The sequence below is a fragment of the Neovison vison genome, chromosome 9, assembly GCF_020171115.1.
Source record: "Neovison vison isolate M4711 chromosome 9, ASM_NN_V1, whole genome shotgun sequence".
Taxonomy (NCBI): Eukaryota; Metazoa; Chordata; class Mammalia; order Carnivora; family Mustelidae; genus Neogale; species Neogale vison.
The window spans coordinates 86,146,563-86,258,462 of record NC_058099.1 but is presented as its reverse complement, the minus strand read 5'-3'; the positions used below and the strand labels follow the sequence as shown (position 1 = coordinate 86,258,462).

General features: G+C 42.8%; 2 protein-coding genes and 1 non-coding gene across 6 annotated transcripts; 1 reads left to right on the top strand and 2 right to left on the bottom strand.

Annotated features, from left to right (window-relative positions):
- Nucleotides 1-5,792: 5,792 nt before the first annotated feature.
- Nucleotides 5,793-35,192, bottom strand: NMRK1 (nicotinamide riboside kinase 1). Of its 4 annotated transcripts, XR_006386433.1 has the most exons (9): nt 31,431-31,603; nt 26,716-26,806; nt 26,347-26,395; nt 20,736-20,883; nt 20,587-20,658; nt 19,876-19,982; nt 17,438-17,521; nt 12,761-12,859; nt 5,793-5,931 (listed from the first exon to the last, which is right to left on the bottom strand). XR_006386433.1 is itself a non-coding variant. In XM_044265874.1 (8 exons), exons 1-8 carry the CDS (start codon nt 31,571-31,573, stop codon nt 12,840-12,842), a joined length of 714 nt encoding a protein of 237 aa, XP_044121809.1. In that variant the 5' UTR covers nt 31,574-31,603; the 3' UTR covers nt 12,724-12,839. The 4 variants fall into 4 exon arrangements, 3 of the variants coding, with proteins under 3 accessions (XP_044121809.1, XP_044121810.1, XP_044121811.1); XM_044265874.1 differs by lacking the exon at nt 5,793-5,931 and having other exon boundaries at nt 12,724-12,859; XM_044265875.1 differs by lacking the exons at nt 5,793-5,931; nt 12,761-12,859; nt 31,431-31,603 and adding exons at nt 31,615-31,668; nt 35,097-35,192 and having other exon boundaries at nt 16,967-17,521.
- Nucleotides 14,290-14,403, bottom strand: LOC122917922. Its single transcript, XR_006386535.1, has one exon. It is a non-coding gene; the product is annotated as a small nucleolar RNA SNORA12 (small nucleolar RNA).
- Nucleotides 35,193-35,504: 312 nt separating the features above from the next.
- OSTF1 (osteoclast stimulating factor 1) lies at nt 35,505-88,047 on the top strand. Its single transcript, XM_044265872.1, has 10 exons — nt 35,505-35,726; nt 59,076-59,122; nt 67,544-67,594; nt 70,670-70,733; nt 72,413-72,466; nt 74,143-74,250; nt 75,173-75,222; nt 78,597-78,675; nt 81,250-81,348; nt 87,486-88,047. Exons 1-10 carry the CDS (start codon nt 35,693-35,695, stop codon nt 87,542-87,544), a joined length of 645 nt encoding a protein of 214 aa, XP_044121807.1. The 5' UTR covers nt 35,505-35,692; the 3' UTR covers nt 87,545-88,047.
- The last annotated feature ends 23,853 nt before the right edge of the window (nt 88,048-111,900 follow it).

The following is a 111,900-nucleotide window of genomic DNA, read 5'->3' as shown; positions in this document are numbered from 1 at the left end:
GAAAATACTAAACAATGGAGATGATCCAGTGTTAATGTAGTATAGATGAGGTAAGGTGCAGTGGGGATTAAGGGAAGGGAAGAACAGTCCAGAAGTGGCGTGAGAGCTAGATCTCAAACGATGAATTTAACTCGAAGAGGTGGGAATGCTCTTTATGGACCAATTTAAGCTAGTTTAACCCAAATGGAAGAAAGGATTTATCATTTCTTATTACTGAAAAGATCAAGCATAGGTAGATCTAGAGGCTCAAACTATATCCTCAGGAATCTGTTAGTTGCTGTTTCTTGGCTTTGCCAAATACTACTCTTTTTTTAAAGGTTCCAACAAAAGGTTTGGGCAGGGGTCTCATTGGATAGCTTGGATCATGTGTTCTATATTGAATCGGCGGTCATGACCAAGGGGTTGTGGTTTTCTGATTAGCCAGGGTCACACGTCCACCCCCGAGCTGGCTGTGGATTCAGACACGTCCAAAACTATGGACTTGATGGCCTTGATGTTTCTCAAAGGAAATTCCGGGTGATGCTCCTGAAAGATAAAATCAATTCTGGGCGGGAACGTATGCAGATCTTTGGTGTGGTGGGTGAATAAGAGCTTGAGCAAGGTGGAAAGGAAAGCAAAGAGCGTCTGATGATAATCCACAGAAAGAAACAGAAGGAGGTAAACTGCAGTCATTCAAGCAGTATGAAGTTGTTAGAAACTTTCAAAGTCAGCCAGAAGAGTGTGGGTGAGCCACTCGGCGACAGAGAGTCATTTCAGATTCTGAAGCAGTAGAATGATAACGATGAAAGTAGTGTTATGGCGGGGCGCCTGGGTGGCTCAGTGGGTTAAGCCGCTGCCTTCGGCTCAGGTCATGATCTCAGGGTCCTGGGATCGAGTCCCGCATCGGGCTCTCTGCTCAGCAGGGAGCCTGCTTCCCTCTCTCTCTCTGCCTGCCTCTCTGTCTACTTGTGATCTCTCTCTGTCAAATAAATAAATAAAATCTTAAAAAAAAAAAAAAGAAAGTAGTGTTATGGGAAGATGAATTGGGCAAGAGATAAACCGCCGTCAGGAAGACCAGATGAGGAGATTGTTCAAATAATCCTGAAATGATGTGATAAAGATTTACGCTAGACAGTAATAGTGGAGGAAAGAGAGGAAGGTAAATCCAGATCGTAATTCCAAAGGGGGAAAAAAGGGCAGAGTTGAATATAGGGGATGAATAAAGAGAAGAATCAAAAATGATGACAATTGTTGTAGCTAAAGTTACCAAGATATCACTAAGAAAAATTTATAAGGAGAGTGGATTTCTCCTCCTTCCAGTGCCCCCCGCCCCGCAAGCCTGCTCTCTTACCCTGTGATTTCCATCAGCAGGCTGAATAAAACCTGCTAGAGATCTAAGTACTGGGAGATCATGGAACCCCTCCTCCACCACCGTGTGCAAGCCCACATTAAAATAGAAAATGATAGAATAAGCGTCAGAAGTCCAACAGTCATGATGTGTCACGTGATGATGCTGTGATGTTTGCCTATAACCACAAATACCATTTTACAGTTTTCTTTCACTGGAAATTTACTTGCTGAAACCCTAATTCATGCTTTGTTTATGTAAGCTAGCGCTGCTTGTAAGTAACAATATCTTCCTTTCTCACCCTCAGGGTGAAAACACATATTCTTACACTGCACGTGTACTTTGGATTTTTTTTTAAAGGCAACTTTACAATGATGCTCTAAAGCAATGGAAATTTCCCACCCCAGAGGAAATGAAAACAAGGTATTAAAGAGATATCTATAGGTGTGTTACAGTATTGTTCAGAATAGCCAAGACAAGAAAACAACCTAAGTGTTCTTTAGTGGATGAATGGATTAAAAAGACGTGATATGTAGATATACATAGGTCTATATGTATGTGTGTGTGTGTGTGTGTGTGTATATATATATGTGTGTGTGTGTGTATATATATATATATATATATATATCCATGAACATATACCAATTCTAAAATTCTTATTTATAATTTCCAGCTGTTTAAAAATAAAGGCATATCTATCTAATCTTAGTAGTTAGGGCTATTTGATGGGGTACCAATTATATGTAGACGTAAGGAACAGAAGAGGGAAGGGAAAGATGGCAAGTGCATCAGGTAAGACAGTCTCATGATTTGGGGGGAGAGGGCTGACAGCAACACTCAAGCAACGAGACTCACCTTCCTCTCCAGGTTCCCCTCTCTGCTCGCTAGATCTCAGAGGATGGATTCTCCTCCATTTTAGGAAACTGAAGAGTTTCAGTGATTTGGTTGATAGAATATAGAGAATGTGAGGATCCCCTCCAGGAGTAAAGTCTAGCATGGGGAAAGATGACTGGCTACAAGTTCACAATTTCAAAACTACTGAGTACTGGGTTAATGGGGCACACAGTCGGAGTTATAGTCAAATGTCTCATCATGAATCTCCCACTGTTACAGGTTTTAGCTTTTTCCTTTTTGCCTTTAAGTAATAGCTAATATTTAACATAGCATGTATGCCCTGCCGGATTACTATGCTCAACGTAAAGCATTTGCATGGGTTAAAAATTTAATATTCACAGCGGTTTTATAAAGTAAATGTTAAAAAGGGGTTAAAATTTTATTTATTTATTTCAAGACCTGGTGAGAGTTTCTGTAGGTTCACATCTCACCCCACGGTACCTGCCAGACATGCATCGATACCCCTCCCCACCCCACCCCATGTCTCTCTTCACTAAGCCTATAGTTGATTGGAATTTGATACAAAGGTACTCTCCCTGCCAGCGTGTCTCCTTTCCACCCGATTGTAGACTTCATTTTTGAAAAAAAGATTATATTTATCTGTTTGTCAGAGACAGAGAGAGAGAGAGCGAGAGCGCACACACAAGCAGGGGGAGAAGCAGGCAGAGAGAGAAGCAAGCTCTTGGCTGAGCAAGGAGCCTGGGGTAGGACTCGATCCCAGGATCCTGAGATCATGATCTGAGCCGAAGGCAGATGCTTAACTGAGCCACCCAGGTGCCCCCAATTTTTGACTTCAAAAAGGTTGTAAGAGTAGGGCAGAGCAATTTCATAGTCTTCATTCAGCATTCTCGGACTTCAGCATCTTGCGTAATGGTCAACATGAAGAAGCTGCTATAACAGCATCAACTGTGGAATTTACTTGCGTTTCACCGGTTTTTCTAGTCATGTCTATCTAATGTTCCAGAAGCCAGTCCAGGACCTGGAACTACATTTCAACATCAGGCCTCCTTTGTCTTCACCAGTTTGGGACAGCTCCTTAGTCTTTTTCTGTCATAACCGTGACACTGTGGGAGAACACTAACCATTTGTTTCACAGCATGTCCCTCGGCTTATCTAGTGTTTTCGAGACTGAGGCTCTGCATCTCTGACAAGAATACCAGAGGAGGGAATGTGCCCTCCCTGGTGTATCATATTAGGGGGTACATGACGTCACAGACTTTTCCCATCAAAGGTGTGGCATGATACGATTGAGAATTTGGAACGACTCCTCTGGCAGCTGGGTGCAGAATGAGTTGGAGTGGAGGAAGCCTGTGGTCCAGGCCCTGGGAAAGAGACTAGGGGTGAAGACAGTCTGAACAAAGGCTCTGGCTGTAGGAGTGGGGATGAACATCTGAAAATGGGATTTCTGAAGTGAAGCTAATGGGACTTAGGAGCTGTTTCCATAAGTGAAGTGAGAAGAGGAATTGAGGATAATTACTGGGATATTAGGATAACAGGGAGATGGTTCACACCACTCTCAACTGGTGGCCAAAACCTCTCTAATTCAGATTTCTTAAGATTTAAAAAATAGTAATTTGCTGGTGTGTGGTGCTGTAAGAGGCTGGTTGAATGTCTGTGGAGAAGATACAGAAGAAGGAGGAGATGCTCGGCCATGCATTTACTCTTGTTTTCAAGCTTCAGGTTTGGAAATTCAGCATCTTTGCTGTGTATGTTTGAGTGGGACAGAAGTGTCAGCATCTCGTCGTGACTCATTTTCTCTGGGTAAAACAGAATTTTCATATGTACTTGACAAATACCTGGGGAGCAGCCCACGAAAGAGTCAGTGCATCTGAGTCAGGAGCAAAGGAGGGTTTGCAACAGAACGTGATGGGAGCCGTTGCAAATTGTCCCAAAGCCAAGCAGTGGTACATATACACCGGCTTTGTTCTTAAGTCAAAACAGTGAAGCCAAGAGGGAAATTCAAGAGGAAAGTAGTGAAGATGAGTCTTCCTTGCTCGCTTCTATGTTAGACACAGAGGGGAGAAGAACACCAGGTCGTCCTAGTGATGGGGCCGCCCACCTGAGGTTCCAAGGGCTTAAAATCCAGTCCTAATTTGTACAGTGCATTGTAGAGGAAAGAGTGCAGTTTAGCTCATTCAATGCTAGTGGGTTGGGGAGCCTGGGTGGCTCCATGGGTTAAAGCCTCTGCCTTCAGCTCAGGTCATGATCCCAGGGTCCTGGGATCGAGTCCCACATCAGGCTCTCTGCTCAGCGGGGAGCCTGCTTCCTTCTCCCTCTGTGCCTGCCTCTCTGCCTGCTTGTGATCTCTGTCTGTCAAATAAAAAAAATTTTTTTTCAAAGCTAGTGGGTTATAATTACACATTAAGTATTTATACTTCCCAATAAAATAGAGGTTTTTCACTGCACATCACATTCATCTATAGAGCTTTAAAAAAAAAAAGTACAGTTGCCCAGGACCCATCCCAAGTGATTCAGATCGATTATTCAAAATGTCTTTGGCAGGAAAGTGGCAGAAATGCAACACAAATCACCCTCAGCTGACGATATGGAGTGGGTGGTGTATCATGATCTAATGCTGCATAACAAATTACCCAATCACCTCAAATGTAGCAGCTTGAAACACAGTGACCTTGTGCAGTTACTCAGATGGGGTGTTAGAAGTGGGTTCTGCCTCAGAGTCTCTCACCAAGTTGAAATCAAGGTGTCCGTCAGGCTTTAGTCACCTAAAGGCTTGACTGGTGTCGGAAGCCCCATTTCAGGGGTGGCTCAGTACCAGGGCTGGCTATTGGCAGGGGGTCCTACTATTTGCTACATGAGCTTTTGCACAGGCCTGCTTGAACATTCTCACCATATGTTGGCTGGTTTTCCTTAGATCAAGTAATCTAAGAGAGCAAGGCCAAAACAGCTTGATCCAATATTATGGCTGGGATTAAGGTTTCTTTGAGGAAGGAAAAGGGGATGGAATTCATAGGTCAGATCATCTGTTGTTCACAAAGGCTGAAGACCCTTCTACAGCGTTTTGGGCCTGGAGCAAACCTACCATATGTTCCATTCATTTTTTATAGGGCAAAAGGATTAAAATGTGTCTCAAACGAGGTCTTGAAGGGGAAAGAATAATAATTAAAAAAACACGAGCGTTATGTGCGACTTGCCTCTAGCCTTGGCTTTCATCTGCCATAATAACATTTTAACATTTGCAGAGCCTGGTAGATTCTGTCACACGATTTTTCTCACACCTTATTTGATCTGAAGAACAACCTTAGGTTTGTAGGATGGAGACAAGAGGTGGGACTGAAGATGGAGCTAATAATAATAGTCAACACCCACCAGCTGCCAGGCATTTGACTGGATACTTTAGATGCACTAACTCTTGGCACCAAATACCATGAGGTCGATATTAAGAATTTCAATTTGGAGGGCGGCTTCGCTTCCTCGGGCTCAGAGAAGTTACATGGCAGCCCGTGGTCAAGCCTCAGAGCTGGAATGAAAACCTAGATTTTCCTCGTGGAAATCTTTCCACGTGGCTGCTTCACCGGTCAGCATGAGCGACCATGGTGGCCACTTCCGCCGTGCGCTGTGTCCTTGACTTGTCTTCGTCTCTGGCGGCGTGGAACTCCCCGAAAGCCGGAGAGCCCTGTCACCACAGGCCCACACTTACTGAGCCTTCAGCATGACTTGCATTTTGCTTTGGTGAGCACCTTATCGCAAGCCTGTTAGAAGGAAAAAAAAAGAGGACAGAAGAAAGTACATGGGGTTGGAAAGGAAATCAAGTTTACAGTTTATACTGAAATAAATCCAATTCTCTGTGAATGTCTACCTTTGTTTGATTTTTATTAAAAATCTGGCTCCGATACAGACTCCTTCAGTGGCCTCAAGGAACAAATGAGCACTTCATTTTCCTTTGTTGTCAAGTGGGGTGGTATGTCCTAAGCTCGGCCCCAAATTCATGGATGTGGAAGGACAGGTTTGAACATGAATGATGGGAGGCATTTTGTGTTTCTTGTGTTTGGGAGACATAATGGACTTTTAGGCTGTACACATCAGCCCTATTTCTAATGATCTCAAACTTTCTAAAAGAGCTTACACTTTACAAATAAGCCTAACTGTGATTTGAGACAAGGTTTCCAGCTGTAAGTAAACATTACTTCTCTATGCTGTTTGTTGTTTACTAAAAGCAATAATAGAGGTCCCTGGGTGGCAGAGGTCGTTAAGCATTTGACTCTTGATTTTGGCTCAAGTCATGATCTCAGGGTTGTGAGACTGAGCTCCCTAGTGGGCTCAACACTGAGGTAGAGCCTGCTTTAGATTCTCTCTCCCTCCCCCTGCCTCCCTTCTTTCTCTCTCTCCCCAATCAATCAATCAACGCAATAATAATATATTTGATTACCTAATATTGATGTCAAGGCTCTCATCCAATTAATCTATTTCTGTAGACTAGCTAGGCAATTGATCCTCAACTCTGTATATGGTAAGCACTCTACAGGTTATTGCTTTTTTTTTTTTAAGATTTTATTCATTCATTTTAGAGATAGATAGAGTGAGAGTAAACCCATGAGTGAGGGGAAGAACAGAGGAAGAGAGACAAGCAGACTCAACACTGAGCTCAGAACCTGAGCTCCGATGACCTGAGATCATGACCTGAGCTGAAACCAAGAGTCAGTCCTCAACCAACTCAGCCATTTAGGCGACCCAATATGATAGCTATTTTTTATCATAGAGTGTATTTTTCCTAAAGCTAGGTTACCTCCTAAGAACAATAAGATCAAGACAAATGACTGTTTAATCAGGGAGTCTAATAAGCATCTATGTACTGCCTACTCTGATTAGCACAATTGGACTAGACAGAAGTCACGGAGATCAGCATGGATTTAAACAAAATAGCTCCAAGTGCTGATGTCATCGATTCCTGATGCCTTCGTGCCTTCTACCACATTCCCCATTTGTAAAACAGGAAGGACAAAAAGTGAAAACTAGTGTGAGCAAGTCCCACCAGAATTCCTGCTGGGCATGTCTTTTTCCCAGAGAGGGAGAGCCGCAACCCACTCATGGAGGTAAGTTCAAGGGGTGTGTTGAACAAGGTGTTTTGAATTGTGTGGCTCACATTCCCAGGAACTCCTCACCCAGGTGACTATTGTGTCAACTTCTGTGATATAACACAGTGAACGTAAGAGCTTTCAAAGCTAGAAGGCTACTTTGATTGGTTTTGGATTTCAAACTGTGAAGCCCTTTCGTAGTATGGAAAGTGGGTGGCCAAGAACCATGGAGGTATGATTGCAGGCCGAGTGCAATGGTGCCAGCAAGCCACATCACAGAGTTCTAGGACTAGCCTTGTAGGACAGTAAGGTATGGTGGTCAAGAGCTCCCTGCTTGGTACCAAACCTGCTTCCAACAAGAGTGAGCCATGGAACTTTGGGTAGTTACTATACCTTTCAAAACCTCATTATTTCTGTGGTCACTAATGAGAGCCAACCCTTGTTGGAGAAGGCACTGCCATGGCTCATGAATGCCTGGAAAGCAGCTCTGGTGCCATGCTGATCAAACTCTCTAGAAATCCATCCTCTGGAACTTTCGGGAATCTCCCTCTTTAGGGTGCCATGCCATGGAAATGCATCTCCACAGGGAGCTGCCTCCCCAGAGGTCCTCAGCTACAGTTGCCAACCCACAAGAACCAGAGAAAATCCTTTTCTTCTGCTATGTCTCTCCAGCACCTTCTATGCACAAAGCCTAACATCATTCTACCTGGGAAGGGAAAAATATATAAAGGGCCCAAATTAACTTTTGCAGATGATGCAAAAAGGAAGAATCTGGAGTGATCAATCCAATAATTAGCACATGCGTGATTCTGTAATATCTTTCGGGGCTGAGAATACTGATCCTTTCAGGCTGGTAGTGTCCAACAAGTAACAGCCAGTGAGGCCCCTTCTGGGTCTGCGAGCTGCTGTTGGTCCTCTGTAGAGCAGTCATTCTGAAAGTGTGGTCCCTAGGTCAGCACCATTGGCATCACACGGGAACTTGTTGGAAATGCAAAGTCTAAGGGGTGCCTGGGTGGCTCAGTCAGTTAAGCAGTTAAGTGTCTGCCTATAGCTTGGGTCATGATCCTAGGACCCTAGGATCGAGAGCCTCACACTGGGCTTCTTGTTCACTGGGAAGCCTGCTTCTCCCTCTCCTTCTGGCACTCCCCCTGGCTTGTGGTCTCTCACTTTCCCTATCAAATAAATAAATATAATCTTAAAAAAAAAGAAAGAAAAAAAATGCAAATTCTATTACCTTATCCCGGGCTTACTGAGTCAGAAACTCAGTAATGTGTTGAACAGGGTGTTGGGAACCTGCTTCTCTGTTTTAACAAGCTGTCCGAGTGATTCTGGTACATGCTAAGGTTTGAAAACCACTGGTATAACAGTAAGTTCCGGGATCTTGTTGTGCAGGTTTGGAGGGAACAGTCAATACAGATTTCTTTGGCCAAGCTTTAGTCTCAGTTTTTAACCTTGAAGAACATGACCTAACTTCTCTGGGATCTGGAAGCTCGCAGGGAGCCCATTATTCTATCTCCACGTTTGCGTTGACAAAGTGTTTCTGGACTTGTGGGCATGCACATATCAGATATGCTCGCTTTGGCAAAAAAATCTGTTTCTGATGTTCTCTTAACATTTCTTTGATGTTCTCAAGGTCATACTCCTCTGATTAGAGCCCTGAGCCAACTACTGCCATTTCCATCTATTTCTGTGTGTTTGCAAAAAAGGAGCGTAATGCTTGTTCTACTTTTCCCATATCCTTGCTCTACCCTGACTCACCACCAGGGATGGACGGTTGGAGGAGCAGCTAGAGCCTCAAGCCGAGGGTCAGCCCAGCCAGAGAGCAGCACGGAGCACACATTAGCTTCCCCCCTCGTGAGCAGGCTTGCCTCCTTGACCAGGTTCCAACAGCCCAGAGCAGGAAGTTTCACGTTTCCCTGACTCAGCCCTTGTCTTCCCAGGCTCCTCAATTTGCAGTCTTCAAAGGAGAGAGAACAGATGATGTAGTCTGGCAGGCGACTTTTCTGCCCTTATTTGCTTTGAAATTAAAATGTGTGCGCGTGTGTGCGTGTGGGTGCGCGCGTGTTTGAGCGGTGTGGGGACGGTGGCCTGGCCCAGGTCCCTCCACTAACTAGCTGCGTGGGGCTGGGCAGGTCACCAGCTCCGGTTTTAACTTCCATCCTGAAATACAGAAGGTTGAACCAGCTGTTACTGCTCCAACATTTGATGATTCTGTGTACTGCCACAAGCATGGCCTTAAAAGGTTAACTTGGTTTGAATCTTACCCTGTGATAGTCTTTGTGATTCCCTCCTCTGTGTGATATGAAGTATGATGAAGCCTTCCTATAGCACAGTCACCTAAAAGGACTGAGGCTACTAGAAGGACTGAGTGGAGCTGTCAGCCAGGATTGCTCCTTTCAATATAAAGGAGCTTGTGCTTTTTGAAATAGATGTAATGTCTCATCAATTGTGTGGGTAAGAGGAGCTGCACTGTGAAAATACTCGGCCAGAAATCAGAAAGGAGGTAGTCTTCATTTTGAATTCCTGATTTATTTCCCACCGAGAGTAGTAAGCATAAAGATACTTATTGCCTCTCAAAATGATTTGACTATTTTTATTTTTAATATCCTTTAAGCTTTTTCATCTCCACTTCAAGGTAAAGAGTCTTTCTCTGACCTAGTTTTGCATGCTGAAATGGGGAGAAAAGTCAAGTGTAGTGATCCTCAGTCAGCAGGGACATCCTTCTTGGGAGTAGGGAGGGGTGCAGGGAGAGAGGGTATTTCAGAAAATTCTTGGAAATGATGTTTAAAGAGTTATGTCTAGACTTTTAGTCTTTTGGTTGTTGTTTAAGATTTTTAAAAAAATCTATTTATTTGTTAGAGAGAGAGAGAGAGAGCACAAGCAGGGGGAGCAGCAGGCAGAGGGAGAAGCAGGCTCCCTGCTGAGCAAGGAGCCCAATACAGGACTCGATCCCAGGACTCTGGGATCATGACCTGAGCAGAAGGCAGACATTCAATGAACTGAGCCACCCTGGAATCCCTAGACTTTCGTGTTTAAAAAAATAATAATAAAATTAAAAAAATTTTTAAAAATTCCTACTGTTTTGCGAATGGTAATTTGGAATTTGGAATTAGAGCAATCCAATCTTGATGAAATCATGGCCAGGGAGGGTAGGCAGAAAAAAGGTTGTGGTAGGCACTTTGGGTTGCTCATCTGTTCCCTCCTCCTTCCTTGCTAAAAGAGGCTTGATTTTGTTCCCGTGGCAACATCCCCAGACAATGAATCATAATCAGTTCAGATCTGTCATGACAGCCTCCGTCTCGCCTCCCTTGCAGTGAAAAGTGGCCATGTGAGCCAATCCTGGCTCCAGAGACATCTGAAGGAGTCTGCTGGGGACACTGTTGGGGGATGTTGGAAGACATGGGCCTATCTGTACCCCCATACCCCCACCCCATCTTTCTGCTTTGATAGCTGACAATATGTTGGAAACTTTCAATGCCTTCCTGTGGCCTCCTAGTGATAGGGCCACAAGCTAAGGATGGAAAATCTTGCCTTTTCTCTGAAATTTTGAGTTGCTGCAAAAGCAGAGGTGCCGGATAAAATACAGACACCCAATTAAATTTGAGTTTCAGAGAAACAACAGTCTTACATATGTAGTATTTGGGACTTACTTATACTGCAGTTATTTATAAATAACTCTAGTTTATCTGAAATTCAAATTTAACTCTGAGTCCTCTACTTGTGTTTTTGGGGGTTCCCCCCCCCAAACCTGACAACTCTATGTTGGACTTCCTGCCTTGAACTTTCTTCTTATGTAAAAAAAAAAAAATAAATCCTGATGAGTTTAAGCTACTACTACTCAAATAACATATTGGTTGCCTGTGAATTCATTCTTGGTGTAATAGGAATTTACTTTTGTATCCAATACTTCTTTGGGTGCTTCTCACGTACTAGACACTGTGCTGGCTCGCAGGGATGTGTGTGTGACTCAGTCACAGAGGCAAGACCTGCCTTTACGGAGCTTCTGTGTAGCTGGAAAGACTGTAGCTAAATGAGCGATTCTGGAAGTGGTAGTGTGATTCCAGGTGTGATGAGTGCTTTGAAGGACGAGTAGGAAGGCTTTGCCAGCATCTACAGAGGGAAGTTCTCCTTGAAGCAGGACATCAGGGCACTCTGAAGGAAGGGTGGAGGGGGGCAGGCTGATTGGAGGGGAGGGTTGTGGAAGTTTGCTCTGAGCCCCAGGAACAGCATGTGTGCCCACCACGAGGCAGGAAGGGTTCTGGAAAGTTTGAGGAGAGGAGGTCACGGTACTGAACAGCAATGGGTTGAGTGATGGGCAACGAGAATAGAGAGGCACAGAGAAGCTAGTTCAGGCAGTGACTCGGAGGCCATATTAAGGATTTTGAACTTGATCCTCACTCAATACTACACCCATACTAAGTACTGTTGATACCCCCATCTTACCAAGAGGAAATAGAGACTTTGAATTGTTTGCAGTAAAGACTTTCCATAATTTGATCAGAGTCACACAGCTGTTGGGGGAAGAAGTGCCATTTGGGTTCAGGGTTTGTTGTTGTTGTTTGCTTGTTTAGTGTGTATGACCAAAACACCCTCCTTAATTACCACTGAGTACAAGCTAGTTAGAAATACAGAAATAACGAGAGCTGATCAAGTGAATCTGTAAAGATCAATTAATGTTAATGTAACAATATATTTCTATTTGTAAAGATTGAGAGGATTGGGAGCAATCTCTTAAAAAATAAGAGGTTGATCAATACAGTAGATATTTAAATTCCAGCATTGAAGAAGGCCCCCCAAAATTATACAATTCAGATCTTCTGTCTGTTCCTTTCAGTGAAAGGTATTATATATTTAAGTAACCATAAGTGGTTTCTATGACTTTAGACCATTGGTTTGACAGAAATAAAATAAAACAACAACAACAACAATACTCCCTATTATAACAAAGTATCAAAACAAGTGACACAATGATCCAGTGGTTTTACACACATGTAAGAAACAGTAACAAAACACACACAAGAAGGACACTCCAGGTAAATTGTTGGTCTATTCAATGTGACTGCTACTCTCACTAAAGCCTTTATTTGTAGGAAATAGGCATTGATATTAGATGGTAAAGAATATTTAAAATGAATTTAAAAATAGAAAAATATCGGTGTGCATTGAATCTAAGGTAAATGCTTTGTGATACTTGATAGGTGTGTACACACACACACACACACAGCCACATTCAAGCACAAGAGATTACATAAATACTGGATTGTGATGAATCTTATTTTGTACTCTGGGTCCCATTCAGAAAAGTCTGACAATCATTGGTCCGGACGAACTGACTCATTGTGAGCTATGCTATCTCTTCGTATATCTTGGAGGGAGAACAACTCATGAAGGTAAATTCCTGTCTGGTGGCATGTGGATAACCATTGACTGCACCGCATGTCGGAGAAACCCCGTGTGATAACACAAACGAACGAACCAGCAGCTTTTATTGGACCAAAGCACTTACTGAATCTTGGTTAAGGTTCTCAGATACACTCCTTTGAGTTTCCTAATTCATCCCAGGAAGGATTCCGCATACTCCGACTTTACGTTGTTACTTGCAAGCCTTGGAAACAAACACAAGTAGAAAGAAATTAATAGAGAATTCTAATTCTCATTGTATTAAATCTTCACATTATCAACAGTGAATCTTAATCTACTGTTAAGATGACAGGGATTCTGGAGCCAGAAATACTGCTTTTCCATCAAGAACTAAATAAAGGCTAAAAGAACTCATTCTTTGAATCCTTAGACTAAATTTAAGCCTATCTTAAGGTATCAGATATCTAACATCGTTTGCAATTGGTATAATAATTGCTGGCTTCGAGGAATGAAATAGTTTAAAAATTAGAAGAATATCACAAAGGGTGGCTGGTTGTAGTAGAATTATTGTTTTAGAGCATTTTCCTTGATCTGGGGAAAGAGCATGGGTACATTTACTCTTTTTTTCTTAAACCAAGGAAGCCTACTTGAACATTTGGTGACTTTGGTTTGAAACTCAACGATAAACCTATTGAATTCTTATCATAGAGTTAGTGTTGGAGAAACATTTAATTTCTGAAGTATATATATATATAGATATGATTATACTCTTTGATCGTTACCTCTGAAAAATTTTTTTTAAGATTTTTATTTATTTATTTGACAGAGATCACAAGCAGGCAGAGAGGCAGGCAGAGAGAGAGGAGGAAGCAGGCTCCCTGCTGAGCAGAGAGCCCAATGTGGGGCTCGATCCCAGGACCCTGAGATCATGACCTGAGCCGAAGGCAGAGGCTTTAATCCACTGAGCCACCCAGGTGCCCCACTTCTGAAAATTTTTAATAAAATTTCAGGAGAAGAAAATAAGTGATATGTGTAAATATTTTTATAGCATGTTACTTGCCAATGTGAAATACTTGTAAAGGTACTAAACACTCAGCAGCTGTGAAATGGGTCATTAATCCTATGATAATTCTGGCTATTATATCAGATAATTATACTATTACTTTTACTTGGACATTATATTTTAAATACAAGGTAGAAAAATGCTGAAAGAAAAATAAACACCTTTTATTAAATTTTATTTTGCAATTTCTTATTCCTTTGATTTGAAATGAGACATGTGACCTCTTTCTTCTGCACTGAGATGTCAATGCCAAGTCTTTTAACTCATTCTTAATGAGCAAAACAGAACTCGGCCTTGACTCCTTTAATTGGAAGAGCTGTTTAGTTTTACTCAGTTTCATTATATAATAAGCTCTATTAAGCTCCTTTAAGTATTAAATACTAGTGTAAAAACATTGCAAAAAAGAAATGCGTACGGCGATTAACCATGTAATCACGTAAGAGGCTGATGTGAACAGCAAAAATGCTGATTGTGTACTCGCTAAGATGCTAACATTGCTGATTCGGGGGAATTCAAGTGATTATTTTCTTTTTAATATTAAAAGTTTTTCATAATGAATATGCTTTTATAATGAGATGGTAATAGACACTTTTCCCCTCCTTTTCCTCTCTACATGTGGAGCCAATCTCCCATCCAGACTTGCCAGGTTCTATCTCGCATATGTGGCAGAGTCAGGCTCCCTTGAAAACGTAACCGAGCGTGCCAGAAAGGAAGCCATCACCATGAAAATAAACATTCTCCAAAGGGGTCTGAAATTTCTGGTAGCTAGACAGCCTTGTCCTTGTGAGGAGAGGCAATGATTAAATCTTGCCCCAAACACTGAATGTAAATAAGGATTAAATTAAACATATGACTTTATGTTCTTACTCTCTTGGGTCATTTGTTTCATTAATCATTAAATTTGATCTCTGTTTCCCTCCCATTATTGTGACTTGATCACAGTTACGATTTTATGGGCTTAGAATGGGAAGTTGGTGCAGCAGGTTTCGGAGAGGTTCTGAGGAGCCTACAGAGTGGTCCGTGGAAACCTAGGAAAGGCCTCCCTGCTCGCTCAGCCCCCAAGTGTGGGTTAAACCAGGCCATGGTTTAACCCTCCAGGCAGCTCTGCCAAGGCACTGCGGTTGTGAGAACCGGGAAAGGTGGTGGGTTACTATAAATAACACTGTAACTGATTTATGCAACTGGAAAAAAAAAAGCGGATAGAGATCTTAAGAGGTAAGAAAAGCAGATCTGCTTTGGATTTTATGTCTCTTCTAATATTTATTATGATTTTTTTTTTCCTACTTAACTTTATCTGATCTCTAGAACCCAAGCAAGAGAGCCTGAAAAGGCCCAGGTGAACACTTCTCAGCGGCCTCTAGGACGTGAGCAAGGAGAGAGGCCTGCCGCCCGCACGCGGACCTGTACTCCCTCGTGGGGTTTCGGTGTCTGTCAAAACAGACCTGTTCTCGGGTCTTGGAACAGACGGGAAAGGCCGGCATTTGATCTGCAACGAGCTGCGGTCTGAGCCACCTGGTGAAGGCTCCTTTCATCTCTATCAGTAGATGGGCCGCAAGGCCAACTCCAGAGTCTGACCTAGCCACTTCACATTGGCGCCCTAAGCTTCCTTGGGTTTCACCAAAGAAACAGACGACAGGGGTGGGATGGGGGGAACAGGCATATCAACCAAGGACTCTTAAGCTCCACTTACAAGAAGCTTTCAAATGGTCCTGAAATTTCTCCAAATGGGAATGGCTACATGAAGCGTTGATGCAGGAATCAGGAGTGTGTAGGGTCAGTGCACGGGCTGGGCTCCGCCTCCTTGTAACATAGGAATTTACCGAGAACAAGGGAAATCTAATTCTTTTTTTTTTCTTAGATTTTATTTATTTATTTGACACAGAGAGAGATCACAAGTAGGCAGAGAGGCAGGCAGAGAAGAGAGGGGGAAGCAGGCTCCCTGCTGAGCAGAGAGCCCTGTGCAGGATCGATCACCCAGGTCCGAGATCACGACCTGAGCCGAAGGCAAAGGCTTCTGAGCCACCCAGGTGCCCCAGGAAATCTAATTCTTTTTTTTTTTTTTTTTTAAAGATTTTATTTTATTTGAGAGAGAGAGACAGTGAGAGAGAGAATGAGCGAGGAGAAGGTCAGAGAGCGAAGCAGACTCCCCGTGGAGCTGGGAGCCTGATGTGGGACTCGATTCCGGGACTCCAGGATCACGCCCTGAGCCGGAGGCAGTCGTTCAACCAACTGCGCCACCCAGGCGTCCCAGGAAATCTAATTCTTATTAAGAGAAGATTACATCTGGTCTAGGGGAGTTGCTTCTCGGGACTCACTCTGTCTCCTCTTCAATGAGCGAATGACTACATTTTGCACATGTCAACTGTGAAAACCCTTTTAGTTGCAATAGTTCAAATACAACAGCAGCTGGGGGGCGGGGTGGGCGTCTGGTGGCTCAGTCCTTAAAGTGTTTGTCTGCCTTTGGCTCAGGTCATGGTCCCAGGAGTGTGGGATTGAGCCTCATCTTGGGCTCCCTGCTGGGTAGTAAGCCTGCTTCTCCCCACCCCACTCCCCCTGCTTGTATTCCCTCTCTCACTGTCAAATAAATAAACTCTTAAAACAAAACAAAACAAAACAAAAACACAACAAAACAGCAGCTGGGTCTATAGTTTTGCTCTCCCAGCATGCTTTTCCAACCTCCTTCTGGTTTCTATCTCCTGCTGTTTTCTTTCTGGGGAATTTCTTCTGCTAAACAGGAGGCCTTAGGAGAGGCGTTCAAGGACAAGATGAGTCCGCGAACCAGTCCTAGCCAATCAGAGTATCCCATCTCCCTGGCCAAAGTGATTGGGTTAGCACAAGCCCTGCGACCCAAGCAGGACCAATCAAAATCTCCCGTTGGGTTAAAAGGCAAAACAGCTTTTCACAAAAGTGTTTAAAATAAAGAATCTTAAACAAATGCTAAAGTAGTGAAAATTATAAGCAAGCTCCTTGGAGCCCAACACTTAGCCCTGACATCTATCAACTCCTGGGAAAGCTAGAGAAAGGATGAACTTTCTCTACTGGGCACGCTGCATCTGGGAGGCTGGTGCTGTCAACAGCCATGGCATCTGTCGGAGGAGTCTGCCTCCAGAAGAAACCCAAAGAGCAGCGTGGGATTGTGGCAGAGCCTGGAAGGCTACATTGAGCTGCTCAGTGCGGCTGAGCCCAAATCCTCAGCTACCCTGTACTTTCTTCCCACTCAAGCCAGATGGAGGAGGGGTTCTGGTACTTGAAAAATGGGTCATCTAAGATGAAAACCTTAAAGAAACACTCCATAAATATATATTTTTTTAACATCCTGTGTTTATTTTTGAGGTATCTGGGAAAAATAAGTTCATGGGAAATCTTCAAGAGAACTAAAGCAGAAGGGGAGCTCTAGACATATGAAAAGGGGATCATTAGCCTTTTAATTTCACTCTGCCCAAAGGATAATGTCAGTCCCACTGAAATGACAGCCATCTACTAGAAAATTTAAACTATGTAACATAAACATCGTTAAGGGCTGTAACATTGGGTGGGCATTTTCACCCTTAAAAAAAAAAAAAAACCAGCAACAAAAACAAAACCTCATAAACAAAATAATCAAGGCCTCAAACCCATTCAGAGTCTCTGATTTGAAATTGTCTTCAAAGCAAAGAGGGAAAGGATACACCCGCTCCTCCAGGAGCATTCTGGGAAGCCGCTCTTGGGTGTGCAATGAACGCTTCTTCCTGGCTGTTCTTCACCATCCACGACACTTACACTTATGCTTTGCTAGTTCTTGTTTTAGCTCTTCATACACTTGTGAAAAGAGGTCCTCTTCTGATTTGGTTCCATCTAGGTAAACTGAGAAAGAGAAAGGAGAGTGGTTCAAATGCCAGGGGGCCTCTTTGCTGTGGATTCTTACTCTGCCATCTGCCATCCCTTAAGAATACTAACAGGTTCAGGTTCAGGTTCAGGGGTGCCTGGGTGGTTCAGTTGGTTAACCGTCTGACTCTAGATTTCATTCAGCTGAGGTCATGACTGCAAGGTACTGAGACTGAGCCCCTTGTCCGGTTCTGTGCTGGGCATGGAGCCTGCTTCAGATTCTCTCTCTTCCTCTTGCTCTGTCACTTACCCCCTCAAAAAAAGAGAATATTAACAGGTTTAAATAAAGAACACAGGACCTTAGACACTTAAAAAGAAATTAATAGCCATTAAAGACAGAAATAGATTAGAGTCAGGAATAATAGGTAAAGAAAAATTGGTTTAATAGGGGGAAATCCATATTAACAGTTAGTGTGGAAATTATTTTTTGAAAAAGAAAGAGTTAAATGGCATTGGGTATGTGGTCCTTTAGCAGCCCTGAGGAATCATTCCAGGGGCTGGTTCTCCAACTGCCTTATATATATCAGGATCCTTGTGAAGCTTTTTTTTTTGGGGGGGGGGTGCAAAAGGTGATTTTATTAAAGCACAGGGATAGGACCTGTGGGCAGAAAGAACCATGCAGGGGTCTGGGCTCTGCCATGTTCTCCAGGCCCAGGAGATATGCATTTTTACCCAAACTGGCACAGGTAATTTTGGAGAAAAAGTAGAAGTTATATAGGTTAAAGGAAGAAAAGAACACTTTTTTAAAAAAAAATTATTTATTTGACAGACAGAGATCACAAGCAGGCAGAGAGGCAGGCAGAGGGAGAGGAGGAAGCAGGCTCCCTGCTGAGCAGAGAGCCTGATGCGGGGCTCCATCCCAGTATCCTGGGATCATGACCTGAGCTGAAGGCAGAGGCTTTTACCTACTGAGCCACCCAGGTGCCCTGAAAGGAACACTTTAATCAGAAAACTGGTGGTAAAAGATCAGTTTGCTTGTTCAGCAAGGGATGCACAGTTTGGAGGGGCTGGAATGTGGGAACCAGGGACACTAGAGAGATGAGATTTTAGAGCAAGGCTGTCTAGGTCTTAGTCTTTAGGGGCCTTGAAGCCTGTTTGGATTTTATCCCCAAAAGTTGAAGACTCTTTGTAGGTATTTAAGCAAAGTGGGGGTGTGGTTAGATCTGCATTTTTTTTTTAAGATTTTATTTATTTATTTGACAGAGAGAGAGAGATCGCAAGTAGGCAGAGAGGCAGGCAGAGAGAGAGAGGAGGAAGCAGGCTCCCCGCGGAGCAGAGAGCCCGACGCGGGACTCGATCCCAGGACCCTGAGATCATGACCTGAGCTGAAGGCAGAGGCTTTAACCCACTGAGCCACCCAGCACCCAGCATTTTTTTTTTAAGGTTTCATTTTAAGCAATCTCCCCACCAAACATGAGTCTTGAACTCCTAACCCTGAGATCAAGACTTGCATGCTGCACTGACTGACCAGCCTGGCACCCCCAGATCGGTAACTTAGATGGGGAAGGAGAGAGAGGCACCCTCCAAATCTCTTCTCTCATTCTGTTCTATTAAGCACCTGCATCCACGCTCACATAGCTAGGGGAATCTCACTAACACAATAATTCGTTATTTACCATGTCCTTGTTTAAAACCTCTCTGTGGAGGGCTTCCCATTTCTCCTACAATAAGGACCGAAGTCCTTAACTGGCTTATGGCCTTGCAGAGTTTAGATCTTCCTTATGTCTCCAGCATCACTCCTTCCTCTTGGTTCTCTACCAAAAATACACCAACCTTCTTTCAGACGCTATTCATTCCTTACCTATCCCTGGCCTTTTTGTGCACTGTTTGGGGTGATTTGCTGTCCACCCAACCTACCTCCCTTTGTCCAGTGGTTTAAGTGACTTCCTCAAGGAAGCCTTCCCTGATGGCTGGGACTCGCGTAGTCCCCCTGGAACTTGGTGTCACAGCACTCAGCATAGCTAGAAAGGACATGCTTGTGCAGCTAGTGTCCCCAATGCCTGTTTCCCTGAGAGAATGTTGGCTCATAAGAGTAGTGGCTGGGTTTGTCTTATTTTCCTCAATATCACCGGGCAGTGCCTTGTACACAGAAGGCATTCAGTTAATATCTGTTTCGCGAAGGACCCTCTAGAAGCTGACAGGCTTTGACAAGAGCCTTAGAGAGAGAAACAGAAACCAGGACAGTCCATTGTGGAAGGTCCTGGAGTATTCTGGTTTAAAGTGTTCCTTTATAATGTAATCCATGAGAAAAATGCCTCCTAAAAATCCTTTCTCCTGCGGACTTTGAGCAATGACAAGCGAAGGCCTTCTGCGGAGAAAGAAAAGATACTTACTAATCTCCCACGTGATGTTCTCTATTTCTTGTCTGTGCTTCAGATACATGGGCCACACGTGGCCATCAAAGTACCCTGGGACATCTGGGGGCTCATAGACCCTTGTACTATCAAAACACAGAGGAAACTTTATGTGGACAGAAACAGACAATTGATAAAAGTAAAATAATAATGGTCAGAATAATGGGAAAAATCACTGAGACTTAACTCTAAACAGAATCAAGGGTAGATTCAACACTAGTTACAAAGACAACAAAATGGATTTAAAGTTCTGACCCAAACAAATTACTTTTGTAATTCACTATCATTCATAATTATCTCCCCTGCCTTCAGTAGAGAATTAAGAGACAAATGTCAGTGTAAATAATGACAGAGAACTTGCTATGTTAGGTTAAGCTTTCAATTAATTGGTGTTCTTTGTGTCTGTAGCAGAGTTACGGCTCATGAATGGAAAATCATAATCAACATATTTTTTTACTTAAAAATTTTTCATTGTTAATTGAAGTATGGTTGACACACAATGTCACTTTAGTTTTGATCGTACAGCATAGAGATTCAACTTCTCTGTACGTTAGGCTGTGCTCACCGTGAGCGTAGCCACTACCCACTGCGTTGTTACAAATACTACTGTCCCGACACCCTACGCTGTGATTTGCACCCCTGTGTGAACTGTCTTTTGAATTAGGATCCAAAGCTGATTTCAACACTCACCTCCTCCTCCTCTTACACTCTTCATAAGGAATTGTCAGAAAGTAGCTTCTGTTCCACAGAGCATCAAGGGGCCTAAAATCACAGCATCTTTAGTTCACAAGGTTTCCCCCCCATTCATTCTGAGTCAGTATTAGGTTGAGGGTGCTTACTTATAATTGTAGAGAAGGAAGCCTTCAATGATTAATATGGGAATTTCCTCAGTGCTTCCGGAGTCTGTTGATACCGGTGAGTGTCTTGGGCTTTCCATCCAGCGGGAAATGGCGGACATCATTTTTTCCATGTTAAGCGCTTCAAGCACTTCAAACAAACATACAAGAAGATGAAGTCAGAATAACAAAAGGTTTATGATGTGGCTTTTTATGATGAGTGTATCCAGGGCTCTATAAATATATAGAATGATGTTATTTTATTTACCCTTCAAAATATGGAATAAATATTTTAGACAAATTGGTATGTTTGCAACATTTCTAATATGGAACATTTCAAATCTATACATAAAAGTAGAGAGCAGGGTACAATGAATTCCCATGTCCACACTACCAGCTTCGACAATCATAAACTCATGGCCAATATTGCTTTACTTATGATGTCTGTTCCCTCCTGACTATACAAAAGTTCAATATTTTTGGATGATAAAGTATCTATAAATTAGTTAGAAAGATAAATGACACACTGGGGAAAATATCCACAATGTATTTCACAAAGAGCTAAAAAAATTTCTCTTAAAAAAAAAAAAGATTTACTTATTTGAGAGAGAGAACCAGAGAGCACAAGCAAGAAGGGTAGAGGGGAGGGAGAAAGAATCTGACGCCAACTAAGCACTGAGCGTGGAGCCCGACGTGGGGCTCCATCCCAAGACTGCGAGATTGTGACCTGAGCCAAAACCACGAGTCAGGCGCTTAACCAACTGAAGCCACTCAGGCACCCCAAGAGCTAATATCTTTAATATACGTATGGCTCTTATAAGTAAATAAGAGAAAAATCATTAAAATTTTATAAAAGACACAAATATGTCCTTTTTAAACTCTAAAATGTACATACTTTTTGAGCTTACAATTATAGTTCTAGAAAATTATTCCAAAATACCAATTCTCAATGTGTAGGACCTAGACCAGCAGCGTTACTATCACCTGGGAATTGACCAGAATTACAATTTCTGGGCGCCTGGATGGCTTAGTCGTTAAGTGTCTGCCCTTCGGCTCAGGGCCTGATTCCAGGGTCCTGCAATCAAGCCCACACTGAGCTCCTTGCTCAGTGGGAAGCCTGCTTCTCCCTCTCCCAATCCCCATTTGTGTTCCCATTCTTGCTATTCTCGGTCAAATAAATAAATAGAATCTTAAAAAAAAATTATAATTTCTAAGTCTTACTCCAGAACTACTGTATTGAGCCATCTGGACTTAGAGTCTTTTTAGTGGAAAGTTTATAAATTATGGATTAACTTACTCAGTAGACATAGGACTATTAGGATTTTCTCTTTGATCTGGTGTTAGTTTTGGTAAGTTGTGTTCTTCTAGGAAATTGTCAATTTCATTAAAGTTTTCCAATTTAGTTGCCCTGATTGTTCATAATATACCCTTTCAATGTCTGTTGGATCTGTAGTGGTATTACCTTTTTTGTTCTTGGTATCTGCAACTTGTGCCTTCCCTTTTTTTTTCTTGGTCAGTCTTGTTTAATCTGTTTGGGGATCAGTCAGATTCTTGAATTTGTAAGTTTATATCTTATGCCAAGTTTGCAATGTTTTACACACATTTACTTTTTTTTATTTTTATTTTTTAAGATTTTATTTGTCAGAGAGACAGAGAGATAGAGAGAGCACAAGCAGGGGGAGCAGCAGGTAGAGGGAGAAGCAGGCTTGCAACTGAGCAAGGGGGCTGATGCGGGACTCCATCCCTGAGCCCTGGGACCATGACCCAAGCTGAAGGCAGATGCTTAATGGACTGAGCCACCCAGGTGTCCCCATTTCCTTTCTGAGGGTCCAATGATATAAATGTAACAGCTTCTGTTATTGCCCCATATTTCTCTTAACTTTTTTTCAGTCTTTCTCTCTGTTGTTCAGATAGAGTAATTTCTACTGTTCTGTCCTCAAATTTCACAGATTCTTCCCTTTATCACATTTATCCTGCCGTTAAGTCCTTCTGGTGAGTTTTAAAATTTCAGTAACTGTATGTTGTCAATTAAAAAATTTCTATTTGGTTATTTTTACATCTTCTATTTCTTTACTGAGGTTTTCTAACTTTTTACTAGATTCAACAATGTTCACCATCACTCACGGAAGCCTTTTTATGAATGCTGCTTTTATAATCCTTGTCAGATAATTCCAACATCTCTGTTGTCACGGAGTTGGTGTCTGTTGATTGTCCTTCCTCACTCAAGTTGAGAGTTGCCTGGTTCTTGGTATGACAAGTGTCTTTCAGTCTCGTCCTAGATAGTTGAGGTATCATGTTGTGAGGCTCTGGATCTCATTTAATCTTCTTTTTTATAGGCAGTTACCCTGCTTAGCTGTAGTACGCAGGTCCGCGAGGGCGTGGACGGTCACCCCCCTGCTGAGCCTCACCAACATGGAGGGGGAGGTTGCCACGGGGGGAGGAAGAGACCCGTGGAATGCTGGTGTGGCTTCACTTGGTGGGGACTGCCAGCAGCTGATGCTGTCTGGGTGAGGAGAGTGGAGAGCCAACTAGCAGCACCTCACGCTGCCTCACTCGGTCGCTGCTGCTGGACAGGTGTGGAAATTCAGTTCGCCATCTGGCTCTACTGATAGGATCACTGTGGGGTTCCCTGGCTGGCTGGTGCCACGTGGGTCTAGAAGTCTTGCTCCCCACGCGGCCCTGTTGACGCCATGAAAGGAGGGTGGTTTTCCTTTTTATGTTTGGCTACAGTTAAGTTGGGATATTATCAAGGTGATTTTCTGTTTGGTGTGCCCCTCTCTTCCCGATCTTCTGACTCCAGGGAACAGTCTTCTTGGGGACTTTTTTGTCTGTACATTGATGACACCATGTTCCGCACCCCTTCAGGACCCCTTCCTGGATATATGACCTAGAGCATCACAGCCACATCATTCCTCAAGTCCCAAAGGTCTAGCCAGTCTGTTTTCTTTTCATCTTTGTGTCTCCCTTTGTTTGCTGTGCTCCATCCAAGATTTTCAGTTATAAGAGGGAGCAAGAGTAAGGGACGGGGCTAATCCATCTTAGCTGGAACCAGAAACATCATTAGTTCTAATATATTTTCATTATTGTTTAATTAAAAGTATCTTCTAATTTTCACCGTGATTCATTCCCTAACCCACAGGATATACAGAAGTGCTTTGCTTCAGAAGAAACATGTTGGCATCTGGAATTTACTTCAAAAAATATAGAAGGAGAGAGTGGGTAAGGGCATAGATGAAATATATATAGGTCAAGAGGGCATCATTTTAAAAGATGGATGAGAAATTCACGAGAGCTCATTACACTTTTCTGCCTACTTTTGTGTATGTTTAAATTTTTCCAGGAAAAAAAGGGTACTGATTAATTTCCAAACAGGAATTTTCTACTTACTCTTTTGTTACTAATTTCTAATTTAATTCTCTGTAGTTAGAGGGTATCTCTATTTTACTTCAATCACCTGAAATGTACTAGGACTTGCTCCATGCCCTTGCGTATGCCTGCCATTTTAGTTAATGTTCCTGTTTCAAGAAAACAAAAATGTCTATTCTGCTGTAACTGGCCACATGTTCTATATATGTTAAATCCGTTAACTTTGTTAATTGTGTTGTTCAAATCTGCTATACCCTTACAACTCTTGTCCGCTTTTTCCATTAGTTATTGAAGAACTTGTACTAGAAATCTCCCACAATAATTAAAGATTTGTGTATTTCCCCATTTAGTTTTGTCAGTTTTTGCTTAATGTATTGTGAGGTTGTTATTAGGTGCACACGAATTTTAGATCATTTATCTTCCTGCTGCATTAACCCATTTATCTCCGTTTATCTCTAATAAAAGTATCTCTAGTGACACTCTTTGTGTTTACTTTGTCTCATATCAGTAGTTACACCAGATTCTTTCAGTAGGTGTTCATATGGCAGATCTTTTTCTAGCCTTGTCTACCTTTCTTTGTCCTAATATTTAAATATATCTCGTGTAAGGTACTTATACTTGGGCTTTTCTTTCTTTCCTTCTTCTTCTTCTTCTTTTTTTTTTTTTTTAAATAAATTTGACAATCTTTGGAGTACTAAGTTCATTTAACTTAATACAGCTACTGATATATTTGGCTTAAATTTATCATTTAAATCTCATTTTCTACTTTTCTATCATCTTTTGACTTCTTTAAGTTCTCTATTTTTTATTTCTGACTTTGTCTTTATCAACTACATTTTAATGATTCCATCTATTTATAAACTTGATAGCTATATATCTTTAAACTATTCTTATGGTGATTATCATACAGTTTCAGCATTACCTTGATTTACTTTAAATTTGTACACTTACCTAAAAATTTCAGATTTTTTTCCCAGGATAGATTCCTGGAAGTGGGACACTTGACACATGGCATGAGTATTTTAAGGTCTTTGGGATATATGCTCAGTCTTCTTCTAGAAGGGTTATGTCAATTAATATTTCCATCTAAGAAAGTTTTTGTTTTACTGAGTCATCATTAGATAATTAGACAGCTGTGCCATCATTAGATAATCATTGCTTTAAAAATCTGTTTATTAGGTAAGTGAGGAAAAAAGTATTTTACAACTCTTTGACTACTTCTGAGGTTGACTTTTTATTGTAATATTTATTAATCAAATAAACTTTTGCTTTTATGAATAGCTTATTTATATCCTTGGACATTTTTCAATGGGAATATTAGTGTTTTTCTTATCAGCTTATAAGAACTCATTTGAACTACGAATAATTCTTTGTCAATTGTTGAAAACAGTTTTTCCTTGTTTAACACTTACTGTTTAAGAATTGTCCTTACTAGCCGTTAGACATGGGACGAAAAGAAAAGCATATTCTGGCTGGATCTCAAGACACAAGAACAGGCAGTGCGTCAAGGATTTTGCTTCTCTTAAAACTATCAAGTGTCTGTAAGAACTGATTACACAACATTTTTCCTTAAAGGTCGTTGAAGTTAAAAATAACGTAGTTTATGGCTTTTTAAGAGAGATGTTTCTGATGCCAGTTTGCATAAGCACTCAGTGATCACCTTGTTCGTCATAAAAGTTGATAAGACTGTTAAATGTAGTTTATTTAGCATGATATTCCCTGTAGCAAAATAAATATCTTCTCATGGACCTTATACTCTTCTGGCTTCAGTGTTAGATTGGGCAAGGGAGAGAGGTGAATCCATCTCAAAAACATCCACTAACCTTTATGAGCAGCGGAAAGAAGAAACCAGCTGTCCAGTGCCCCTGGGTCACTGGGAAGGGAAGCCCAGAGGAGGAGCTTAGAGTTTGCTTCAGGGGAGATTACAGGGACAGGGTGAGGGAAGTCTCCTTAGTTCTGTATGCCCCAGGCAGGGATGAGTGAGTGGAGTACCAGCAAACTTACCTTGCTCTACCTTTAGAAGAAAAACCTATTGTTTCAGTGTTTTCAGTCTTACACATAAAACCGGGGAAAAGGTTTCCTCTATTTAAATAGCTGGACATAAATCAGAAACCTTTACAAAGGCATGCGTAAAGTACAGGAATATATTTAAGCACATTTTTGAGACTGTCTTCATAGACAGAAAAGGTATTCAGGTTTGGAAAAGAAAATGAACAATGGCGAATGAGTTCCAAACTCATCTACTTACCGTCATACTGCAGAAATCCGTTTGTATCTGTCTCTATCTCTGACTGTGGCTGGAAAAAAGAACAAAGCACCCATCAAAACTGTGCACTGCAGAAATAACACAATTACAGAATGAAGATGGCAAGAAACTTTTTTACTAAATGCTCTGGAGGAGGAGGAGACAAAATCAGAGCTGCGCCAATAAGTAATGCCATCTAGTGGATAAAGGACGTTACTGCATGGAACCTATCTTCACTACAAAAACTTCTTACTCAGCAAAGGCTTTTTGGATGTAATTTCTTTTTTCTTTTTTAAATAATGTAATTTCATTAACTTTGCTACTAGAACTTTGTTGTATTAAGTGAATTATCGAAGAAGTTTTTATAGATACCTTAAAGAAATCATCCTGAGAGATGACACTGCAGTTTGGGAGGTGTTTCTGCAACTTCTTAGCCAGTGTTGTCTTCCCGCCATTTGTTACCCTGAACAGAAAAAGGAAAAGAAAAAAAAAATTGAGCATACTAAGAAGGAAGATACATTTAATATAAAACGTTTATTTTATTTTTTTAAAAAGATTTTTATGTATTTGTCAGAGCGAGCGAGCGAGAGAGCACACACACACACACACACATACATGCACATGCACGCACAAGCAGGGGGAGCCCTAGGCCAGACGGAGAAGCAGGCTCCCCATGGAGCAAGGAGCCTAATGTGGGGCTCGATCTCAGGACCTGGGGATTGTGACCAGAGCTGAAGGCAGACCCTTAACCGACTGATCCACCCAGGCGTCCCTAAAACATTTTAAAGTGATCCACAAAAAGGGTATTTAAAACAATATGTAATACCTAAGAAGAAATTATTTCTTTCATAGATGTGTTGGTAATGGCATAAGCCTGAGTAGATCCACTGTGGTAAATGAGGACAAATAAACTGGAAAAAATGGAGGAGAAAAGTCACTAAGCACCGGGCAAGTAGACTGGGTGATCCTAAGACTTAAAATGACAGCTACTGGGTGGGAAGCAAAAGAATGTTCCGTCTATACTGAGCCATTCCCAGGGCTCATGAGCAACACTGAGAATATGAGTAGCATGTTTTAGTGCGAGTCTGTCCACCCGCTCGTGGTCACTGTGATTTTCTTTCAGCGCGCCACGGAGCAAAAGGTAGGACGGGCTTCTGACAAGCCAAGCAGCATGTATCCCCATCTCCGCTGTGGGGCTCCCTTCCTCCTCATGGAGTCAGTTACTTGTCCCTCCTGGCTGGACTGTCACAGTGGGGAGAACAGGGATCTTGGCTAACTCCCCTGTGTATCTAGTTTTCCAGAACCACACATGGCACCCGAGAGGGGCTTCTGCAGTCAGTCGCTCAGTCAGAGGTGTTTTTTTTTTTAACCCGGGGCTGCTGCCTCAAACGGTCTGTGGACCCATCTGTGGACTTTGTGAACTTGAATGGGAAAGAAATTACATCTTTATGTTTATTACATTCTAACAGAATTCCAGCTTTCCCTTTAATTATAAGTAACAAACATCAGTAGTAGTAAGAGCACCTATGGCTCTATCAACACTAGAAATCATAGATATTTTCATATCCTGGTGCAGGGGGTGCAGAAATCTTGAAGCATGATTGACATTCACTATTATTTCAAATTGATGGCAGTTTTTAGAGCCACCCCTGGACACTGTTATTTAATAAGCTAACCATGTACATATCACAAAGCAACAATTTTTAAAAATATATATATTTTTAAAGATTTTATTTATTTATTTGACAGAGAGAGATCACAAGTAGGCAGAGAGGCAGGCAGAAAGAGAGAGAGAGAGGGAGGCAGGTTCCCTGCTGAGCAGAGAGCCCGACGCGGGACTCGATCCCAAGACCCTGAGATCATGACCTGAGCCGAAGGCAGTGGCTTAACCCACTGAGCCACCCAGGCGCCCTGTTTTTTTAAAAAAGTATTTTTATAACTGTATTTCAACACAACTGGTTTCTTTTGTATTTCTGTATTTTATTTTGTGCATTTAAAACCATTACTCTAAATCAAGATTTCATGATGCCACCAAATGTTGGCGGCACAAAAAAACCTCTTAACTGCCCATTTTTATGCAGGAACCTGTGCTTAATCCCAGATGACAGATTGCAATGTATTCATAATCTAGAAAAGAAACAAATATTCATTCATCAAAACTGTTTATTGGCTGTAATTCAATTATTACCTAAATAGCTCATACTTACAAAAGTACAAGGAACTTGATTCAAAGCTTTTTTTTTTCATTAATTTTTAAAAAATATTTTATTTATTTATTTGAGAGAGAGAGAAAGAGTGAGCCCAAGGTGGGGGAGAAGGGGAAGGGGCAGAAGGGCAGAGGGAGAGGGCAGAGCCTTCAATACCAGGACCCTGAGATCATGACCCGAGCTGAAGGTAGCCACTTAACTGACTGAGCCACCCAGGCGCCTCGTAAAGTTTTTTCACTTAAACTAAGAATACACAATTGGATAGGATACGGTCCATCTCCTTGAAAAGACAGAAGTGCCTGGGTGACTCAGTCAGTTTAGCATCTGACTCTTGATTTTGGCTCAAGTCCTGATCTCAGGGTGGTGGGATCCAACAGGCTTGTCAGCTCAGTGGGGAGTCTGCTTCCTCCTTTTCCCTCTCCTTTTGCCCCTCCCCCTGCTCAAGCTCTCTCTCTCTCTTCCCCTGCCCCCTCAAACAAATAAATAAAAAAAAATTTTTTTAAAGAAAAGACAAGGAAGTGGCGGGTATTACCCTTTGCCTTGAGAAAATACTGGTACAAAATTTCTCCCTTTTAACAAAAATGTCTGTAACTCATACTTCGTTTCCATAGTTCAGATATTGAACGTTGGTTTAAAAGGGAGAGTATGGGGTGCCTGGGTGGCTCAGTGGGTTAAGCCTCTGCCTTTGGCTAGGGTCATGATCTCGGGGTCCTGGGATCGAGCCCCGCATCGGGCCCTCTGTTAGCAGGGAGCCTACTTTCCTTTCTCTTTCTGCCTGCTTCTCTGCCTACTTGTGATCTCTGTTTGTCAAATAAATAAATAATTTTTTAAAATCTTAAAAAAAAAAAATAATAAAAGAGAGTAAACAGGGCTAACTTTTTTGAACAACCTGGCCAGAAAATGCGTCATTTTCTAGACTTATCTCTTTCAGATGATATAGTCAAACCAACTGTACATAGATCCCTTCTCACTGACTTAGCTGGAGACAATGAGAAGCAAGCACTCCAGTGTCACAGACTTGGAGGAGACAGACCAGACAGAAGGTAGTACAGGGAGAGGAGAGGGCTTTAATGAGAATTTAACAAGTCAGAATGGCGCAAGTTCAAGCCTATGATCTATACTTGGAATTCTGGTCAGGTGACACCTTAAAACTAACTCTTCCCTTACAGCATAAATGCACAAGTCCTGTCCATTTGTTTTTTTATGTGCCAAGAGACAGGAAGGGTGAGTGTTTTCGGAACATGACAGGGGAAGTTAAAAAGGCTGTCTGCAGGTACTTCAGAGGCAAATCCATTCTGTAGCAGGTAGGTATTAATATTACCATTTTACAGCTGAGGAAACTAAGGACTGAAAGACTATATACTCATAAAACTTGCCAAAGGTAACAACTAGCAAGTAATGAGGATGAGATGTAAAGTATAACTCCAAAGCTCATGGATCTTTTTTTTTCCCCCCAAAGTTCATGAAACTTATATATTCTAACATCACAGAATTCTGTAAGCCTCTGATGAAGATTATATGTCCCTTCCCCAGAAAAATGAACATCTTCACACATGCATTCCATTTTCGGGAGGATCTTGAATGATCTTGGAATCCTTTGGAATCCCTGTTGTTCTCTGATGTCTTAACTGAATGACCCCTTTGCAGTGTAGTAAGTGGTAAGTACACAAGGAGTCTGGACTCCACAGAGTCTGGACGAAGGAATAATGGCAGGAGCAGAGGTCACTGTGGCTGAGTGTGGCAGGTGCTTCTGTGAAGCCCTGAAGGAAATCCTGGCCCTTGCTGAGGAAAAGAGAGTGAAGGGGAGGCTTTCTTAGGGAAGTGTGGTTAGCACCTAATGCATGGGGCAAAAAAGCACGAGGCAGGCTTCTACACCTGGAACACGGAGGAGAAGGGAATGTTCCTCCTACACATGCAGAATGAAAGTTGGTTTGGATGCCAGAGTTGACCTGGCAGCTGTCTCCCCAGATTCTACCCTGGTTTCTGGGGTCTGGTTTGGGCTCCAGAGCAGCGCCAAGAACCTCTGCTAACCCCTTGTGCCCCCAAAGTGCAGCCAACTCTAGGAAGACACAAAGAAGAGAAGAAAAGTCATGGAGTCTTTGGTGATACCACTGAGCTCCTGGATCAAACCTTCCCTGCAGCCTCCATGCCACTGAAGCTAATACATTTCTTTTACTATGTATGGATGTATGGATGGTCTTCACACACCCGGATATTCAGATTTTGTTCTAGATAACTGGTAACCACTGTATATTGTTCACTAGGTGAGAGAATATTTAAACATTACTGCAAGAAGATTCAGCTGGTGGAGAGGTACCTAGGAAAGGATAAGAGGGGGAGGCTGGAATTAGGGAAAAAAGGCTTGATTTACAATGGTGGCAGTGAGCGCAGAAGGGAAAGCCTGTCCAAGAAAAGCAAGGCAGAGAAAAACAGAACTCTGGTTCTGGTTAGATGGGAGAAAATGAGGCAGAGTTCTGACACTGGATTCATTCCCTTTTACCTCTGATTACTTGCTATAGTAACATAATACAACAATACAGTGATCACCCCCAAATCACAAACGTTTAATTTTAACAGTCTCAAGTATTTCGTTCATTGGACCATACCTAGTATGAAGGTACTCAGAAGAAAGATGTACACAAAAATGCAGCCAAACAAACAAAGTCCTTTGGAGCTGTTGTTGGTGTCTTATTTGCATGCATACCTCTGGTACCACTGGGAGGGTGACCCTATAATTTAGGACACTTTTGAGAGGGAGGGGCACACAACTAATAATTATGCCAGGGCAATCAGGATGTCAGGATAATAAGGATAAAACATGTCTGGTGTCAACCCCAGAAAAGAAATGGTAAGGCAGGCAGATTTTGCTTACTTACTTACCCTGTGTCTCTGTTTAGGGGAGACTCTCTCATCTGTTGACATTTCTGTAGCCGGTGGCCCCCTGTTTGATATCCAGTGGCCTGCTCTCTTCCTGAGGACTCAGGAATCCTGACCCTCCATCCCCTACAACACCCCTGGGACATCCACGGTATCTCCACCAGCCGTTTGTAGCAGAATTACTCACCCACTGATTCCAATGACAAATGTTTTCATAATTAGCTTTGAAAATCACGTCTTCCTAAAATTAAAGACAAAACAAAAGAAAGCAAATTGAATGCTTATCAGTGAGATGTCGAAAGAAAGAAAGAAAGAGCCCTACAATAGGAGAGCCAGCTGAGGGGGAAAGTTGACCATGATCTCTGGGGAACCCCAGCTCCTGGATTAGCCACAGTCCATAGAAGAGCTTCCCTCTGCTAGACGCTCTCCCCACTAGATGCCATAGCTAAATCCAACAGAGGGTCTGTGCTCAGTAGGCCACACCACAGTGTCTCAGAACTCTGAAACTCAAGAGTTTCAAGATTCAATCACCTGCGTACGACCCATTTATTTCCCCAATGCTGGGGAACACCACAGAGCTTGCCCCTCTCCTCTTCTGGAATGGGGAACACATCACTGCTGGCCGGAGCCAAAAGGCAGTTATTTCTCTTTAAGGGCGCAATTTCCTCATTCAGAAACCTAAGTCCAGGGCCAGTGCAGGGAAACTCTTTCCAAAAAGGGCCAGGTAGGAAAATATTTGAGGTTTTGTGGACCCAGAGGCAACTGAAAGTTACTACGGAGGTACTTATGTAACAAATTTCCACAACGTTTTTGACGAAAGTCAACACGTAACCATTGAGTACAATTTTGTTGGTGGTTGTTGTAACACGCGTCTATGTATTATGAGAAGAATGGAATTCCTTTCTTATTCGGATAATATTTCTCTTACTGGATTTCAGAGTTAGTGTTCTCAAATCAGACACGTGACTGCGAAGAGCCAGATTTTAGGCACAGGCCATTGTTTGTTGACCCCTGGCTCTGGGGAGGTGGGAGGTTGAGGACAGTTTCACACAGTCCTATGGATATTCTAATGAACCATTTTCACCTCTTTCTGTGAAAAGGTGGGGCTCAGCTGGAGGGAACCTCAGATCAGAGGTTCCTGAGGGTTGCCTGACCTAAGGCTGCTCTTTATTCCAGACTGCTCCGGTTGGGTGATCAAGGACCTAAGCTGGGCCTCCAGGGTGAGGTGAGTGGCTCCTGGGCTGGAGACCCCCAGCGGCCCTCCCAGTTCCTATCCCTGACCTGTGTCCTAGTGAGTTAATTTCTTTCTTCTTTCCAGCCTGTTAAAAAGCACTTTATTGCCAAAAGCAAAGAAAGGATGCTGCACATGGGCTGGGCTGCCTTAATTGTGAGGCTCTCATGTATAATGGATGCCATTTTTATTGATGTATTATTAATGGTTGAGCACACTGAATGGCAAGGACGAAGGGTCCCCCTGCTTCGTGCCACATCTGTGCACACATGGGAGGAGACCGAATCAGTTACATAGCATGCAAATAACAAGTGTGGCTGTGACACTGGAAAGATCCTTGAGGGGGGTTATTTGGGTGGAAGCTAGCAATTCTGAAATGAAGACTTAAGGAGAGTCAAGAACCTACTTATAAAATTGTTTGTGTTCAGGAGGGAATTCCTACCATCAAAGGCAAGTTTTTAACCGAAACAGGAACCCTCGGTCCTATATTAGTTAGCTAACAGAGCTATTACCCAAGACAGGGTTTGGGTAAACCCTGGGCACAGTCTATTAGCCCTAAAGGGGTGACCATTGTGGGGGAAGGGGTAGGGAACTGGGAGAAGCCGAAGCAGGGCAGGTGCTGGGGTGACAGCAGGCCTAGCAATACCAAAAGTCATTCATTTCAAAAACCTTGCCGGATGCACAGGGCAGCACCAGGCGAACTCCAAATTCGGGACTGGAATCGTCTACCCCCATACTACTTGGTGCTATGACACCCCCTGTTGCCCTCTCAGGGGACTATTTCAAAATCACACTTACTGAAAAACTTACAACCAGGACCTGTCAGGTTCCAAATACATGCAAGACTCCATGAGGCAAAGACAAGGCTCATCAACTACAATCACTGGGTGTCTCCAGAGATAACCACCTGAACTTTGCAGTCTCATCAACCCGGGGCATCTGATTACTTGGAATATAGACCCCCCCCCCCCCCAATCTCGTGGGTTGTTTATGTACCTTATCCTCCCCATAAGTGCCAAGTTTTCCTCCACAGCAGAGTTATTTGCATAGAGGCAGGAGAACAAGTGAAGATCGCCAGGGACAAACCCCAAAAGGAGTATTTTAATTTCTTTTTTTAACCCTAAGTAAGAGAGGTTGTTGAGTCCTTTGTTTCGTTACCAGTATGCGCTTATTATGCGGATTCCTCTAATAAACAAGGTCCGTTTGGGACTTTAAAACGGTCAGGGGTGGTATGTGCGGAAGTCAGCAGATGATAAGGAGGCCAGCAGCCCTCTAACACAAATGGAATGACAACATGCTAACGAATCGTTGTGCTTGTCCCTGACTCCACAGAGCAGCCTGGTATTTTTAAACCAGTGAAGTGTTTCAGGACTTCTCACTCACTTGCCTTACTCAACAGGTATTTTGATGATCTTCTTCCACCCACCAGGCAAGTCTTTTCCTACTATTGTTTCAACTTTGCTCCCTTTCAGTAAACAGAAATCTCCCACGGTTAGAATTTCTGAATCCCTTAACCCATGCCTCTTCCCCGTGGAATCACTTTTATCTCTCACTGATCCCCTAACAAAAACTTGCAGGCTTCATTTTAGGTAGACTCTCACGTCAAGGTTTTTCCATTTGTCTTCCCTCGGACATTCTACGGGTCTGGAACACCGAGCCATCTCGAACTGAAGGCGCGCTGCGTTTCTGGGTCGCTCCGGCCCTCGCCTCCCCTTGGAGGACCGATCTGCTGGGTCTGGGGTCGGCAGACCTTGTTTGAGTCAACGTTTTAGGCTTCGAGGGCAGCGTGTTGGGAATAGCAAAGCGGCCATAAGCAAATAAGCGCGGCCGTGCTCTCGCCAAACTTTATGGACACCGAAATTTCAATTTCTTATCACTCCCACGTGCCACAAAAATCTTCGGATAGCTCTGCAACCCTCTGAAATGGTAAAGCCATCCTCAGCGGGCAGGCCGTTCGGTCAACAGGTGGCAGGCGGCCGTACTCGGTGCACCCTCCTACTGGTGGAGCAGAAGCCTGCCTCGTCCCGCAGGGATCAAGACCTGACCCCGAACCCTGGCGACTTCTCTCCACAACCCGCACCGTGTCTTGGAGGTTGCCTCCCTTTCTCAGGATCGGTACGCGGGGTTAAAAGCACACACACTCCCTGGCAGGCCATCCATAAGCCCGCTCAGAGCGGTAAGAGTCCCCCCCCAAGGCTTGCAAGACGTAACCCGGTTCAGGCTCCAGCGCAGCCGCACGTCGCGAGCACCTCCAGGCCTCGGCGAGGCGGCGCCGCGCGGCCGGGTCGCGCAGGTACTCTCCGGGCGCCAGTTCGACCCTCTCCAGCAAAGCGGCAGAAGCGCGGGCCGAACCTGCGCCTCTTGCCCACCCGCCGCGACCCCCGAAGCTCCTACCCTAGAGGCCCACAGCCCCCCCTCCCCCGACTCCGCGCCCCTACCGGGTCAGAGGCGGCCCCAGTAGAAGACGCCAACCTCGGGGGGGAACCATCCGACCCGGGCCGGACGCGGTGCGGGTTCCAGCGCCCGGGTGGGGCGGGGCGAGGCGGGGCGGGGCGGCACTCCGGCGACCGGGGCCCCACGGGCGCGCCCCCGCAGGGTCCGGCCTTTTTTCGTCGGGGGCGCGCGCGGCCGGGCCTGCCCCGGCGTGAGCTTGCGGCGCCCTCTCTCGGCTCCGGCTGGTGCCGCCGGCGCCATCGCCGCCGCGCGCGCTGCCGTGCGCGCCGCCCGCGCTCCCGCCGCGCCGAAGCTGCCCGCCCGAGAGCCAATTAGCGCTCGGCGAGACGGCGGCCACTTCCTCGTCGCGGGGGCGCGCGCTCGGGCGGCTCGGGCGGCGGCGCGGCGGGGCGGGGCATCGCGCGGAGCGGCTCTGCCTGCGTCCGCTCGTCCGACGGCCAAGGGTGGGCGCAGATCCCTGAAGGCGCTCCGCTGCGAACCCGACAGAAAGAAACTTTGGGGCCCCCGGAGTGCCGGCTGGCGGGGCGTTCGGCCGGCTTCTCGTGCTTGGTCTTGAGGCTCAGCCGCTCCAGGAAGCGCGATGTCGAAGCCGCCACCCAAACCGGTCAAACCAGGTAAGGGAGGCGCTCGCCGGGTCCCCTGGCCGCCGCGGTGCCCTGCGCTTCCTCTGCCGCTTGGCAGGGCGGACCGCGCACGTACCCGGCCTGCAGCCTCGCTCTCGGGAGCCGACCCGCCGGGACGGGTCGCTTTGTTGCGTTCGCTGCACGGAGGGATCGTTGGGGATAGCAAGAGGATTTCGAGGATTTTTTAAATTTTATTTTATGTTTAAAGGGGAGTCGCCCTCGATATTGCAATATTGTCATTCGCGGCAACTTTCTAGTGGGTGGGATGGTTACGTCCCATTGAAGCTTGACTGGAAGACGGGGATATTGATTCCCTTAGGGGGGAAAATTATATATATGCCTTGAAATGGTCTTTTGACCACTTCCTCTTTTTTTTTTTTTTCGTGTATGTGCAGTGTCAAGTTAGAGTTAGTTCTTGACCGGCCGGAGCGAACGGGAAGTGCGCTGTTTGCAGGGTGGAGTGGGGGAGCGAGTCTCCTTTGGGACTTTGGAGGGGAGCCGCGTACGAAATTGCCCTCGGGATCTTGGGAAAAGCGTTTGGAAAACTCTGTGCGCGAGCCCTTGCGGCGAGAAAAATGTAGGCTGCGGCAGAGTAATCTCGGCTGTTGCTCTTCGGGAGTGTCCCTGTAGCGTGCATTGCAAGTCCTTTGCCTCCGCTTCCCCCAGGGAGTTTGCCCTGCGGAACTGGAGAGGGCGAGGTGACCAGTTCCCTCAAAGCGCTGGTCGTGGCCGGTAGTCTGTGCATTTTTTTATTCTATTCTTAGCCTGTTTTCTGTGATAGGGAGACTCGAGAATGTAACAGAGAGTGACGTATTTCAATTCAAGACTGTAACAAACTCGTGCATTCATTTGGTGAGTAATTACGGGAAATATAGGATGTGGAAGATAAATGGCTTTGATGCACTTTGGGGCGTTTCCTTAGAATCTCCCTTGATTTGAGTATAGCACGAGCTGAAATGTATCCACTTAACATCAAACTTCGAAGTAACCTTGGTTGCAGGCACTACACCTTTCATGATTTTCTAGTTTTCTTCATCATCCCACAGTGGCGGTTTCAAGTCATTTTATATGAAAATTAAGTACATATTCCTATACTTGACGGTCATTCACTGGGGACTGAATATTTTTTTGTTGGGCTGGGTGTGAAAGAAGTTGCCGGGACTTCGGCTTTGCTGTGAGCAGAGATGGGGTGTGGCTAGTATTGGGCTCCCTGCTTTTTTATAAGTGGAATCTGATGAGGGGTTTGCTTTTTAAGTGCATGTGTAGGAGGTGGCAGCTTTCTCAATTTGGATGTAAATCAGGACCTCAAGCACCCAACAAAGCGGAGTTGTTCTTTGCTGGCTAAACAAAGTACTTTATTTTAAAGAATGTCCCGAGAAGTTAGCTGTTCAAGAGGTTTTTCATCTCCAGACTTTAAGTGATGTCAGTGCTGCGGCTGGAGGGGCAATGACTGTGGTGTGCAAGCGTGTCCACGACTTGTGCGTACACTGGTTTGGTTGAAGGATCGGATTGTTACCAGTTAGGGATACACACCCAGGAAACCATCTTCGCGGTTGGACCCCGCTGCTTTCTCCTTCTCTTCGGCAAATCAGAAAGCAAAGGGTTGAAAATGTCTCCTGTTTTAGAGATGGCCTTGACCCCATACTGTGGCACCACAGAAATCAGTTTGTTAGTTTACGAATTTACAATGAGAAATATTACTTTCAGCCCGACTGGAAACGTTGGGTGGCCTGGCTTAATTGAAAACAAAACTGTCCTATTACTGGTCTGCATTTACTGTGTGCCCGGCACTGATGTAATCACTTTACATATATTAACTCATTTGCTCCTCCTCACCCTGTGAGGTCAGGACCATTATTGTTTCCATTGCACAGGTTGGGAAATTAAGGCATGGCACAGAAAGGTTAAGTCACTTGCCCAGAGTCAGCGGGCCCCGGGGGGGGGGGGGGGAGGAACAGGCAGGATTAGTAAGCACTCAAGTAGTCTGATTTAAGAATCTGCATTCCTGGGGCTCCATGGAGGCTCAGTCGATAAGCATCTGCCTTTGGTTCAGGCGATGATCCCAGTGTCCTAAGATCTAGCCCCACACAGGCACCCGGCTCTGCCAGAAGCCTGCTTTTACCTCTCCCACTCCCCACACTTGTGTTCTCTCTCTCTCTCTCACTTTCTCTCTGTTAAATAAATAAACAAAATCTTAAAAAAAAAAATCTGCTTTCCTAGTCATAATGCTCTTCTGCCTTATATCACCATTCCTGCGTGAGGTCTTACGTAGTTTCGAACTAGTGAGTGGAAGTGGAAAGGAGAATGCCTCTCGTCCTCAGTCAGATCTTGTGGTCACAGATGCACAGAAAGGGTTGGTAGCCATGAGGAGAGTAAGCTTGACTTCCTTGTCCTGCAGGCAAGATGCAAGGGTGAAAAGTGTCTGAAGCTGCTTGGAATTGGGAGTAGAGGGTTGTATTCAATTTTTGATTTCCTGGTTTGTTTATACTGAGCCTCATCCCAGATGAGAGTTTAGAAAGAAGGAAAGAAAAAAAGAAAGAAAGGGCCATATAGAGGGAAGAATAAGAGGGAGCCAGAGAAAAGGTTAACTTACAGACATGTGTGTCCTAAGGTCCGCCAAGGTTTCTGAAGAGTGGCTATAGATTTGGCTCTTGGCTTCCTGCATAAAGGTAAAAAAAATCAATTATAAGATTCCTACTCTTTGTAATGATAAAATGTGTTACTTTCTCCGAGAAGAGATATGTTGATGGTACTGAGATCCAAAAAACTTCCCCTGGGGCCTCTCAAAGTGTTGGAGCAGACTGCACATCTCTGTAAGAAACACAAGCAGGACATCCTGATGGTGGTCCCTCTAGCTTCCTGCAGAGCAGGACTGGGCTAAACAGCATGCTTCAATTCCATCGGCTGTGCTGAAGGGAGGGGAGTCGGTGAGGGAGGACAGAGGACTTAATGGAAGTATTCAGTAGCAAGGGATATTAGACTATGAGGAAGAGTAGTGTATCTATTGGGATGATTGGCATATATCTTATAAAGAGACTGTTTTCTCTTGTACCTTCCTAAGGTTATACCAGACTTTGGGTTTGTAGCCACATCCAAAATTCATTTGCTAAACATTTCTTGATATATGCAGCTAATGTTTTTGGCCTTGTGCTAGACATTGGGGTTCCTGGGAACAATAAAATAAGGTCTCGTCCATGAAAATATTGAGTCTGATGGGGGAGATTTAGGTATCTATAGATAATAACTTAAGTTGACCCCTATCTGTAATTGGATGGCTGATCTTTTACCCATTTTGTTAGGAAAAAATCTCTTCATTAAAAATAAAAGTAATATTTTTTTCTTCTTTCTTCTTTTCTTCAAACCTTGTGACCATGTTTTATGGAAAGTTAGAAAATACATATAGAAAAATGTATGAAAATATAAATATTAATCCTACTTATCTAGTGAGAATCACTGCTTTCTCTCAGGTGTTATTTTTCTTCCTCAAATTTTCATTAAAAAAAGAAAATACAAACAATTATTTTCAGAATGGAGTCTCAGTTTCAATTTTCAAGTGTTTTACTGTTTTCCTATAGTGGGTCTACTGTTGCCGAAGCTCTGCTTGAAAAATCAGTTTTCATGTTTTTGACCTTTCCTTGCCTACTGATGTCTTTTTTTTTTTTTTTTAAGATTTTTTTCATTTATTTGAGAGAGAGAGAGAGTGCAAGAGAACGAGAGTGAGAGAGCGTGAGTGGGGAAGAGGGAGAAGTAACCACCCCATCGGGCAGGGAGCCCAGTGCGGGGCTCCATCCCAGGACCCTGGACCATGACCCAAGCCTAAGGCAGATGCTTAACCCACTGAGTCACCCAGGCGCCCCTCCTACTGAGGTCTTTTCTGTAGGGTCACTTTTGGCCACTCAAGGTCTGTCATTGAAACTCTCCCCTCTCATTGTTAGATGTGCTGCCAAGGTGCTCAGCTGCTAAAAAGTGTCGTGTTTCATGGTCTTCAGCTCATTCTTCATGGGACCCTCCTCCTTCTTTGGGACCAGTGTGGCCTCTCAGGTTTATCCATCAAGCTCTTTGGTTCTTGTCGGCTACCCTCCCAAGCCTTGCAGTTCAATTAGGGTGAACCCGCAGGGCATGGTAGAGTGTAGATGGCACCTTGTGTTCTCACAAAAATTCTTCTTTTTAAAAGAGACTTTATTCTGAGACCGTGTCCTATAAAAGTGGCCAAAGGATATTGAGTGAGATTTGGACTAGAATCCTCTCGTTCTAAGTCAGTTTGATAAGCCTCCACTGTAGTTGGAAGCCAGAGGTCTGACCTTGACCAGTTCTTTCAAATGGCTTATTGATTTTGGTGGTGGAAGTAAAGCAGCATAAATATTTTATGTGTCTTAGGAAAATAAATTCATGGGACTTTAAAGAAGCAAATGCCAGTATTTTGGGTTCTTTTGTATTTACAGTAAAAACATCATAAACTTCAAAGATGTCACCCATATGCTGCTTGTATAACATTTTTGAGAGGAGAAAAAGGCTACTTCTAAAATGATCTGAGCTTTTGTGTATTTTTTTCCGCTCTGAATAAATGAATTAGTCAAAGGTGAGAGTATGGGATTGGCTGGAAATATACGTATGGGTAGTGTCCTTCTTAAACTTCACGCTCCACGGATGCCTGGTGGCATCAAAGTTCAGGAAGCATTTTGGAAATTCCAGAATGATGGTGATGATTACAGTAGTAATACTTAACATTTATTTGGCCCTGAGTGTCAGGTACTGTGCAAAGTGCTTGATATGCTCCATCTCATTTAATTATTCTAACTTCCCTATGAGGTAGGTCCTAATATCCCCATTTTTATGGGTGAAGTAGGACTTAGTGAGGTTAAGTAAACCACTTAAGGTCTCAGAGCTAGGAAGTGGTTGGTTTGACCTGGGAATGGAACACAAACTTTAAGTGGAAGCTGTGCTTTTTGGGCAGAGAAATCTATGAAGACTCCATTAGTTTGGACCTGCTTTCTTTGGGCAGTCACCTTCATTAACTTACGCGATCGTATTATTTGCAATTTTGTTGTTTAACTCCCCTCTTTCAGTGCATCTGTATTAGGCTATTAGACACTTTTTGAGAGTAGAATAACCTTTTGTTTTCTTGTAACTTTGCAGCAACTAAACTTTTTTGTTCATGGCAAATAAATACAAACTCTTGATACATAACAAAGTTTTTGTCTGGAAGAAGGTGAGGTAGGCCAGGGTTGGGTACCTCTTAAAGCTTTACTATAAAGCAGCAAAGGCTGCTGGCAGTATCCATCAGCACTTGTTCTGGAAATAGTGGGGTCCCCTCCCTCTTATGTTTCAACATCTGCACAGCTTGACTCCGGTGTGACTAGCACCATGAACTTTTCTGACATACTTGTGTAAGGAAGAGGAAAAAAAAACCTTTCCTCTCTACCCTCTTATGTTCTGTTTCTGGGTCCTGCAAATTAAGCTGACACAAAATCAGATTAACAGGAAGAAAAGTCATACAAGTTTAGTTGTTATTTTCAGGTTTACCTGCACAGGGGCTGTGCAGAAAAGAGGTAAAAATCCAAGAAGGGGTAGATTTGGAAGATTATTGGCCATTTTAACAAAGGGTGATACATTGTGGAGAAGTGACGAAAGGAAAGAGGGGTTTTGTTTTCTAGAGACAGTACATTGTGGGAAGGTAAATATATGGGGAAACTAGTGGAAGCGAAGGGTTATTTTAGTAAGGTTTCTTTATGCAGACACATTTAGATGTCATCTCCATCTGATAGTAAGAGTTCTCTTGTATGGAGCAGAACTTCTTCATAAGGGGAATTTATGCCCTGCTTTTAGGCAAGTGAGGGGAAGGTAGAGAGTTCTTCTGTGTCTGCTTTTTCTCAGTAGAGGTCATTTCGGGTCAGAATAATTCTTACACCTAGTAGCATACTGACGGTGGCATATTGTGATCCCCATTTACTTCATACCTCATGTCCAGTGAAAACCATTGCCAAAGTAGTACTCAGTTGCTTAGTGCTTAGGGGAAGACAAAATACATGAGAGAAGGAGACTGAGAGAAACAGAGAGGCAGAGGGAGAGCAGGAGAGGGAGGCAGAAGCAACTTTCAGCGGACTGATGGGAGCTGTCACATCAAGATTTTCTCATCAGTTTGGGTTGCCTGGGTGGCTCAGTCAGTTAAGTGTTTGCCTTTGGCTCAGGTTTGGGATGGAGCCCCATATCAGACTCCCTGCTTAGCGGAGAGCCTGTTTCTCCCTCTCCCTCTGGTGCTCCCCCTGCTTAGGTGCTTGTGTGCACTTGCTCTCTCTGACAAATAAATAAATAAAATCTTTAAAAAAAAAGATTTTCTATCAATTTGTCAATACTTCAAAAAAGCTGGGCACGTGGGTGCCTTAGTCGGGTAAACATCAGTCTTTGGCTCAGGTCATGATCCCAGGGTGCTGGGATCGAGCCCCTTGTCAGGCTCCCAGCTCAGCGGGGAGTCTGCTTCTCCCTCCTCCCCTCTGCCTGCTTATGCTCTCTCTCTCTCTCCCTGGCAAAAATAAAGTCTTAAAAAAAAAAAAATTCAAAAAAGCTTAAAAAAAAAAAAACTTCAAAAAAAGCCCCCTCCTCCCGAAAAACATACTCAAGTATATTAAAGGAGTTTGGGGACAACATTGCAGATAACAGCACAGAGAGAGTTCCCCATGTGCTTTTAAACAAGGCTTGACAGTGCATTGCGTCTGTTTAATCAGATCCCCATTGATGCACATCTAGATTGTTTCCCTGTTTAGTTAGTTACAACAGTCTTGTTCCTTACTAGCGTGGGAGTAAATCCCTGAGGGACGGTCCTGGCATTGGATTGTTGTACCAGAGTGTATGGCAATGTCATTTTCTTTCTTTCTTTCTCCTTCCTTCCTTCCTTTCTTTCTTTCCTTTTTTTTTTTTTTTTTAAGATTTTATTTATTTATTTGACAGACAGGGATCACAAGTAGGCAGAGAGGCAGGCAGAGAGAGAGGGGAAAGCAGGCTCCTGGCTGAGTAGGGAGCCCGATGCGGGGCTCGATCCCAGGACCCTGAGATCATGACCTGAGCCACTGAGCCACCAGGCACCCCGCAATGTTGTTTTCATAGACGTTTCCAAAATGCTCTCTAAAGAGGGTTTTACCACTAGACCTTCCTACCAAAAACGTGTGAGCATGACTTAAACAGAAACTTCATGATGCATGGGCTGGGAGATGGGAATCGAGAGGCTGGGCAGTCCAAGGCAGAGAGTTCGAGGAAGCTGGGAGGGTGTCATCTAAGAGGGGAAATTTAAGCAGAATCTGGAATGCTGTGTCGGAGTTCTTAGGCAGAAGAGGGGAGACCATCATTGAACTCGGGCAAAATGAGATCACTTGATGTCCTCTTCTCTTCGTTTGCTTGACTGCATAGGGCTAGTCTTCTCTCAGAGAAGCCAAGGAGACAGGGTGGATGCACGTGGAAGCTGTGACCTGGAGAAGTTTGTTCCGAATTAAAGAGAAAACCATTTGCCTTGTGCTAACAGTTTGCGCAAAACCGCACTTGCCACGCAGAAAGCGAGACTTGGAGTGCCGGCCCGTGGGTCCTCTGTGTTCGCAACTGCGTATCCGTCTGTCAGGACGTCACCAATAGCTGTGGTGTTTGGGGGAAGCCATGTGTTAGGGTCACAGCTCAACGTCACTTCAGTCACGGGTGGGACTGCTGTGGCCACTTCCTCCTAATGGATTCTCGCTTGTTGTTTCCCTCTTTATGTTTGGGCGGCTGTCGAGTTTTCAGAGAGTCACAGGGCAAATTCCTCAACTTGCTCTTAGGGTTCGAGTTGGGAGGAGAGTTTTGTATTTGCATTTTGGTAAGCGTGGGATTTTAAAACTCATTAGCATCCCTTAGAATTTGATAAACTACTCTGATTTAATATTCTTGGGCCCAAAGAATGCCCTGAACAGGAGTCCTTTCCTAGTCTCTTGCTCCTGATTTCCAGGGAGCCTGAGGTGATCTGAATTTAAATTAAGAAAGGCCTTAGAGACTAGCTGGTTTACTCTCCTGCTGGAGGGTCTGTCTCGGGCCCCTTGCAAGGGTCTGGAGGCCGCCTTGAAGTCTTTCTGGCATCCCTGCACTCCAGGGGGTTTTGCTTGATTCTGGGAAACTTGTAGATTTCTATCAAGGGAATCCCTCATCAAGGCAGAGAGACTTAAATCATCCCACTTGCAGGAGACAAAGAAATGACTTCCTCCTGGAGAGTATTCTGGGGTGGCTCTGTCTTCTAGAAACCTCTTGACCCAATCCATTACGTGCGGGGACCTGCCTCCAAGTCCCAGGTCTCCGAGCGTGCTAGGGGCAGCCAGGCGGAGCGAAGTCCCTTTCGCCTTTTGCCACAGTTGGCAGGTATCTCAGACTCCAGATTTGGAAGGTTCCAGAGAGTCTTAGATTTCCTTGCTTGAAAACACCAGAATCTGAAGACGTTCTCTAAAATGTTGCTTACGCAGGTTTACAGGATTCTACGGCTGCATTTGGGCCTCTTTTGATGAGTCAGTGTGAGTTTGTCGAAAGTAACCCAGGGAACAGAAGGTATTCTTGCTGGTTTTTTTTTTTTTTTTTTTTTTTTTTTAGGTGAGGAAGCTGGCTGTGGAGCACTGCAACAGAAACCTGTCCCTCCAGAGTTCATCTCTGAATGGTGCATCAGGTCCACATTGTTCTCAGCCTAATTTTTCTGTTAAGGAATAATAATAATAATAGTAGTAGGGAATAATAATAATAATAATGACGACGATGATGATGGTATTAGGGATTCCTCCGCACTCAGGTTCTTCATTAGAGTCACCCAAGCAGCTGCCCTCTGGGACCTGGGCCTCTGAGAAATGGGAGTCACTGCTTAGGGTGACTGCCTACTTCGTCTTTCAGGGAGCCTGTCCCCTCGACAGGGCTGCCTCTTGTCCTTGCCCAATGCCTTCCTACTCTCAAGGACCAGTTCTGTACCTAAGTACTGGGTCTCTGAAGGGTGCCCAGCACTTGACCCTGGCTTGGTAGGAGCTCTATTCTCCACAGTGGGCTCCTGCCCATTTTCTGATATTTGCTCGGTACCAGGTCTCTCCTGTGTCTTGACATCTGGCCTAGCACTCTGTGTTTAGCAGCACTAGGAAATATGCTCCTTAGTCCCTCCTGAGTCCTGGTCATTGGTTGCTTTTTCCCTTCTTGGATACGTGCTCCCTGTCACATGGACCTTTGGCCAACACGTCTGTGCCTTTCTGATGTACTGTGACTGAAAGACTAGGATGGGGTCTGTGTCTACTGTTTTGTTTGTTTTTTAATTTTATTTATTTGAGAGAGGGAAAGAGAGTGAGAGCATGAGCAGGGAGAGGGGCAGAGGCAGGGGAAGAGAATCTCAAGTAGACCCCGCACTGAATGCTGAGCCTGTCCTGGGGCTCCATCTCCCAACCCCAAGATGGTGACCTATGGATCGTGACCCGAGCCAAAATCAGGAGTCAGAGGGTTATCTGCCTGAGCCACCCAGGTGCTCCACCTGCTCTGATTTCACTTAGACTCTAGCTACAAGGACAGGGGAGTTTGTTTTGTCTGTCGTTCTGCTTTTTTTCTCAGTTGCCTGGAGGAAGATTACCTTGGGTGGCCTTGCAGAAAGGTGTCCCATGAGATTCCAGGTGGGACATTTGCAAAAAAAAATATATGTGTGTGTGTGTGTATAATTCATGAACGGCTATTGGGACGTTGAGGACTTTTAATGTTTGGAAAACATGTAAAGTTAACTATAACTCAGTAACATCAAGCCTGTAGATTTGAGCTCTAAGAATATGTATATTCTGCTAGTTTTTTGAAATTAAGTCTCTGCAAAATATTGTTCTCCCATCTTTTTCCTGTCCGTTTGGGAGGTAACCGTTTTAAGCCATGGATTCAAGTTCAGAGCTTGCTTGGTAGAAAGTCTCAGGAAGGTTTCAGAGCTTCTCTTAGCCATCATCACTTTGTAAGTTATGTAGGGCTCACACAGAAACCAGAAGCCTTTTTTAAAAAAGCAATTGAGAGAGAGAGATTGAGGACGAGTTTACGTGCATGAGTGGGAGGGACTGAGGGAGAGGGAAGACCATCCCAGGCGCCTTTGTGCTCAGCGTGGAGCCCCAGGTGGGGTTTGATCTCACAACCCAGAGCTGCAACCACCATTTGGATGCTTAACCAACTGTGCCGCGCAGGTGCCCCTCTTTTTTTTTTTTTTTTTTTTAAAAGATTTTATTTATTTATTTGTCACAGAGAGAGAGAGAGAGAGAGAGAGCAAGAGAGAGGGAGAACACAAGCAGGCAGAGAGGCAGGCAGAGGCGGAGAGAGAGGCAGGCTCCCTGCTGAGCAAGGAACCCGATGCTGGACTCGATCCTAGGGTCCTGGGATCATGACCTGAGCCGAAGGCAGCGGCTTAACCCACCAAGCCACCCAGGCCCCCCCCCCCTTTTTTTTAAGGAAGCAACATTTATATACTCATATGGTTATAATGACAAATTTAAGAATGTAGCATTGTGTTGATGGGAATAAATGTGATTGCTATAATTTTAGAACTCAAAAATAATTCTGTTCATAGTGAAAAACCAAATGTTCATTTTCTGCCAAATGTCTTAAGACCGTAGGCAAAGAATTGCAATTTGTTAGAACAGATGAGGAGCAAAGACCCTTACTTCTGCAGCTGGACAGTGGGAACTGAAGGAGAGCAAATTCCTAGTAATTATTAGGAAAGCAAGTTTACACAGTCGCTGCATATTGGTGGGAAGCTACTGTCCCCGAGAGCACGGAGTTTTCCTCTTCTCTCCCTGGGGGCAAAAGTGATTTTCACTGTCATCCCATCCACATTGTAAACAGCAAATGTTTCTTCAGGCTCAAGGGTTTGGGAGGGGGCTGAGTTCTTCCTAGACATTTTGGGGAAAATTCCAGTGTCTCAGTCCCCTGCCTTCCCCCCACCGATGACCCCACGTTCAGAGAATGATGCATGATCTTCTGGACATCCGTTAATGAAAAAGAGTTAACAACACACACAAATTCTGGGAGCTCTTGCAGCCCCAGGAACAGGTGTCCAAGGTGCTGTGGGTCTGTCTTAGAGCTGCTGAGGTTAGTTGTGGAATGTGAATATATGACCCTGGGGAGTGCCATCCAGGCTCCTGCCCAGAGGTTAGGGAGATTTTCATAAGAATGGTCCTGTAATTACCCTGTTTTAATTACAACCCCAGAACGCCACAGCTTTTCATTTGTCCTGCCTTGCCGCTCTTCAGGGGAAATCCAAGTTCATTCTCTCACATCCTTCTTCTCCTCCCCAGGCCCAATTCTGGGAAAATACCTGAGCATTTCTTTGGGTTTAACATTCTCCCCTGGCCTTTTCTGGAGTTACTTGGACTCTTTGGGTTTTCCCAGACCTCCAGACCTCTGTCTAGCCCCTCCTTCCCATAAATAGTCTGGACTTGGGGACCCAGGCAAGTTGGGAGGAAGCATGGGTCAATCACCTGGGCCCTGCCTGGGCCACACCTTCAGCAAGGTGCCACGTGCGTGGGGCCCTGGGATGGCGGGGGGTGGAGCTTCCACCAGCGTGTCCTGGCGCGCGTGTCCAGGGCCACTAAGTGAGGCTCAGCACTTTCACAGTCCATCAGAATGCAGCCCTCTGGAACACTTAGTGAACCTTGGGAAGGGGCACCCTTGTGTGTCTTGAGAGAGGCTGAAATTAGGGAAATAGTTTCCAATTTAAAGGCTGTTGTCCTAGTAAGTAGCTGGTGAAGAAGTAACTATCATAGACCTCTTGTAACTATCATAGACCTCTTGTTGGTTTCCTATGGGTGTCCTCTCTAGACCCACTCCCTAGTTTCGGTTCTGTTGTAATTTGGGATTTTTTTTTTTTTTTTAAAGATTTTATGTATTTATTTGAGAGAGAGAATGAGAGAGCATGAGATGGGGGAGGGTCAGAGGGAGAAGCAGACTCCCTGTGGAGCAGGGAGCCGGATGCGGGACTTGATCCTGGGATTCCAGGATCTTGACCTGAACTGAAGGCAGTTGCTTAACCAACTGAGCCACCCAGGCGCCCGGGACACGGGTTTTGGCAGAGTTTCTTGTATGTGCTGCAGAAAATTTGAATCCTTTTGTTTCCTGAAAGAGAGGAGCTTTGCTTATTCATTGCTCTCTGCTTAGTTTTTCCTGCTGTGTTTGGTTAATATTTCTCATTCATCCAGAGTTTGTATTAGTATACGAGAGCCTTTGTATTGAGTAGAAATAGAAAAATGCCCTCAGCTACAGCTCTGTCCCCTGTGTGTCTATCAGGTAAACTTCAAGTAAGCACCCTCTTTAAGCTTGGGTCTATGTCTCTAGAGAGTTTCTCTTTTTTTGTTCTTAGATACAGTGTATTTCTTTGTCCCTATATCCGGTTTTAAAGAGATTCTGTTTTAAATAAAGGAAACATTTTTATCATCCTGTTGTCTTCCTGGCATGAGTCTTTATTAGAGGGCTAAGACCAAGGCCATTTTTTTTTTTTAAGCAGCTTTTTATTTTCTAAATACAACTGAAATTTTCCAATGAATTGGGCGTTCATGAAGTCTGAAGTTTAAGCTTGTCCATTTATTATTTACTCAAATTAAAAAAATTCTCTTGAATTAAAAATAATTTCCAGGAGCGCCTGGGTGGCTCAGTGGGTTAAAGCCTCTGCCTTCAGCTCGGGTCATGATTCCAGGGACCTGGAAACGAGCCCCACATGGGGCTCTCTGCTCAGCAGGGAACCTGCTTTTTCCTCTCTCTCTGCCTGCCTCTCTGCCTACTTGTGATCTCTGTCTGTCAAATAAATAAATAAAATCTTAAAAAAAATAATTTCCAAGGCCATTTTTAGTATTTTGTATTCAGAGAGTGTTTCATTATTGCCATGAGTACCAGATACCTAAATCTGAATAAATTCCCATTTGGTCTCTGGACAGTGGTTATACACATAAATTAAATGCCCTGGCCTGCTGTTTTTTTTTCAGACTGTGAGTGGTGACCCAGTGGTAGGTCATGAAGTCTATATAGTTTGTCACGACTAGCATCTTTTTTTTTTTTTTTTTTTTTAAGGATTTATTTATTTTGGAGAGAGAGAGAGAGCACACAAATGAGCACCGGGGGTAGGGGCAGAGGAGAAGAAGAGAATCAAAAGCAGACTCTCAGCAGAACACAGAGTTCTTCGAGGGGACTCACTCTCACAACCCTGAGATCATGACCTAGACCTGAGCCAAATCCAAGAGTCACATACTTAATCGACTGAACCATCCAGGCACCCCTGTCAGGACTAGCATCTCAATAAAAAAAGAAGGAAAGAGAATAGAGCAAGAATAGAAAATTTCAGAGGGGATCATTCAAGTAAGGATAAGCATTTTCTTGTGAAACAGTGTTTCATTGTGTGTGTGTTTCCTAAGCCCTGATGTATAATATATTTCTTTTTTTTTTTTTTTAAAGATTTTATTTATTTATTTGACAGAGAGAGATCACAAGTAGGCAGAGAGGCAGGCAGAGAGAGAGAGAGGAGGAAGCAGGCGCTCTGCAGAGCAGAGAGCCCGATGCGGGGCTCGATCCCAGGATCCTGAGATCATGACCTGAGCCGAAGGCAGAGGCTTTAACCACTGAGCCACCCAGGCGCCCCTACAATATATTTCTTAATGTGGGTCTCAGAAATATCTGAGAAACCTGTGCCCTGCCTGTGCTCATGTCCCCAGTCAGTGTTTCTCCCACCCAGCCTCAGGCACCTGTTTCTTCCGCGCTTGCCCTGGTCTCCAGCCCTCTGAGCCTGTATTCTGGGTCTGCCCTGCCCCTCTTTCATTGGCAACTCCTCTTATCCTGCCAAAACCAAAGTGGATGCCGCCTCTGGTACAGCCTGCACTGACCTACGAGTCTCCCCACGGTCGGCATGACGCACACTTTCCTCCATCTGAATTCTCACCCCTCTTAGCACAGTTGGCAATGTGGTTGCTAGTCTCCCCAGAGGTTTTGTGTGTGTGTGTGTGTGTGTGTGTGTGTGGTGAGATCAAGGAGACAAAGAGGACTTATAATAAAAAAATACCCTGCTAGGGTGCCTGGTTGGCTCAGTCGGGTAAGCCTCTGACACGGTTTTGGCTCGGGTCATGATCTCAGGGTCGTGAGATCAAGCCCTCCATCTCGCCGCTATTCAGCATGGAATCTGTTTGAATTCTCTCCCTTGCATTCCCTCCCCATACACACATGCTCTCACAAATAAATAATATCTAAAATATAAAAAAATAAATACCCTGTGGATAGAGTACAAATAACATGTAACTTACATTTCAATAGGGCATTAAAAGAAAACATGTTTTCCTGATAATACATGGAATTCTTATTCTTTATGGACAACTGAAAAAATTAAGAAAATAAACATGGCTCATAGTAGTATCACCCAAAGTAATTGTTAGCATTTTGATATTTTCTTCAGCTGTTTCTTCCATGCATATCTTTGTTTTGCACAGGTAATCATAAATGTAATATTACTACCAGCCTTTTTTATGTAACACTAAAGCATAATCACATCCCCAAAAAGCTGATTTTTTTTTTTTTTTTTTTGAGAGAGAAGGGGTGTGTGTGTGCGTGTTGGCTCTGGTGGTAGGGGAGGGGCAGAAGGTGAGAAAGAATCTAAAGCAAACTGCCCAAGAGCCCCCCCCTCCCGAAAAGCCGATTTTTCAAGGTCACAATAAACCTTTTTTAATTACTGTTGTTGGACCTCTATTCCAACATATGTACACCTTTACATGTTCTTTCTATAATTCTATATTCATAGGTGTTGAATGTGGGCTGAATGTTTATGTGGCTCCAAAGTTCCTGTGTCAAAGCCCTAACCCCAGTGTGATGGTATCTGGAGATGGAACTCGAGGAAGCATTAGGTTTAGAGGAGGCCATGAAGGTGGGGCCCACGTGGTGGGGTTAGTGGTTTTGTAAGAGAGACTCTCTCTGTGTGTCCTTGCACACAGGAAGGGCCGTGCGAGCACACGGTGGGCGAGCAGCCGTCTGCCTGCCAGGAAGAGGGTTCTCACCAGAAACCAAATTGGGTAATATCTTGATGTTGGACTTCTCAGCATCCAGAATGGTGAGCAATTAATGTCGTGGTGTTCAGACCACCCAGTCTGTGACATTTTGTTATGGTGGCTTGAGCAGATTAAAGACGGTAGCTGTAGGGCTCAAATATGACAATTTTAAACTCCCATTGAATCCTTGAAGTGTCCATAAGAGGTATAAATAATATTACATATCATGCTTTGTTGGCTTAACAAAAGCATGAAGATTTCTTGGCTGGGGTGTTGTAAATGTTAAATTCTCAGATCTAGAGGAATGGGATTTGGGTAAATGGCTGCCTTGATAGTGGGGATAAGGACGCAAGGAATAGCCCCCCCAGATTAGCTAAAGATTTGTAGCAGTTTGTGGGCACAGAAAGTGCCTCAGGAACAGCACTCAGTGCTTTATGCACATTGGTTTGTCTTGCTGAATCCCAGCGTGTGGGCTTCGAAAGCTCAGATCTCTGAGCCCCATCCAGAGTTCAGAGCATGAGCTCTGAGTCAGACGACTTGGGTTTACACCCATCTCTGCCCCCATTTTTAGCTGTGTAGACCTGGAGTAGCTACTTCGCTTCTCCAACCTCAGCTTTCTCATCTGTAAAATGGGCTAATAAATACATAAAGTATTTTCGACCTAGGATTACTTTGAGGATCAAATGAGTTGTGGCAAGCCAGCACTTTGTATGGTGCCTTGCACATGGTAGGTGTACCATTAATATGAGTTTAGATGGGTAATACCATTTTGGATGAAAGATTTTCGTGTCAGAGGATCTTCTGTTTCAACCTTGGGTGTATAGATGACCAGTCATTTCACATAGATAGGGCTGAGAACCACATGCTTGTGGTCTGTGAGAGACCGATTTGAGCCCTTAATGCTGTGATGCTCCTGTGGTCTGACTTGTTACCAGCAGGAGAAGGGACCAGAGGAGAGGGGGGCACAGACTTTCTTCGGTAAAGGTCCAATTGGGAAATATTCTAGGCTTTGTGAGTCACAGATGGTTTCTGTTGCAACGATTCAACTCTGTCATCGCAGAGTGAGAGCAGCCATAGATGGTGTGCACATACGGGCTCTGTTCCAATAAAACTTTATTTGTGGACACTGCAATTTACATTTCAGATAAATTTCATGTGTCTTGAAATAGTAATATTCTTTGACCCTCCCACTTGCCCCCAACCATTAAAAAATGCAAAACCATCTTAGTTCCTGGGTCACAGAGTAACCAATTGTTGGCTGTCATGGGTCAGCCCTCTTGCCTTTTGCAAGAAAGTGGTGTGACCAGTGTTGCCTTTTTTAGTTAAATTCCAAGGATTGAAGTAAAGATTTTTCTAACATTCTTTCCTGTGGGTCTCCTCAGAGTGACTTTGGAAGCAGTTTGTCTGGGAGTAAAAGGGACTTCCAGGCCACTGCTCCCTCTCTAATGTTTAGCCAGTCAAGACATATGTAGTTGACAATGAGCGCGTCATTTGAAATTTTGGGACTTTTATATTAGACCACGAGAAGAAATAAAAATAACCAGCAGTTATGGCTCCTGAAGACATAAAAGTCACCACATTTGCTAAAAGGCACTGAAAAAGTATAAGCAAAGGAAAAAATGGATAAGAAAGGCACAGTGTTAATAAACAGAACCCTCTTGTCAGAAAACACACTGGCTACTGTTTTTAATGAGTGTGCCATTCCTGCAGCTGAAATCAAGACACGTTTCAAATTCTTCAGTTTTTTTTTTTTTTTTGTGGTTTTTTTTGGAGGGGGGTTGGATGAGGGGAGGCAGCAGGGAAGAGGTGGTATTGATGTAAGGAGGGATGGAAATATTATGTTCATATTCTTTTTTATTAGTTATATCCTTTAAGGTATATATGCAAATGGGATTCATTGGATTTGATTTTATTACTCCAAGAATAGAAGTTTGAGGGAAGAGACTTACCCTTTACATTGGAAACTCTTAGGCATTGCTATGCTCACAAGATGGTTGTCTTTGCAAGGCTGATAGAACTCTGGGTTTTATCTTCAAGAGCAGTGTACTTTTGTGGAATGACAGGAATAGAGATGTTCACCCAGAAGCCTGTTCTGAGTTAACTACCTCCTTTATGGGTGTTGGAATCCACAAAGCCCAGGGGAGCCCATGTTGGCCCAACAGAGCCCACAGCTGTTTCCTCTTACCGCGCAGTTGAAATGATGGCCTTGACTCTTGGATGTTATCACATTCTGTTTTGTTTTTGAGCAGAAAACATCCTGTTTCATCATGCATGTTTAATAGAATCATTTAAATATGTCTAGTAGAAATAGCAATATTTTTATTTGCCCTGAGAATATTCGAAGGGGGTGACGGGTGTTTCATACCGAGGGGGTATAAATCAAGAAGCGACAGTCCTTTCTCTTCGACAAATACGAGAACTCTATGTGGTAAATTGTACCTTTCTCTTCGACAAACAGGAGAACTCTGCGTATGTGGTAAATTCTTATTTTTCCAGGTTGTTCCCTTGTTCAAAGAATTCTCTTCCTTTCCTTCTTTCTTTTTTAAGATGTTATTTATTTATTTGACAGACAGAGATCATAAGTAGAGGCAGGCAGAGGGAGAGAGAGGAGGAAGCTGGCTCCCTGCTGAACACACACACACACACACACACACGACCGTGAAGTTCACCTTAGCCTCAAATTTCTTCGTAAATCTGCCAGTCAGCTTCAGCTAACTGGTCAAATGGTGGAAAGCCTCACTTCAGGGTTGGTTCTGGTACACCTAGACTTGAACTTGAACAAGGATTGTAGACTGCACAGGTAACTCTCCTTTCTAACCATGTAAGTAAGGCAAATAGGGCATGCCATTTGGATTTGTTACCGTAATATTTGCTTTGAAAAGCAGGTAGATACTCTAAATGTAACTGTGGCGGTGTCCCATTTTATGCTCTGTGTATGGAAATTCAGTCAACCGAGAGTATCAAGGTCTAATTTTTATTGGAGAGTAAATACTGCAAACATTGATGATGGTGAGGCACTCAATTCCATGTGTCTGAAAATGATGATATAAATATTAAAAAGTGCAAGTGTAGATTGAGAATTAGCCTTAAGAGAGGACAGTTGCTAATAATTTGGGGTAAACTGTTGTCTCCTTTGTGGGATAGGCTTCAGTGAAATTGCATCATCAGCATTAAGCAAGTCTTCAGGCCCAGAAGGTGAAGAGGAGGGACATCTTGACCTCACTCTGTTTCTGTCAGGGAGGAAGGAAGGCTTGGCAACTCTCTGGCAGAATCCTTCCAGGCAACAGCTAGGCTGGCACCCGAAGAGCTTGCTTTTACACAGACCTAATTTTTAAAACACTTATTCAGTTTTGCAGAAGTCTCATCAGGTCATAGTTGGTCATGCTGAGGAATTACGGCTCCTGCCCTTTTATGTCAAACATTTAAAATGGGTCTGCCAGAATTTTTAATAATAAATTTGTGATCGTAATGAATTTTTTCAACAACATTTCAGAATTCTTCTTGTTTCCCAGCAGTCCCTTCTGTAAAGCAGTCTCTGGCTTTGGCAAATACTGATTTTCTTATTTTGGCCATTTGGCAGTATGCCAAAAGGTGTATTTGATAAAATTGCTAGAATAAACATGAATCTCTCCATCTATCTGTCCAGTCCCCCACGAAAGAATCTCACAAAACCATAATTGTTTCTGTCATGTGCACTGTGCCATGGTCATTTCTGTTCTATTTAATATTTTTGAAAGCCACTAAATCAGTTTCTTGATGTGCAGGTAAAAAAACGTTGAGACTCCCTGTCCTCGGAGCGGGGAGGGGGGCGGTGACACCGTCCTGGAGGGGTCATTTTTGTATGTAGCATTTTATCCACAAAGGATGAGACGAGGGTTTCCTCGTTAAGTTCCTTTCCCAGAAATGTAATTTAAGATGTCAAAGGCATGTGAGGACTTCCAAACAAATGAATGAATGTCAGAGCCAAAGAATTTTCTCCAGTGGTCGTACCAGTTTAGACACCCACTCAGACAGTATGTCTGAGAATTCTGGTTGTTCTGTATCCTTCTGAACACTTTGCGTTGCCACTATTTTTCATTTTAGCTGTCATAGTGGGTAGGTAGTAGTTGTCGTGGCCATTTTATCTTTTATTTAATTTTTAATTTTTTAAAAGATTGTTTGCTTGAGAGAGGGAGCAAAAGAGAGTGAGTGAGCAGGATTGGGCGGGGGGAGAGGGAGAGAGAGAAGCAGACTCCCCGCTGAGCAGGGAGCCCCATGCAGGACTTGATCCCAGGACCCTGAGATCATGACCTGAGCCAAAGGCAGATGCTTAACCGACTGAGCCTCCCAGGCACCCCCTGTCATGGCTGTTTTAAATGAAGTCCTTCTAAAATGTCTTGGGCCTTCGAATGTCTTTAAGCAGAATGTAAACGAAATGGTCAATCTGTCGCGGATCACTAGGTTTGGGTATTTCGAATGGTCATTCCTTTTGGGGTTGATGGTATGTCCCCTCATTATAATAACCGGTCCTTTGTCAATGCTGTCATCGCGGCTCACTCTGCAGGCTTGTCTACGCCGTCACCAACAGAGGATACACTAGACTGGAAACCGTGTTTGAGTTTTTACATCCCAGGTCCTTCAAGTGCAGTACCAGGGCCGCAGGAGCTGTATGTGTACATATCTGTTGGCAGACTTCAGACACGGAAGAGTCTTGTACCCTTTCCCGGCACAGGGCCCTGTCCCAGAGTCCCTTCCTGCTCTCTGCCTTGCTTGCTGCGGACTCGGATCCTTTACTGTCGCCGGGGTCAGCCTTCCGGTGTTTGGCTGCTGACTCGGGCTCTCATCCCTGCTCTGCAGGGCCAGGGTGGGGTTGCAGGGAAAGGGAAGGGTGTGGCCCACTAGGTGGGGGGCCCGCGGGGGGGAAAAGCCAGCAGGCCCCGCTGCTGCCAGAGGAAAATGGGAATCTGCCTATCTTGTTGACGTCAGGAGGCCAGTCCTCCTGTAACTCTGCATACCATTCACTCGGGATTCCCTGAAGACATTGGACAAAAGACTGGGTCTCTTCCCAGTCTCCATTCAGGGTGAATTTCAGGGTGAATTCCAGGGTGATGTCAGGTAACGCGTACAGTCACCTCAGTTCCACGTTCTCCTTGGCACGTCTCCAGGCTTCCATGAGAAAATGGTCAAGGTGGAGGGTGCCTGGAGGAGGCGTCTGATTGAGCCTCCCCGCCCACCCAAGAACACTGTGATTTTACATTTCTGAATCTTTACATATATTTGCAGTGGATCAGTGCCTGCTCTTGATGATTCCTGACGTTTACGAATACTTTTTTAGATGTCTGCCAGGACATATGATAGAAACCCAGAGTACCCTGATTCCTTCCCTTCACGGCTCCGTGTGAACCCCTGCCCCCACAGAACAGTTAAATTAAATATGATGTAAAAATGCACCATGAATTATCTCCTATTGATTATGACTCTCTTGAGAGACCATCCAGGGTTGGTAGACTGTAATCATGAAAGTCATCTGTTTTTCATCTGTATGCAGTTCTTTCCTATCCTCTGGCTGTTTCTTTGGCGTTCTTTCATTTTTGTTTGAGTCAGGGTTGAGAACTGAATAAATTAAGGCCCAGAACTTTTATAATTTAAGGATTGAAAGGGAGTCTCACGAGGCTAATGTTCCAACATTAGTCAGTAAATAGGATAGTGGAGGTGAGTGTTTTCTGCAGCTTCGCACAGAGAACGTTCCCTTGCGTAATGGCCTAAAAGAGTGGCCTGATGTTCAGTGTGTAGTATAAGTCAAAATGTAAATAAATCTCCCACTTCCTTTTAGCTGTGAACATTTTAAGTTGGACAGTCACAAAAGATACAGTTACAAAAATCGGCTTAGACACACTCCCAAATATTTATTTATTTTAAAGGATTATTTATTTATTTGAGAGAGGGAGGGAGAGAGACAGAGAGAGAGAAAGAGAAGGAGCAGGGGGAGGGACAGAAGCAGATTCCCCACTGAGCAGGGAGCCCAATGCGGGGGCTCAATCCCGGGACCCTGGGATCATGACCTGAGTTGAAGGCAGACATTAACAGACTGAGCCACACAGGGAACCCAAGGATGTTTTTTCATGTTCTTTAACTTGTACTGAATTTTATCTAAGTCCATTAAGTTCCTATTGGATCTGGTTTCCACAATTAGCCATACGTAGCCCATCTCATTGCTGCTGTTCCCTCAAAGCAACAAGAAAGTTTTGTCATTATTGATTTTGGTCACCAGGATCTGCTTCCTCGTGTAACTTCTCTTTGGAAAGTTTGAAGTAATCCAGATAACGGATCTCCCCTCTCGGAGAGGCATTCAGGTCAGCAGCTATCTCTCCTGGCAGCTCTTCCTTCCTTTTGGTGTTTCCTTTCTCAGGGCTGTGGTGTGCGTAAAAAACATACTCCAGAAGGAAAAAGGTTTCACATTTGCTTATGCCTTCCTCCTTCCTCCTAGAAGAGCAGGGAAGGAGTGGCCCTAGAACTCAGCTCGCAAAAATCATGTTTTTTTTGCAAACTCGCTCAGTTAAGTCACAAGGGATCTGAGTAGGGGATTGACTGTATAGGGCATTTAGGAGGAAGAAATGATTGCCAACCCCACATCCCCCAAACCCCACCGCCTGCCATGAAAGTATCTGTTTTTATTGATTATAAAAGTAATACGTACTGAACATAATGAATACAAACAGTGTTTGTAAAGTAGAAGGTTCCCCATAGTCAGTGCTGTTCTTCAAGGGGTATATATGCGTGTATATTGTCAACAGGAATGGAATGGTCCTTGGCATACTGTTCTGTAGCTGCTTTTTTCCCACTGAATACCTTGCAGGATCTTCTCTACGTCAGGGTCTGCGGATCTGTCTGCAGCATTCTTAGGATGAGTCAGAGTTGATTTGCATAATCCCGCTCAGTGGACATTGTGGTCATTTCCCGTTTTCTAATATTCTAAACATACTTGGTTCCATATGTAGCCACCAGCCACCTGTGACAATTTAACTTAATTAAAGCCAAATAATGTTTAAAAATCAGTTCACAGTCAGACTTGCCACATTCCAAGTGCCCGGTAGCTGTACATGGCTAGCACCGAGGAAGAACTTCCCCAGTGTGGGGTGAAGTTATATTGGACAGTGCTGTTCTAAACTGCTGGTTTTCAGATTTTTTTTTCAAGTACATGTTTCCATTCCTTTATTCATCCGTTCAACAAATGATTCCTGAGTGCCTCCTATGTGCCAGGCGCCGTACTTGGTACATGGATGTCTCACTCAACCAAACATAAATACCTGTCCTCATAATGCTTGACTTTCTACCAGCGAAAGGTTTTGAGTGTTCACTCCCAGTAGTTACATATGTATCCTTTTATGTTGTTTAAAGATTTTATTTATTTGCCAGAGAGAGAGATGGCGAGTATTTGCCAGAGAGAGAGATGGCGAGAGAGGGACCACAAATAGGAGAAGTGGGAGAGGGAGAAGCAGGGGCTTCCCACTGAGTAGGGAGCCTGATTCGGGGCTCAATCCCAGGTCTTGGGAGCATGACCTGAGCTGAGATGCTTAAGGACTGAGCCCCCCAGACGCCCCCTCTTTTTTTTTTTTTCCTATATGTAGGCTTTTTCCTACAGTTTGAATTTGTTCTTTTATTTACATATTCATTTAGTAAGCATTTATGAAGTTCTTACTATATGCTAGTGGATGCCAGGAAATTGAACAGGTCAGGATTCCTGCTCTCAGATGAGACAGGCCAGCAAAGCATTTATTCTAATACAAGGTATTATGGAAATGCAAGAAAGGGGCGGGCATATCACGAGAGGGCTTGTTGGTGAGAATGGAAGACAGCTTTCATGACCACCTCTTTGCTGAGTTACTGCACTCTGTTTTGGGACTTAATGGAATCACATATTTCTCCAACAGATACCATGTTTCTCCATGGTATTTTCTTTTGAAAAATATAAAATTCTAAATCATCAGTTTAAGGATATTAAACCGCTGTTGACTGTCTTTATGTTAAATGCTTACCTTTCGATGTTTAAACTTAGATCTTAGGGTTGGAAGGGCTCTGTATAGGACAGAAACAAAGTCCAAATAATTTTGTAGCTCCTCTTTGAGAAGGGGAAACAAATTCATCCCCAGAGATGTGTGTTGATTCATGCCTTCCTTTAATACATATTTACAAAATATCCTCTATGCAGAAAAAAAGCATTTAATTCCAAAATAAATTTCTCACATGGGCATTTAATTTGGGAATTCTGAAGACTATAATGGATAGTATTATTTAGAGTAAATTTAAAATGAAAGAATTGATCATGTGTTGTTTATTCCCTCTCTTTTAGGGCAAGTTAAAGTGTTCAGAGCTCTTTATACGTTTGAACCCAGAACTGTAAGTATTCAATCTTTAACCTCAAAATTGGCATAAAAACTTAAGGTGATTTTTTTTTTAGATACTTCCTCTGGCCTAAATGGCCTGTCTTTTCTCTGATAGCCGTAAATGATTCACAGGAATGGATGGTCAGTCACTTCCCAGGTGGTCCAGAGATGTGAGAGCTAAGTCCCTTGGGTTGACCTGAAAGTGTTCCCCACCTTGAGGTCATGAGTCCATCCTATTTTGCCTTTTCCCCTAGGGTGACATCAGTCACTTTAAAAATCACCAAGTGACCCACATATAAAGCACATGACCTTGTCTTAGTCATCCTTCCTATGAATCTCAACGCTGACCTTCCTCTTCTTCCTATTGACCCTCTACCTCAGCCCACCTCATAATGGCACCTTTAACCAACTATCTAGAACAATTTTTTCTGTTTTTGCTCTTCTGGTGTTCATCCATCCATCCACCCATCCATTCTTGGTTTAGTGAGCACTTACTATGTGCCATTCCCTGGCCCAGGCCTTGGGGACAGTGCCACGTCAACAGAAAGGGTGGCCCCATGAAGCTCCCCTTCCAGTGGGGGGAGACAGACAGTTAGCAGACAAATGAACATGGCTGTCAAGACCTGATCAGTGCAACGAAGAAAAATACAGAGGGTACGGGGCCAAAAGTTTCATGGAGAAAAGAGTTCTTTTCAGCAGGGTGTTCGGGGATGAGCTTTCTATAAAGGTGACATCCTCGTGGAGACCTGAGGGAAGTGAGAGAGCCATGGGAACAGCAAGTCTTTGGTGGGTTCTAGAAACAACAGGGAGGACAGCAGCTTAGAAAGTTGCGCATAAAGAAGAGGGAGGTAGGAGATGGGTTCAGAGAGCCTGGGAGGAGAGGGAGGGCAGATCGCGTAGGGGCTTCGTTGGGGAGGATGGATGGTTTTGGGTCCAGGGTTGATCAGACAAGATTTAGAAGAGCCACTCTCCTGCGGTGTGGGAAACCATCCCGCAGAGTGAGAGTGGGAGCAGAAGGTCCAGATGGTTAGGAGGCAGAGGAGAGAGACTGAGCAAGGAAACCCACCCTCTCTACTTCCCCGTCCTACTCACTAGCGATGGGAGCCTTCGTGCTGGGGGTAGCTAGCTTGCCGCTGGCTTTGTCTGGTTTTGCCCTGAACCCTGACCTCCCCAGAGCCGAGCATCTCAGAAGGTAACACAGAACCAGACGGTGCCAAGCGTTGGCTCATTGCCATCAGGAGGCAGCCGGCCCTCAAATTCCAGATCTCTGTGGCCATCTGTGTCCTCATCAGCCATGCTGCAGAATTTGGCTGTGAGCAGGGAATGAGATCGATGTTTGAAGTAGGGAGTAGTACACTAATACGGGATGCGCTCGTGCTCCGATGAATCCTCCCAAGACTTAATAAACAAAGTGTTCCTGGACCAAGAAAGGGGTGGGGTGGGTAGAGGTAGATCTTAGGTTTTCATTTTTATTACCGGGATGTTCCAGTGGCATCTGGCCTGTGTTGGAGGAGGCGGTAACCAACGGGCCGCATGTCAGCTGGCTACAGCTACAGAGCAAAGTCCTGCAGGCTCTGTAGCTTAACCGACAAAAATTTTTCTTAGAGGTTTGGAAGCAAAGAGTCACATGGAGGTGTGGACAGGGTTGGTTTTTTCCAGAGCCTCTCTCTGTGGCTTGTAGATGACTGTGTTCTCCTGGTGTCCCCAAGTGGGTCATTTTTCCTCTATGCTTGTCAGTTTCCCAGTCTGCTCTTAAAAGGGCACCAGTCCTATATGGGTTAGGGTTCACTTGAATGACCTAATACTAATTTAATTACCTCTTTAAAGAATCGGTCTCTAAATACTCTCAACATCCTGAGGTATTAAGGGTTAGAACTTCACCATACGAATTGGGTGGGGTGGGATACACAGAAAGGTAAGGAAGTTTGAGCCCCAGAAGTTGTTGTCTTTGTATTTGTCCCTTGCTCACAGGAAGGCTATCGTTTCCTGCATCTGGTTGTCCTGATCGATGGTTTCCTAGGTTGCAAGCCCCCTGAGGCTGATGGAAGTGGGGTCTGGGGCGTGCGCATCAGCTGCCCTCGTGGGCTGGTCAGTGAATAAATACTAGATCATTCTCTAAAGCCTCCCTCACTCTAGGAAGGGACCTGCATATGCTCAGTTTGAGACCAGACATGAGTCCTGACTCTCCCCCCCAATATCCTGTTGGTCATCACCTTTGTCCTTTGTCGCTGACCTCCTCCTCCTTTGGTTCTCTTGTGCTTTTTCTTGCTTCTGGCTCAAGGACTCCAGCTTCTCTCCATTCCATCCACATTCTTCTTCCTGATTGATTTTCCTAAAATGTAGCTTTTCTTCCATTATCTGCTTCACCTCTTTATTTGACTTCGGATAGAGTCTCCTAGACTCCAGCGTGTTTCTAGCCCCGCAGTCCTCTGCTCCTTTCCCTTCTTAGACCATTCTAGCCTGGATTTGATGCACAGCAGAACCCATCTCTGAACCCTTTCTAGACTTATAGTATTGCCCCTCTCTAGGCTCTAATAACATACTTCCTTTTCTATAAAGACTCTCTGAGTAACCCAGCCAAGAGCGGGTTGCCTTTTACACTTGGCATTTCTGTCCAGCTCCCCATAACACGTGTCTGGGTCGGGGCAGAACACAGGGCTGTTCAGAGCTGGCCGCAGGTTTTAGGACCCACTCTGCCTCTTTAGCATCTGTGTGACCTGGGAAATTTGGGAATTCCCTACCTTTGTACCCCGGCGTGCTCCTCTGTCAAGTGAGAATAATAATAATCTCACGGGGTTTTAATGCAAAGTAGGTGAGATTAATGTGTGAAGCTGCTATTACGGTTAGGAGGGGTCATGGGTGCTGTCTTTATAGACATTTAGCTAATAGTTTTGGTGGCTTGACATACTGATTATTTTAATTCACCTCCAGTTCTGCTGCAGGATGGAATTCTCTACAACTTTTTTTTTTTTTTTTTTTAAATCTTTGTTATTGGGGCTCCCGCATGGGTTCAGTTGGTTATGCATCTGCCTTTGGCTCAGGGCATGATCCCAGGGTCTTGGGATGGAGCCCCACGACTAGCCCCCTGCGCAGTGGGGGAGTCTGCTTTTCTCTCTCTCTCCCTCTGCCCTCCCCTCCTGTTCTTGCTCGCACTCTCTGTTTCTGTCTCTCAAATAAATAAATAAAATCTTAAAAAAAAATCTTTGTTATTATTGAATGTGCAGAAGGAAAAAGGTATTTAATTCACTAGGATTTTTGAAGAGTCCATATTTAAATTTTTTTTTTTTTTTTTTTTTTTAATATCCCTGGTCCCAGGGATCCTGAGCTGTGGTGCAGGCGCTAATCCATCCGGGATGTACTGTGTGCTCAGTAATTAGTATCCTGCGCCTGCTGCCCCCACAGTCTGCCGTTTCCCACCTCCCCTCGATGCAGATGTTAAAGGGGAGGTGGCTGGTTGGGCAAGGAGCCTCTAGCTCCCGGCCTTCCTTGCGGCTTAAGTGCCTGTGCTGACCAGTTACTCGATGTTCTGAATGTCATCCCAGTGCTAGTTTAGTTTTACATTCTTTTTCTGAGTAAGGAGTTCTGTTGGACGATGCGGGAAGCTCAGTTTGTTTCTCTCTCCCGTCTCCCCCAGTAGCCACCCCTGGCAGGATGGATGCGGACCTGGCCTCCTCAGAGTCACTGGGACCAGGCAAGATGCAAGGGCTGAGCTGGCTTCTTTGGGACACTTGCTGACAAGTGCGGCACCCCGGGAAGGCCTACATCAAGCTTTTAACTGCTCTTCTCTCATCAGGGAATAGGGCTGGCAGTGCCAGCTTCAGTCTCGGCAATCTATGGGACAGCAAAAACACTGGGCAGTTTGTCACTTCTGGTTCTTCCTGCCAACCCATTTCTGTTCAGTCTTGCTTGAAGGCAAGGGAGTCCTGGCGCCACCCATACATGTTTGGTTCTTCGTTCTTGCTCAACCCCCCGTCCAATAAAGTCTCATACAGAGATCTGGCTGGACTGGATAGACCAGTGTCAAGATGCACCAGGAGAAAGGGAACAGCATTTTCTGTGTGTTGGTGGTGTATTGGGAAAAGGGAAAGCAGCAGGACCCTGCTCTGTCGTGTCCCATTTTCTGGGCTTCACTAGGTTTATCACACTCAGCGGAGAGGCAGGAACCCTAGAATGGGGACTGCAAAAGCTGAAGCAGGAGCCCAGCCCCGCCACTCACTCACTGTGTGGTTTGTGGCAAGTTCTTCAACACCCCTCTGAGCCTGGTTATGAAATGGAGATGATACCCGTATTTCAGCCCTGACCTAATTAATGGGTCATCATTAGGATTAAACGAGGTTAAGCATGCTTTGCAAGTGTAAGGGGATGCTGTTGGTTCTGTTGTACTGCATCATGAAGGGATGGGAGTAGCGGCAAACCACAGATGCTTTCCGTGGCCACCACCTTTTAACCTGGTCTTGATACCGAGATGACCAGTAATGGCTATACATGACCCTCCCGTAAGAGAGAAAGCATAGGTGCTGGTGAAGATCCCAGACTCTAACTGTTGTGGTTCAAGTCTAGTGTCTACCATATACTTGCTCTATGGCCTTGGATAAGCTTCTCATCTACAGGGTGATGATAAGAGTAACACCCACCTCATGCCGTTGCTGGTGAGGATTAATGTGTTCATATTTGCCAGGCTAGTGCCTGGCACTTTGTAGTCCTATAAAGTGGTAAATAAAAATATCCAGAGAAAATTTGATTTGTAAAAATATTTTTATCAGTTCTTGGGCTTCCAGGTAGACACACCTGAAAAGTTTCATAAGGATGTTATAGTCTCTAAAATTTTTCATAAAATATATTTTTTCATAAACCAACCAAACGAATGCCTTGGGAATTACATGTCACCAAGAACATATGAGACAGGAATGAGAATATATATTAGCAAGTTTGTACTCATCGCTCTAACATCCCAGTGGCCAACAATTTGCTTGTCCTGATACCTTGTGGTTCTTCAAGGAGAGGGGAAAAGAGGAATATGGTTGAAAACCAAAGAACAATCTAGAAATAAAGTGCTTGCTTGATTGTGTCACTGTTTCCCCATTTCTTCTCCGTGAGTATAATGCCAGGAATTTAAAAGTAGACCCTCATCAAATCATTTAAGTGCCCTACAGGCAGTTTCTTAATGGAAAGTGTGAATATTGTAGGTAAAATCTATTTAAGTTCTAAAATCATGATAATGACCTTATTGTCTATACAGCTAGTAATAGTGTGAAGAATTCGGTGGCTAGGTTAGGAAAAACCGCCCCTGGTTCCTTTGGAAGAAGCTGTTTTATGGGCAGTAGCACTGTCGGTCTGGGAGCTACTGATTAAAAAGAAAATAAACTGTCCACTCTCCTTTCTTAGTATTGAAATATAGTGAGACCTTTTTCTCCCCTGACTGAAATCGACGGCAGTTGTCATCCCCTCAGCTGAAAAAAAAGTCTCACCTAATAGGTGGCTTGTGGCAGGCAATAGTGTTTGAACAAAAGCCATTATTTTAAAAACCAAAGCAGCACTGAGAAGTATCGAAATGACAGTGCCGAGTGACATTTTCCAAATGATGCGTTTTACCAAACGGCAAAGGATGAGAATTACTTAGAAGACAATAAGAACTGTAACTGTTCTGGGTTTTTTATTGCCTCTAAATTTATTTTATTTTTTATTGCCATTTGAAAAATTGAGGTAAAAATTCACATAACATAAAATTCACCGTTTTGAAGGGAACAGTTCAATGTTATTTAGTAAATTTACGGTGTTGTACAACCCCCACCTCTATCCAGTTCCCAAACATTTTCATCCTCCTGAAAGAAAATCCTATAGCCATTAAGCACTTATGGTCCATTGTTGTGGGTTTTTTGTTTTGTTTTGTTTTTTGTTTTGTTTTAATGAGAAGGTCTCATCACAGGGTTTTTTGTGTGTGTGTGCTTTTTTGAACCTGTTTATTCGGTTCCTTTTCAGAACACACCTTTTTGGTTCAAGGGTGAATGAACTTACTACCTGTTGAAATTTAGGCAAACTTGACTTGCGGTTTTAAAAGGAGGCCAACACTATAAGTAGATCTTTAACTTCTGTGAAAGCCCCTTGCTAGACATAAGTGGCAAGGTTAGGTCTTGGAGAGGGACGGGCTAAGATGTGCTTTAAATGACTCCAAGACCAGAAATATCTCTTAAAGATGTTGCACTCTTTTGAAACTCCGGGAAACTGAGTCCCTCCAGAAAAACGCCAGGCTTGCACATGTATTCTGTTTTCCTTCCTTCTTTACATTCTCCTCATTCTCTCCTCCTAACCCGTATTGTCATCTCAAGGAGACAAGTCAAAGGGTGTTGAAATTGCCAGTGAAGGTGGACCCTCCTATTACAGGGATGGCGAGTGGGTCCAGCTGGGGTGCTGGGTGGGCATTGTGAACCCTTTACGGCCTCACTGGGAGTGATCCAGTTTACAGCAGGGAAATACTTAAAAAAAAAGTAGTACGTTTCCCTAGTCACTTTCTTTATCTATCATACATTGGTAGTCTGTTGATCATAAATCATTAGAACATGATAGGAAAGGATTAGGGGACTTTACTTTTTTTTGCCCTAAATGTCTATTTCTAATAATCTTACAAATCTATGTCATTGAGTCAACATAGGCTCAGTTAATTTTGCATAGCTTGTGCTGTGTGTTAAGTCTGGATTCAGTGAATGCAACAAATACTTCAGGAGGTACCTTTTAAAGGAACTAGGCAGGGCGCCTGGATGGTTCAGTGGGTTAAGCATCTGCCTTCGGCCCAGGTCATGATCTCAGGGTCATGGGAGCGAGTCCCACATCAGGCTCCCTACTCAGCAGGAAGTCTGTTTCTCCTTCTGTCTCTGTTCTTCTCACTACTCATTTTCTCTCTCTCAAATAAATAAATAAAATCTTTAAAAAAATAAAGGAACTCAGCAATTTTTTAGTATCATTAATTACCATTTGGTAATTTTTATATTTGAATGCATAATGTGCCTGAGTATTTATGTATGTGGTTGGTTTCAGCATGGTGTAGCTGATCTAGTCTTCATTCATATTCAGGAGGAGATAGTTATAATAATACAGATCAGCTTAGAAACTAAATAAATTAGTAGCTCAGAGTCATATTTGCCACCGTGGTCTGTAACAGAGAGGAGATAAACAAATGGAAAAATCAGTCGATGAAATTATTTGTTTGAGTTTTATTTGTATGGAACAGTAACTATGATCAGAACTATCAAAGCCTGTTTAAAAAATATTTTTCCAACCCAAATTATGAAAGTAACACAAGCTCATGATAGAAAATTTGGAAAAATTTTTCTACATATTTCATATTTCATACATAATTGTGATCTTATCCTACATCAAATTCTGTGCTCCACATTCTTCATTCAACATGACAGCGTGACTATTTCCCAGTATCTGAAACTTGATCCTAATAGGCAAGATCCTATATACTTACAGAGTCATGCTGGTAAGCGTTAATTTCGTGATAGAAAAAAGATGCTTATTAAAGCACGTGGCTGTATTCAGAGCATTTGCAGGACGAGCTGGAGTGCCCGTCGTCTGTGTGGTCAGCTAAGCCCGGAGAGCTGCCTACGGTCTGGACTGACCGAGTTACTGCTTCCTGTTTTCCCCACTCTTTAGCCTTATTAATGGTTGAATTGCATATTAACTATTCTTATATAGGAAATGTTCATTCTCTCTGAGCATGAAAAGATAGGATAATTGTTTTCTCAAAATAAGCAGGTAGCAGATGTTGATCTGAAAGTGTATTTAAGGGGCGCCTGGGTGGCTCAGTGGGTTAAAGCCTTTGCCTTCAGCTCAGGTCATGATCCCAGGGTCCTGGGATGGAGCCCCATATCGGGCTCTCTGCTTGGCGGGGTGCCTGCCCCGCCCACCGCCTCTCTGCCTGTTTGTGATCTCTGTCTGTCAAATAAATAAATACAATCTTAAAAAAAAAAAAAAAGAAAGTATATTTAAGAATTGAACCTAATCCCTTAGACAAGAGCCAAGCTCCTGGCTATTTTGCCTGGTTTTAAATTCTAGACGTTTATCCTCTTACGAAAAAATGTGTATCACCTTTTAGACTTTTTATGAGAAAAGTTTTATTAATATTTTATTTTGATAGAAAATGCTTTGCTTTCATTGTTAAAGAATGTAAGATGTGTGCATAGGGGGAAATCTTCTATGTCATGTATGCAATTCTTTGAAGTTCATCACAGGAAAAATTCAGCTTTCTATACATATGTTAGTTTGTCAGTGATGTTTCGTTAAGTGGTCTGTGTGCAGATTGAAGTATCTAAAACCACATTGTCTGTAAGGTACTTTAATATTTGAAATTCGTGTAATTATTAGCATTGTCATTATATTCTAATTCATGAAAAATCACATGAAGTCAAACTGTGTATATTTTTTTTTCTTTCAGCCAGATGAGTTGTACTTTGAGGAAGGTGATATTATCTACATTACTGACATGGTAAGCCCAGCTAATATTTTGTAATACTACATATGAACTAAATATACATAAGGCTGTTTTGTGTAGGTGTAATATTGTACAGTGTTTAAATGTTTATTTGTATAGAAATGCGTATACCTGGGTTTGTTCATTTTAGCACAATTTGTAATAATAGCTTAAAATTAGAGGTAGCCCTTATGTCCACCTGTAGGAAGATAGTTGAATAAGCTTTGATATATCCACAGAGTTTTATGCATTTATAAAAAAGAATGAGCAATATCTCCAAATGCTATTATAGAGTAATTTAAGTGAAAAAAACTCAAGGTAAAAAAGAAAAAATGTGAACAGTATGCCTTATTTACCTGAGAGGTGATATGTGTAACTGTTTTCTTCAGTTTAAAACAAAAGGTCAAAGGAAGAATCATCGAGTAAAATAAAAAAAAAAAATAGTTTCTTCTATGTGAGGGAAGGCAGATAGGGTAAAGGAAACATGGGATATAGCCTTTAAAAAAAAAAAAATCACACCTTGTTTTGGAGATCTGACTTTGGAGTCATATAAACTTTTGCATAGTTACGAAATGAAATGGTAAAAAAGCAGTCCTTGAAATTTAAAAACAGAATGAATCAAATTAAGTTAGTTACACCCTGGGGAATTGGCACAACCACACAGAAAGGAACTGTTCCGAGTGAACTTAAAACCCAGCAGTTCAAGGGAACATCTCCAGTAGAATGAACATGAAGGACAAAAGGACTGGCAGGAGGAATGACTATACCCTGGTTTCAGTCATGGTCCTGTAGCAGAAGCATTGGCGTTTCTGTGCCGAGATTGCTGCATTGTATTGTGGTTAAGAGTAAATGAGTCATTAGGTCAGTGATACTGACACGGGGATTTTCAGCCGGCAGGAAAAGGTATACAGATGTAAGATCAAGGAGGTTAAATGAAAACGCCATAGCTCTGCACCTGTATGGCAAGTACGTTGTACTTCATCTACAATAAAATAAAAATAGGTCCTGCCCTGTCCTTTGTAAAGGCCTAGAAAAAAAAAATGACCAGCCTAATCATATTATGTTATTTTGCCTTCAAAGGAACAAGGCTCTGTTGAGAAATACCTGTGACCAGGTTGGGGGCAGCCGAGACATAATATCATCTGAAAACACTTGTTATTAGAATGCAGGGAAGCTGGGGTGCCTGGGTGGCTCAGACGGTTAAGAGGCTACCTTCGGCTCAGGTCATGATCCCGGGGTCCTGGGATCGAGCCCCACATTGGACTCCCTGCTCGGTGGGATTTTTCTCCCTCTCTTTCTGCCTGCCGCTCTGCCTACTTGTACGTGTGCTCTCTCGCTCTCTCTCTGGTCAAATAAATAAAATCTTAAAAATATAAAATTCAATTAAATTAAAAAAAGAAAGTAGGAAAGCCTCCAAAACAAGGGTCACAGTTGAAGGACAGGAATGAAGTTGAAGAGGCTGCCACTAGTCAAAGATAGGACAATTCGAGCAGTTAAATAGGGCAACAATCCCCTAGAATTGAAGCACATTTACTGTGTTTAAATCCAGGAGCTGTCAATATACTTCCAAACCCAAGCATCCTTCTTCACCCTGAGCAGACGCTAGGGAACCAATGTTTTATTCCGTTCAGTTAGGGAAAATCATGAGCATTGATTCTGCCTTTTCTCTATGAACTTCATCTCTGGGTAACCTGAGACTTGATGAGGGAAAATTGTTCTTTAAAGAGATACTCTGATTGTTTAAGTGAGAAAGGAGTGATAGAATGTTACCATTTTGCAGCTCCCAGGAAATTATGGACCCAGCTGGTGCTCTTCAGTGGCTAACTAACCTTACAAAAGGAGAGACCACAAGACATTATGTGTCTGTTGATGGAAGAAATCGATACTACCTATAAAATAGTCCTGCCCAGAAAACTGAATCTGAATCTAATTAAGCCTCTAGAACTAACAACCAATTTATAGGCAATAGGGGGAAGAAAGGAACACATTTTTGGTAAGACAGAGAGGGAACAGGCAAAATCCAGACTGTTTGAAACTCAGCGGACCAAATAAACTGGTTCCTTCAACAAGTATATAATCAAGGAGTGAAGAAAAGAAAAAAAAAAAGAAGAAGAAGAAACCTATATACTAAAAGAGACCAAAGAGACAAATCAATCCATCATATTGTATGGCCCTTACTTGAATTCTAAATTGTGGGACAACTGGAAGAGTTGAATATTGATCTAGATATTTGATGATATTAAGGAATTATTGAAATAAATTTTAAGCGATGATAATGGTTTTATGTCTTCGGAAAAAAATCATCTTTCAGAAATACATACTGAAATACGTACAGATGAGCTAATACAATGTCTGCCATTTATTTCAAAATATTCCGAAGGGGAGGGAGGTTGTGGGTTCGATATAGGGTTTATGTAGGTCCATTATCCTGTTCTTCCTACCTTTTATAGGTCTGAATTTTTCTAAAATAAAGTTTCCTTCCAAATGAAACTAAAATAAAGATATGTTTAGAAAAAAAAAATCTTCCAGCTACAAGAAATTAGACTCTGGACAAAAAAATTCTATGGGTAGTTTAGCTATAATTGTTTTCTTCCCTTTCCCATGATCTCTGATGTGTGTGGTTGTTGAGGCTCTGTGATGAAGTGTATTGTGTGTGTCGCAGGCCGATGGGGGTACATTTGTACTTTAATGAGAGCGGGAACAGGCATCCGTAACTAGGGGGTGAGGAAACTTGATGTGACCGGGGCCAATGGACATTCTGTAGGGCAGGGCAGACCATGAGCCAGATGGTTTTTTTATTTTTTTGTTTTTTTGGTTTGGTTTTTGTTTGTTTGTTTTAAAGATTTTATTTACTTATTTAATAGAGAGAGAGAATGAGTGGGGGGGGGGTGCGGAGAGGGAGAGGGAAAAGCAGACTTCCTGCTGAACAAGGAGCCTGATACGGGGCTTGATCCCAGGACCCTGGGATTATGGCCAGAGCAGAAGGCAGATGCTTAACTGACTGAGCCACCCAAGTGCCCCAAGCCAGATGGTTTTAAAAGTGATTGAATATAAATTTGGTGCCACTTAATCTAACTCTTCTTTCACTAGAGTGATACCAATTGGTGGAAAGGCACGTCCAAAGGCAGGACTGGACTCATCCCAAGCAACTACGGTAAGCTTGGCTGGGTTGGTTATTACTTTGTTTCTACTCTGTGGACTTTCAGTGTTGCAGTTCCTGAAGCCTTTCTGCTTGCTGCCCTAGCCGAGACTCAGTGGAGTCATTGCCAGGATAGGACATTGTGTACTCCATGAAGCTCTCCTTAATAAAAGGGGGAATGGGCACTGGAGGCACTTGAACTTGACTCTGGCTTAAGAAAATGCATTGTCGCACTCTCAGTAGAACCCCAGGTTTCCAAGGAAATGCTTATGGCTTTCCTTTATCTAGTTCTTAGCATGTTGTTTTTTGTTTTTCTTTTTTCCTTTTTCCTTTGCTGTTAAACCGAATCTCAGGTGTTTTCTTAGCCTAGCCTTTTCTCTGGTGACGGAGTGACCTTGCCTTGTTCATTCACGTCTGAGGCAGTTGTGTTCACTGGGTGGGTGTCCAGGCAGTGTCAGGAGCTTGGGGAGTGAGAGGCGGCCTCCGCCTTGAAGCCACTATCAGTTGGAAGAGGGGCAAACAAAGTACTTCTGCAGAAAATGGCAAAGTAGAGTAAAGAGAGCACGGGATGGGTAAACAGGGTTTAATCCTTTTTCTTCCACTTCTTAATAACAAGGGGCTTTAGCCAAGGCCCTTCTCCACTGTCCCTGGGACTGTTTCCCCACCGTGTTGTGAGAGGTTTGATTTCAGTCACTTCCAAGATTCCTTTTGACTTCAGCGCGGGATGAGTCTCAGGACCACTGGGACTGGTGTCAGGCCGAGTTCCAAGCACTGGCACAGGACTTAGAAAATTTCAAGGAAGAGACTGTTGCAAAGTCCGTGGGGAGCGAAGAGGGCGAGGGGCCCCACGGAGGGGTGGGGAGGGCCCCACGGAGGGGCCCCGCTTGCCCTGGTCTAAAGGTGATACCATTCCGGGTTAAAAAAAGACTCGAAACATTTCTACTCTCCTCCAACCTTTGCACTCCATTTCCAGCGAGTCACAGACAGTGAGCATGTAAAATGCTCCCCCGTGTTGCTTTGCACCCTCCAGTAGCCAAGGGCATGTCCCATTTTAGCTCTTTATGGCGGGAGGGTGCGGGTCTGATGTCCGCTTTGGACCGCAGTCTGCGTGTGGTCACTCCCGCTGATCGTGGGACAGCAGAGAACTCTACACCTTCCTCAGAGGCAGGTAGGGACGCTGCTCGCCCTTTGTGAGTTCGGGAAGCGAACTCTTTCCCCCTCATGCGTGCCCCCCCACGTGCACACACACAAGGGAAACAATTATTTTCGACCGTCTTCGAAGTCGGGTCTTTTTACAGAATGTACAAATGAACATCGAATGGTTTCCTTCGCATTTCTGTGACTCCGTTGAGGACAGACTTGGGTGTGCCGGTATGCAGGCTGTGATCTGCTTGTTTTTGCTTATCCTTGCAGTTCATTACCGCAGGTGGCTTTGTTTATATGCCAGCTCCTGGCCATGGTGTTGCCTTACTGCTCAGTTTGGTTTCATTTGTAATTCAGCTTCTTTTAAAGCAGGAAGCATCCGTTTGATTTTCTGCTCTTCTTTTTTAAAAAATCCGCACCCAAAGGGCTGCCATGTGGTGAAAGGGCCTGGCACTTGGGGTGACGGGGGGCTGCAAAGTGGCTTTAGTGAGTCATGAGTCATCGGGGTGGCACTCTCAATGTTGCCTTTGCTCTTTCTGTTTTCAATCTAGTGGCTGAGCAGGCAGAATCCATTGACAATCCATTGCATGAAGCTGCAAAAAGAGGTAGGTGTGATTGTTTTTGATTGAGATACGCAGTAGAGCAAAACACAGATTTTAATTCTATCGTCTGATGACTTCTGACTTGTTGCCAACACCCAGAGCAAGATCTAGAACACTTGTGTCATCCTAAAATGCTCCCATTCCAGTTAAACCCCCATGTTCTCCAGAGGCGAGCGAGTTCTGCCTTCTAGTACCCTTGAGAGAGAAAACGTGATTGGTTTTTTTTTGTTTCCTTAAGTAAGCCCTACACCCCCGTGTGGGGCTCGAACTCACAACCCCAAGATCAAGCATCACATTCTCTACCAACTGAACTGGCGGGGTGCCTCTGTGATTTTAATTTTTAAAATGTCAGCCACCAAGCACTTTTGAGTCCTTTATTTAGTCTGTGCTCAGAGTGGCAGGTAGAAAGGCATCGCCTGTGACTCCCAGAGCCCAGAGTCTGGCCGGGGGTGCCGTGTGTGTAACAGATCATCACAAGATGATGTCAGAAGACAAGCAGTTGAAGTATGTTTAAGTTAAGCAGGTTATAGAGGCCACAGTGAGTAACCTGAGGGCAGGAGGGTGGAGACTTCTTGTGGGCGTTAGCATTTAGGAGAGTGTTGTGGTGCCAGTGTGTGGGCTGAGGTTGAGGTTGGGGAGGGAGGGAGCAACAGGGATGGGCCTTGGTCCCATGCATCTGTGCTTTCCTCCTCCCAACCCTGAGATACTCGGCAATGCCTGGAGACATTTTGACTGTAGACTTGGGGATGCTCCTCGCACCTTTTGGGTAGTAGATGCTGGGGACATTGTCGAACTTGCTACGGGGTACCAGTTAGCCTCACAGCAAGGAATTCTGCAGCCCCGCCATCGATAGGGCTGTTGTTGAGAAACCCTGCCATAGACAAGGGGAGTTGTTAGTAAGTCCTCAGGGTGCTCTCTTCCATTCTATTCCAGATCTTTCTGATTTTTTAAAAATGATTTTATTTATTTATTTGAGAGAGAGAGAGAGCATTAGAGGGGAGAAGGTCAGAGGGTGAAGCAGACTCCCTATGGAGCTGTGAGTCTGATGTGGGACTTGATCCCAGGACTCTGGGATCATGACCTGAGCTGAAGGCAGTTGCTTAACAAACTGAGCCACCAGATACCCCTGATCTTTTTGAAATGTGAATGTACAAAAGGAAATCACTGGTTTAGAATGGTGCATACGTTATAGAATTGCAAAGCTGACATTTAAAAAATCATTAGTACCTGAAACGAATATTACACTCTTTGTTAAATAACTGGAATTTAAATAAGCCCATAGAGACCCCGGGGAGCTCTCCTGCCTTTTCTGTCCAAGGGGTAGAAAGACAGTGTCCGTGAGCCAGGAAGCAGGCTCTTACCGGACACTGAATCTGCAGGCACCTTCACTCGGGCGTCTCAGAACAGTGACAAATAATTTGTGCTGTTTAAGCCCTTCCGACCCTCCCCCTATCCCACCCCCAAGTCATTGTTAATGCTTTTCATTAACAAACTGGAAGCGAAAATGTACCATAATGAATGCATTGTGGGTTGGGTCTTAATTTCAGACTTGCTGACGAATCCATTGTAGATGGGAATTTGTGGAGGATGAAATTGATTTTGAAGCAAAGCAAAGCAAAACAAAACAAAACAAAAAAAACCCTTTTTCTCATGTTTTTATCAATGTGAAATTTTTTCAGGCAATTTGAGCTGGTTGAGAGAGTGTTTGGACAACGGAGTCGGCGTTAATGGCTTAGACAAGGCTGGAAGCACCGCGCTCTACTGGGCCTGCCACGGGGGCCATAAAGGTACTAGCTTCTGTGGGCTGTCCTCACCGTCCGCGCTACCAAAATCGTGCACCGCAGAGAGGAGACGGATTTACAGAAACGAAAAAACAATCGATTCTTTTCAAGTCCGTTAGAACTTCGGCCAAAAAGCCTTGTTCCTGGAAGGTCTGGGAAGCAGTAGGTAGAATACTCACTGCATGGACCTCCCTCACTGGAAAGCCTGGAAACTTCCTTTCCTCTCCCAGGCTTGGAAAGGTTACAGGAAAACAATAGTCATGTAAAAACAAACCCCTCGATCTGATCTTACAGAAGAAAGGGGCAACAGGGACTCCTCCAGCTCAGTTTCTCCCAAGATACGCTTTCTTGATTTACTTTTTAAGTTGAATGCACGCTGTTAGATGTAGGGGAAGGACAGCATTTGCTTAAGTTAGTGATCAAGTTAGTAACCTTCTCAGTTACAATCGGTAATATGACAAGTGGAATTTCTACATCTGTTTCAGCCTGACCCACACCCATTTACCTCTCCCTCCAGCACACACACAAAACAAACACAACAACCAGAAACAAAGCATCCAGCAGATTAATAAATAGCAGAGCCAAAGGAGAAGTTTCTGGCTGTTTCCCAAAAGGAAGCCAATCTTATTTTAGCTAATAAACACAGATTAGTTAAATGAATATAAAGTAGCACAGTAAATGTAGAGGTAGTTCTACAGTGGTTGCTGTGTCAAAATGCAGAAGCCAGATTATCTGAAAATAACTTTTCCCTAGATAATTTTCCTTTTTAGGTTCTTAAGTCCTGTACTTCCATACATTTAGACAATTTTGTTGTACAGATGTTCTTGAAGATTCTTCTAAAGAGTCCTCTCTTTTAAAACTATTATGCCTAGCCTTATCAGCCTTTTCCTTTTCATTCTTAAAAAATATTTCTCCTTTTAAATTTCAGACGTAGTGGAAGTGCTGTTTACTCAACCAAACGTTGAACTGAACCAACAGGTAAGATCGTTTACATGGAAGTCGGTGGTCATAACACACCTACCTTGTTCTCGGCTGCTTATGGGTGGCTTATGGGCATGCAAAGGCCTGTCTTGGTGCCTTGAACTGACCTCTTCTTATTTCATATCTTCCATACACTTTTTTTTCAAGATTTTTATTTATTTATTTGACAGAGAGAGAGAGAGAGCACAAGCAGGGGGAGTAGGAAATGGAGAGGGAGAAGCAGGCTTCCCGCTGAGCAGGGATCCCAATGCAGGGCTTGAACCCAGGACCCTGGAATCATGACCTGAGCCGAAGGCAGACACTTAACAACAGAGCCACCCAGGCGCCCTTCTTTCATTCACTTTTTAATCAAAACACTATAAACATGTAGTTTAAAAAGTACTATTGTCCTGAAGTCCAAATTGTTTAAGCCCAAAGTGTGTACCATACTCCATTGTTCCCACTCCCTCCTTCTGGCTGTTAGCGCTTTCCTCTTGCCTTCATGTCATTAAGGAAGATGCCTACAGAGTTGTCCCCTAAGTCAGTATCTTTATAATGCTCTGGTGTCCTGTCTGAAGGCTTCTGCTTCTCCCTGCCCCCAGTCTGATCTGCCAGCTCCCAACCTTTGCTCCTCTGGTCATCTGCCAGGTATTCTATTAGAGTTTCCAGTATGTTACTCTCTGTAGAGTAACATTGTAATGCTTACAAGTATTATGGCTAAATATTGCTCACTGTTTGTGTCATTTCTGTTTCCGGCCTTACTTTTATTTAGCTGGTTTTTAGTTTTTGTATCTCACTGGAGACTTCTACACTGTTTCATGTTCTCTTGACATGCTTCTCCAAAATGTGTAAGATAACTGTTTTCTCCCCGCCCCTGGCTCCACCCTGCCCGGGAATGGTACTGGTACCTCCCGACATCCTCCTCCTCATTCTCTGATCTGAGCAGCTTGGTCTCTGCTGCCCTTCGCTGTCTTCCTGCGAAGCCTTTCCTTCACCTCCCTCCTGTGATATGCCTTCACCTGTTTGCATTCCGCGTTTGTCCTCCTGTTGTTGAAGAACCTCTTCAAGCAGATTGCTAAGAAAGGGGTCCAAGGGATTGATTGGGCTGAGAGAATTCGAGGTTGAAAATGATTTCCTTTGGAATTTTGCAGGCAGGCCTCTAGGGTACTCAGTTTTTAGGATTGCTTGCGAGAGGTTTGATGCCATTTTGATTCCCATTCTTCTGCGTGTGGTCTGCTTTTTCTCTCACCCAGAATTGTCCCTGTGTCCGTGGTGGTCTGAAATTTTACCATGATGTGGGTCTCTTCCCAGTAACAGTGGTGGACTCTTTCAGCCTGGAAAAATATTGTCTCGTGTTTCTTTTCCAGTTTTCACTGATCATTATCTTTGTTCTTTGGTTCTGGAATGCTTGTTTGTAATGAGGTAGGACCTCTTAATGTTGAGGCTCCAGTTATTTTAGTTTTTCTCAGAGATCTTCTTATCTTCGTGTTTTATCTTGGTTACCTCTTTAATTCCTTTCTGTCCTGTGTAAGTTTTCTGTTGCTGTGTAACAAAACACCACAGACTCAGCAGCTTAAAACGACACCCATTTGCCTTATACTTTCTGTAGATAGACCAGAATTCTGGGCGTGGCACAGCTGGGTTCTCTGCACAGGGTCTCAGGGGCCAGAATCAAGGGCACAGCTGGGTTCTCTGCACAGTGTCTCAGGGGCCAGAATCAAGGGCACAGCTGGGTTCTCTATACAGGGTCTTAGGGGCCAGAATCAAGGGATTAGTTGGTTTCTCCTCTGGAGCTCAGCTCCTGTTCCAGGCTCACTCAGGTTTGCCAGGAGGATTGAGTTTCTTGCGCCCACAGTGCTCTGGCCCTTAGCTTTCAGTTTCTTGTGCCCGTAGTGTCTGTGGCCCTCTCCACAGACATTTCACAACATGGCCGTTTGCTTTCTTCTTGAAGGCCAGTGGAAGATTGTGTCTCCGATGCTCCCCCTTTGGAAAAGGGCTCACCTGATTAGGCCAGGCCCACTCAGTATAATATCCCTTTTGATGAAGTCAGCATCAACCGATTAGAAACCTAATTAGGGGAGTGATATCCCATTGTATTCCTTAGTCTCACCCATACTCAAGGTGGAGGGATTCTTCAGGGGGTGGATTCTAGGAGGCAGGGACCTTAGGCACCGTCTTAGAATTCTGCCCACTAAAAGCTTTTTCTTTTACTCTGATTATTATTTTCAAGTAGCATTTTTTTGTTCCATTATGCTCTTTTCATGTTATACCTCAGATCTATGAATTGGAGCTTTTTAAAACATTTTCTGCCATTCACTGTGTCTTTTTCCCCTGAGCTCCATTAATTTTGGTTTGATCTTTTCTCAAATAATGGAGGCTTTGCTAGTACCTAGTATTTCCAAATACCTACTGTCTGAAGTGTGGTAGATGTTCTGCCTGCTCACGGGGCTTCTTTGTAGGGCGACGTAAGATATTGGCTGTTTCGCTGGGTGATAACCAGATGTCAGCATGAATATCCTCTTCCTCCTCTGCATGTGAGGCTGTTGAGCTCCACTGGAGAACTGTCCTGTAGCCTCCTGCCTGGGGATAGATGCTAGACCATGCACTCTGGGGCAACTTACTGCTCAGCTTGTCGGTTTCAAGCTTAGCCACTGCTTTTAGCTCCTGGCCTCATTGCCACCTTACCTTGTACCTCTACGTCCCATGGGCTTGGAAACGATCTGGTTAATTTCTTGACAGGGTAAGTCTGCCATCTGCACGGGGTCACCTGACAGCAAGGAGTGAGGAGGGTGATCTAATTACTTCCATAATAAACACTTTCACCCAGTCCTCTTGTTTTCACTCCCACGCCTCTTGCCCGCTCCAGTGTCTCCAGGCATCTCCAGTTGCTAATTCATGTAGGGTTTCTGCAGGGACAGATCTGCTTGCTTCCTCCTGGTGTCTCCTTCTGCGGGCACCTATAGGTCGCCTGGTGTTCTGCCCAGTCGGTTTCTGCTCCTCCAGCCCATCCCCTCCCCCCACATAACTTTTCTGTCGTCTTGTGACTCTTCTTTCTCTCTCTAGAATTTTATATGATTTTGTGACTTGTTCTTGTAGGTTTACTTAGGGTGAACCTGAATTCATGCACATTTTCTATTCTTTTTTAAGATTTCATTTATTTATTTGACAGAGATCACAAGTAGGCAGAGAGGCAGGCAAAGAGAGAGGAAGGGAAGCAGTCCTCCTGCCGAGCAGAGAGCCCGATACGGGGCTCGATCCCAGGACCCTGAGATCACAACCTGAGCCAAATGCAGAGGCTTTAACCCACTAAGACACCCAGGCGCCCCTCATGCACATTTTCAATCCACACTCTATTTTTAAAATGCTGCTTTCTCTCTCTTAATTCACTGTAGAACAAGTTGGGAGACACAGCCTTACACGCTGCCGCCTGGAAGGGTTATGCAGATATTGTCCAGTTGCTTCTGGAAAAAGGTAAAGGGTGTGCCCAGTTTATCCAGCCTTCACGTACCCTGGAAAAATAGGCTACATTCAATTATATTATTTGAGATAGTAGGAAGAATAATAGGCTCTGTGTTTTGAAACTGGGATTTTAACTCACTCTGTCTGTATCACAGGGTTGTTACAATAAGATGAAATTACAGTATTGAGGTGAATTGTGCGAAGCTTTTAGTATTAAATTGAAAGTTCGGTAAGCTCTAAGGTTACATATATTACTTTCAGGACTTGTTTATTGTATATTTCTGCAGGATTAAAGGGCCTTAGAAGAAAGGTGTGCGTGTGTGTGTGCCTGTGTGCGTGCATGTGCAGAGAAGATTCTATCTCGGAAGGCTGTGTGGGTAAAGTTGCTGAGGTCTCTGTTCACACAGGAAAGTCTTGATAGATAAGAAAGCAAGCTGTAGCTATAACGTTCAGCTTTGAGCTGAACAAGTGCTAGACGGACGAAGAATGAGAAGATCCCTTGATTCCCTATTTATCTACAAGTCAGAGGGGACAGTGAAATTATGGGCTGACCATCCCTCTGTCCATCCACTTGTCCCACACATATTCATTATAACAGTTTCGGAGGGCCAGGCACCCCCCCACCCCCAGCCAACCATGGTGTACCCTGGTCTAGAAGGCTATACGTTGCTTGAATTCCAAGGTGTCCTATAGATGCTCTGTCATTAGGGCTCCTCGGAGCTATGTTGTGGGATATATGAGGAAAAAATATTAACCGGTTTAAAGTGTGTTGATGATGTAAACCTCAGGTGTAAAAAAGATTAGCGTGAGGACCACTGTAGCGCCCCCTTAAAGTTATGCCTAGAACTGCGCCTTCTATGCCTCTGCCACTAAGTTGGGAAAATGAGCCTCGTCTGAACTGAGATGTGCTGCATGTGTAAAATGCATGTCGAATGTCAAAGACTTGGTGAAAAAAAGATGTAAAGCATCAGAATCATTTTTATGTTGGTTCTATGATAGACCAATCACCTTTTGGATATACCGCGTTAAAGAAAATGTATTACAAAACGAATTCCTCTTTTTTGAAAATGTGGCCACTAGAAAACTTAGAAATGAAATATATGGCTCACATCGCGTTGCTGTTGGGTAGTGTGGGTGGAGACGGACACAGGAAATGGTTATGTCTTCTCTTGCGATGCTGGCTCTGAACATTTCCTGTCCTGACAGAAATCATGTACATGAGTTCTAAAATGTAATTTAATGTAGGATACAATTAGCCACAGAACTCTTAACCTCAGGGTTTTTTTTAACCTGTAGCACAACAAGAAAATGAGGTTTCTAGACCCTTTGCTATGGGTAGATCGGGATCTGCTCATGAGGGAGATTTTTATACACGTCGCCATATTCCTAATTAAGTACGCCAAGCTTTCTTAACTATTTTTGTGCCTTTGAGTTTCATACATTTATTTTTTTGTTTATGGAAGAGGATGTGGTTACAAAGAGAACAGCACTCTCCTATACTGTGGCAGAAAGTGCAGATTGGTAAAGCCTTCTTGGAAAGCAATCTGACAGTACCTTGCAGAATGAAAAAATGTACATATCCTTACATTCCAGCATCACTTCTAGAAAACCAGACCTCAGAAAGATGTTCAAGGAGGTATACAGCAGTGCTGTTTGTAATAAAGGAGCAGCCTAAGTGCCCCTGGTGATTAAATAAATTTTGCAGTGTCCACAAAATTGAATACTTAAACAAATGTTTAAATAGGTTGAGTTATAAGGATGTGTATTAATAAGGAATAGTATGAAGGAATACCACTATGTATTGTTAGGTTAAAAAATCAGTTTACAGGCCAATGTATGTGCTATGAATTTGTGTATATATACATAGATGTCTGTGAATGTATTCATGCACCTAAGGGAGATGAGGGTTGATGCCCACTTGCTGGGAATGGTTTCCTGTGGACAAGCTAGAAGAAGGGGAAGGGATGGGTGAGTTGGAGGATGAAGTGGGACTTCAGCATACTTCTATATTTTTAAATCTCTAACAACAAAAATGTACTCTTGAGTTCTGATGTAACTTTTACCATCGTGAAGACGAGGAAAAAAAGCAAGTAGAAGCTGGGCTGTGGGAACAAAGGATTGCCTCTAGGTTTTATTGGGTGACTTTTCTAATTTGCACAGGAGTCCACTTACAGATATAAAATATTAATCCCCTCAGGCACCAGCCATGTATATTTTTTCAAGAAGCAACGGGTGTATTATACTGAGTCTCCAAAAACTAGTGCCAAGACACTGTGGAGTCTGACTGGCTCAGGATTCACCTTGGGGAGGGCCCCCTCCCTGCTGAAAACTCACATGCAGTATTCTAGGCACTTGAAAGAAAAGGGTAATTTTAATGGTGCCTAATTATCAGGGGCCCCTGGCAGCAGGCCCCTGGATTAAAGATGGCCAAGTGGGCTCTTACTGTTCTGAAAAAGCTGACATTAGCACCAGAGGGGTTTTCTCGTTCGTTTGGCCCCAGCTGATTAGTTCGAGTGGAAGGAAGACTGTCTGCTACTCTAGATTCTTCAGAAACACCTGATGTGCTTTTCTTGTGTTGCGGAAAAGGTGCGAGAACAGACTTAAGAAACAATGAGAAGAAGCTGGCCCTGGACATGGCTACGAATGCCGCCTGCGCGTCTCTCCTGAAAAAGAAACAGGGCACAGGTATTCAGCTTTCATCCTTTTTTTTTCTTTTCTTTTCTTTTTTAAAGATTTTATTTATTTATTTGACAGAGATCACAAGTAGGCAGAGAGGCGGGGGGAGGGGGGAAGCAGGCTTCCTGCTGAGCAGAGAGCCCGATGCGGGGCTCGATCCCTGACCCTGGGATCACAACCTGAGCCTAAGGCAGAGGCTTTAACCCACTGAGCCACCCAGGCGCCCCTCGGCTTTCATTCTTTGTTCTCCTCTGGCACCATCATGACCAAAGATGATCATCTTAGAATGGGCAAAAAACCACTCTTCTCAGGAAACTCTTCATGTGGTTCTGAGGTTAGGTTTTATCTCCTGGGTCTAATTTGGAATGTTCGCCTTAGAAGAAATACCTTCTTGCAAATAAGTTGAAGAGACATTGACCTTTTAGTATTTTATTGTATGTTTCCTGTGTTCCTTACAATCAGGTTGTAATCGCCTTGCTTTCCATTAGAGCCCTTATCAGAGAGCCCTGGTCTCCATATCCTCGTTTCAGAGAGGTTTTTACTATCTCTAAATATATTTTTTTTCAATTAAGTACTAAAGAGCTCCATAGTTCTATTTGGTTTTTATTTTAAATGAAAGTATCAATAAACGATAATCAGAATATTCTAGACTTGGTAAGCAGTTTGGTGTTTGCTTACAGACTCTGGGTGGTTTTTAAAAGTAAAGTTTAGGTATATATCCTTAAAGATAAAAATATCTGTTGGTGTGGGAGAATAGGTTTGAAAGAATAAAAATGAAAGGTTTGTGTGGTTGTTTTGAAAAGGTGTCAAAGAAAAGGTGTTAAACGCATTGTCGTCCTTCATAATTACTGTTCAGAGACCTCTCAGCACATAACCTACTGAACGAACCATTCCCCCTAAAAGAAATACTGGGAGGATGTGCTTTAACTCTCCTTCCCATTCCCCTGTCCTGTCTCTCCCTTTCATCTGCCATCAGCCTCCTGACCCACGAGGAATTCAGAGGTAGAAAAAAGAAAAGCAGGAGATGATTTGGTTCAGTCTCCCCCCTCCGCTTCTCAAGCCTTCCTTTACTCCTATGTTTGGCTCTCTAACGCCACTTTGAAGGAGAAGCCAATGATTGATGCATCTCTCCCGCCATTTTCTAGAATGGATGCTAGTATAATGGAGAACTCATTTCACAAGTCTTCATTTCACATCGCTACTCACAATTCCAACCCTTCTCTGTGTTGCTTTGGAGTCAGAAGTTGAGACTGATTCATGCTGGTGCAGAATCACCAGATCAGCTTCTGATACATTTCTGGTATAGAGGCTCAGTCCATTTGTTTCCATTTTAAGCTGAGAGTCCTAGCACTGTCAGAGTTCTGAGCTTGTGTAATGAGGTACTGATTTCTGTTTCATCATGTGAATCACACTCCCATTAATTTTTGAACTTTGGGAAAGCTTTTTTCTTCCTTAGCTAAGTACCCTTTGTTTTATAAGAAGAGGCAATGTTATCTTGTCTTATATATAGCCCAGTTCCAGCAGAAGCAACAAAATAAAGTCAGTCCTCTGGTTTCCTGCTTTAGTTGATCAAAAATCGCAAACAGAGCTTATCTCTTCCTGACTTACCAAGGGAGCCACCAGAATTATCCTCCTTGTCTGTCCATCACCACATTCCCCTCATAGCCCTCCTCACGAATCTGCTGTTCCTTTGTTCTTTACTCCAGATAGGTCTTTGCTCCAGATTTTTATTTCTTTTAACCTTCAGTTCAGATATAGTGCAAATCATTAAACCATTAAGAAACTTGGATTCCTTAATTATTTAAGCTGTGAATTCTCACTGGCAGAGATAGTGTTTCTTTAAAGTAATTACTCATGCATAGATGGATTGAGGGTCTGCTAAGCGAGTGAGCAAGTATTTACCAGCTGAGGGGTGCTCCTTAGCAATCCTACATTTTGATTGAGAAGCCATATATGTACCTATGAGGGAGAAATACTTTTACTTGGAGCCTGTCTCTACCTTCCTGCTGCCTTGGTTGGTTCTGGAAGTTGGACTATGGCCTAACTTCCTTTTTTTTGCCGCTGACTTCCTGTTGCTCTGTTTGCTATGTGGGTCCCTTCAGAATGTCCTGATCATGGACTAAGACTTCTTATGAGCTGAAGGTTATCAGAGACTCATGTACACTATAAGCTTGATCATGGTAGACAAGGAAAACGCCACACTTGCATTAGACCCCAGCGAGCTATACCCAGAAGCCTCCACGTGGGCAGCAGGAGCTGGGGGAGGCAGATGGCAAACTGCTCTTTTCCGCTTCAACTTTCTACAGTCTTTGTAGAATGGGGCTGGGAGGAAAGTCTCTTTTTCTCTGTTCATGCCAAGTGTCTTTAGGCTACTTTCCTAAATTTGTATTGATTAGATAATGGACTCATTAATGAGGTAATCTGGGGGCCTGGCACACAGAGACAAGAAATGAACTTTCACATTTTAGTTTTCATGTTACCTTTTTCCTCTCTTTTTTCTTGCTTCATTCCATAATCATCCAGTAAAATATTTCAATTTGTATTGTGATCCTAGTTGGAATCAGAGTTGACTATTGGGCCATAGAGGTAATTATCAGCACAAACTCTGCACTGAAAAAAGTATATCCTGATGTTTCTTGCCCGCTTTTAAGAGCACATCTTGGATTTTTGGAAGAGAAAAAAAAAGTTCCATTTTTGTAGTTCCCTTGGGTAACGTTGGGATATGAGTGCGGGACCAGGGTTCAACCCCACCTTAAGGGTTCCACACTGTAAATTCTTTTTCCAGTTTTTACAAATTGGGACATAATTTATATTAAGTAAATATATAAATCCCAAGTTTACGTCTTGATGTATCTGTGTGTGTGTGAGTGTAAGTGTGTGTGTTTTAACTGTGCTCACACCTATTTGCCACAACCCAGATCAAGGTAAAGCATATTTTCCATACCAAGAAACCCCCTCCATATTCTCCCTTTCTCTCATCATTTGCCTGTGCTTGAAAACAGTATGTACTTTTTTGTGTCTAACTTCTTTTCACTTAATACTCTATAAGATATATTTAGGTTACTGTGTCTTTCTTTCTACCACTTATTTATTTATCATTTGTTTGTTTGTTTGTTTGTTTGTCTTAAGTACTGGTGCTTGATTTGGAATGTGCAGATCCAGGTCAGTGACACTGGGGAGAAATGGAAGTGACGTAGGAAAGAAGGGGATGCATCACTAGGAGATACATTATTATTATCATGGCCATGGCCCAGGATGGGCGGGCTGTGAAGAGATACAGCTCCTCAGCACTTGGCCATATGAGAAGTTTCCAGAGAAACTGTGCCTGGGCGCAATCCATGAAAGGAAGGAAGGTGGAGGAGTTTATTTGCCTGGCTCATTCCTGTCTCTTGATTTCCTGTCAGGAATGTTTGTGCCATGGCGAGCCATCTTCTCTTGCTAACAGGAGAAACGAGGTTGAAATAAAAGGCAGAAGTAACCATGGAAGGACAAAGACTATCTCAAGTGGCAAAACATAGGATTGTAGTAATGAAGTAGAGTAGGAAAGAGCTTTGATGTTGTCTTTTGTCTGTGGCTCAGAAGGTTTCTTTTCCTAAGTTTACAGCCAGTCTGAAGTTTGTGAGTATGTGTGGGATAGGACAAAGTATATTCTATCCAGGTCTCCGAATTTCTCATAAGGTGGATGGACACAAATACCGAAACCTGGAGACTTCTAGGAGTTTGGAAGCTGCTGTGAAATCTTTGAAGTTTGCCTCTATTCTGATTATAGCCACTTGTTCCTTCATGTTTCCTTCTTGTAGATAAATCCATTTCAACTTCCCTTGTACCAACTCTCCCTTGTCCCTTCCTTTTTCACAATAATTCTAAATTTATAAAGATAATGACTGAAAAAAACTATAGTATCATCAGCATGTATAAAATTAATAATGCCTTTGTATCATCAAATAAATCTTGTCATTGCCCAAATTTCCCCTTTTTTTCTCATATATGTTTGTTTATGCTTTATTTACATATTTTTTAAAGATTTTTTTAAAAGATTGTATTCATTCATTTCACAGAGAGAGAGAGAGAGAGATCACAAGTAGACAGAGAGGGGGGGAAGCAGGCTCTCTGCCAAGCAGAGAGCCTGATGTGGGGCTCGATCCCAGGACCCTGAGATCATGACCTGAGCTGAAGGCAGAGGCTTTACTTATTAAAAAGCTTTACTTTTACTTATTTACTTATTAAAAAGCTGGGTCACTTTTCTTGAAATTTCCAGTCTAGATGGCATACGTGCATATGTGCCTCTCCATAGTGCTCTTTGTCATGTTCCTCTTTCCTCTGTATTTTTGTCAGTTGGTGTTAGATCTAGAGCTTTGATTAGATTTTCCATTTTATCCGTCTACCTAAGGGATAGAGGGAAACATACTTCATGAAGACAGTTGTTTCATCAGAGACACATTACCATTCATCGATAATCATTGTCTGGATCCACTATTTCACGGACAGTTGCAAAATGGTGATATTTGAATTCTGTCACTCCTGTCTCAGTTATTAGCCGGAACATTCTGTTAAAAAAAAATTCCCTTCATCCATGGCTTGATTACTCAGAAGTAATAGTTTGTGTAATAGGGGCAGAATAAAGGCTTGATTTTTATCCTTTGTTAATGAATTTTCAAAATAAGGTACTGGTTCCCTATTATTCTCCAAAGAGGTCTGGTGAATTCTCCTTGGTGTATGTTGAAATACCTGCTGTGTTTCAATCCACTATATTAGTCTTTATTTTTTTAAAAAAACATTTTATTTATTTATTTGACAGAGAGAGAGAGAGAGATCACAAGTAGGCAGAGCAGCAGGTTGCGGGGGGGGAGCAGGCTTCCCACTGAGCAGAAAGCCCAATGCAGGGCTTGATCCCAGGACCCTGAGATCATGACCTGAGCTGAAGGAAGGGGCTTAACCCAACACTGAGCCACCCAGGCGCCCCAGTTTCCTTATTTTTAAAAAAAATTTTTTTGAAGATTTTATTTATTTGTGAGAGCGCATGAGCACAAGCAGGGGGAGTTGCAGAGGGAGTGGGAAAAGCAGACTCCCCACTCAGTGGGGAGCTCGACGTGGGGCTCGATCCCAGGATCCCACAATCATGACCTGACCTGAAGGCAGACTTCTGCCTTAACGGACCGAGCCCCCCAGGCGCCCCTAGTATCCCTATTGATAGTCCCTCTTTGGCTAGTGGAGGCCTTTTCAGGTTGGATCATGAGTCTTTGTAAAATGATGCTCTCTTTGATAGCATCCTTGCTTTATGCTGGGTTCCAGGTGAATCGTTTACATTTTCTGCCCCAGACTTGGGATCAGTGACATCTCCAGTGAGCATAGGGATTGAGTGTTTAGAAACTATGATCACATACACTTATTGAACTCTAACAGCTCTTATACTTCCATTTCCGTTTCCCCCTAAAATGATACCTCATGTAGTCTGTTGCTTATAGGCATTTAACTAGACACTTGAATAGGTGATCAGTTAAAGATCAGATGCCTTCTTTTTGAACCCTGTCCAAGCCTGATTTAACATATGGTGGGATACTGTTCTTTCCGTTTCACACTTTTATTTATTTTGTTTCATTCTTTTGCTTCTGAGCCTACGTTATCCGTAGTTTTTAAAGTGAAACTGAAGCTTCTGTGTTTTCATTCTCTTTCTTTTCCTTTTTCCCCCACATTAGTTATCTTTCTACCCAGTGACCTTGCCCTCAGGTAAGGCCTCGCGGGTTGTCGACTGACTGAAGCCACGTCTGTGCACTTGTCTTTGGGAGAGGAGGTTGGAAGTACACTGGTCAGAGTGGAGGGGCTTCCCGTGTGTTCCATGCTGGTCATGGTGCATGGGGCTGGTTGCATTTTGTGCAAGGTAGATTAATGGTGCATTAGCATCACATGCTTTATTTTTTTGCATGTCTAAGGAACATGCAGACATCTGTAATTGTCACCCTCTGTGGCAGCAAATCCTCAGCAGTTAGGCAAGAAAGCAAAAGTTGAAAAAGATCCTTGGGGGCAGTACAGTCCCAGGGTCTGAGGAAAGATTACAGTTTGTGGAGCTATCAGGAGCTTTGAAAGTGAAAACAAAATCTGAGCAATTTGTAATGTCTCTGTTTTGCTCTGCCCTCCATTCTGTTTAGATGCTGTTCGAACATTAAGCAATGCCGAGGAATATCTTGATGATGAAGACTCCGATTAATTCCCTTCTGGAGATTCGAGAGCTAAAACATCTGTTGCTTTTGCCATTCCAAAACCTTTGTCTTTGCCAGAAGAGTGTTGGTAATTGTTTTTTGTCTTTTTTTTTTTTTTTAAGTCTATATGAACATGGAAGTATTGCACTGCGTTTGCGTAGAACGTGTAAATGGGTAGGTTTTCACCTTCAGTTTGCCAATAAGTGACTGGATACTTTGCTGTATAAAGTACATTTTTGTTCACCAGAGTAGAACAAGAAGAGATTATTTCTATTTATCAAGTTTTAAAGGAATTAAAATTTTTTTTTCTTTAAAAAATCAGAATGGTTTTTGGTTTTGTTTTTTTGTTTTGTTTCGTTTTATTTTTGTTTTTTTAAGTTCTTTACCTCAAGGATTGAAATATTTTGAATGGATTTTTCAAGGGAAAAATGCTTGTTATAATAATGAACCAAAAGACTTAACAGAAAATCGTCAGCTATTCTGACAAAAATAAACATTTTAAGAGACTGTATTCCTTTTGTCTGTTTTTGTGGATCACTCTTTGCTGGTAAATAAAGCTCTTTATATTTAGGTAAAGGCTGATTTTATTTTTTAAGTCCTATTTCATATTTATTAGCACAAAGGAATGAAAGTAGCCACATTTCTGTTCAACTTTATATATTTGCTTTAACCTGATTAAAGTCGAGACAATAATCATGGAGAAGATATATTTATAATGAAATACATAACTTCAGTAATTATTAGACTTCCAGTTTTATCTCCAAGGTTATACATAGTATGAAGAAATCCAGCAACTCATTACAGTTTGCTTGTGGTCTGAAAGATTAAAAAAATTGATTTCCTTATCATGGAAGATGTCATCATTTCCTGTAATGGAGTAGCCAGGAGCCATGAAATTTTTTTGTGGTAAGCTTTTCACTTTGATAGCATTTGTTTTCCCAGAGTGTGCCTCTAGCTCATAACAGTTCAGATTCTTTTACTAAAACATCAATTAATATTGCAGGAAGCCTTCTGTAATATTGAAGTGACCCTTGATTTGAGATTCGAGTTCTAATTTTGTCATCACTGTTGGCGTTTGCCTAGATTCTAGGCCCTCGGCCCAGAACCCTATTTTGTAAGAAGACTTAAATGCTGATTTCAAAAAAACACAGTGGGGCGGAGAAGGAAATGTTTGAAGAAGGAAGTGGGTTAGCTCAGGAAATGAATAACTGTAAGAGGTTTCTGTCTGTGACTTTTTTTTTTTTTTCCCTCTGTGGGTGCCTTGAGGAAGGGTATCCTGAGAAGCCTGTTTCAGGTCTTTCAAATACCCCAACCGAATTTTAATAGAAAGAAATCTGTATAAGTAGGGACAACAGAGATAGAAAACAAAATCTGAAATTGATATCCTCAAAATAAATTGATATCCACAAAATAAAACAGAACTTGAGTTAAGGATTTTCATTCCTTCATAAGCACAAACTTGAAGACAGGAAATCCTTGTTGAAATTGTGTCTGTTTGAACCATAGAACCTTTAAGGATTCATTCTTTTTTTTTTTAAACTTTTTTTTAAAGGAAGAGAGCACAAGCCGGGGGCAGGGGTTGCAAAGGGAGAGAGAGAATCCCAAGCAGGCTCCACGCTCACCACTGAGCCCCACACGGGGCTCGATCTTGTGACCCTGAGACCATGACCTGACTTGAAATCAAGAGTTGGATGCCCAACTGATTGAGCCACCCAGGCACCTCTAAGGATTCATTCTTTAAAATGGGGTTTGTGTGGGGCTCCTGGCTGGCTCAGTTGGAAAAGTGTGACCCTTGATCTTGGGGTTGTAAGTTTGAGCCCCATGGTAGATGTCAAGATTGCTTAAAAAATGAAATGATAAAATATAGGCCTTGTGCCTTAACAAAAAGCTTTTGGAAATTTCTTGACTTCTTGTTCCTGCATACTTTGGGACTGGTGTGATTAGGATAGATGCCAACTAAACACTTTTAATTTTTCACATGGGCAGAGATAATACAGTTTATATGAATACAGATAATTTTTATGAAAATGCTGTGTGCTTGATGTGGGAATATTATTTATGTCTTTGAAGAAAAGAATAGTGAATGGCATCACTAACATTGCTTTTAACATTACTGAACTTAATGAAAATTCTAGAAAGTTGGCCAACCAGAACTTTTTGGGGGTGGAGGGTGGACTTAGGTATATGCATGAGTTGCTGGTGCAACAAAAAAAGGACAACACATTTCGCCGTGGTTGAAACTTCAGGGAAAATTTACTTTTGCTTCTTGTTTCTTTAGCCTTGCCGATCTGAGCTTTTTCAGAGATGTCGAATGCTGAACTCAGCAACAAAAATCAGTTCTAAGAACGTGTCACTCCTCTAATTCTGTGCAGAGGAGAGCTTTGATTATGTTCTGGAAATGACTTTGGAGGTTTTGCTGTAATCTGAGCTTTCTGACAGTCCCTGTGGCCTGAATGCCTTCCCAGTCCATTGTGTGCTTTAGATAGAAAATGGCTCCCAGCCCGTGGGGGCGTGAGATAGACCAGCTTTACACCCAATAGCCTCATGCAAAGAACGGTTTTTATCAGTTTCCCATTTTAGCTTCCTTTCTGGGACTGGTCTGTAGGCATTACATTTGTCAATTTCTGTATTTCTCTGGTGAGCTCACTCCCCCCATTGTCTTGTTTTTTTCAACAGTGTGGCCATGTTGTTACCCAAAGGGAAATGTTGAACAAAGTGATGGTGACCCTATTTTTTCTTAACTCTTAAAAACCGAATTGGAAATAATGCTGAAAATGAAATCTCAGATAATTTTAGGTAGACGAAAATAAAAATTTTCTATATAAGCTTCCTTCATAAGGTTTCTTTATTGTGTAATTTCTAATTTACTGGCATTTCTTCTTGTGAGCCCTGTGCCTCTTACGTTTGTGAAGGGTAATTTCTTCTCTGATAGGCTGTATGGAGTCTAACGCTTAACATCAGCATTTCCCTGTTGGCTTTGATTTTGTGCTTATTCCCCTGAATTTTATGTTGAAAATAGGTTGGTAGTGGTAATGCACAGACAACCATACATTGGACAGCCAAACTGCAAAGTCTGTACTGAAAGTTGAGGTTTTGGGGAGAGAAGGATTGCAAAAGAATCTATTCTCTCTATTTTAACCAAAAATACAGCTTCAGTGAAGTTTTCTCAAGTGAAGGAAAAATTGCAGACCACAAATTTATGGTTGCTTTCCCCTTATTTCTTAATAACAAGCCTTTACATCTGCCCGTCCCTTCAAATGACATAAAATTAAATAAAACTACCATTTATTAAATGCCTACCCAGCCAGTTCCTATGCCAAGCAGTTTCGTAGACATGATGTCATTTGATCTTTACAGCAACCCCCGGCAGGGAACATTAATGCCCCTATCTTTTTACAGAAGGGCTGAGTTTTGAAGAAGTTAAGTAACTAGCTCAAGGTCACACTGCGAAGTTGGAAGTGCAGGTCTGGTCAACTCCTGAGCTAGTGCATCTACAGCCTACGGCATCTAGCAGGTGATGCCTTTCACGTTCGGCCAGAAAAATAGGCAGAAACGAGCCAGCTTCTTTCCTACTTGAGCCCTGGATCTAGCATCTAATAAATTCAGCATATCTGCCAATTTACTTAAATGTGTTATGTAAACCAACCCTAAGAGATTTTTTTCTTTCTTTTTTTAAATAAAGGATTTCTCCCTCCCCTCCCCACCCTACCTCATCCCAGAAAATTTTGGCAGAACCTTTTGGTTCCCAGTAATCCTGAAGAAATACAGTTTAATGAACAAGTTTCCCAATTTTCCTGTCTGTGCAAAACTATAAATAAGTGCCAAAGGAGGAGAGCCTCAGCCAGCAGCTGATCACCTTGCTCAGAGTTTGTACTGCTAACTTCAGCATTTCCCTCAGATAGTCTAAGAGCTCCTGACTTATTTCCATGTAATCATGAAAAGAACTGTCTGTCGGGAAGGGTCAGGGAATATTGTCTTACCCAAGTCTGGGAGCTTGCATGGACGTGTCGGTTCCCTCCCACTTCCCAGGGAGTTCTGCTGGTGTCTCCTGCCAGCGGCCATCTGCGCGGGGCTCCCATCACGCTCAGCCCTCCACCTGCACTCCACTGTTGCCAGTGGGGGGCCGGGGTGAGGTCAGGTTCCTGGCTGTGGCTGAAAAAGAAAACTGAAGACATCCAAAAGTATGAGTTTGAAAGCCTTAGAGGGAGGAGGAAGGAAGGTAGGAGAAGAGAGGAGGAGGGAAGGGGGCGAACAGCAAAGGAGAAATGGCGCCCCCCTCTGAGGTACACATGGTCCTGATATGAAATCCTAAAGCTTCGAGAAGCGGCTAAGGGTATGGGCTTTGGGGAGGAACTGTGGATTCGGGTCTGGCTCTGCAGCTCATTGCTGAGTGGCCTTGGACAGATTACGTAAAACATCTAGATTCATAAGCTGTAACACAGGTAAGTAATAGTGTCTATTACTTACAGATACTGAAGTTAAGAAGATTAAATGTAGTGATCTCCGTAAATGACTTAAGAGAGTGCTTGTCAGAATGATCACCTCATAAACATTGTCTGTACCCATAAGCCCAAAGGAGGACGTTTTCAGTGTATGAAGGTTGGGTCAAACATGTTTTTTTAAAAACATGGTCATCATTTTAAGATTTCCTAAAATACATTAAAAATGAGTAGAGGACAGTGATACTTCCTTCCACTCCTTTAGGTACGCTTACATGCGGCAGAGCATTTTTCAATATAAATCTACTTATTGGGGCACCTGGGTGGCTCAGTTGGGTAAGAGTCTGCCTTTGGCTCAGGTCATGATCCTAAGGTCCTGGGATCCAGCCCTGTGTTGGGTTCCCTGCTCTGTGAGGAGGGTGCTTCTCTCTCCCTCTCCCTCTGCTCTTCCCCCTGGCTGTGCTCCCTTTCTCTGTCAAATAAATAAAAACTGTAAAAAAAAAAAATTAGAAAAATAAATTTACTGATTGATCGAGAGTTACAGGGAAGACATATATAATTCAAAAAGACATTATTATTCAAATAATTCAAGGTCAAGTGGGGAGAATGCTGGCCACCATTTCAGTTTTACATTGTTGCTCTGTTGCTCTGGAATAACCATTCCAGATGGGGGGCTTGAATGGGCTTGAGCCATTCCAGATGGGGGGCTTGATGGGCTTGAAAGACCATGGATGGGTGTACTATTTGGTACATCATGATTTCAAATTGCCCTTACATGTCTTCCAACTACGAACAACCCATCTTTTGAATGGATCAGGCTCGTAACTTCATACATTTCCCTGACAAGGTCTAAGCTTCAAGACGTGGGTCTGCGGGTGTTAGCGACACTGACAACAATCTAAGACATGAGAAGTGAAGTGTCATACAGTCCTCGCTCACTGTGACCAAGAAGGCTACAGAGGAGGAATTCAATTGGCCATTTCATTTGCCATTTTAGAAGGGAAATTTGTGGGGCCCCATGAAAATGCTTTCTTAGAAGTGAAGACTAAGATGAGGACGTGAGGCCTGTTGGGACACAGGCTGGTGTGAAGGTCACTGACTGACGAGAAGTAGCTTCAGAGAAGCCGACAGCTCTGCAGGGCTCTTCAGTAGAGGGTTTGCACCACCTCGACCCCATGGCTCAGGAAAAACCCATCCTGTGGCTGTTACCCACCATTTCAGAGCCCGGTGACTGGCCAGACCTCTTTGTCCCCTTGATGCACCAATCATGAGGATCGGGGGACACTGGTTTGTGTGAATTCAAAGTGTCGTCACTCCATCCATCTTTAAGAGGAGCTCGATCAGGGGCCTTTTCCCAGGACCTCAGGTTAGAGCTTAAGCCACTGTGTTGCTGGGTCAGCTTTCCAGCACGGGATTCCCCTCGTCTGCAGTTGGACGTGTGATGAACCCCGCCTTTAATCTCAGAACGGGGGTTCAGATAGCAGACCTTGGTGGGGAAGAAGAATACTTGGGGTTCCTCCACGTTGCCCCTGTGGAGTTTTTGTGAGTGGGATGTGGTACGGTGGGAGGTTTTCACTGTGTCTCTCCATCTGCCTTTGTCAGAGCTGTAGGGTTTGCCCTTCTGTGAGTCAGACGCGTTTCGTTATATTTTTAACCTTTGGGTCGTCACTTGCAGGTAACGGTACGAAACTTGTGGATGCCATTCTTGTCTTAAAATTGGAAATGGGGCCTTGTTTCTCTCTCGCTCCATTTTTCCTTATTAGTTAGCAATGTCTTTCTTCTGAACTGTTACATGAATTCATTAATTACGCCTGCTGCTACTCCCTCGAGCTATTGAGCATTTATTCCCCGCAAGGAAATTTCAGCAAGAACAGTGGAACTGCTAATATAAGAATTGTTCTTAAACTTTGTCCTTGAACAGTCTTGGATGTGATTTATTCAGTCCAATATCTGGCCCGTCTCCTTTTTAAATAGAGCCCGAGGTCCAGAAGTGGCTGGCTTTCTTTCTTTCTTTCTTTCTTTGAAGGTTTTATTTATTTGAGAGAGAGAGAGACAGAGACAGAGACAGAGACAGAGAACGACGTGGGGAGGGGCAGAGGGGGAAGCACGCTCCCCGCTGAGCACGAAGCCTGATGTGGGGCTCGATCCCAGGACCCTGAGATCATGACCTGAGCCAACCGCAGATGCTTAACCAACTGAGCCACCTAGGCACCCTTTTCCCTGTTGACTTTCTATTAGAAACATAGCAAGGTCATGGCAAAATTGTCATTGATGAGAAATCAATCACACAGGATTTGAGATCATTGCCATGGGTCTTGTCTTTCCAGATTGTGTTGTTTTGTGAGAGATTGTTTTCCCACTGTAGACGTGCTTTCTTTTTTCCAGGTCCTGTATATTCTTCTCTCTCTCCCTTTCTCACCATCTTTCTTTTTTGCTCCCCCCCCCCAACTTCAACTGCATTTTAGCCACACACAGGGAAATGGGAAAGGTCTGATTGCATCAACTAATTTTTTTTTATATTTTATCTCCAACTAAAAGGTTAACAGGGGGAGAAATTGAACAGCTAGCCAAAATAAAATTTGAAATGATTGAGTTTATTAGCCCTGTTTTGTGGGTGGCCTCTGTTAGCCGTCCTAGATGAAAAGGAGTTGAAATTCTTGTGTCCTAATTTTTCTAGTGTCTGAGTCACTACGATAGTAAGGCGACTGCATTCTGTGGAGTATGTGCAGTCACAGTCTGTCCCTGTTCATTGTGCTTTCTCTCTCCATCAGCAAGGACTGTGGCTGGGTATTTAGGAAATACCTGTTAACATCTGTATGCCAAAGCTGCCTTCTCTTTAAAATGAAGAATAATATCTAACTACATTGAATGGTTTGACTTAGTACTAGACCAGCAGCCTCATCATTCTGACCCACGGACAAATCCTAAGAAATGAAACCGTGGTAAGTAGGCAGTGTTTCACTCAAGGTTTGTGGCTCTTGTGTTTTCCTTTGAATGATGAGCCCTGTAAGCTCAGTAATGACTTCAAATGAATAGGAATACAAGGCTCGGTTTTCATTGATGTGCCTTGCTTTTTTAAATGGTTTGCATATATTTTTGATTGCAGTGTTAATAATGACTTCACATATATTCCTACCAAGAGGTATGTTCAAATCAGTCGGTGGGTCGCTTGTATTGCATACAGTTGCGGTTTAATACTAAAACTATAGCAATACACATTTAGTACTATCAAATTTTCCTTTTTACTGCAAGCTGTATAAGAAACTTTATTCTCTGTATGTTATTCTCATTTCTCTTTCAGCCTTATTTCCTTACTGTGAGAAAAGCTGATTCTCATTTTTAAAGAATTCTTCAATCATATATTACTTTCTTTCTATTTTGTAAAATCCATGATAATTCTTTCCTTCTCTCCATGCCAGTAAGGAGTTTTGTTTGTTTGTTTGTTTTTAAAGATTTTATTTATTTATTTGACAGAGAGAGAGCGTGTGCTCCAAGCAAGCAGGAGAGGAAGAAGTAGGCTCCCCACTGAGTAGAAGCCTGATGTGAGACTTGATCCCAATACCCCGGGATCATGACCTGAGCTAAAGGCAGTTGATTAACCAACTGAGCCACATAATGTCCACCAGTAAGGAGTTTTTAATTGTGATGTGAAAGATGGTTTATTATTTGATCTCTCAAAATTGGATTACATCATGCTGTTGCTTGAAATACCTTTAAGGTTTTTTTTGAAGTTAGAATGGTCTATTCTCAAATATTATTTAATTGCCCGGCATGTATTTCTTAAATGAAGAACAATTTCATTTACAAATATCAATTAAGGCAAACTAATATTTAAATACAGTTGTTTGGGGCATCTGGGTGGCTCAGTTGGTTAAACATCTGCCTTCAGCTCAGGTCATGGTCCAGGGTCCTGGGAATGCATCAGGGCTCCCTGTTCAGTGGGGACCCTGCTGTTCCTCTCCCTCTACCCCTCCCCACTCCCTGCTCATGCTTTCTCTCAAATAAATAAGTTAAGTCTTTTAAGAAAAAAAAATAAATGCAGTTGGACAAGAATAAAGCAATCAACAAACTTACATTTCCTTTAGAACTTTGCTTCTAAATCTGTTTGTTTTCTTCCCAGCTCCTTCATCCCTTCCTTCCAATTTGCAACCTAGTCTTATTATTTAATTTAACTCCAAAACCATGTCCCTCCAAACTGTGCTTTCCCTCCCATTCCCGCTACAACTGCCTGGATTCTCAAGTTGGGAGTTTGTGTCCCTTTTTGAGGGGCACCATCTGTGCAGAGGTTGGTGGAAATAACGTAAGCTGAGCAGGGACGTTCCTACAGATTTCAGGATATACTGCAGATAAGAGGCAGCATAATTAAAATGAGGAAGAGCCAATGTTGTAGCAAGGAAGATGAACATATGCCCCATATTTGTAAATGAGGCCCCAAAACTTAAATGGTGGGAATAAAATGAGCAAGTGAACCAGGTTTATTTTCCACATGGTTTCTAGGTCATGCCTATAGACCTGGGGGGTGGGTTCCACTCCCTGCAAAGCCTTGCTGTGCCAGACCGCCAGCTCTCCCCAAATGCCTTGTCTTCTAACAAGGCACATTTTCTGTCCTCAGGTGCTTCTGTCCCATCCCTGCCGCATACTACTGACATGACAATATCTCTAAATGATCAGCTGCCTTCTCCTGCTCTTGAAACAGATCCAATGCCATCTCTGCTCTGAAGCATTTTTAAAATTTAATTTTATTTACATTCAATTAATTAACATAGAGTGTATTGTTAGTTTCAGGGGTAGAGTTCAGTGATTCGTCAGCTGCATATAACACCCAGTGCTCATTCCTTCACGTCTCCTCCTTAATGCCCATCCCCCAGTGGCTCCATACCTCCCACCCCTCTCCCTGAAGCATTTTTTGCTCAGTTAAACTAGAGATTTCTTTCCTCTTTCATTGCTTATAACATTTGCTACTTTCATTTTTCAGTTATCATAGAGCAAATATGTTTGTGCCGTATTTTGTGCTTGTATCCATGCCTTATTTTATGGAGCTCTTTGATGATAAAGGTCCACCATTGCCTTTGCCTCACATAGCATGATGCCTGGCGTAGTGCTTACATTAGAAAAAACAACAACAAAGTTCTGTATAAATCGGACCCCCCTTTTCTGTGTAAAGTTCTATGAATTTTAGCACATATATAGAGTTTTATAACCATCACCATGATCAGGATACAGAGCAGTTCCGGCACCCCAAATAACTGTGTGCTCTGCCACCCCGCAGCCCTTGCCAATTCCTGATCTGTTCATCCCTCTAGTTTTGTCTTTTCCAGAATATCCTGTAAACGGAATCATAAAGCATGTAATGTTTTGGGACATACTTCTTTCCCTCACCATAACGCCTTTGGGATTATCCAGGTTCGCTGCTGATACTGCGGTCTGAATGGAACACGTTTTCTTGCTGAGCATTTGGACTGGTTCCAGTTTTCAGCAATTATGAAAAGCGATAAACATTTATGTACAGGTTTAGTAAGTCCTTGTTCAATTAAATTACTTTTTTGTTGTTGTGTTTCCTAATTGAGAGCAAATCAGATTTCCCTTTATTTCTGTTTTTGCCCCCAGGGTGAGGCTGCGGGAAAGGTTTCGGCGCCTCCCACCTCTGCGTGGACGGTTTCCTGCACCCGGGCCTTGCCTGCTTGTCTTTCAGGTGTGTGTGTGTGTGTTTGTTTCCTTCCCCCGACGTCTACTGTGGAAGCCTTCACTGCGTCCACAACCCAGCCACGGCGCAGGCGCACAGGATCCCTGCCGCGGCGTGAAGAACACCGAGCTCTGCCTGCAGATCCAGGCAGGCACCTTCATCACCTGGAAGACTCCGGTCGCCCCACGATCAGTGTCGGTGCTCCTCCGTGCCTCTGCAGCAGCCCGCATCCCTGTTGCGGCAACATTTCCCGTGGCCAGTCTCCTGGCTGCCAGCGTCCTTCATGCCCGCCCCCCCACCCCCACCCCGCTGGGCCTCCGGACCCAGTGCCAGCCCCCCTCCCGAGCGCTTTTTGCATAAGCTGGTGAACACAGGATTGGTACAGGTTCAACACTTGGTCTTATGGACTGCATAGGTAAGCAAAATTTGTGATAGGCCTCAGTAGAGGCTAAAAACCCCTTCTTTCTCTACTGTCTACGCATCTGACACCGATGTGTGGGGTTTCTACAAAAAGCCTTCTCCAAGTCTCTCGACACCCACGGGGTGTCCTGTATTTCAATTCAATTCTGACAACAGCCTACCTCGGGTTAGTGCTAGACCCCACAGATGAAAGCTCAGTCCTTCAAGACTGTCGTCTCCACCCCCTCCCAACCCCCCACTCCAGAGGCCCGTCACAAGGCCAGGCTGTCACCTGTGCTTCTCATTGGCTGCTTATAAATCAGATGTGCCCATGAACCCCTATTCAAGTCTGATAAAGTGTGAGAATGGCTCACAGAACTCAGGAGTAAGTTTACTAGTTTGACCGCCAGATGGAAGAGCCGCATAGGGCAGGGTATGGGGTAAGCGTGTGGAACTTGATGCCCTGAGTGCACCCCCCTCCCGGCACCTTCTGGGTTGGTATAGCCAAGCCAGAAATTCTCCAAACCCCTTTGGCGGGGGTTTTTACGGAGGCTTCTTTACACAGGCGCGATTGATGAAACCATTGACCACAGGTGATTAATTCAACCTCCAGTCTCTGTCCCCTCTGATCACAGGGTTGGTCCTTCTGTCAAATAGCTTCCATCCTGAGGCTCTCCAGGAGCCCCCAGCCATTAGTCATAGCATTAATATACAAAAAGACACGTATTACTTAGGAGATTCCAAGGATTTTAGGAATGATGTGCCAGGAAAAGGGGAAGACTATATGTATATTTCTTACTGTGTGCTGTATGTTCTATATATACTTGAAGAATATATATGCAAATGATGTATGTTTATACATGATGAGTCATTCTAAAATCGACATGTCCTTTCAGATTTCAGGAAAAGGTAGGATTAGCTGTGGGTGTCACTGACATATAATTAATACTAAATGAATTCTGAAATGAACTCAATGCTTCCCATACAGATGCTTGACAGTATGAATCAAGGAAACACATGAACTTGCATAAAGATTTGTTTATTTTGTGACTTATATAGAATTTATTAATTTTGAAATGCTCACGAGAAGTCCAAACTATCAATTTGTATCATTGACAGAATCATTCCCAATGATTCAGAAATACCAAACACTTTAAATATAGATTTCTTAAAGAACTTATCACTGTCGACATTCTAGGAAATTTCAAACAGAGCAAGATGTTCTCAGAAAAAGTAAAAACAGTGCAAAATATCCTGACTTCCCCTTTTACTAACAGACCACAATATGCTTTACAAAGTATGGCAAAGGGAAGAGTGCATTCACTTTCAGGGAGAGCTGAATTTGAGTCACAGATTAGCTACAAACTTGCTGAATCATTTCAGGCGGGTCACTCAACCTCTCTGAGCCTCTGTTTCCTCATCTCTAAAAGTGAGAGTACTTTTGATTACCACACGGGATGATTGTGCAGATTTAAGAGATAACATGCAGAAACTGCTTGTGATATTATTCATTCAGTAAATGTTAAGTTCCTGCCTTCTTCTCTGAACTTTTTTTCTTCAATTTATTTATTTATTTATTTTTAAAAATTATTTTCATTAAAATATAATGTATTATTTGCCCCAGGGGTACAGGTCTGTGAATCATCAGGTTTACACATTTCACAGCATTCACCATAACACATACCCTCCCCAATGTCCATAACCCAACCACCCTATCCCTAACCCTCACTCCCAGCAAGCCTCACTTTGTTTTGTGAGATTAAGAGTCTCTTATGCTTTGTCTCCTTCCCAATCCCATCTTGTTTCATTTTTTCCCTTCCTATCCCTGGCAACCCCCTGCCCTGCCTCTGAAATTCCTCATATCAGAGAGTTATATGATAATTGTCTTTCTTTGACTGACTTATTTCTTTCAGCATAATATCCTCCAGTTCCATCCACATCGTTGCAAATGACAAGATTTCGGGTTTTTTGATGGCTGCACAGTATTCCATTTTTTTAAAAGATTTTTTTTATTTATTTGACAGACGGAGATCACAAGTAGGCAGAGAGGCAGGCAGAGAGAGAGAGGAGGAAGCAGGCTCCCTGCTGAACAGAGAGCCTGATGTGGGGCTCGATCCCAGGACTCATGATCTGAGCCAAAGGCAGAGGCTTTAACCCATTGAGTCACCCAGGCGCCCCTCCATTTTATATATAAATAAAGAAGATATGAGATATATATCTATATATATCTCATATCTTTTATCCATTCATCTGTTGATGGCCATCTAGGTTCTTTCCATAGTTTGGCTATTGTGGACATTGCTGCTATAAACATTCAGTGCATGTGCCCCTTCAGATCACTACATTTGTATTGTTAGGGTAAATACCCAGTAGTGTGATTTCTGGGTTGTAGGGCAGCTCTATTTTCAACGTTTTGAGGAATCTCCATGCTGATTTCCTGAGTGGCTGCACAAGCCTGCATTCCTACCAACAGTGTAGGAGGGTTTCCTTTTCTCTGCCTCCTTGTCAACATCTGTTGTTTCCTGACTTGTTAATATTAGCCATTCTGACTGGTGTGAGATGTTATCTCATTGTGGTTTTGATTTGCACTTCCCTGATGCCGAGTGATGTGGAGCAGTTTTTCATGTGTCTGTTGGCCATCTGGATGTCTTCTTTGCAGAAATGTCTGTTCATGTCCTCTGCCCATTTCTTGATTGAATTATTTGCTCTTTGGGTGTTGATTTTGATAAGTTCTTTATATATTTTGGATACTGGCCCTTTATCTGATAAGTCATTTGTGAATATCTTCTCCCATTCTTTCAGTTGTCTTTTGTTTTCGTTGACTGTTTCCTTTGCTGTGAAAAAGCTTTTGGTCTTGATGAAGTCCTAACAGTTCATTTTTCTCCTTGCTTTCCTTGCCTTTGGTGATGTTTCTAGGAGGACGTTGTTGCACCTGAGGTCGAAGAGGTGGCTGCCTGTGCTCTCCTCAAGGATTTTGACGGATTCCTTTCTCACATTGAGGTCTTTGATCCATTCAGAGCCTATTTTTGTGTGTGGTTTAAGGAAATGGTCCAGTTTCATTTTTCTGCATGTGGCTGTCCATTTTCCCCAACACCATTTGTTGAAGAGACTGTCTTTTTTCCATTGGACATTCTTTCCTGCTTTGTTGAAGATTAGTTGACCATAGAGTTGAGGGTCTATTTCTGGGCGCTCTATTCTGTTCCATTGATCTGTGTGTCTGTTTTTGTGCCAGTACCACACTGTCATGATGATGACAGCTTTGTAATAGAGCTTGAAGTCTGGGTTTGTGATGCCACCAACTTTGGCGTTCTTTTTCTACATTCCTCTGGCTATTTGGGATCTTTTCTGGTTCCATATAAATTTTAGGATTATTTTTTCCATTTCTTTGAAAAAAAAAAAGGATGGTATTTTGATAAGAATTGCATTAAATGTGTAGCTTGGTCTAGGTAGCATAGACATTTTCACAATATTTGTCTTCCAATCCATGAGCATGGAACATTTTTCCATTTCTTTGTGTCTTCCTCAATTTCTTTCATGGGTACTTTATAGTTTTCTGAGTACAGGTTCTTTGCCTCTTTGGTTAGGTTTATTCTTAGGTATCTTATGGTTTTGGGTGCTGTTGTAAATGGGATCAACTCCTTAATTTCTCTTTCTTCTGTCTTGCTGTTAGTGTATAGAAATGCAACTGATTTCTGAGCACTGATTTTCTATTTGACACTTTACTGGATTCTTTTATGGGTTCTAGCAGTTTTGGAGTGGAATCTTTTGGGTTTTCAATATAAAGTATCATATCATCTGCAAAGATTGAGAGGTTGACTTTCTTTGCCAATTTGTATGCCTTTTATTTCTTTTTGTTGCCTGATTGCCGAGGCTAGGAATTCTAGTACTATGTTGACTAGTACTATGTATACTAGTACTATGTTGACGTGTTCCTGACTTTAGGGGGAAAGCTGTAATTTTTTCCCCATTGAGAATATTTTCTGTGGCTTTTTTCATAGATGGCTTTGATGATACTGAGGTATGTACCCTCTATCCCTATACTTTAAAGAGTTTTGATCAAGAAAGGATGCTCTACTTTGCCAAATTCTTTTTCAGGAACTATTGAGAGTATCATATGGTTCTTATTCTTTCTTTTATTAATGTATTATATAACAACTGATTGATTTGAAGATGTTGAACCATCCTTGCAGCCCAGGAATAAATCCCACTTGGTCTTGGTGAATAATCCTTTTAATGTACTGTTGGATCCTATTGGCTAGTATTTTGGTGAGAATTTTTGCATCTGTGTTCATCAAGAATATTTGTCTGTAATTATCCTTTTTGATGGGATCTTTTTCCGGTTTTGGGATCAAGGTAATGCTGGCTTCATTAAATGAGTTTGGAAGCTTTCCTTCCATTTTAATTTTTTTGAACAGTTTTGGGAGAATAGGTATTAATTCTTTAAATATTTGGTAGAATTCCTCTAGGAAGCCATCTGGCCCTGGACTCTTGTTTGTTGGAAGATTTTGATGACTGCTTCAATTTCCTTACTGGTTATGGGTCTGTTCAGGTTTTCTGTTTCTTCCTGGCTCAGTTTTGTTAGTTTATATGTCTCTAGGAATGTATCCATTTCTTCCAGATTGTTAAAATTTGCTGGTGTATAGTTGCTCGTAATATGTTCTTATAATTGTTTGTATTCTTTGGTGTTCATTGTGATCTCTTCACTTTCATTCATGCTTTTATTAATTTGGGTCCTTTCTCCTTTCCTTTTGATAAGTCTGGCCAGGGGTTTATTAGTCTTATTAATTCTTTCAAAGAACCAGCTCCTAGTTTCATTGATTTGTTCTACTGTTCTTTAGGTTTCTATTTTATTGATTTCTGCTCTAATCTTTATGATTTTTCTTCTCTTACTGAGTTTAGGCTTACTTTGCTGTTCTTTCTCCAGCTCTTAGGTGTATGGTTACTTAGTGTACTTGAGACCTTTCTCATTTCTTGAGAACTGCTTGTGTTCCTATATACTTTCCTCTCAGGACTGCCTTTGCTGTGCCCAAAAGATTTTGAAGAGTTGCATTTTCATTTCCATTTGTTTCCATGAATTTTTTCAGTTGTTCTTTAGTGTCCTGGTTGACCCACTCATTCTTTAGTAGGATGCTCTTGAGCCTCCATGTATTTGAGTTCTTTCCAACTTCCTTTTGGGGATTGAATTCTAGCTTCAGAGCATTGTGGTCTGAAAATATGCAGGGAATGATCCCAATCTTTTGGTACTGTTGGGATCTGATTTGTGACCCAGAATGTGATCTGTTCTGGAGAATGTTCCATGTACACTAGAGAAGAATGTGTATCCTGTTGCTCTGGGATGGGATGTTCTGGATATATCTGTGCTGTCCATCTGGTCCAATGTGTCATTTAAGGCCTTTATTTCCTTGCTAATCTTTTGCTTATATGATCTGTCCATTTCAGTGGTGGGGGGGTTAAAGTCCCTTACTATTATTGTATTATTGTCAGTGTGTTTCTTTGATTTTGTTATTAATTGGTTTATATAATTGGCTGCTTCCATGTTAGGGGCATAGATATTTAAAATTGTTAGATCTTCTTGTTGGACAGGCCCTTTAAGTATGATATAGTGTCCTTCCTCATCTCTTATTATAGTCTTTGGCATAAAATCCAATTTATCTGCTATAAGGATTGCCACCCCAGCTTTCTTTTGATGTCCATTAGCATGGTAAATGGTTTTCCACCCCCTCACTTTAAATCTGGAGGTATCTTTGGGTCTAAAATGAGTTTCTTGCAGACACTATATTGATGGGTCTTGTTTTTTCATCCATTCTGATACCCTGTGTCTTTTGATTAGGGCATTCATTCCATTTACATTCAGGGTAACTATTGAAAGATATGAATTTAGTGCCATTGTATTGCCTGTAAGGTGACTATTACTGTGTTTTGTTTCTGTTTCTTTCTGGTCTACTACTTTTAGACTCTCTCTTTGCTTAGAGGACCCCTTTCAATATTTCCTGTAGGGTGATTTGGTGTTTGCAAATTCTTTTAGTTTTTGTTTGTCCTGGAAGATTTTCTCTCTCCTTCTGTTTTCAATGACACCCTAGCTGGGTATAGTATTCTTGGCTGCATATTTTTCTCATTTAGTGCTCTGAATATATCATGCCAGACCTTTCTGGCTTGCCAGGTCTCTGTGGATAAGTCTGCTTTCAATCTACTAATTCTACCATTGTATGTTACAGACTTTTTGTCCTGAACTACTTTCAGGATTTTCTCTTTGTCACAAAGACTTGTAAGTTTTACTATTAGGTTATGGGATGTGGATATATTTTTATTGATTTTGAGGGGGGTTCTCTGTGCTTCCTGGATTTTGATGCTTCTTCCCTATTAGGGAAATTCTCTATTATAATTTGCTCTGATATACCTTCTGCACCCCTCTCTCTTTCTTCTTCTTCTGGGATCCCAATTATCCTAATATTGTTTTGTCTTATGGTATCACTTATTTCTCAAATTCTCCCCTCGTGGTCCAGTACTTGTTTGTCTCTCTTTTGCTCAGCTTCTTTATTTTTAATCATTTGGTCTTCTATATAACGAATTCTCTCTTCTGCCTCATTTATTGTAGCAGTAAGAGCCTCCATTTTTTACTGCACCTCATTAATAGCTTTTTTGATTTCAACTTGGTTAGGTTTTTGTTCTTTTATTTCTCCAGAAAGGGATTTCATTTCTCCCTTTAGAGAAAGGGATTCTCTAATATCTTCCATGTCTTTTCTGAGCCCAGCTAGCACTTAGATTATCATCATTCTGAACTTTAGTTATTTTTTTTTAAGATTTTATTTATTTATTTGACAGAGAGAAATCACAAGCAGATGGAGAGGCAGACAGAGAGAGAGAGAGAGGGAAGCAGGCTCCCCGCTGAGCAGAGAGCCCGACGCGGGACTCGATCCCAGGACCCTGAGATGACCTGAGCCGAAGGCAGCGGCTCAACCCACTGAGCCACCCAGGCGCCCCCTGAACTTTAGTTATTAATTAGGTCCCTAACCATTGGACTACCTCTTGTTCTTTTTATTATTTATTTATTTATTTTTTGTGGAGAGTTTTTCTGCCTTATCATTTTATCCAGATAAGAATATATGAGTAGAGAGAGTAAAATACTAAGAGGTTGGAAAGACCCCAGAAAATACACTAACCAAATCAGAAGAGACCTGAAACTGGGAGGAGATAAAAGGGGAGGGAAATGAATAAAATATGTATATATATATTAGACAGGTGAATAGAACAGATCCACCCACTTGGTTTTGTGTTTATTCTGGTCTTTTAGAAGAAACTACCTCTCAAAATTTTAAAGAAAGAAAAAGTTATATATATTAAAAAATAAGGGTAAGCATGATGAAGGGATGGACTATGACTGTAAAGATGAGAATAAAGGAAGATTCTGAAAAAGGAATCGATAAGTTGGTTGGAAAAAGAAAAAAAAAGAGGAGAGAATGTGATTAGGGTAGAGCTAGATTTAGGGTATGTTTTGATCTATTAGAAGAAATTATATCCCAAAATTTTAAAGGAAATAAAAACCTATATGTATATAAAAATATGGTTAAATATAATGAAGGGATAAAATATGACTATGGGACACCTGGGTGGCTCAATGGGTTCAAGCCTCTGCCTTCAGCTCAGGTCATGATCCCAGAGTCCTGGGATCAAGTCCCGCATAGGGCTCTCTGCTCAGCAGGGAGCCTGCTTCCTCCTCTCTCTGTCTGCCTCTCTGCCTACTTGTGATCTCTGTCTGTCAAATAAATAAATAAAATCTTTTTTTTAAAAATGACTATAACAATGAAAATTTAAAAAGATTCTTTAAAAAAGATATTGATAAGATAAAATAGTTAAAAGATGTTAAAAGAGGAAAGAGTAAAAGTTATAAAAATGGAGTGAGAAAAAAATAAAATAAAAAAAAATTAACTTCACAAGGCTAAAGGATCATGGGAAAAAAGCCATGAATTCTGTTTTGCTTTCCCCTCCTCTGCAGTTCCACAGTTCTTGTTGATCCAGTGAACTTGGTCTTTGCTGGATGTTCTTGCTGATCTTCTGGAGGGGCGGGGTCCTGTTGTAGTGATTCTGAAATATCTTTGCCTGAGGCAGATTTGTGCCACTCTTGCCAGGGACCAGGCTAGGTAATCTGCTCGTGTTTGCTCTTGGGAGCTTTTGTTCCCTGAATGCTTTCCGTAGAGCTTTGGAGGATGGGAATGAAAATGGTGGCCTCCCAATCTCCAGCCCAGAGGAGCTGAGCTCAGGGTCCCCTTCCTCAGTGCGCCTTCAGAGAAAAGCAGTCAATCACTCCTGTCTCCCTGGTCTCCAGCTGCACTATGTGCTCACTTGGCCTGTGACAGAGCATTTCTATCTCTGGTGCATGGCCCCACTTGGAGTCTCCAAACCCCGCAAATTCCTGCCCCACGCTTGCATGCCACTGCTCTTGGAGGAGGAAGGAAGGGGTCTCCCTGAATCTGCCACTTGAGCTCGAAGAGCTGTGATCCAGCTGTGCCTGGGATCATGGTTTAAGGTAAGCCCAAGCTAAGACCTCACTCTTCAGCTCCGTCTCTGTAGCCTGCTTCCCTACTCTGATACCTGGGAACTCTGCCACACTCAGACACCCCCGCTCTTTCTGTGACCCTGTGGGTCCTGAGACCACACTGTCCCCGCCAGGGCTCTACCCCAGCTTAGCCTCTGGAGTTGACATCCTTCAGTGGAGCTGACTTCTAAAAGTTCTGATTTTATGTTTTGCTGCTCCAACACTTGCCAGGAGTCCGCCCCTCCCCTCCACAGTCATCTTCCCATAGCTTCGGATTCACTTCTCCGCATGTCCTAAGTTCCCGACAGTGGTCGATTTTCTGTTTCTAGAATTGCTGCCCTTCTTCTCTTTGATCTCCTGTTGAGTTTGTAGGTGTTAAGAATGGTTTGAGAACTACTTATTTGAACTCCTGGGACCTAATGCGATTTCCATTTCCTACTCCTCGGCCACATTGCTTCCTCACACACACCTCTTCTCTAACTTTAACATCTTTATCTTTAAAATTTGATTTTCAGCTATTTAGTATGGGTCAAACTGGAGTATAAAAGAGGATGTAGGACATAATATTTTACTTGATCTAGAAATGTGTGTGCCCAGAAGATGTACCTTCTCATAATTCACAGAGTCACAGGTGGAAAAAAGTCTAGAGTTGGAAAAATTTTATAAATCATCTGGTCTTAGTCCCACATTTTCATGATTAGGAACTTTTTTCTAGCTGAAGTTATTTTGGGGGGGTATGGGGAGAAAGCCTAGTTGCAGAGATCCAGGCTTCCAAATTAAGGAATATAACTTTTTGATAAATAAATAATAATGGTGGGCACCTGGGTGGCTCAGTGGGTTAAGCCTCTGCATTTGGCTCAGGTCATGGTCCCAGGGTCCTGGGATCGAGGTCCATATGGGGCCCTCTGCTCAGCAGGGAGCCTGCTTCCCCCCCTCTATCTGCCTGCCTCTCTGCCTAGTTGTGATGTCTCTCTCTGTCAAATAAATAAATAACATTTTTTTAAAAAACAAGTAATAATGGCATTAAGTGTTTTACCTTGAATTCAAAGATTCCCAATGGCTCTATTGAATTTTCAGTCTGAAGTCCCTTTTTGATTTTTTTAAAGACTTAATTTTTTTTTAGAGCAGATTTAGATTCACACCAAAATAAAATAAAATAAGAGGAAGCTTCAGAGATTTCTTGTAAATTACCTGTCCCCACATTCTCCCTCATGATCCACATCTCCCATCAGGGGGTACATTCGTTATAGCTTATGAACTTATATTCATACATCATAATCACCCGAAGTCCATAGTTCACAGTAGGGTTCACTCATGGTGTGTACTTTCTACGGGTCTGGACAAATGGATAGTGCCAGGTACCCTTCTCTCCCCTCCCCCCATTATGGTATTGTACAGAGTATTTCCACTTCATTTGTTGTCCATGTTTTGGATTTGGCCATTCCAAGTAGGTGTGTAGTGATATCTTGTTGTTGTAATTTTCCTTTTTCCCTGATGACATCTGATGTGGAGAATCTTTTCTTTTCTTTCTTTCTTTCTTTCTTTTTTTTTTTTTAAGATTTTATTTATTTATTTGAGAGAGAGAGATCACAGGTAGGCAGAGATGCAGGCAGAGAGTGGGGGAAGCAGGCTTCCTGCTGAGCAAAGAGCCTGTTACAGGGCTCAATTCCAGGACCCTGAGATCATGACCCGAGCCGAAGGCAGAGGCTTAAACCACTGAGCCACCCAAGGTGTCCCTGGAGAATATTTTCTTATGTTTATTTGCCATCTATAGATCTTCTTTGGTGAGGTGTCTGTCATGATCTTTGGCCCATTTTAAAATCTAGTTATTTGTTTTCTTACTGACTTTTAGGAGTTCTTTGTATATTTTGGGTCATATTTATTTATCAGGTATGGTTTTTGTAAATATTTCCTCCCAGTTTGCGGTTGTCTTAGTCTCTTGACATTATCTTTCACAGAGCAGAATTTTTTAATTTTAATGAAGTTCAATTTAGTATTTATTTCTTTCAAGTGTCAGGTCTTTGGAGCTGTATCTAAAAAGACATCATCAGGGTGCCTGGTTGGCTCAGTCGGTTTAGCGTCTGCCTTCAGCTCAGGTCATGACCCCAGGGTTCTGGGATTGAGCCCCACATCAGGCTTCTTGCTCAATAGGCAGTTTGCTTCTCCCTCTCCACTGCTTGTGTTCTGCTCTCTCTCTCTCTCAAATAAATAGATAAAATCTTAAAAAAAAAATTATCTTGGTAATTATTCTCTGTGGGTGCATCTGAGATTTATCACGTATTTTTTATTGTCAAATGCACTATAACCTGTTTGGTCAGATTGTAAATGATGGATATTTAAATTACTTCAAGTCTTTTATGATTACAAACAGTAAATAAACATTCTATGTATGCCGTTTACACATGTCTGTCTCTAGGAAGAACTCCCAGAAGAATTGCTGAGTATGTTTATGCATTTTCATAAATATTGTCCAATGACCCTGACACTTTGATCACTCTCCATCAGCAACGCATGAGAATGCCTCTTTACCCAAAGCCTTATCAACAGAGGATTTAGCAAACATTTTGTGATTTTAGGGCCTTCTTGATAGGTTTGGTGTCTTGTGAAAAATTTTCTTTCAAGCTCAGAGGAGTGCCTGAATTCTTCTGTTTAGTTTTATCACCCATAAGTCATTCTTCATGGAGGTGCCCATAATTGTATTACTACTTTGCCTAAAATCTTTCAGTGACTACTCCATAGGATAAGATGAGGATTTCTCTGCATGGCATAGTCTGGTTTTTGCTTATCTCTTTAACTTCATCCTTTGCCACCCCTCAGTGTCCACCACTCCATCTCCAACTCTGCCCCTATCTTGCTCAACTACTAATGGTTCTTCCCCATTTCTGTCTCACCAGCTGCCTTTGCAAAACCTGCTGTTCTTGCCCAGAATACTTCGGCTCCTTTTAGTCTGCTTTCTTTACTCATTCCAATTTGGGTCAGGGGCTCCTTTTGTGCCCTGTCTTGCTCTCCACGTATACATCCATCACTGAATTCATCAGAGTGGGCATTGGGCTTGTCTGCCTGTTAGAGAAGGTTGTAAATTCCTTGAGATCAAGGACCTCAACTTAATGTTTGTTGACCAGTTTATTAGCACAGAGTCTGTACCAAGAAATGTTAGTTAAATAAATACAGTCCCCTACTAAAAGGCAAATATTCTGGTCACATTCTTTTGTTGGTGTACATGTGTTTTTATTTATTTATATATGGGTTTCTTACTGTGGTAAAATATACGAACATGGAATTTACTATTTTAACTGTTTTTTCTTGTACAACTCCATGGCACTAATTACATTTACGCTCTGGAGCAACCATCATCACTCTCTGTTTCCAGAACATTTTCATTACTTCAAACAGAAACTCTGTAACCGTGAGACAATAAATCCCTATTTCCTTCTTCTCCTAGCTGTTGGTAACCTCTAACCTACTTTCTGTCTCTATGCATTTGACTTATCTAATATTTCACATAAGTGAAATCATGTAATAGTTATCCTGTCTGGCTTTTCTCCTAGCATACTGTTTTCAAGATCCATCCATGTTGTAGCATGTTTAAGAACTTCATTCATTTTATGGATGAATAATTTTCCATTAGATGGATGTACATACTTTTTTTTATTTTTCCATTCATCTGTTGATGGATGGACACCTGAGTTATTTCCACCTTTTGACTGTTGTGAATAGTGCTACAATGAACATTGTCACACATGGATCCGAGTCCCTCTTTTAAATTCTTTTTGGGTATTATAACTAAGAGCAGAATTGCTAGATCATACGGTAATTCTCTTTTGTAAGGAACCACCAAACTGTTTTCCACAGCGGCTGTACCATTTCACATTCCCATCAGTAGATTTATAAGGGTTTCAGTTTCTCCACATCCTTGCCAATACTTTTCATTTTCCATTTTTTGTAGACATCCTGGTATATTTGAAGTGCTGCCATATTGTAGTTTTAATTTGCATTTCCCTAGTGATGAAGGGTATTGAACATATTTTCATGTGCTTCTTGGCCATTTGTATATCTTTGTTGTAGAAAAGTCTATTTAATATCTATTTAAGTACTTTCCCATTTAAATGTCTACTTAATGTCTATTTAAGTATTTTCCAATTTGTCCTTTTAATATTGAGTTCTAGGAATATATTCTGGTTATTTAAATCTTACATATATGTGATTTATAAATATTTTCTCCCATTCTATAGGTTGTCTTTTCACTTTCCAGATAATGTCATTTGATGCACAAAAGTTCTACTACTGATGAAGTCAATTTATCTATTTTTCTTTTGTTGCTTGTGTCATGTCTAAAGCTCTATCACTAAATCCAAGGTCATAAAGATTTACCGCTGTTTTCTTTTAAGAATTTCATCGGTTTTGCTCTTCTGTTTGGATCATTGACCCATATTAAGTTAATGTTTTGTATATGGTGCGTTGTACTTGGTTCTTTTGCATGTGGGAAACCAGTTGTCCCAGCACCATTTGTTGAAGAGCCTGCTTTCTCCATTGAATGAACTTGACACTTTGTCAGAAATGAATTGGCCATACATGCTTGAGATTATTTCTGGAATCTCAAAGTTACTCCATTGTTCTATATTCTACCCTTTTGTCAGTACTACCCCGTTTTGATTACTATACCTCCGTAGTAAGTTTTTAAGTTGGGACATGTGAGGTCTCTGACCTTGTTATTCTTTTTCAAGATGGTTTTGGCTATTTGAAATTCCATATGAATTTAAGGATTGGCTTTTCCACTTCTGCAAAAAAGGCCCTAGAGATTCTGGTAGGAATTACATTAATCTGTAGTTTGCTTTGGATAGTGTTGACATCTTAATTTTAACTTTTCCTACCCATGAAGCTGGGATATCTCCCCGTTTATTTAAGGTCTTTAAATTTTTTCAGCAATGTTTTGTAGTTTTTGGTGCACAGGCCTTTTACCTTCTTGCTTAAATTTATTTCAACCCCTAAGTATTTTAGTCTTTTGGATGCTATTGGAAATAGGATTGCTTGCTTAATTTCTTTTTTCAGTGGTTCATTGCAAATGTATAGGAACACAATGGATTTTTTTTTTTAATGTTCATCTTGTATCCTGCAATTTTGCTGAATTTATTCCCTTTAGTGGCTTTCTTATGGATTGGAATTCTCTGTAATTAGGATCATGTTGTCTGTGAGTAGGGAGAGTTTTATTACTTTCTCATTTGGATTACTGTTATTTCTTTTTCTTTTCTAATTGTTCTTTCTAGAACTTTCAGTATCATGTTGAGTAGCAGTGATGGACGTGAGTATGCT

Bases quoted from the DNA above. Each gene is read 5' to 3' on its own strand.
- NMRK1 (XM_044265874.1), bottom strand. From the start codon at position 31,573: ATGTCCCAGGGGTGTTGTAGGGGATGGAGGGTCAGGATTCCTGAGTCC. The intron at 20,884-26,346 runs GTAAGTAGATGA...GTTTGTTTGAAG, and splicing joins CGGATTTCTGCAGTATGACG to TGCTTGAAGCGCTTAACATG. The intron at 12,860-17,437 runs GTAAGTGTCGTG...TTTGTTTCCAAG, and splicing joins AGAACTAGCAAAGCATAAGT to GCTTGCAAGTAACAACGTAA.
- OSTF1 (XM_044265872.1), top strand. From the start codon at position 35,693: ATGTCGAAGCCGCCACCCAAACCGGTCAAACCAG. The intron at 67,595-70,669 runs GTAAGCCCAGCT...TTCTTTCACTAG, and splicing joins TTATCTACATTACTGACATG to AGTGATACCAATTGGTGGAA. The intron at 75,223-78,596 runs GTAAGATCGTTT...AATTCACTGTAG, and splicing joins ACGTTGAACTGAACCAACAG to AACAAGTTGGGAGACACAGC.